Source organism: Equus przewalskii, chromosome 18 (genome assembly GCF_037783145.1).
Source record: "Equus przewalskii isolate Varuska chromosome 18, EquPr2, whole genome shotgun sequence".
In the NCBI taxonomy this organism is placed as follows: domain Eukaryota; kingdom Metazoa; phylum Chordata; class Mammalia; order Perissodactyla; family Equidae; genus Equus; species Equus przewalskii.
Window position 1 is genome coordinate 18,953,058 of NC_091848.1, and position 144,179 is coordinate 19,097,236.

General features: G+C 38.6%; 1 protein-coding gene and 1 pseudogene across 15 annotated transcripts; both read left to right on the plus strand.

Moving 5' to 3' along the window:
* The first annotated feature begins 14,489 nt into the window (after nucleotides 1-14,489).
* Nucleotides 14,490-102,419, plus strand: LOC103552777 (uncharacterized). 15 transcript variants are annotated; one of them, XR_011529089.1, is made up of 7 exons: nucleotides 14,490-14,666; nucleotides 14,884-14,962; nucleotides 28,785-28,823; nucleotides 69,026-69,117; nucleotides 70,817-70,911; nucleotides 85,513-85,762; nucleotides 92,553-102,419. XR_011529089.1 is itself a non-coding variant. In XM_070582398.1 (5 exons), exons 1-5 carry the CDS (start codon nucleotides 14,734-14,736, stop codon nucleotides 97,130-97,132), a joined length of 708 nt encoding a protein of 235 aa, XP_070438499.1. In that variant the 5' UTR covers nucleotides 14,673-14,733; the 3' UTR covers nucleotides 97,133-102,419. The 15 variants fall into 15 exon arrangements, 2 of the variants coding, with proteins under 2 accessions (XP_070438499.1, XP_070438500.1); XR_011529086.1 differs by lacking the exon at nucleotides 14,490-14,666 and having other exon boundaries at nucleotides 14,673-14,962; nucleotides 92,553-96,901; nucleotides 97,119-102,419; XR_011529087.1 differs by lacking the exon at nucleotides 14,490-14,666 and having other exon boundaries at nucleotides 14,673-14,962; nucleotides 92,553-93,226; nucleotides 97,119-102,419.
* A 544-nt stretch (nucleotides 102,420-102,963) lies between these two features.
* LOC103553208 (uncharacterized) lies at nucleotides 102,964-106,553 on the plus strand (annotated as a pseudogene).
* Nucleotides 106,554-144,179: the final 37,626 nt, after the last annotated feature.

Genomic DNA, 144,179 nt, shown 5'->3' on the forward strand with positions numbered 1-144,179 from the left:
TCTATATTTTTTCACAGTCATATTGGCTACAGGGCTCATCCAAAATGATGTCTATGGCCATCTTTAAAGTCATGACAGGCCATCCAATTACACTGGATTATTGTTAGTGCTGGGCAATATGGTCTGATCTTTTGCCTTCCTCTTCTTGTAGTAATTTTTACTCCTTTATTTACTCCAAATGGAGCCAAGCGAAGACTTTGTAAATCTTCTACGGTAGCAGGAGGATTTTGTGAGCCCTCTTGTCCACGCAGGGAGTAGAAGTTAGAAAGATTGTAACAGAGGAAAAGAGGAGGAGGACTATTTTTCTCTTATCTCTAAATTTCCTACAAGTATTTTCTTCTAAAGAGAAGTGGATAATAGTGAGGAATGGATATAGGACTTACTATTTCTCTAAATCTGTTTTTCAAAAATAAAAAAGTGAAAATATTGGAACCTATTGTTCAAAGAAAATTTTACGCTAATATAAATAATATATATTTCACAATTTATAAAAGAGATAAAGGTTTGAGCAGCACCTCCATCCTCTGCCATCTCTCAATACCAGTGGCCCAAGAACCACTTAAGAGGAATGCTAGGACGCAACAGAGACTAGATTACAATTCACTGTTCTAACCATGTCTTCTAGGGGACTGTGTCTAGGAAGCGGGTAGAGGTGTGCAGAAGGCAGGGTAAAGGATAAGAGGATGATTTGACATTTAAAGAGCATCTACTGTGTGCCAGATGGTGCAGAAGTCATTATGTTTAAACTCTGATAAATATGATAATCATCCAGGGTAGTTGTGTTCAGGCCAATATTACAGACATGAAAGTGGAAGCTCCGGGAGGTTGCATTCCCAGTTGTATTGGACAATGGAGCCAGTATCTGAATCAAGATTTGTTTCCAAAGACTGTTCTTTGGCTGAGGCAGAAACCCAGTAACGTTCGCACCACGGTCCCTAAAATTATGCTTTGGGAGAACTAGGTGCTCACCCATTGCACGTTGAGTCAAGGGGCACAGCATTTAGTGGGGGAGGGGGTAGCATAGTGCTTGGTAAGTTAGATAAATCCACTCTGTATTGTTGATTTCTTTTCATAAAATCGTCATACTGTGTCCACAAGCTATCTGAGAGACAGGCCCTACATTTTATTTATTTGTCTTTTGGTTAAAGTAAGAAGTAAACGTTTGTTTGCTAGGTTGGCAGCAAAAAATACAAATTACAGTTGAAATGACCAACAGTTTATTTCTAAATTTGTTTATGAGAGATTTTTAGTAAAAATATCATTTTTCTTGGAATACAAAGAAGAGCAATAATTTTGATGGTGCAGTTGGATAAAATATATCAAAAATTTGTGTTTTATTGCCATGAAATTGCTATATTTAGACTAATACTCACCCTACACTTATCTATGGCATTTCCTGTCAGTGTTACAAAACGAAGTGATTGCTTGAGTGAACCAAGGCAGCAATGTGGGAGAAAAAATGTCCTATTCTGACTCTAAAATCAGGGTGTAAATTGTTCTTTAAAAACTAATTTTGGCAACTTCTATTTTCATCCACGACACAGTAACTTGTACCAATCTAGATCTTCTGTCAAATACAACTATAAAACTGAACAAAATGCATGAGACATCTTTTCCCAGGAAGTGAAAAATAGTCAGTAAAGGACTGCAGGCCCTGAGCAGTTAGCCCCATCACGGCCCAGCTTTCCCCTGGGTGCTCTTTCTTGCCACTGTGCAGGGAGGTGGAGCCGAGTGGAGTGGTGACCTCAGTGCCTGGTCTCAATATTAGACCAGTCAATATTCCGTATATTCGAATCCCAGAGAAAGAAGCAAAAAGGAATTGAGTAGAAAACATATTTGAAGAAGTAATGGCAAAAAATTCCCCCAATTGTAAGAGACATATCAATTTACAAATCTAAGAAGCTGAACAAATCCTGTTAGGATAGCTACAAATAAAACCATACGTAGGAGTATTGTGTTCAGCCTGATGAAAAACAAAGATAAAGAGAAAAAAATATTATTAGTATTGGAGAATGGTGATACAAATGATAGCTGCTTTTTCATCAGAACATGGAGGCTTGGAAACAACGAAATGACATTGCAAAGATGTTGAAAGAGGGAAAAATCTGTGAGTCTAGAATTCTATATTCAGATCAAAATTGTGGTAGGTGGAATAAAACCCCCTCCCCCCAAATAACCATAGCCTAATCCCCAAACCCTGTGACTATGTTACCTTATGTGACAAAAGGGACTTTGCAGATATGATTAAGGTTACACACTTTGAGATGGGGGGAGATTGTTCTGAATTATTTGGGTAAGCCAAATATAATCACGTATAACGAAATATCATCATAATCTTTAAAAGCAGAGAATTTTCCCCAGGTGTGGTCAGAGGGAGATATGACTTTGGAAGTAGGATCAGAGAGATGCTCACTGCTGGCTTTGAAGATGGTCATGAGCCGAGGAATGCAGGCACCCTCTAGAAGCTTGAAAAGGCAAGGAAATGAATTCTTTCCTAGAGCTTCTAGAAAGAACGCAGCCCTGCTGACACCTTGATTTTAGCCCAGTAAGACCCATGTTGGACTTAAGAACTGCAAGATAATAAATTTTTGTTGTTTTAAGCCACTAAGTTTGTGGTAATTTGTTATGGTAGTAACAGAAAACTAATACAATAGCCTTCAGAAGTGAAGGTAAAATTGAAACATTTCACATAAACAAAGGCTGAGAGAATTCAACTTCAGCTGACTGCATTACAAGATATTTTCACAAAGCAAAAGATGGGAGAATTTGCTGCCATAGAACTAAGCTACAAGAAAGGCTAAAGGAAGTGCTTCCAGGTGAAGGGAAAAGAAACCAGATCTATGAGACTGAACGAATAGCATGGAAAGGAAAAACACATCCTTTGTTGCTGTTATTGTTGTCTCGGTGGTAAGGATGGAAGCAATACTCCGTCAAACTCTCTATCTTAAGTAGAATCTGGAGGTCAATGGATGCCCTTTAAATGCAATGGCACAGAGTGAAAGTAAAAGGATGGTAAAAGGTAATCCACGCCAAAGTAAGCAGAAGTAGGCTGCTGTGGCTACATTAATATCAGACAAATTCAACTTTCAGATCAGGGAGTATTACCAGAGGTAAACAGAATACTTTCAAGTGAGAAAATGAGTACTTTCATCAGTAAGGCATAAAAATCTCAAACGTATAGACACCTAACCAGAGAACTTAAAAATACGTGAAATAAAAATCTGACAGAACTATAGGGGAAATAGACAAATCTGTAATTTCAGTTAGTTATTTTAGAATTCTTTTCTCGGTAAATGAGAGAATAAGCTGACAAAAAATTCAAGAAGAATACAGGCATACCTTGGAGATATTGTGGGTTTGGTTCCAGACCACTGCAATAAAGTGTGTATCATAATAAAGTGAGTCACACGAATTTTTTGGTTTCACAGTCCATATAAAAGTGATGTTTACACTACACAGTAGCCTATTAAGTGTGCAATAACATTATGTCTAAAAAATGTACATATCTTAGTTAAAATTATTTTATTGCTAAAAATTGCTAAGGATCATCCAACTTCATCCAACTTCAGCGAGTTGTAATCTTTTTGCTGGTGGAGGGTCTTGCCTTGGTGTTGATGGCCGCTGACTGGCCAGGGTGGTGGGTGCTGAAGGTTGGGGTGGCTGTGGTAATTTCTTAAAATAAGACAACAATAGGGGCTGGTTCCACGGCCGAGTGGTTAAGTTCGCGCGCTCCGCTGTGGCGGCCCAGAGTTCGGATCCTGGGCGCGGACATGGCACTGCTTGTCAGGCCATGTTGAGACGGCATCCCACATCCCACAACTAGAAGGACCTGCAACTAAGATATACAACTGTGTACAGGGGGGTTTGGGGAGATAAAGCAGGAAAAAAAAAAAAAGGAAGATTGGCAACAGTTGTTAGCCCAGGTGCCAATCTAAAAAAAAAAAAAGACAACAATGAAGTCTGCCACACTGATTGACTCTTCCTTTCACAGACGTTTTCTCTGTAGCAGGAGATGCTGTTTGACAGCATTTCACCCACTGTAGAAATTCTTTCAAAATTGGGGGCAATTCTCTCAAACCCGGCCACTGCTTTATCAACTAACTTTATGTAATATTCTAAATCTTTTGTTGTCATTTAAACAATCTTCACAGTATCTTCACCAGGAGTAGATTCTATATCAAGCAACCACTTTCTTTGCTCATCCATAAGGAACAACTCCTCATCTGTTAAGTTTTTATTATGAGATTCAGCAATTCAGCCACATCTTCAGGCTCACTTCTAATTCTAGGTCTCTTGCTATTTCCACTGTGTCTGCAGTTACTTCCTTCAATGAAGTCTTAAGCCTGTCAAAGTCATCCATGAGGGTTGGAATCAACTTCTTTCAAAGTCCTGTTAATGTTAATATTTTGACCTCTTCCCAAGAATCATGAATGTTCTTAATGGCATCTAGAAGGGTGAATCCTTTCCAGAAGGCTTTCAATTTACTTTGCCCAGATCCATCGAAGGAATCATTATCTATGGCTGCTATAGCCTTATGAAATGTATTTCTTAATTAAAAAGACTTGAAAGTCAAAATTACTCCTTGATCCATGGGCTGCAGAATGGATGTTGTGTTAGCAGGCATGAAAACGTTAACCTCATTGTACATCTCCATCAGAGCTCTTGGGTGACTAGGTGCATTGGCAAGGAGTAGCAATATTTTGAAAAGAATCTTTTCTTCTGAGCAGTAGGTCTCAACAGTGGGCTTAAATTATTCAGTAAACCATGTTGAAAACAGATGTGCTGTCATTCAGGCTTTGTTGTCCCTTTATGGAGCACAGGCAAAGCAGATTTAGCCTAATTCTTAAGGGCCCTAGGATTTTTGGAATGGGAAATGAGCATTGGTTTCAACTTAAAGTCACCAGCTGCATTAGCCCCTAACGAGAGAGCCAGTCTTTCCTGTGAAGCTTTGAAGCCAGGCACTGACTTCTCCTCTGTAGCTATGAAAGTCCTAGATGGCCTCTTCTTCCAGTAGAAGCCTGTTTCATCTACATTGAAAATCTGTTGTTTAGTGTAGCAACCCTCATTAATTATGTTAGCTTGATCTTCGGCATAGCTTGCTGCAGCTTCTACATCAGCATTTGCTGCTCAACCTTGCACTTTTATGTTATGGAGACAGCTTCTTTCCTTAAACCTCATGAACCAACCTCTGCTGCTTCAGAGTTTTCTTCTGCAGCTTCCTCACCTCTCTCAGCCTCCACAGAACTGAAGAGAGTTAGGGCCTTGCTCTGGATTAGGCTTTGGCTTAAGGAAATATTGTGGCTGTTTTGATCTTCTATCCAGACCACCGAGACTATCTCCATATGAGCAATAAGGCTGTTCTGCTTTCTTATCATTTGTGTGTTGACTGGAGTAGCACTTTTAATTTCCTACAATAACTTTTCCTTTGTACTGACAGCTTGGCTAACTGTTTGGCACAAGAAACCTAGCTTTTAGCCTATCTCGGCTTTTGACATGCCTTCCTCATTAGGCTTAATCATTTCTGGCTTTTGATTTAAAATGAGAGACATATGACTCTTCCTTTCACTTGAACACTTAGAGGCCACTGTAGGGTTATTAATTGGCCTAATTTCAATATTATTGTGTCCCATGGAACAGGGAGGCCTGAAGAGAGGGAGAGAGATGGGGGAACAGCCTGGTGGTGGAGCAGTCAGAACTTATACAACATTTATTGATTAAGTTTACCGTTTCAAATGGGTGTGGTTCATGGTGCCCCAAGACAATTACAATAGTAACATCAAAGGTCATTGACCACAGATCACCATAACAAATATAATAATAATGAAAAAGTTTGAAATATTGTGAGCATTACAAAAGTGTGACACAGAGACATGAAGTGAGCAAATCCTGTTGGAAAAATGGGACCAGAAGACTTGCTCAATGCAGGGTTGCCACAAACCTTTGATTTGTAGAAAATGCAGTATCTGTGAAGCACAATAAAGTCAAGCATAATAAGATGAAGTATGTCTGTATAGATACAGAAGATCTGAAGAACGTTATCAACCACCTGAACCTAATCACTATTTATAGAACACTACACTCAGTGATTGCAGAAAACACATTCCTTTCAACTACTCGTGGTATAGTCACCTAGACCAAAACATAAATCTCAATCAATTTAAAATGACTAAAATCTTACAGATCATGTATCCTAACTAGTGTAACTAAATTAGAAATCGAAAACAACACATCAAGGAAACTTTCACATATTTGGAAATTAAACAACACACTTCCAAATATCCCATGGATTGAAGAAGTACCCACAAGAGAAATCAGAAAATATTTTGAACAAAATGATAATAAAAAACACCACATATCAAAATTTGTGAGATGCAGCTACAGTGGTTCCTAGAGGGAAATTTGTAGATTAAAATGCTTGCAATGGAAAGGAAAAAAAATTAAAAGTCAATCACTTTCTGGTACTCAATAAATTATTAGCTTTTAATCTCTATTAATGGCATCATTTACATAGGAAGCTTGGCAAACATAGTTCAGACAAATTTACAAAAAACCTCTGTGGTAAGCTAATGTTACCTACAGTATTCACTATCAATGGTCATTCTTAAACTTGGCAAGGAATTTCATTAGCATAGATTCCATCTCATGGTGAAGAAGACCAAAGAATTTGCCACTTGACCTGGTCCCACCTTCTACCTCTGCCACTTGCTACTGGTATGACTGTCTTGGTTTCAATTTCCTCACCTGTAAATGAAACAATGATATCCACTCCACTTTATGTTTGTCATAAAGTCACTGTAGAAGATGAAACGTCACTTGAGAAAGGGTCTTGTAAAATGCTAAGTGCCCAAAAGTTAAGGCAATTATCATTATTGATGAATGGAACTGGAGAATATTCCTGCCTCTATTTTTTATTTATTGCTTGTTTCACTGACACCATCATTCTCTCTGATTTTTATCTGTGGCCTTGAATTCAGCAGAGATTGATATTAAAGATCTTCTATGGAAATCAATGCAAAATTAAACCAGAAAAGAAATGAACTGACAACTACAACGTTAGGAGCTTGAGCCACTTTCACGGCTTGTGATGCCTGTTAAGTCCTGTTCATGCTCTTGGCTTCTCTCTGATCTCCTGCCTCAGTTTGTCCTACTTAGCTCTAAAATTCTGGGGCTCTGTTTTGTGCTTTTTGGGTATTTGATCATGTAGTATTCTCTGTCCTGAATGCTTTTCAAACATTTTTTCTTTTTTACTTGAAAATCCTATTATGACTCTGTCTATTTCTAGCTCAGGCATCATCTTCTGAAGGAAACCTTTCCTGAATCTCCTCCAGAGCTGAGGGTCCCTTCTTTCTACTCCCACAGAATCCTGCCTGCAATGCTGTCTTCCAGTTCCTGACATTGTGTAGTATTGTCTGTGTGGGAGTCTGTCTCGTCTACCAGACTCTGAGTTCCACAAGGGAAGGACCATGTTTTATTCATTTTTGTACCCTTGGAATTTAGTAGTGTGACTAGTGCATATTAAAGATTCAATAAATATCCATTGGATTTTAATAAATTGAATTGAATTGCTTATACCTATGAATGTATTGAAAGTGTCATGGCAAGAAGCAAAGCTCTAAAAAGGCCGTAAGGAAATTATGGAATTTTCAGGTTTATTTTTTAATGTGGTTTCCACTTAATATGAAAATTCATTAATAAAATATTAAAATATATATAAATGAAAGCTCAGGTGCATTCTTCTTGAAGTAAATTGGCGTATGGAAATCTGTGTTTATGTTAAAATAGAAAATTAGGAGGTGATTCTTCATTTAATAAAGGAGTCTTTGTTTTACAAAATAAGCCATAAGATTGCTTTAAATGGTGAACTGCTTGTAGACATTAAATTGACCAAAAAGAGGTTTAAAATGCCCATTTGCCAGGAATATGTGATATGTACAAAGTTAAATATATCGGTATCTTAATAGAATGTGTTGGGCATGCCTACAAGATTTTCCCTAAACTTTAGAAGAAGCATGGCATATAATATTTCAGAAAGATTATATATTATTCCAAATAAAACTTTTAAAGTGGGGTTGATTGCCATGACTACTTCAACCAATATGAGAAAATTGGAACAGTGTTTCAATAGGAAAAAACCAGAAATTGCCAAAACCCAAAATAAGTTCCCCAGAGAATTTGATAGGCTATGGAATGGGAATTTTCTCATTGCTTTGGAATTTGGGTTAAAGTCTAAAACTGAGCATAGTTAGTGACGGTTGCTTCACATTCTAAAAGGAGGCACTAGATATGTTCCTCATAGGAGGTGTGAAGACGTGGCCCCACTGTCAACTATTGTCACTTCCAAGAACACATTTAACAGCCTGGAGATTCATTAGAGGGTAATTTCTTCAAGGGGATTTGTAGGAATAGAGAGCACCGTGGCATGGAAGGGCAAGCAGCTACATGACCTCATCTCAAGTCAAGGGAGGAGACTGCAGGAAACACCTTCGAGAAAAGGTTGCGAGGAAAAGGATGCTTTCTAGCAGGGAAGATGCTGTCTTAGTGGTGTGGGAAATTTCTTGGGAGAGTTTGAATTGTTTTCTCCAGAGCAATGCTTCACAATGGACTGATACTTGGGTAAACCTGAGTAAGACCGAATTTCTAGAAAAATGAAATTAAAAATCTTCGCTGATCACACCTTATATGGTAACATAAAATTGCTGTAAAAATTTCTACGCAGTACACTTAATGTCTGTACTTATTTTGTCACAAATTGGTAACAGAGTGTCCAAGGATCAGCATGGAGGATACAGCCCTGGGTGAAGTAGCGCTGCTCTAGATCAGAGCTTTCCTGGACATCTGGTGGGGGTGCCTGTTCTGAGCTCCACAGTAAGCCTGAGCATCTTTATTTCCAAGAGGCTCCTGGGTGATACCAATGCCGGTCAGGAGCACACTTGGAGTCGCAAGCCTCTAGGGCAGTGCCAACTGAGAGAAATCAGGTGAGCCACACTATAATTTAATTTTCTCTAGTAGCCACATTTTAAAGAAAGTAAAAGGAAGCAGATGATATCAATCCTAATAATATTTTTTTGATAAACCAACATATCCAAAATAAAATCCATATAAAAATTAGCAATGAGATATTTTACTTTTATTTGTTAGAAGTAAGTCCTTGAGACTCGATGTATTGTACTAGGTGTGTTAAGTCTTTGAGATCTCAGTTTGGACTAGCCTCATTTCAAGTGCTAAAAGCCACATGGTTAGTGGCTATAGCATTTGACCACTAGCTCTGGAGTTTGGGCAGCATAGGGACTGGTGCCTGATTGTTTTCAGGAGAAATCAGAAGGCATAAGGAGGGTTGAAGATATACAAAGTGGCAAAGAGACGCTGGAAGGCAACTGTGCCTGAAGTTTGAGAACATAGTGAGGAAGGATGAGTTCCTTTTCCCGTGGGACAAGTGGATGCCGTGCAAGATAGCACGTTATCTCGAGAGGAGCTCACACAAGAGGGATGCTTGCTGGAGTGAAGGGATCCCAAGGACTCTCCAGGAGCAGGAGTTAAGCGTCTTGCAAGAGATCAGCCAGAGAATGTTTTACAAGTAGCAGGAAATGCTGTGTGTGAGTCCCAGATGTTTTGAACATCTGTCCTAGAAGGGGGCATTTGACAATAAAGAAAGACCCACCAACAGACCTGAGCGGGCAAGAAAGAGAGAAGCTTTGAATTGGAGGAGAGACTGAAGTTTTGATATTTGATTGGATTGGACATTTTTAGTTACCAAAAAGTTCTACAGTACCTGAAAGTAAGCAAAAAGCTGTGGGATCTGCCCAAGATGTCACTGAAGGGTAGGGAAGAAAAACCTGAAAGCAGGTTTGAGAAAGGTTGTGGAGAGAAATTGGAATTTTGTTTGTCCCCTGTCATGACTATCTGACTTAATAAACTGATATCTGGGTGAGCTCATGTTGCATAGATGATGGCCATTTGAATTCTCTGTCCTTCCCATCTTTACTCAGCAGCCTGACACTGGCTGGAAACATTGCCAGGAAATGTCAAGCAAAAACTCCAACATACATTTCAGATATTAATGTTTCCATATTGTTAAAACATCTTGTTTTACTTTCTGTAAGTTTATCTTGTTCCCTACGTTTGTAGAAGAAAGTTTCAGGATAAATAAGAGGGTAAACCAGTAGCTTTGAAATCTCTCTTCTTCTGAAAGGCATAAGCTCAGGAGTGAGAAACAATTGAAGGAAGCCAAGAGAAATTGGTTAGTGTGCTACTGGCTGCAAATAACAAAAACCCAGATGCCAAATGTCTTAACTGACAATAATAATAATACTATCTCACACTGCCAAATCCTTAGTAGGCTGGGCCTCAGAGCTGGTTGATACTGTGCCTCAAGGATATCATTTCTTTTTTTTTTTTTTTAAGCTTTTCTCCAATCTTCTATCCTTTGAGTTTGTTTCATCTTCAGACTGGTAGTAAGAAGGCTGTGTCAGTCCTAAGCAGCACATTTATGGGCAATAATACCCAGAAGTGGAAGAAAGAGACTCTCAGGCTTCTCTCTTTTTCTAGAATCCCCCTAACAGCATCTCCTTGTCCAAAGTTGGATCACATCCCCATTCCTGAATCAATTTCTAGAAAAGAAAATAGAATTATCCACATTTTATTGAGGCTGACCCTGGAATTGGGGTTCATGCTTATAAAGAGGAAAGGTAGATATTTAGACAAAATTAGATTCTGCTTAAAAAAGGAAGAAGAGGGAATGGATGCTGGGTAGGCCCCAATATTGTTCACTAAAGATCACATGGGTTTCTAACCCTCGTGAAAACGTGCTTTTCATGGATAGAGATCTATGACTCACTGTATGACAGGAATGTATGTCTAAGCTGAACTCGGCAGTCCACGCAAATGCAAACCAGTTACTAAAACTACTCTGGATGATGTCACATCATATCATCGCACAATTAAGACACAGGTAAGGAAAAGGTTTATGTGTATCCTGACTTTAAATTGAAAGGCCTAAGGAGACACGATATTTCAGTGGAGGGCCTTTATAAAAAAGTAGATCTCCCAGATATCCAACTGAGTTAAATGTGTGGGACAACCATGTTCACGTTAGATGTGTCATACTGAAGGTTTAAAATGCCTTCTTAAGTTGTGTGGAAGCTTTGCTTCAGACTAGGATAGGACAGGAAGAAATATGTTTTTATGAGTGTGGTTGTTTCTCTGCCTCTGCTATAAATGGAAAGTTATGAATATTTCAAGAAATACTATCTTTTTAAGTGGTTAACTGTCAAATTATTGTAGTTATGCCCTAAGACAGAGACGAAGTCTATAAAACCTGCAACAATTCTAGAAGATTATTCAAACTTATGGCTTTTTTAGCATATTTTTTCCATCACTAATTTATTTAAACTTTTCTTGGAGCCATAATGTTTGATTCTTGTTTTTCTGGTATGGTACCTGATCATAATAATGTGGTTGGAAATTTCATTCTAGCCCATCTATTATTCTACATAGTGATAAGAATATTTAATGCCAGACTAGTTCCTTTACAAATAATCCTTGGGGGAAAATTTCACTCCTTTCACTGGCAGCATATATTAATGTTCCTGACCTTGAATGCCAAATATAGAAGAAAAAGAAATCCCAGAAGACAGACATTGTTTTCTTTTTCTTTTTTTTTTTAGAAGACATATTTTGGCTCCATAATTTTTCTTGGTTAGATGGTTTTGTTTTGAGTTCTCCTCTTCTCCATCTTTCTTTCTTGTTTACTCCAGGAATGCAAACTTGACCTTGACTTTAAGGTCAAAGCATTTCAGACTGTGCAGTCAGCAGAAAATAGAAAAAAAATCAATGTGAAACATATTAGAGAAGAATAGGGAAGGAGTAATGCAGAGGTGCTGGGAAGTCATGCAGGAATTGGCAGTAACTGAGGTAACACAAAGTAAGATTATACTACACCAAGATTTTTATAATTCCTTTCTCGTTTGCTTTTCTTTTCTTACCTGGGGTGGGTTAGAATTATGGTCATTTAAAGCCTAGACCATTTTCAAAGCATTTTCAGGGACTAAAAATTACTTTTGACATGTAAAAATGAGACCTGTTCAATTTTTTTTTGAAATCCTCTTTTCTTTTTTTGTTACTGTTGAAGGTAGGAGGAATGACTAGTCCACATACCTGAGATGGCACACATCCTTAGGAATGTTTCTTGAAGCTCCGTGGCTGAAAATTGCACTGAAAATTTTGAGGCTTTTTATATCAGCACTGGAAATAAACCTAATTTTGAATGGGAACATATTTTGATTTATAAAGATATGTACCCCATGTCAAGCTGAAAGGGTTGAATAGAATCACAGTGAAAATTTTGATCAAAGTACTATCCATGCAGCCCTGTCTAGAATCTAGCCACAGACTTTGGAAAGAGAGAAAGAAAAAGAAATGTTAGATCAATTGTCATTTATGACAAGGATTATCTTCTCTTTTTTGCCTTATTTACCATTGGAATCAAGAACAAATTAGGCATGGGAAAAAAAATTCCATTATTTGTTGAAGCTTAATATTTATTAAAACTTACTGAAGTAGTGAATGATCAGAGAAAATTTTAGAATGGTCAGAAAAAATTTTAACCTTTATATATGTGTGTATTACATGTGTACATATCCTTTACAAAATTGCAATGGTAAAGAGAAAAGCAGGTTTTTAATCATTGCCAAATAGAAATAAAGTTTGTCTGATTTTAAGTAATTATTAAGCCAAAATAGACTCTAGTGTGTTATTCAGAAAATATGAAATATTTTCTTAAAAAGAGATTAATATTAAGTATATGACAACTTCTCTAAAAATTTAAATTAAACATATGTTACACTTGGGATAGAGAGAACTGATCTATAATTCAGATTGCTAGACATACACGTTAGAGGTGATTATGTCTAAATACAGCCTTTGTTCTCTAATACTCTTTCAAAGCTTGTTACCTTTGCACTGACCTCACATACTTGAATTTTATAAAACCACAAGAATGTGCTGAGAACAGAGCTCCGGGCAGGCTCCTTGATAAGCATGAGTGTCAATTACTGGCAGAAATGGGTATTGATGCTTTTGCCCACATCCCAGTTGAAAGTGAGGAAAATTGAAAAGCTTTTCCCCCCACCTTTGGAAGCATTTGAAATAATTCTCAGGAAAAGAAGAAATCTATATTAGGGGCTGAGAAGGAGAAGATACAGGTTGAGCCATTACCTTGATCAGCGTGGTGAGGTCAAAGATTGTTTCTACTACATCTTATCTTATATCTACATCTTATTTCAAATTTGACAAATTCCCTTAAAGGGTCAAAAAAGACAGGAACTTTCAAGCGGAATCAAATATGAACATTTTAATTCACAGAAAATCAACAAGAAAGCAAGAAAGATTCTCTCCACTATCATTGATTTTCTTTATATTTATTTTTTCAGTCTGAACACTCCAGGCAAAAATTCGCTTGGCTTCAACTAATTTGCAAATACCATCGTTCACTGCTGTTTCGCCTCCCATTTCTCAAATCTCAATTAAACGTGATGACAGTTTACTTGCTAGAAACACACAGAAAGGTTCTTTCCAAACCAGACGTCTTCACTCATTTCCTGCTAGTGGACTTGGCAAGTGTAGTCAAAACATCCATTACTGAGGCTGAGTTTTAATTTAGAAGGTTATCACCAGAGTCAGCTAAATAATTATAAAATCCTTTACAAATGCAAACCACAACACAAATGTATGGTAACAGCTGAGAACTATATATATATGTATCCCGAACCTTGTTGACAATGGATTTTTAAAAGGGTGAACTTTAGTTTCCTACTTGTGGAAAGCCTGCATTACCTTCTGAGTCACTCCTAGGAGGAACTACAAAGTATATTCTCTCGGCAACTAATTTTTTACATTAGAACGAAAAATGACAACAATAAAAAATTACTCTGCAAGTCTTGATTCTCTAGCTAGGACCCCACATTCCCTGTAAAACTGAAAACAAGGAGTGAAATGAGACACAGTTTTGGCCTAAAGAAATGCCAATTGATGGAAAGGAAGAAAGCATTGTTCACTTTTCCTTTATTTATTCTATATGAATAAATTAATATGAATATATTAAATATAAAATTTGTATGGTATTGATTTGAGACTATTGGACCTTAAGAAATCTAGACTCTTAGAATATCCCTTTGTATAAAATGGATACCCACTTCAGATAACAGGTACTCAGTAATGTGAACTACAAAGGATAAAAAACAAACTATAAGGAGTCTTTGACAGAGACAACTGGTCAACCCCCGTCTTTATAACTGAAGAACTGGAGCCCAAGTGGTTGAAAGACTCATCTAGCTCATACAGTGGGAGACTGGCAGCTAGGCTCAGTGACCCTTCTACCTCATCACTGTCACAGAACCACTTTGGACCCCAGCTCATCATTTGATAGCAAGAGTAACTACCTGGCCAGGGGTATCGATCAAAGGTAATAGAAGTTGTGAGCATTCCTTTAAAATTTTAATTCACGGTACAGTGCCTTGCATGTGGCAGGCACTCCATAAATCTCTGAGGAACAGAATTTGTTGAATAGCTGTGGTGAGGGCTGGCTCTGATTCACTCCTCAAAGCACACTGTACTTGCCTGGACTCTTTAATCAGACTTATGTAACCAGCACCTCTGACCTTTATTACGTGGTGGGTACAATCGCCTGCACCGTGGGAGCAGAGACAGGCGGCCTCCATCTGGTCATGGAGTGCCAGGATGGGGACAACTTTTTCTTTTGTTCAGAAGCTAAGAAGTGCTCTGCTTGACCCTGACGTAAACCTCTCGCTGCAGTATTTAGGAGCCAAGCTGTCTCTGCCTATCTCGCTGCCTCTGGCAACCTTCCTTTTCTCTGCTTTTCTTTCTAAGACAGAAAAATCAGTTGGAAAGTATTTCGTCTCCGTGGTGTCTTCCAGACCTGAGGAGAGCACTGGGGGCAGACCGGACGGTGAGTGATGCAATTGCTTCCTGCACGGCCCCCTGCGTGGCCCAGGTGTGCTGTATGGGTGGACTGGCTTCCACAGGAATATGCAGAAGATGTGGGAAAGGGCAATGGGCTCTGAAAACGGGCAAAAATAAAATACTAAAAACACGCTTAATCTGAAAAGTTGATGGGGTCTTATACCCCATGAGTTTTGTTTTGGCTGGCTGTGCAGATGAGTTGTGTTGTTTGCTGACTTAAAAAAAAATAAAATAAAAAAGCTCTTATGGCTTTCTTTATCCAGTGAGCACATTACTGCATTTGGTTAATTGTATTTACATTTCAGCTAAATGAGATTTTAAAGAGGGAATGATTCTGGGAATGTTTTTAACAAGCATAGAGTGAGGAGAGGTAGGTTGAGGCCACGTCCACCCTGCTCTCAGCCTCTTCTCATATCCTTCCCTTCTATGTCTCCTCTCTCTCCTCCTTCTCCACGTAACCACTATGCTCCCAGCACCAGCCACTGCAGGACAGCCTTTGTGCCTGTCTGGAGAGAGCAGGAGGAGGAGAAGTAGAGTCAGGAGACAATGGAAGCAAAGGACAGGGAAAGACACCATCACAAACTACTTTGGGAGAGCAGTAAGCGCCAGGATGAGTTTGTCCCTGCACACATCTGTTGGAATGACAGGCTCACCTTTCCTCCAACTAGCCCCCTACAGTAAGATCATGGTTTATCATGAACTCCTAGGACATGTTCTTAGTACTTTGAGGTTCAATGAATGAATAACACACGGAGATTCTTGATTTGTGGAACTATATGGCCACTGGAGTTATATGAGCTGTATGATCGAGGTCGAATCTCTGGGCTTCTCTGACCCTCAGTTTCTTCATCTGCTGGATAGGGATAATGCCTATTCTGTTTTCCTCACAGAGTTATTCTAAGAAAGAAATGAGACATGGTTTGTGAAACCATAAAGCATGATGCCAGTCAAGAATATATGGTAATTTATAACTTTATTTCTGCTTTATCTTACAGAGGAATTTATAAACTAAATCCTCTCAGGTTTCTCTGGCATGCAGGTACAGGTGCTTTCGCCTTTAAACTTGAATTTTGTAGTGGATAAAGACATATTTTGCTGACCATAAGCTCCACTCACTCAAGCATGTCATTCCCTGCCAAGTCCACCTCAGGTATTTCTGTGGGCCACAATTGGTAAATTATGTGCCCTCACAGATCCAATCCTAGGGGCTCCCCTGGCCAGCAATCCCTCCTGCTCTCCCCACCACCTTTTACCCATCTGAGGTGTAGATCCTTGCCCAGCAGCCTGGCCCCAAAGCCCTCCATGCTCATGGCCTGCAAGGTGGCGGTCTTCTGGGAAATGAGAAAGGAACAGCTTCCTGGTTTCCAGTTACACCCAGTAAAATGGGCCCCTCAGAAATGCAGGGAACAGCTCTGGGGGTGGGGCTGTTGGGGGCGGCAGTAGGGCTGGCGTTGGTACTTGGTGGATCCCTCTCACTCCTCACTCTTTGTTCCATGGTTGAGGCAGGCTTGTCATGCCTGTCACATTTCTCTCTGGAATACTTCCCCTGGGAAATTCTGCAAAATCCTCCCAACACTAGACATCCTTCTCTCCCTACCACCCCTAGTCCTCTATGCATTTCTGTATGCAATTGATCCCCAGGTGGGAATGAGGTTTGAAGTTTTTTAGGAGAGTCCTCATCCCCCATAGAAATCACCTGGTGGATAGGAACAGCTTAATGGACAGGAGTTTCTTCTAAAGCTAAAAGCCAGATGTATCTGGATCTTAGTTCCAGGTGAGCTGGGATTGCCTTCTCCCACCCCATTCACACTTGTTAGTGTGAAACCTCCTCTGAATGGCATAATATTGAGCCCTTTACAGTTAAACAAAATAGCAGAAATCTTTTAACTTTTGTCCTGGAGAAATATATGTTGTCTTTTATTTTTCTAAGACCCATTTTCCTAGGAGTCAATTATATTTGAGGTGATGAAGGTTTACAGTGGGGAATATGAGAGAACTCAAAACTCTTTTGTGTTGCTGAGGAAGTGAAAAGAGCCAAATCACTAGTTAATGAATTAGAAAGAGGTTGGTTTTTTAAGAAATAGGATTCATGGGGTTTGAAACAAATTTTTGTTACAGGCAAAGCTTTTATTTTCATGCATATGACTTCAGAAATACATAAATCATTTTTACCATGTATCTTAAAACTATAAATAGTTCGTTCACTGGATCATTTCCGTATTATTCAGGGTTAGCACTATATAAGGTGGTAGAGTCTTTGTCCTTTAGAAACTTAAAATCTATACCCAAAGAATAATTATGAATCCAGTCACTCGCCAGCATATATTTATTATTGTTTATTATGTATTGGATACTGGAGTGACACAAAAATGAACAAGAAGTCGATCCTGCCTTGAGGGGTAGCAGGTGATTTCCTGAAGACCCTGTGTTAGCGTATCATAACACCCAGGAGTCAGCCAGGAGCTACACTGATCATAAATCGATAACCTCATTTCGGGACTCAAACACAGAGAAGGCAAATAAAGCCCAGGCCTGCCCCAGGCAGTATTGACTGAAACAACAAATGACTTCTAATAGCAGGAGGCAATGAATAATTTTTCTACCAAGAGTGGAAGAAAATCCCCCCTTTTCTCAATCCTATTTACTTAAATAGCATTTAAATTTCTTAAAAATCCACAATGTTTGTATTAAAGCACTATCCATTAAAGTTTTGTTTGGCTGGGGAAGGGCAAGATCTGAGGGATGCTGTCTTGGGGAATAGAGTGGGTTTCGAGGGGGCAATTGTCTTTTACTTGCAGCGGCGTAAGTGATTATCTGGTTTGCCAATTCCTTCTTATTGTTCGTAATAGTTTCTGAACAATACTGGAAGCTAATGTTTCAATGCTACCTTATCGGTCTCTTAAGGACTTGGAAGTCTCAGGGTAGCTCAGGGTATTAATATGGTTATTAATAGCTGAGGTAGCGAAGTCATTAGAAACACAGCTTTGGGGCCAGTTGGCCTGGGTTTCAATCCCTGTTCTGTCATCTAGTCAAGCGGTGATCTTGGGCAAGTTACCAAACCACTGAGGGCCTCAGTTTCCCCATCACTAATAGGGCATGACAGTGATAGTATCATCTCCTAGGGGTGTTGGCAGGATTAAATGAGGATGTTAAGCTCTTGGTACACTGCTAGCCCATGGTACGTTCTATAAGTGTTAGCGTTATTGCATCCCAACTCTTCAAGTACAAAGATAATCTCGAAAACAGTTGTTGTCCACCTTCTCATCCTCCTTTTTTCCCCCCATAAAGCCACTAGCTAAGTTGGAAGTGCATCGTAATGAGGCCAAATGATTACACGGAAAATAAAAGGTATTCTCAAGCATGAGCAAAATTATGAAAAATCTATAGGACGATTAAAATTGTGATTTGGTAATAACAATTTAAAGGAAATTTATCAATAGAGAATCTGGAAATGATATTTAATCAAGAATTAATTTTAATCAAGAAAATCTCAGATCTGATATTTAGTATTTATTCATTCATATTTATTTTATGTATGTGTCTGTTTATTTATGCTCATAAATATCTATTTGGCCTGCAAATAATTTAAGGCAGCTTACAAAGATGCATAGAATATAGCAAGATAATATTAAATTAAACTTAGTAGGAAAAATTAAATAAAGGGAAAATAAAGGTAGCAAAAGGAGACAGGCTTTTGTATATTACATTGTACCTTGAAGTCCCACGTACTCCCTATGTGTGGTCCACCAAGTTGAGTCTAAGATGTCTAGTGGACAACTTTAAGGGAAGAAATGAAAGAGGTAATACAATTCATAAAGATCATTATGTAAAACAAACTAGTTGCTCAGGAAAAGGACAACCACTACTAATTCTGTGATAAGAGTAATTTCTCCCATGTTGCTCAGTTTTAATATTCATCAGAAACTTGGAATATGGTTATTAATAGATTCATACAGAAACTGTTTACTTAGCCCCTGCCCCATAGAAATTATTGTGCTAGGTGCTACAGAGAACAAAGAGATATCTAAAACTCCCTGTTCTCAAAGACTATGCATCCAATGGAGAGAATAAGTAGCATATTTTACTTCAAGGTAGATAGTAATGATGAGAGGTACATGTGTGGTGTTGGAAGAGCAATTTAAGTCTCATGGCAATCCATGGACCACCCTAGGAGAAGATATTGTAACAAGCACATTCTTGGTACTTTCTAGTATATTAACTATGCAAATTTCTTAAGGGTCGTTTTTAAACACTTAATGATTCTTGAATGTGGATTTCAAAAGCCACAGAGTGCAGTGTAAGGCATAGCCAACTCAGAACTATTAAAGGTAATTGAGGAGAAGGCTTGGCGTAGATACCAGAAACCTATGGATAATCTATCCCCTGACCCTGTATACAGCTTAGATTGTGAACTTATAAACTGGATGTCAAACCTCACACTAGTTCTTCATCTCAAATTGTCAAAAATTGGTTCTACAGTTTTCAGAGAGAGCAAAGCAAAAATTAACTCCTTTCCTAAAGGCTATGTGCATTCATTCTGTACATTCGTTCATCATTATTGGACGTGTATTATATTATGAGGGTAGTACTGGGCGTGGAGTTACAACAGAAGTGAAATCTGGTTCTTTTCTTGAAGGAAAAGAATTCATTGTTTAGGTGGGGAGACAGATATATAAATAAACAGTTATGGCCACATGACAAGTGCCAATAGACATATATATGAAGAGAAAAGAGAAATTCTGCCTAGTGGTGTCAAGAAAAGGCCACACTGAACTGGCATTTGAGTTTCTTCTTGAAAAGTGAGCATTTTGCCAAGTGAAGACGGTATAATGGGGGAGATAGGCATCCTCAGTAGAGGAAATGTTCTCGGAGCACCTCCCAGCCTATGGGTTTAATGTTTCCTAAGTACCTATCAAGGATTCATGTGGGGTTAGGCAGTATGGTAATTATGAAGAATTAGAAGACTTGCTATTAGTCTTCAAAATGTCTCCTTTAATGAGTAGATCACATTTCTCATACACTTTTAACAGTGATTAAGAGGTCATGACTGCAGGTCCTAAATGGTGTGTTGCAACATAAATTCTGTGGATTGGAGGTGAACATGATCATGCAATTCAGAGGGGCCGGGGCCAGCCTCCCAGATGGGGTGAGGCCTAATCTGTTCTTGAAAACGGGGGTGGGATTGGGATGGTGGGGACAGCATAGCTCAACAGTCCAGCCACAAGTATTTATTGAGTGCCTACTATGTGTCAGGTTCCTGAATAAGGAAGCAGCATTGGGGTCAGGAGCAAACTAGGACTGGGGATGTGTGGATCTGTGAGTGAGCTGGGGGTGAGAGATGGTGGGAAAAGGGTGTGGGAGAAAATAAGATGGGTCAAGACAACTGTAGCTGGATTAATGGGTGTTCTGAAAGGCAGTGGCTTTTATGCTTGGGATTTATGAAAATGGGGAATCACTGGGGGATTTGCGTATGGAAGGAAGCTGATGAAAGAAGTACATAAAGAAAATTAATTTCCCTCATAGAATGTAATAGCTGGAAGGGATTGCAGAGATCCCTTCACTCACCACCCCCTCTAGATTCCCTTCCCACTGCCATCATTCGACAGAGAAGAAAATTAATGCCTAAAGAGGTTATGTGATTTGCTTCAGCCCAAATATAGTAATCTTGTCTCCGGTCCTGACTCCGTGTCTCTATCCCAGCAGTGTGTGTGTTTTAGAGGCTGGCGGCTGGATGGTAGAGGGAGGAGGAGCCTGAGTGAGGCCAGCATCCTGGCCTGGGACCACCCGGGCTGAATGTGAGCAGAAAGGCAGGAAGCTGGGCTTGGCTCAGCCTAAGTTATAGGCATAGAATCAGAAGGTTAGAGCTTGTAGAAGACTTAAACCTCATCAAGCTCCATCCTGCGGCTCTACACAGAGGAGAAAGGTGAGGGGCCAGTGGGAAAGTAATTCACGCAAGGTGACAATCCAAAGGTAGAATCAAGGCCTGATTTAAGCCCAGCTATTTTCCCTCCATCAGGCTCCCTTTCTCCTTCAGATCCTGTGCTTGTGTTGACGGACTCTGTCTCTGTCCCCAGCTAGTTACCTGCTCACATGCCACACCCCTTTGCCCCTCTGTCAAAGAAAGATTGTTTTTTGGGGCTAAGATCCTTGAGCTGCTGATAGACTTGCCACTTCTCCCACTCCCAGGGGAGTTCCCAGGGGGGTGTGTGTGTGTGTTTTGTGTGTGCATGTTGAACTAGGAGAAGAAGGCATGGAGAAGATAGCTCCAGGATGAGTGTGCATCCCCAACCCCAAAGAGCCACCATTCCCTCCATCCTCTCCTTTCCTCCTCCCCAGCAGGAGACCAGTTCCTTGTGGCTGTAGGGAAGGGTAGGGAATGGCAGAAGGGGAGGAGCATTGCTACTATCAGAGGCACAGATGGCATGAGAAATGCAGGCCAGTGAGAAAATGAAAAAGCCCTTCATGCCCTTGCCCTCACCTCTGTGCTCTCTGAGCCCGATCGTGTGTGTGCGTGTGTGTGTGTGTGCGTGTACGTGTGCATGTGCTTGTGTGTGTGTGTGTGTGTGTGTGTTGTGGGGGCCAGAGAGTGAGGAGCATCAGGAATATCTTTTCTCTTGCCCTCCTCACCTCTGGAAGCAGTGCTGTTTCCAGGAGACGAGGGGATGTCGGGAACTAGCTCACCAAAGCCCTACTTATAACTTCAGCAGGGAGGGAGAAATATCTGCCTTTTGTGCAAGTGACAGCCGGTGTCCGAGATGACTGAGAGAGAAGGGTCCAGCTAAGAAAAGCAAGTGGAAGATGCCTAAGAAATTCAAATACAAGAACAACTGTAAATAGTGTTAAAAGGCAGTTAGGAACAGGTATTCAGCTTTGATAATTTAAAAAAGTAAACAGGCCCTGATATTAATCAAATTGTTCTGGGTGGCCTCTCCACTGCCCCTTGGGGATGTGGCTTATCCCTTTGACTATGGCTTGAACAACATATGGACCCTCACATTTTAGCCTTCAGGAATCAAATGAAACCTTAAAGAACAGCTGACCTCGAAATAACTAAGAGTAGACCATATAAAAATATTCCCTTGTATAAATAAAGAATACATGGTTTAAAAAATTTAATTACCTTGCCCTAACTTTGGTTGTCCTTATAAATAATTTTTGCACAGTATGAAATTCCAGAATGCGTACTTAAGGCCATTCAGCTATTTACATGCTAATGTACATTTATTATTAATGCACACAGCATTTTTTCTCATTTAAGTGTATAGGTATACGTTTATAATAGGGTGACTATCTCTGAACTCCATTCATGTAATTGTGCAGTATTTTTTCATTCATTTAACGTGAGTTGGGATTTATCTATATGGCTTATATGATTATATTTGGGGAAGTCTAAGTAGCAGAAATATTATAACACAGACAATGGTATTAACATATTCAGATCTGCAACGCAGCCCTCACTGCTTTACACATGTAATTAGGTTGTTTCCATGGTAATGATCTAATTATGGGCTTCTCCTTGGCCTTGTGTAATCACATTTGCTGCATTTTGGCAGAGATGTTTTCCTTATTTTGTTGAACTGCAACATTTGACAAGATGTTCTCTCTTACGATGAATAATGATTTTTCTTGGGAGAGAAAAAGAAAAAATGAAACAAAGCCTTCCAAGGTGATTTGGGAGGGGTTATAGATATTTGACAAAGCAGGCTTGTATTAAAATATCTATTACCCTTGAAAGCATGATCTATTTTTATCTTTTGTGTGTGTGTCATTACTGATGGAATTCATAGGAGGTTCTCATTTTAAAAATCATGCAATCTATTTAAATACGTTATTTCCATGGGGCTTAGGAACCTGAAGGAAGTGTTAGGTCAAGAAAGAGAAAGCTCCAGAGAGCTTGGCAGAACTACTACTGGAGACCGTATTCAGTGAGAATATTATATTGCAATTGACAAGGCTATTCATGAAAAGATATTTGATTACGGTTGCCATGGCAGTAGGAAACACCTGAAAAAAATCAATTAAGGCTTATTTTGGCAGGGATCCAAAGGCAATCATTGACTCACATGCAGAAGACAAGAGATGTAAATACTTGTAGGAAAGACAGATTTATTGTCACGTGATCCCCTCAGAAAAACTCTGGAATATTACAAGAATAAAAGCTTAACTCTTTTATATGTATAGAATGCCACTGCGCTATAAAACAGTCTATATGGGAAATCTTTAGAGCAGAAAGAATGCAGATACTGAGTGGCACAGGCTGCTTACTCCGAGAGTTAGCAAGAAGGTTTACGGGCTCCAATGGCACATTGTCTGGGTGCCGGTACCCAGGGGCGAGAAATTGAAAGCACTCTCTTTTAACTATAACGGAAATGACTGCAAATCCAAAATTAGTAGATCAGAGCTCTAAGGACCCAGCATGTTGAAATTGCATTCTGAATATCATTTGGCAGGGAATAGAGTGGGTAGATATAGTTTTTTTAGCCTAATTGATTAAACAGCATAGATACAGTGTGGTGCTTAGAAATAATTATAACGATGATAACTGATTTTCTATTTATAGCAGACCAACCCTTATAAAATACCATATTGTTTGGTTTTAGACTTATCTAGTGTTATTTTCCTATGGGCGAAAATGGTGTTATTGAGAAATTTAGTTATTACTTGCAGATAACTAACAGGAATGTTTATTTCCTTCTTTAAATGTATTCATTCACTGACAAAATATTTATTTATTCCTTATAATGCACCAGGCACTGTACAAGGTCCTGGGAATAAAGCAATGCATCATATGGACGTGATTGCTGCTCTCAAGCTATTTATTATTTTGTGGAGGAAATAGACTAATTTCAACATGAAGCTACACAGTCTAATGTAGGGAATCATAGGGTAAGTTGGGGAGCATAGAGGGTGGGGTTTGACAGGGGCCTAGCAGTGGGAAAAGGGTCTGAAGATAACATGGAATGTGGACCAGGCATCAGAGAACCACTGTCATTAGGACAGTGGGACGGGAGACTGCAGAGTACCAGAGGGATGATGAGAGATGAGGCTGGAGTGCAAGCAGGGCTCAGAGCACCATGGCACTTGTAAATCATGCCCATGAACCTGGCCCCCTGAGCACAATCCGAATCCATTAAAAGGCTTCAAGCAAGGGAACAACATGATCTGATTTGTGATACCTGCTGCTGCCACCTTTGGCATCCAGTTTTGAAGCAGTGATTTTTAGAAGCATCAATCCAACGATTTACATTCTGAAATACTTAGACTGCTAACTGGGGCTCTAGTAGTGTGGGCTTAGCTGAGCCACTTTACCTCCCTAGTCCACTGTGTTATTCTCTACAAGGGCCTTCTTAACTCTGTTCTTCTACAAGGATGTGGTTTGTTTTGTGTTTGTAGACAGACTTGCTTACAGTGTGTATACACATTTATGTAGAATGAATTATCTTTGATTACTCAGAGCTCTGTCCTGCCCACAAGCTGGCTGATCTAAGACTCTTTAAAGACCTTTACTTCCACCATGCGGCCCTGCCTCTCAGTAGGTCAAGCCAGGAGGGCATTGGTACCTGTCAGAGAGAAGGATGTGGGTTTGGATGAGTCACTGCGTGCGAGAGTGAATGATGGTCGGAAGAAGTAGTCATAACGCAGTGGAAGCATGGCAGTGAACGGCTTTCATAGTCTCTACTCTCTTTGATCACACCCAGGACAGTTTTTTATTGACTAGCATATAGCGTGTGGCAGTGCTTTAAGTACTCTAGGCCCACAGTCAAAATAAACCAGCTCTTGCTCTCTTTAGTGGACAAATCTACCAAACATGTAAAAAAACAGAAATATACTTGTTTTAAGTCAGAAACATGTCTTGAAGAAAAAAGAAACATCAGAGACCTTAGTTGGTTATAGAATAAACTTTCTCATGAGTTTGCTGGAGAACATGGACCCCAAATTCAATTTTTTCATAAGGCATAGAACGGAAATTTCATGATATATTCCACTGAACAATTTTTCTTCGTTTTCTAATTATTAGCATCAATGATGCTAATTTAAAGAATTTTATATGTTTAATGTTGGTGTATAGGTAATGTTGGTATACTGATGAAAGGTTACCATGCATTTACTCAACTAGTGTTTACTAAATACCTAACATCTGTCAGGTAATTAGTGTAATCAGATGAAAAAACTCTCACTCAGAAGTTTATTCTAGACTGCATAGTTAATTATGAGATAGTATAATAAGTATGGTGATGAAATGTGCTTAAGGGAGCACAAGTAAGGGTATTTGGCCTAACTTTGTGGGTTGGGGCAGGAGGTAGTTAGTAGAGGGATTGCCATCTGTGTCTCCAGAATTCTCAATAGTTCAAATCTAATTCAAGCAAAACCATGCTATATGAAAATATTGGAGTAACCAAGAGAATTCAGGAATTAGGGGAAAATGAAATATTTAGAGGAAGACTGTGAAACTGGGCATGTTGGCTTCTATCTATAAAAATGAAGGTAAGGTGAGCTAACCGGTCTCTTAGTCATCCACTCATTCATTCAACACTATGAGCCTCTATGTTCCAGGCACTGTGCCCAGGCTTGGGATTACAGAGGTAAACAAGATTGACCAAGCCTTTCTTGGCTGTCATGGAGCTTAATTTGTAGGGGATCCTATGACTTAAGAACTCTATGTGTTTTGTTATGTGCAGAGACAATCTTAAATTGCCCCAATTAAAATCAGGCCTTTGGGTTTGGATCTTGGAACAGAAAAGGACATTAGTGGAAAAACTGGAATCTGAATAAAATGTGGGTTAGTAAATATTATTGTGCCAGTGCTAATTTCTTAGTTTTGATAGTTGTACTATGGTTGCGCAAGATGTTAACATCAGGGGAAGCTGGGTGAAAGGTCTAAGCAAACTCTCTGTACTCTTTTTGCAAGACTTTCGTAAGACTAAAATTACTTAAAAAAAATGGAGCTAAACAAACCAAAAAAATGTGCCTTGGTTGTGCTCTGCCTTCTGTTTTCTGTGTTTCTTGTGCCATCTTTAGCCTCCTGCCTCCTTGTCCCACTGCTTACTACTGGTTGAGGCAGAACGGAGTGGATAAAGGTCAGGGTGTTGTTGAACTCTTGTTTGCCTGCATTCCCATTCTGCTCTAAGTCTTCAGATGTCAAAGGCTGTCTTCTTGAGCACCTGTGTTGCATAATTATGGGAAGCAGTGATTACTATCATAATGTTGGCCAATGCCATGAATTCCAAGGCAGAGGAGTAGAGATCTTACAAGACAATCCCTTTTCTAAGCCTCCCGGGCTTTGATTGTGGGTTTTAATGTTGCTCCTTATTTTGTGTCTGGATCTAAGGATGCTAGAGTTGGAAGAGTTCTTGAAGATCATCTGGTCTAGCTCTTCCATTTTACAGATAAGGAAACTGAGGCCTGGACAGATGAAGGGATTTGTCCAAGATCACATTTAAAATGAGTTAGTGGGAAAGCCTGAAGTAGAATCAGCTCTATTGACTTCTAGTAAGGTATTTTCTCTATTCCAAGCTGCTTCCTAGAACCATCAAAGAGCTGAGAAAACTCCACAGGTGACAGCTCATTCTATTATAAACAGACCATTACCGTTTACAATGTACAATATCAGAACCTGTTGGGAAGTCTAACTCAGGAAATAACCCTGTGGGCTATACGTGATTGCCAAGAAATACTGACCAAATTAGATTGTTCACTAAAAATTGATCAAAGTATTGCTTCTCTCTTCTGTGATTGATTTTGCATTCATTTACATGTCTGGATTGACACCCAAAATAAAAAGTGCCAAAATAGTACTATCCTACACAATTTTGTTACCTAAAGGACTTAAATCTAACTCAAGTATCCAGGTTGGTTCTTATTAATGGTGCATTAGATGAGGTCCACATATCTGCAAAAGTCATATGAATTAGGCACTTAGAAGTCTTGCCAATTCTTGCTCAACACCAAGACTATGTGTCAAAGAGAATGGTTGCAAATTAGAGATGACACACAGCAGCTATGACTATAGGTGGCATCTAATCCCAGTTTGTTTCCTTGTCTTTCAGATAAGCTCAGTAATGTGATCAATAAATCTAGACAGTTACAACTATTAGAAAAGTTAGGTGTATTTCTTTCTCAGCCCATATAATTTCCTCCCAGATTATCATGGCCGTTTCCCCCATCCCATGACCACTGCCTTTGGCAGTGAGGCTCAGCCCTGCGCCTTTCCCCTTGAGGCCACCTTCTCGCCTGCTGCAATGCTCCTTGGTCACAGCTGCCTGTGTCCACTGCAGAGCATCGTCTCAGGCCGCGGGGGCTGTTCTGCAGACTGTCATTCTCTGCAGTCCTTGAGAAGGCACTTTGTCATGATTATGCACATCTGGTCTTGGACCAAATCAATGAATGAAGACGTCTCCAAATCTCTCTCTGGTCTGGTGCCTTCCATCTGTCTTCTTTCGCCACCGAACATTTCCCAACCTTTAGCCTCTTCCCCTCCCCCTCCATTTTCCTCCTTTACCTTTTCTCCCATATCCTTCTCCTCCCTTGCCCCCTTTTCTTTCCACCAAATATCTCCAGAGAACTTCGCTGCGCCTGGAACAGAGTTAGGTCCTGGGAATACAAAGACGAATAGGATGAACTCTGTTCCTCAAGTGTGGACCTCTCTGGTTCCCTGGCTCTCACCCCGTGCTGACCAGACTCTGCCTGTCCCTACCTCCCATGGGAGAGTCCAGCCACTACCTCAGCTCCTCAGCGCTCTTCCTTTGTCTCTGCACACTATAAACCTCTGTCTACACCAGGCGGTGTCTGAGGTAACACGCTGATGAGGAATAACTGTCAAACAGCATGAAGATATTTAATGATGGTTTAAAAAGAGCCTGGGAATAAAGCCGTATAAGAAATTTGTTACATATTTAATTTAGGAAAGATTGTTACAGTATCAGGGGAGGAAAGGAAGACAATATATTGCTCTCCATAAAAATGCAGTAAAAGAGAAAGCACAAACAGCCCTTCTGTTATGTTGAAATATCGTCATTCTGTGATTAAATGGAGGCGGCAAAGTGGGTTCTGTTCAGTCCTTGCACCAAGGAGGTGTGGGGGAGGGGAAGAGGCGCCAAGGCTGTAGATTTGGGTCTTTTCTAGAGCTCCAAGGAAATTAAAATGCAAACAAAGCACCTTGCCCAGGGATTCCGAGGGTCTTCAGAGGAAGAGTCCTGGCACTTGGTAAGACAGATGGGTCCTAAATGAACTTAAATTTCAAGCCATTTTGACACCTCTCTGTTTCCCTCAGCTTGACAGCAGTAACAGGAAGCAAGGTCACATCATTTCTTTTTTAATGTACAAAAACTAATATTATGTCTCCTCTATCCTGGGAATCTAAGAAAAGAACCATCTTGCAAATGAGTCAGCCTGGAGTGTCCAGATAGCTCAGTCAATTTTTGGCTCTGTGCTTTAGCACATTCTGTTAATAGGGTGGATTGTGTTTGTGCAGAAGGCTTCGGAAAGTGGCAGGCATTTCCCAGCCCATCACTCATTTGAGCTACTGAACCCGGGATCAATAAATATTCCATTATTGCATTATTTATGGCAAACTATAAACAATTTCTATCATTAAATCTTTGCCTTTTAGTTGTTCCTCATTAGCAAGGGATCAGTTTTGGATCCCTGTCTGGGTCATGCCCAGAATTAAAGAAAAGTGATGTGTGAGAATGTTTATTCATATGCATATTTATATTGTGTATTAGAAGAGATACATGATGCAAATTATTTCTGTATCTAGTATTTCCATAGTGTTTCAGTTCCAAAGGTCACCTTGAGCCTCATTGCAGATGCTGTGGTGCCCTGGGGAAGGAACTGGACCGCATTAGGTGAGTTGGAGTTCTTATCAGGTATCGCCACATCTCTGAGAATTGGTTGTGTGTGACGTGTCAGGTAAGTCATTTGCCCTGTTTTCTTCTTTTGTAAAATGAATGGGTTGAAGTGGGTGATGCCTAAGTTTCTCAATAGGTCCTACATTAGTGAATGGAAGAGGATGGTAGAAGCAGGCGGTATACGACATAAGGGAACAGGATTTAAATAGCCTCCTTTGCTGATGTTTAGAATTCGCATTAGAACAGTGATAATGAAGGTCCCTGTATTAAGTCTGAGTGCACTCTGGAAGAGCAGCCATTGGCCGTGAATGGTTAGTGATCCACTCTTTCCTAATATAGGGCACAATTCTGCCTGGGAGAACGCAAGTTGTATCTGAGTTGGAAGATTGTCTGTGAGCTGGAGGCAAGCGAGACGATGTTTTATTCAGTACACAGTATTGTTTTTTGTTTTGTTGCTGTTTTGTTTTTAATGGGAATTTGAATGCTTTCGATGGGCTCATGCTGTCATTTCCACAGTCCTCACCACTTGGCCTCCTGTCCTTTGACCTTCCTATCCTAGAGGTATTTAAATTGGCAAAAGCTAGCCCAAGGAACTCAGAAGGCAGAGCTGGTCAGTCACTCAGGCAACAGCTACTGAGCACCTACCACGTGCCAGGCGAAGTGGGTGGCACTGGAGATACCAAGGGAGACACGGTGGATGCAGTTCCTTCCCAGTGGAGTCACGTTCTAGCGAGGAAAACTGGCTGAAACATCTCTTACAAATGCTTAAATAATGCCGAGCGTGCTAAATGCTGTGAAGGAGCCTTGCAGCGTGCTGTATGTGCAGATAACAGGAGAATCTAATTTCGTCTCGGAGCAAGGAAAGGCTTCCTTCCCCACACAAGGGGTTTTTAAGCTGAAACATGAAATACAAGTAGAAATTATTCAATGAGGAGTATACCAGAAAATGTTGACTGAGAGAAAAAGGCACAAAGGCACAACAATTTTGAAAATGAAGAGTTGATGTCTCGAGCGAGGTTAGCATGGATTAGCAAACACATCTCTATGCCTGTGTCTTTGAAACTCATTAGAAAAGGACCGTGTGAAAAAAAAAAAGAATAAATTTCCCATCTTTTGCCCTGAAACTTGCTCCCTGGCCTTCCTTGACTTTCCCATTTAGGTCAGTGAGTTATTCACAGAAGCTCCCAGTTACCCTGGGCCAGCAAACTTGGAGTTGGCCTTGGCTCCGCATGCTCCATCTCACTGCACAACTCTTCAGTCTCCAAATCCCGTTCCTTCTTTCTGTGGAACGTCTTGGACTTCCCCTACTTCCTTTCTTCTTGCTCACCCTTCTTTGGGCCCTCACACCTCTGCAATCGGTTGATCACAAAGGAGTCTGAGCTACTATCTTTACCCCAAAGGGCTGCCATTCCCCACCCAGTTTAGGATGTGTCTTGCTAAAACACTTCCTCACACAGACTGACCTTCTCAGTGGATGTCTTTGGCCTCCTGTCACCTAAAGAACAAAGGCTTAACCTCTTAATCTTCCATTAGGGCCCCAAACCACCATGAGAGCTTATGTTTCTTTATTCCCCATCTGAGTCCTTTAGCCTGGCCGCACCTGAGAACACAGACAATCTGAGGTGATGAGTGAGCAAAACAGACACTTGAGAAAATGGCATGACTCTTTTATCCCAATACAGTGGTCTGATAGTGACTTTGGTTTTTTGTATACTCCTTTTGCTCATATGCACATATATTTAACAAATTTTCATCATGGTATAACGGACCTTTGAATTCTGCTTATTATGCCCTGTCATAGATTATATTTTCCAAGATGCCTGCAGCATGATCTCCCATTATCTTCTCTTCTTCCAATATGACCTTGACACTCCTTCGGTTGAGAGGAAGGAATGATATTCACTCCTCTTGAATCTGGGTGGGTCTGTGACAACAACCAAAGTGATGCTATGTGACTTCTGATGCTGGATCATAAAAAGTGATCTGGCTGCTACATGGATTTCTTGGGGTGCTTGCTTTTGGAATCCAGGCAACGTGCCATGAAGAAGCAGGGAATACATATTGGGAAGCCACATGGGGAGGCCATGTATAGCTGTTCTGCACAAGAGCCCTAGCTGAGTTCCCAGTCCACAGCCAGTATCACTGTGGCCTCACCAGTCTGGTGAGTGAGGAAGCCTTTGAACTGATTCCAGTACCTGCAATCACCTAAGAGCCTAGTCAACCCCTAGAGCTGTGAAGAATAATGAAGAAGTGATTGTTGTTTTAAGCTGCTTAGTTTTGGGATTATAGCAATAGATATCCAGACCCATATTTTAAGCCAGTAAAATATAGACACAATTTAAAATTAGAAGTTTATCCGAAGAAAAAAATTCAAAAGGCAAAAGAAATGCTTTGTTACAAATATGATTATGCCAAGATTACTTGTTACCTGAAAATAATAGGGAGAAAAACCCGGACGTCTCATTTGGTTGGTTTGTTTTTTCCTATATCTAGTTACATTTGCTTTACCACCTAGCTTGTCAACTCCTTGAAGGCAAGGACTGTGTTGGTACATAGTAGGTTCCTCTACTCTATATTATTTTTTAACAGAATGATATATTCTATAAATATTTGTTCATGATTTATTTTCATAACTTTTCAAAGGATATTCAAATTATTTCATTTTCTCCTTTCAAAGCCTTGCCTCATTTTACAGGTGAGGGTAAGGGTCTTGCTCTGTTCATGCAGCTATGAGATGGTAGTAGTATGTCCTGTGTGTACCCCCACCAGGGGGACTCTTTGTCCTGAATTTTCTTTCTCACAATATTTGTAGAAACATAATGGATATTCCTGTGTCTGGGGAGGGCTGTGTCTTGTCTGTCGCCTTGATGTGTTTTTGAAAGGTCTTGCTAAAGCTCTATAGAAAACAATAGCTCAGAATAGGAGTCAAGATGGGAAAAGTGCCCATGGACCTTGCTGGGGATTGCATTTTAGGCTCAGCGATAATGCATCAGAAAGGCTCCACCCTAAGATGACTCTGTTTTTTTTGTGAAAAAGCAAGTTAGTTAGTTGCTCTAGTATCTTTAATAAGTGATCTTTGCAAAGACTGGAAATAAAAGGAAAGATAATGCAAAGAGCTCCAGCTGTGGAGTCAGACCTGGATTTGAAGCCTGACTCTGCCGCCTACCAGTTCTGTGGCTTTGAGCCTGTTTACTGACCTCTAGAGCCTCAGTTTCTTCACCTCTTAAATGGGAAACACAGCAGTTCCCACCTCATTGGGTTGTTGAAAGGAAACAATGAGATGATGGATTTAAAATGCTCTCCATAATGCATGGATCTTAATAAACACTGGACAGTTAGTATCTTATCGTATAGAGCAACATTTTGGTTAAACTTTTTTAAATATAAGAGCTGAAATATCACTTGGAACTATCTAGAGATTCTCATTCGAAATTTTTGTGTGACCTTGGGCAAATCACTTCACAACTCTGGGCCCCTGGGAAGATTTAGGTAGAGAATTTCCAAGGTTCCTATCTTCTGAATTAAAAATTCTGACTTTTAAATAGTACTTAAATGACATTAAATCACTTTGGGTTTGTTAATCTCCTAATTGGTTTCCTGTAATTACCATTTAGTTTGTCTTTCAAATACCAGGTGACCTTCTGCCATTGTGGTGTTTGATTTGCTAACAGTTTGAAGGTGTTTACCCTCTGCAAACATTTCATTAGTAGTGATCACAATCTTTACAGTATCACTGCGTTTTTGCTAAGAATGCAAAAATTCCTCCATCCTCATGGCGCAACATTCAATTGGATGTGGGGTCAAAAGCTGTTCTTAAGGCCATGTTGGCTTTCTGCTGGTGGTGTCCAGCCTTGTCTACCAAATAACGTGCCTATTATCTTCATTAATTCTGTCAGAATTAAGTAAAACTAAAATCACAGATGATATTTGTGTGATTTATGGGGCTTATCAATAGCAAAGTGTTACAATATCAATAATCCTATAAGTTTGATATTATTGTCCCCATTTACAGATGAGAAACTAAGCCTCAGTATATGGCTTGTCATATAAATACAGATAAACAGGAATAAGTAATTTCAGAGCGGAGTCTTTAAGCCTTGTCTTGGTTGTCTAGATTGCCCATTCTGTTACACAGTGTGGTTCTCTCTTGGAGAGATTCTGTGTCATTCACGCTGCCTAGATTGAGGGGAAAATTGCTAACCAATCTCTAAATATTTCTCTTGATTATAAATGAACATATCACCAAAGTAGAAAAGGGGATACATCAAAAATGTAGATAGGCAGAGATAGAGGGGGAATAGTCTCCAAAAATGGTATCTTTCAACAATTTTTAAAAAAGAAATAAGTTAACATTACAATTTTCAAAATTATGATGAGGGGATCTCAGAGGCTACACTGGCAGCAACATCAAGGGCGTTAAGAGAAGGTAGTGAAAGTGTGGGGCATTTTTGTCCTCTTCACACTCTGCAGGCCCCACCCTCCAGCTTGTGCCTGCCCAGTCACTCCAGGGCCAGATCTGTACAACCCAGCTACACCTTGGAGTTAAGTGGCTAGGAAAGTAGGAGTTTAATTATTATACTATGGTAAATCAGAGCAATGTAGCGAGTATGGGTAGTGAGCGTAACTGAGTGGTACAGGGAAAATTGCTGTGGCTGGAGGTAGGCGACGTCTCTGAGCTTCAGTTCCCTTTCATCTCTAACATTCTATAACTGTAACAGTAAAACGTTTCCTAGAAACTACAAAATTAGAATAGAAATCAGTCCTCAGATTAATTCTGCTGAAGAGACTCGATGTGTGACATCAGATCTAGGCCTTATTTTCCCCACTTATTTAACCAGGCACCGGAAATTGGGACAGCTCATTTCCTAAGAGATGTTATTTACATAAACCAAGTTTACGGAATGAATATCCTGCCCTCCTACATGTATCCTCTGAAGAAAGAGTCTTGGGGTGCAACATGGACTTGAGAGTCCAGACAGGGATGAACAGAGGGCCAGGGAGTTCACTGAGAAATGTAAGTAGAATGAACAATGGGAAAACAACAGCAGCTTTGTTGAGTAGTTAAGATGTTTTACACATTTCATTTCTAGTCTTCGTAATAGACTTGAAAGGAAGACAACTTTATCTCCAGTTGACAGACGTGGAAGCTGAGGTCCAGGCAGAGTAAGAAACATGCTTAAGGACCCTCAATAATAATCTTTTTCCATGAGAAGCAGTCAAGGATGGTAGAAAAAGTCTCTGCCAGAGTAGCGCAGATGCCATCTGTCTTCCTCTCACCTTTTGGCAGGGCTTAGTAGAAGCAAGGAAAAGATCATGAAACTGAAAATTTTGAGGGGTTGGAATATCTGCAAGGGAGGACAAACTTTTGGCTTTTGGGGCTCTTTGGCCCCTTGGCATTTTGATCACAGAGCATTGGATTGGAAGCTTTGGGGCTTCTGTGAGTGTGAACTCTGAATACTCTTCAGTTGAGGTGGCCCCTTGGTGGCTGATTTCTTTGGGGCCAGGGAAACTTCCGGCAAGGCAGTCCTGCTTAGTTCTGCAGAGCAGAATTGGGCCAAAGGCATGACAGTCTGCAACACCTGCTTGGGGCACTTTCAACTCAAGGCAAAGAGAGAGAGGATGCCGCTGTTTAGTTCACCATTTAGGAAGTTGGGACTCAGGACAGACGCTTTGTCTAGGAATAAAGCATTTGCTTTTGCTGTGCCTGTAAAAACTGAGACGTGGCATGGGCTACAAGGAATGAGGAACCCCAGCAATGGATATATTTATTTTAAAGTGTATATTAAAAAAAGTTAAGATGCACAGGAGGATATCCAGTAATATAGATTCAGGTTATGTTGATTCGTGTGCACACTCAGTGATATAACCAATAAAACGTAGCTGTTATGTATAGAGCTGTAAGTTGAAATAATTTAGTACTCATTTGGCATATGACTTATGATATATATTTTAAAATGTGGAATTTTTATTCAATTGTAAAAATAATCTCAAGACAATAAGAAGACAAGCCACAGACTGGGAGAAAATATTTGCAAAAGACATATCTGATAAAGGTCTATTACCCAAAATATACACAGCACTCTAAAAACTCAAAAATAAGAGAATGAACAATCTGACTAAAAAATGAGCAAAAGATATAATCAGACACCTCACCAAAGATATACAGATGGCAAATAAGCATATGAAAACATGCTCCACATCAAATTAAAACAATAACGAGATACCCTTACACATCTATTAGAATGGCCAAAATCCAGAACACTGACAACACCAAATGCTGATGAGGATGTGGAGGAACAGGAACTTTCATTTATTGCTGGTGGGAATGCAAAATGATACAGCCACTTTGGAAGACAGTTTGGCAGTTTCTTCTGAAACTAAACATACTCTTACCATAAGATGCAGCAATTGTGCTCCTTCATATTTACCCAAATGAGTTGGAAACTGATGTCCACATAAATACCTGCATATGAATGTTTATAGCAGCTTTATTAATAATTGCTGAAACTTGGATCAACAAAGATGTCTTTCAGTAGGTGAGTGGATAAACTGTGGTACATTCAGACAAAGGAATATTATTTAGGGCTAAAAAGAAATGAGCTATCAAGCCATGAAAGACATGGAGGAAACTTGAATACATATTACTAAGTGAAAGAAGCCAATCTGAAAAGTGACATACTGTATGACTCCAAAGATATGACAGTCTTGGAAAGGCAAAACTATGGAGATAGTAAAAGATCAGTGGTTGGCAGGAGTTGGGGGGAAGAAGGGATGAATTGGTGGAGCACAGAGGATTTTCAGGGCAGTGAAACTATTCTGTGTGATACTATGATGGTGGGTACATTAGTCCACTAGTTAATGGGCCTTATACATTAGTCCAAACCCATAGAATGTACAACACTAAGAATGAACCATAATGTAAACTGTGGACTTTGGGTGATAATGATGTGCCAGTGTAGGTTTATTGATTGTAACAAACGTGCCACTCTGGTAGAGTATGTTGATAGTAGGGGAGGCTGTGAGTGTGTGGAGGCAGAGCTTATGTAAGAACTCTCTATACTTTCTGCTCAATTTTTCTGTGACCTTAAAACTACTCTAAGAAATAGTCTATTTAAAAAAATAATATAGGCATAAAAGAAGAAACAAAAAAAATCACCCTAAATTCTACCATTCAGTGACAACTACTGCTCACTTTAGTACATGTCTTTATCATTCGTTCAGTGATTATTCATGGAGTACCTGCTATATATATCAGGCACTGTTCCAGGCACTGGGAATATGGTAGTGACTCAAATAAACAGAAATCCTTCCCCTGTGGAGCTTATGTTCCACTTGGGGTAGGAGGAGGACCCAGAAAATAAGTAAAGTAAATCAGTAAATTGTGTAGTGTCGTAGATGTTAACAAATGCTATCAAGGAGTACAGCAAGAAAAGAGGAATAGGGAAGACATAGTGAGGAGAAAGGAAGAGGAGAGGAGAATAAGAGAGGTGTTCCCATTTTAAATAGAGCATTTAAGGAAGACTCATTTTGACATGAGGAAAATTCTAAAGACAGTGAGAAAATGAGCCATGTGGATATTTTGGGGTAGGGCATCTTGGGCAGAAGGAACAACAAGTGATGGTTATGAGGTCTAAGAAATAACAAGGAGGCAAGCATAGCTGAAGTAGAATGAGCAAGGGGGAGATTGGTGGAAGGTGGTCATAATGCTAAAGTTTGGCTAGATCCGGTGGGGCCTTGTAGGCCCTTGGATGAGTTGGTTTTTATTTGGAGTGAGATAGGAAGTCATTTAGGGGTTTTCTGCAGAAGAATCATGTGTTCTAACTTATGTTTTAATATAATCTCTCTGGTTGCTGTTTATAGAATGGACAATAAGTGGAGAAGTTTGAACAGAGAGAACCGACAATAAGGGGAGAGAGTTAAAACAGGGACACTGGGTTATTTTAACCCAGATGAGCCATACTGTTGCTTTGGACTGGAGTGATAGAAGTGAAGGCAGAGAAAAGGTCAGGTTCTGGGCATATTGTGAAAGGAGAGCCGGCAGAACTTGCCAGTAGATTGAGTGGGAGGTATAAAAACTAGTGTGGAGTGAGGTGATTCCAAAGGTTTTTGGGTGAGTATCTCAAAGTATGGAGTTGGCATTAATTGAGATGAGGTAGACTCTGGTAGAAGCAGGTTTTATGGAGACCAACAGCTTGGGCATCTGGTTTGGACATGTTAAGTTGGAGATATTTTGTATGCAAGTGGAGATTTGGATTGATGGCTTTGGAGTACAGCAAGAGATCTGGACTAGAGATATTCATTTGGTAGTTGTAGCTTAAATATAGTATTTAAAGCCATGAGTCTGGTTGAGATCACGATGAGCTGGTATAAGGACAGTGTTGAAGAACTGAGTACTTGAGCCCTCCAAGAGAAAGAGAGCAAAGGTGTGAGAGGATTGTCTTCATTATACATATTTTAGTGTAATCATCTTTTACTATGGTGTTTTAGCTTGCTGTGTTTCACTTAACGAATACATCATGAACATTATCCCATTTTGGTATATGTTCTACAAGATCACTTTTTAAAAAACAAATTAGGAGTTTATTTTCCTAATAAAGAGTTGATACAATATCACTGTTAATGGCTATCTTATGAATATTTCATGTCACATGCAACCAACCTCCTATTGTCAGACTTTTGAGTTTCTCATGATTTTCCCATTACAACATATTCAATGAATATTCCTATGCTTACATATCAGAGTACATCTTCATTGCTCTATGATAAATTTCTAGAAGTGGAATTGTGGGATCTTTTGTTGAATTTTGTCATATTTCTCTCTGCAGAAAAGTTATAACAAGAAGTTATTACAGGAAAATGCTATTTCTTTATACCTTCCCCAGACTAGTTTCTATCAATCTTTGTAATCTCTGCCAACCTGAGAGGTGAAAATAATTGATGAATATACAATTTCATTATTTCACTTTAGTATGTCTTATGATTAGTAATGCAGTTGAGTAACTTTTCACGGTTATTGGCCATTTATAGAGATGATTTCTTTTGCTTCTTAGCTATGGCCCAGTTGTAGCATGTAAAGATGACCATGAGGCACTTTCTGCCCCTCCTCTCGTTTATCGGCACAGCCGGCTTGGGTTGTCTATCACTGACGTGAATACTAGAATGAGGTTCAATAATTGTCTTCACCTTTGTATTTCCAATGAATCAGATTGGCCTTGGGGAGCCCTCTCCTTGTAAATTTTCTGTTTACCAACCCCACCACCTAAACAGTATGTAAAAGAGTGAAATAAATTCTCTGCTAATGTTCTACTCCAAATCTAAACTCAGAAGTTCAAGGAGACAGAATCTTTAAGTTAGACCCAGCCAAAGATTAGTCAGCAGCAACGTATTGCATTCTCATACACCTTTTTTTTTTCTCATCTAAGAAATTCTCTGTTGTGATTTTCCTATAGTTAACTACTGGAGTTGATTTTAGGAAGAGTTAATATCATAATTTTTATGTATTGGAGAAACAAACCATATTTGGATGTTGGCAAATAATTTCAACTATTTTTTTTCCTAAATGTTTCAGGTTTTGGCAAAGCCAAAGATATTCTGTGCCAAGCCTCTCCCCTTCATTTTCTAACCCTGGTGTATTTAAAAAGAAACCTCATCTGCCTGACTCTGATTCCTTTACCCTTAAATCGTCAAATGCAGTTTATTAAGACATGCTTGATGTTCAAAAAAACTTGGGGCTTTCTCTTTTTTACAGAACCAGGAAATCTCATTTTGTTGCCTGTAAATAGAACTTGAACCTCAAGAGGACAAAATTTGATCTGAAAATTTCAAACTCATGAGTTAAGAGAATAATCGTTTTGGTATTTTCCTTTTTCTGGTTATTTTCATTTGATTCTCAACTTTTATTAAAAAAAGAAGAAAATAAAATTTTATAGGAAACATATTGATCAACTGTTTCCCAAGTCATAAAGATTAACCCAAAGTGAAAAGAACAAACCTTCTGACTTTTCAAGAGGCTTCTGAGAGAAGTGAGGTGAAATTAAACTGTTAATAGCATTTTCAAGGGGTCTGTGCCAAAACACTGGCTGACATTTTTGCTTAGTACATATTGATCATCTTTGAATTATCCAACCTTTGTGACATGTCCTCAAATAGGCCTAATGAACAAGCAAGTTTTCATAAGTTTTATTGCTTTGTCATTAGTAAACCTAATACACACTTATAATTCCTGATATTTTAAAAAATTTTAATTTAATTATTACTTGATTATTTGACTATAGTATTGTTGTTTCTTTATAAATTTGTGCTTGGAGAGTCAATCTTTAAGTGAAGAATCTTCACTTATCTACCAAAAGGAAAGAAAGGAAATTCTCAAAAGCAGAAAAAAAAAATCGTACCACCAGAACAATATTCAAAGACAAAACACTGGGGCCTGCATGGTGGCATAGCGATTAAGTTCATACGCTCCACTTCAGCGGCCTGGGGTTCGTGGGTTTGGATCCTGGGTATAGGCCTAGCACGACTCATCAAGCCATACTGTGGTCATGCCCTATGTAAAAAATAAAGGAAGATTGGCACAAATGTTAGCTCAGGGCCAATCTTCCTCATACAGACACAAAAAATTATTTTTTGTGTTAAGAATACTTAGTATGAGATCTACCCTCTTAACGATTTTGTAAGTGGACAATATAGTATCTTTAACTACAGGCATAATGTTGTACAGCAGCTCCCTAGAACTTATTCATGGTCAAAACTTTATTCCCGTTGTTTAGCAATTGCTCATTTCCCCCCTCCCTTCCCTCTGGCTCCTGATAAGCACCATTCTACATTCTCTGTGTATATACTACATTTTCTTTATCCATTCATCCATTGATGGCCATTTGGGGCTAAAGACCGATACAGAGGGTTCTCCAAAGAACACATGGCCAACAGGTATATGAAAAGATGTTCAATGTCACTAATCATCGGGGAAGTGCAAATAAAAACCATGACAAAGTGTTACCGCACATCTCTTAGGATGGCTGTTGTCAAAAGAACAAAAGACAACAAGTGTTGGTGAGGATGTGGATGAATTGGAACCCTTGTGCACTGCTGGTGGGACTGTAAAACGGAGCAGCTGCTGTGGAAAACAGTAATGGAGGTTCCTCAAAAAATACAAAATAGAACTACTGTATGATCCAGCAATCCCACTCCTGGGTATTTACCCAAAAGTGTGGAAATCAGGATCTTGAGGGGATATTAGCGCCCCAATATTCATTGCAGCACCATTTTTGTTTTCTTTAGTTAGCAAAAATGTAACTTTACCGAAATGTAGTTTTAAAGTAACATTTAAAAATTGGCTTTTGTTTACTTTTTCTGTTTCAAGATGGCAGAAAAATACAATTTGTGGTCTGCCTCTTCAGTGCAAATATTGAGAAAAAATAGGAAAGATTTTTGTTTGTATACGACACAAAACAACTCTTGGTGTGTCACAAAATGGGAAAATTCACAGGAGAAGGAAGACATCATCATCTACAGAGGAAAGTTCTAAACAAAGAAGCAGCAGAATGAGGATGCTCCATAGCGGAGTTTGTGGAAGTAAAAGGTGGGAGGTGATCCACAGGGACCGCAATGACACTGTCTGCCTCCAGGTAGGAAAAGGGAGTGTGGGACTTGGGTTTAGAGACAAAGCAGTGCTCCTGGCAACTGGTGATAAGCTGGAGGGGAAAAGAATCTTCATTTGCAGTAGACTAACCATAGGGGTACACAGCCCAGTGGCATATCCACCTTCCCTCCCCGCCCCCACCCCCACTAACACACATAGTGAAAACACAGCTGTGCAAATTTGTAGCAATTCCAACCCTGCCCTGCCCACAATCTGGGTGAATAGATGGCGAAGATAATTTAAAAGAGACAAGGAGCCTCAAAATACAATAAATTTAATTAATATCCAGAGAGATGTAAAGGATAACATTTTAAATATAAAACAAGAATAAACTGTTATGAAAAGGAACTAGAAATCTTGGAAACGAAAACTCTATTGAAAATTGTTGTAGGTGAGCTACAGGAAATATATGCTCATTGTAGAAAACTGAGAAATTATGGAAAGTTATTAAAAAGCTGGAAAGATCACCTGTAAATCTACCACTCAGAGATTACTGCTGTTAATGTTTAAGCATATTTCTTCCTAATCATTTTCTCTTCATATTTTCACAAAACTTTCATTATACTGAATCTACTATTTCTACCTGCTATTTTTTCCAGAACAGTTTAGGCAAAAGCCCACTTAAGGTGCTACTATATACCTTTCTCAGTAATAAATATATGTTATCTATTGACTTTTACATACAGAGAACTTTTTATTATAACGCGTTTCATTAATAAGGTGCCCAAACATAGAGCTGTGTTTGGCTCTTTAACAATCTGACTGCCCCGTTATTGCTTGCTTTTTACATTGTTTGGTAAAGATGTGAGCACACACTTTCCCTTTAAATGTGGAGTGTTACTTTCATGCTTAATATTTATGACTCTTATAATTACTCTTATAAAAGATCCACTATTACTAGAAACTTCAGCTCTTGTGTTAATAATCCTGCATTTTAATGAGCTCTAGGTAATTATACTTTGAAGTCCAAGACTTCTTTTCAAAAACTGTAAATCGAGTTTCTTCTTTTTATAACTATGTAATTTTAATTTCATGTTGAAAAGCAATGAAAATTTGCACATTATAGCACAACCGTAATTTTAGAGGGAAAATCAGTAATAGACTGGGTAATTTTGATTCAGGTCACTTCTACACAAGGGTAGTCAAAATAGACCGAGAAAATTTTTCTTCAGAAGCTAGAGAATTAATCTATTACTCACCTTGAAAAGAGAGCATACAAATAGGAAGATCTGTGGAATAAGTTGGTTTTCTGCCTTATGAAAATAGTTTTGTCAATGCCAAGTCTTACTAACATCAAATAAAAAATAGATATCTTCATTGCTAGCTTTCCTCTAACCAGGCAAGGCTGACACATTGACACGAGCAGAACCACAGGAATTTTGAGTCACAAAGTAGTCACTTTCTGCTGCCTTCCCCACGTTAAGCTAATTCCCTGCTGCCAGTTGACCTCCCTTATGGCAGGTGTCTTTACTTCCTTCCTCCGAAACCCACAGTATTTTCCTGAATCTCAAGATTTAGTATCAGGTAGTTTCTAGGTATGTAAAATTGTGATCATAATCCCAGGCAAATTTAATTTTTCAACTTGGCCTGTTTTGAGGGTAAGGCAGTTGACTGCCTCCATGTGTCCCTTCCCCAAAGGTCCAAGCACCTGGCCTTGGAATGAGTGAAACACTGGAGTTAGGGAGGCTTGTGATGAAGTTACTACACCTAGGATGATTCTGCCCTGTGGTCTCCTTCTATTAGATATGAGATTACAAACAACCTGAGGCAGGAACTCAGGCTTTGAGATCTTCTATCTCCCTCTTGTCATGATGCCTTGCACATAAAATGGTGGATAAGAGCAAGCTTGTGAATGCAAATTCTGTGGTTAGACTGGGGGCTCCAAAACATGATTGTGTGAGCTTGGTAAGTTATTTAATTTCCCCAAGCCTCAGTTCTCATCTCTGCAAAACAGAGATAATAATAGCACTGTCCTCAGATAGTTATGATTAGGTCGGTAATATAATCTATGTAAAGATAGTGGCTCTAAGTGTTGGAAAGTTATTGTTAAGCAGTAACGGTATTGACTGTTTAGAAATCCTGTTGATGTATTGAAAACTTTATCTTTCTTCAAAGGGTTTATGCTCCTTAAGGTTGAATGTGCGTCAGAAATAATCAGCAGTAATCTTTTGGTTAGACACTGTGGTTGGCACACTTTCCATATGCAAGTATTGGAGAGAGGAGCTGGCACATAAGAAATAGTTGGGAAAGTCTATTTTTAACCAGCCAACACCTACAGTGCAGGAGTGAATGAAGATCAGTTTCATAGTAAATAGGCCTTGTTTCTCCTGTATGAAGCAGGTGAATTCTCTAGACAATTTGCCAAATGAATATTACTCTTTTGAGGTCAAATTCTAAAAGACAGCCATATTTTATCTTCTACTGAAAATATATGCTTCATTTCCTTAAGCAATCTCACTATCAGTTCACATATTATGTAACTTTTTGGAATTTTTGTTGGGGGGGAGATTTATTTTACAGAGAAATTAAGTAAAGCAAAAAATTCTACTTCAGCAGTGCTGAATTTATAAATTGGCTTTTTGATGAAAACTGACCTCTTGTCCCTAGTTGTTACATTTATGAGACCTAAAACAAGATAACTGTAGCTTTGTGGCTTTCTTAAACATTAAAAAAACTAAAAAAATACAAAAAAGTTTAAAAAACCAAATTTACTCTGTCCCCTAATCTCTCTGATGAGTTTGTAGGATGAATTGGACTGGAGAAGCCTGTTGTACATGTATTTGAGATGGTAGCCTCTTGAATTTACACTCTTAAGAGGAATATTTTTTAGGTTTTAATGAATATTAAAAAGTTTACTAATGCAGGGCCTCCTATTTCTAATTGTTCATATGTTAATTAAGTCAATTTAAAAAAATAACTATTCTCATAGGATGCAAGAGAAAGCACAAACATGAAGGCCTATGCAAAATTTAATTAGGCAAATGGAAAAACACGTCGGCATTTTAAAAAGAGAAATGTACTTAAGGAACAAATACACAGTTTCTTAAAAGCTTATATTCATGTTGACCCACTAAGCAATGTCAAGAGAAAGTCAAAATTCAAACCACTAGAAAATTGAGTGTGTGCCACTAGAAAATTGGTACAATCTGAAGTGTCAAGCAAGCAGCTATGAGCAAAATCTGTGCTTCAAATGCAATTGCACCACAATAATAATAATAATGACTTGTTTTTATTGTAATGTAACCTGAATTTCTCCAGACCTCACCAGTCTGTGGATATAAATGAGCTTCCCTTATTAGTCATTATTCAAAATACTCTGGCTCATTGCCTCCAACTGCATGATAGGGTTCTCTGAAAAGTCTTCCTTACCTATTTCTGTGAGTCCCTAGATGTGTTCCCCTGCAAGCTTACCCTTACTGGATCCTGCTGCTACTCTGCTATTGATGATTCTCTGAAGACCATAAACTCTTTCACTGTCCTTGCCTGCTGCTGTCCTCCTGGGTACTGTGGGTGCCACCACTGTCCCAGCAGGTTCCATTATTGAGTCATTGAGCCAGCACTGTGCCAAAGGTCCTTACTATTCACTGACCAAGTGTAGGGAGAAGAATGCCTCTTTCCCCCCTGGATTTTTCTCTGTAAGTGGGGGTCCACAGAGGCCTTGATATGGAACAGCTCTTCCATGGGATTTTATTGCTCAAATGGGGTGGAGACAGGAGTCTGATGGGGGCAGGGCCAGGAGGCAAATCCAAATAACTGATCCTATCAAAGATTATGGAATTCTTGTAAATCAAGTTCTCATGCATGTTGGTCCTTCTAGGTATTGAACTTTGAACAAGTCCACCATACTCTTTTGTTCTGCCATCATCATAATCGTCATAATGGATAATACACTGAACACTATGGTGTGTCAGGGACTGCTATATAGCTCACCTAGTTCTTACAACTTCATAAGTTGGTAATTATTATTATGCCCACGTTTTCAGATGAGGAAACTGAGGCCTAGAAAATTTAAGTAACATACCTAGAAACTAGTCATGGAACTAGTAAGTGGTGGAACTGCATTTCAGGGAAATCTGAATCTTAAATTTGACTTAAGATGGGGAGCCCATAATGATAATAGCATAACAGAACAATAGCACTAGCTACTATTATTATTCCCTCCTTTAAGTACCAGGTAATTTACAGACACTGTATTATTTAATCGTCATGAAGTCACGAAGAGAGATTAATCTCACAGAATTGTAGAAATAGAGAAACAAGGTGTCTGAGAATACGTAATTTTCCCAACGTCACCTAGCTGGAAAATGGGAGAGCCATAATCTGAATTTATGTATGTCTGATTCCAAAGCTCTTTGTTAAATGTGGAATCCTCACAGAAATTTCTTTTGCTGCTGTTATGTTTGCTTGGGGATTGGGTTTTGTCTTCTTCAAGTGTTTGAACTTCTGAGTTCAACTCTTAATGCAGCAATTTACTGCTGTGTGTTCTTGAAAAAGTTACTCAGGTGTCCCTAACTTCAGTTTCTTCATCTGTGAATGGAAATGATAATAAAATAGAACCTACCTCATAGGGCAGCTGTGAGGATCCAATGAGATAATTCTTGTAGAGATGATGGTTCATGGTACATAGAAAGTGCTCCACCTGTGTTAGCTGATATTGGTATTACTAACAAAATTAGACACTGAGTAGAATGGTGCTAAAGTAGTCAAATTCTTTTTTTTTCCCTAAAGATTGGCCCTGAGCTAATATCTGTTGTCAATCATCTTTTTTCTTTTTTTCCTTCTTCTTCTCTCCAAAGCCCCCCAGTACATAGCAGTATATTCTAGTTGTAGGTCCCTCTGGTTGTGCTATGTGGGACACCACCTCAGCATGGCTTGACGAGCCATGCTAGGTCTGAGCCCAGGATCCGAACCTGTGAAACACTGGGCTGCCAAAGTGGAGCGTGCGAACTTAACCACTGGGCCACGGGGCCGGACCCGAAAGCAGTCAGATTCTAAATATCATTTAGAAAAATTAAAGCCACCTTATAAATCTTTGAAGGAATTTCAAATCTTTAATACCAAGCAGTTGTCTTTAAAGTTAGTTTCCATACAAAGAAAGTAATTCTGTGTAGCAGAAGAATGGGAATTCTCTTCACAAGTTAGGACTCGGGAGGGAGGTCTGTGACCCTGCCTCCAGCAGAGAAACTGCTCAAATAATAGTTCTAAATAGATTGTGATCCTTCTGGATGAGGAGGTCATGAGCTGAAAGGAAGACTTTGTAGATACAATTTTAGCTAAATGAAGAGAGGCAAGATATCTCTTGTGATCTCAGAAAGGGAATTTCAGCAGCTCTAGACTTTTGATATTTGAGTAGGCTTAGAGAAATTCTTTACATTACTGTGAAAACCAACCAGACATGAATAGAGAAAAACAAACGTAAAATTCGCCTTTTCCCTTTTTGCTTTCTCTTTTCAACTTCTTTAATCATCTATGTAAATAAGACTGGCAGAGACTTCAGTATTCATGAAGCTATAAACCACAAAGAGAGAAGAGTCTATAATATAAGAATGGGTATAATCAAGTAGTTAGAGAAAGTGTGAAAAAATCTGTGGCTAAAATATTATTATAAACTTCAATTTAAAAAATATTGATAAGACAGTACTATTTCTTTTTTCTTTTTCTTTCCTTTATCTCTTATTTCTTTTTTGTTTGTATTAGATTATCCTCTATAACCTGACCTCACACAAGCTATTCGTCTTTGTCTCCAATATGTGCCACACAAACCCTTGCCTCTAGCTTGTCTCTCATGCACTTCCCATCACATTCGGTTCCCTTTCCCTAGGATGTGATTCTGCTCCCTCTAGCCTGTTCACCAACCCAAAGCCCAGTCAAGTCTCCTTTGCTCTGAGAAACACACTTTGATTCCTTTAAGCATTGTGGTAGGTAGGAAACATGTACACTGTGAAGTAGAACTTGTCTTGCCTTACATCCTGTCTTTGGCATTTACTAACTGACCTCTCTTAAACTCTTGGTCTCAGTTTTCTCATCTTTGGAATAATAGTGCTTCATAGAAATTTGTCATTATTAAACCCAATATTAACTTTTATTATTGATCTCATTGCTCTAAACTCGTATTTAACCTTTAGTTATAGCTATAATCTAGTTTAGATATAGGCTTCTAATTCTGGCCAAGCTGGACTAATATGTATCAGACTTATCTCCAAAGATTATAAAACTAGAAAAACTATATGAAGCAAATGTTTTCAGCCTTTGATGACATATAGCACAGGACTGGGATTACTGATAGAAGGATACGCAAGAGGTGAGCTCCACATTCACCCACACGTTTTCTAAGGGGGCACTTTAAGCATTACAGTCTCAGGTTGCAGAGGCCAAAGAGAGCGCAGCAGTCTTATGAGAGGAGGAAAACAGAAACCACAACGTGGGACTGCTGGGGCAGCTGGGATTTGTGGAGCAAGGTAGTGAAGAATGAGCAAATTCCAAAGAGCTTCAGAAAGCTTCATTGGGTGTCCCTTTGAATCTTTGACTGGATACTAAGATGTGCACATATAAGGCAAGACTCTATGAGGTCTAGCAGAGAATGGCTACGGGGGTGTGTGAGCTGAACAGTGTAATTCTAAAGATTTCACTGTCCCAAGAGACCTTGGAGTCCAACTAGCCAGATTGAAACTTGGGAATTCACCCGAGATTGCAGAAAGGCCTTGTCATAAGAATAGTAAGAACTGCTCTAGACCTAACCTAATAAAGTCTAAATATGAGTCTCAACAGAATCAAGATAATCTACCAATAAATTAATTGACTAGCAACACAAAACTTAAAACTCTTTAAAGAAGACAATAAAAATCCAGAATCTCAACAGAATTGCTAGACATGCGAAGAAGCAGGAGAATGTGACCCATAACCAAGAGAAAAGTAATCAGTGGAAATAGATGTACAGATATTATAGATATTGGCATTAGCTGAGAAAGTTTTGAAATAGCCATTTTCAATTTGCTCGAGAATTTAAAAGAAAAGATAGATAGAACAATGATGGGTATCTAAGCAAAGAAATGAAAGCTATACAAAAAGAAGCAAGCGAAAATTCTAAAATAGAAACATGCAAAATCTGAAAGAATAACAATTGAATAGGCTTAACAGTAGGTTAGATATTGAAAAAAAATCAATGAGCTTGAAGTTTAAAGAAATTATCCAAACTGAAGCACACAGAGAATAAAGGACTGAACATAAATAAACAGATCTTCAGGAGCCCAAGGGATAATATCAAGTGACTTGAACATATATGTAATTAGAGCTATAGAAAGAGAAGAAACAGAAATTGGAGGATAACATTTTTTTTGAACAAATAATGGTAAAAATCTACCAATTTGATGAAAAATATGAACTCAAAGATCCGGGAAACAATAATTTCCAAGGAGGATCACACAATAAAAGATCACATATAGTCAAATTGGTGAAAACCAAACATAAGAGAAAGTCTTAAAAGCATACAGGGAAAAAAAAGATTACCTTTTGGAGATCAAAGGTAAAAATGAACACAGGCTTCTAATTAAAAACAAATCACGCCAGAAGACACTGGGGCAACATCTCTAAAGTGTGGGGAAAAAAACCAGGACAACGTCATATCTAGAATTCCATCTGCAGTAAAATACTTGAAATTGAAGTTGAAATAAAGACACTATCAACAAATGCTGAGAGAATTTATCACACGTGGGTCTGTACTATAAAAGTATTAGAGAAAGTTCTGCACACTGAAGGGTAATGATAACAAACAGAATTCAGATCATACAAAAGAATGAAAAGGACATGAAATGATAAACATCTAGAAAATAAAAAGAGTAAAGGGGATCATATGTCATAAGGTTCTTATATGTGAAGAGGTATTATGTTTATTCAAGAAAGATTAAGTTGAGGATGCATATTGTACCCATGAAGAAAATACTAAAATCCTAAATAAATTAGAAGGAATAAATGGAGCTACAAAATATTCAATATATTCAGTAGAAGGCAAGAAAGAAAATATGACAAACTAAATACTGGTGGGACAAACAGGAAACAGGTAGCAAGAAAAAAGACTTAAAACTATATTCATATTTATATTAAATGTAATTGGAGAAAATTTTACAATTAAATGGCAAGGATTTTCACACTGGTTAAAAGAACATGACCCAACTATATGCACTATAAAGACTTAGGTAAGTTAAAAGTAAAATAACATAGCATGAAAAGACTAATCACAAGATAGCTGGAGTGACTATATTGATATTAGACAAAACAGATTTCAGGACAAAGAATATGATTAGAAATAAAGAGGGACATTTAAAAGGTTAAATCACCAAGCAGATATAATAAGACATAACAATTCTAAATATTTATGCAACTAGTAACAGAATTTCAAAACACCTGAGGCAAAAATAAAAAGAATAAGGAGAAATGGACAAATCCACAATTTGACTTCCAGATTTTAATTTCTTTTCTCAATGACTGCTGGAACAACTACACAAAAATAATCAGTGAGGATACAGAAGATTTAAATAATATGAACTGAATTAATATAACTAATATTTATAAGAAATTACACCCAACTCCTATAGAATACACATTATTTTCCAGAAAACGTAGAACTCTCACCAAGATAAAACATGTGCTGGGTCACAAAGCAAGCCATAAATTTATAAGTTTCTTCTCTGGTGCTGGCCCCATGACCTAATGGTTAAGTTCACATACTGCTTCGTAGCCCAGGGATTTTCTGGTTCAGATCCTGGCCGTGGACCTAGCACTGCTCATCAAGCCATGCTGAGGTGGCATCCCACATAGCACAACCAGAGGGACCTACAACTAGAATATACAACTATGTACTGAGGGGTTGGGGGTAGAAGAAGAAGAAAAAGAAAACAAAGACGATTGGCAACAGATGTTAGGTCAGGTGCCAATCTTTAAAAAACAACAACAACAAAATATCTTCTCCCACCACAGTGGAATTGAATTACAAATCAATAGCAAAGAAACTTCAAACATTTCCAAACATTTATAAATTAAGAAACACACATCTAAATAACCTATTTATCAGAGAAGAAATCAAAGTTAGTATTAAAAATGGTAAACTAAGTTAAAATAAAAGCACAACATATCAAAACTTGTGGAATGCCACAAAAATAGTGTTTAGTAGGAAATTTATAGCTTTAAATGTTTAGATTAGAAAATAGCAATGATTTACAATCAATGTTCTAAGCTTCTACCTTAACAAGCTAGAAAAAGAAGAGTAAATTAAATACAAAATAAGTAGAAGGAAAGAAATAATAGAGATAAGATCAATGAAGTGGTCAACAGACAAACAATAGGGAAAATCAATGAAATAAAATACTGGTCCCTGGAAAAGACCAATAAAATTGATAAATCACTAGCTAGACTGTTTAAGGAAAAGAAAGAAAACAAAAATTGTGGATATCCTTAATTAAATTAGAGACATGTCTCCTACCCTATTGACATGAGGAGGATAACAATTAAATATTAAAGCAATTTTTTATTAAAAATTCAAAAATTTGGATGAAATGGATAAATTCCTCAAAAGATGTAAATTACTAATACTGGTATAAGAAAAATTAGAAGAATCTGAATAGATCTACTATATCAAAGAGAATAAATCTATATTTAATATCATTCCCATGTCATGGAATCTATAGAACCTGGGGGGTAGATAGTGAGTCCAAAGGCCTAAAGAGGACTTCATCTGAGTCCAAAGGCCTGATAATCAGGACTGCTGATATCCAAGAGCAGAAGATAGATGTCACAGCTCAATCAGAGAAAGCAAATTAAGTCTTCTTTCTCATTTTTGTGCTATTCAGGCCCTCAGTGAATTGGATAATGCCTATCCACATTGGTGAGTGTGATCATCTTTACTCAGTCTACAATTCAAACAGTAATCCCTTCCAGAAACATCCTCTTAGACACACTCAGAAATAATGTTCTATTAGCTCTCTGGGTCCTCATAGCCCAGTCAAGTTGACACATAAAATTAACCATCCAGGGACCAGCCTGGTGGTGCAGTGGTTAAGTTCGCACCTTCCACTTCAGCGGCCCAGGGTTTGCTGGTTCAGATCCCAGGTGCAGACATGGCACTGCTTGGCAAGCCATATTGTGGTAGGCATCTCACATATAAAGTAGAGGAAGATGGGCATGGATGTTAGCTCAGGGCCAGTCTTCCTCAGCAAAAAGAGGAGACTTGGCAGCAGATGTTAGCTCAGGGCTAATCTTCTTCAAAAAAAAAAAAAAAAAAGAAAGAAATTAACCATTCAAGAAAAATGACATGAAAAAAGAAAAATTAACTTCAGCCCCCACCTCATGTTATACCAGAAAGTTAGTTTGAGATGGATCTTACACCTAAACCTACAAGCTAAAAATTATAAAGCTTCTAGAAGAAAACATAGGAGAACTTATTCATGGCCTTTAAGTGAACACGCATTTCTTAGACAGTTCATAAAAAGTACTATCTATAGAAGAAAAAGTTAGTAAATTGCACTTCATCAAAGTTGAAAACTCTTCTCGTGAAAAGCCAATATTTCTGAAAATGAATAGACAAGCCAGAGACTGGGAGAAAATATTTGCAATTGTTTATCCAACAAAAGACATAAATGAAGACTATATGAAGACTTATAGTATCTCAATTAACAACCAAAAGAGCCAATTAATATGGGCAAAAGTCATGAGCAGAGACTTCAAAAAGGAATATGCACAAATAGTCTGTAAGCATGTGAACAGGTGTTTGTCATTATTTTTCAGAGAAGACTAAAATGAAAAGATTGACAAATCAAATCTTGACAAGTATAGGGAGTAAGCAGAATTCTCAAATATTACTGGTGGAAGTGTAAAACTCTTTGGCAATTGCTTATAAAGTTACATGTATACATACATTGCAACTCAAGAATTTTCCTCCTGGGTATTTATCCAAAAGAAATGAAATGTATGTACACAAAGCCTTTAGAGGGCTACTTTTAGCCTCTTCATTCATAATAGCTCACAATCAGAAAGAACCCATACATCCAACAGAAGAATGGACAAATTGTGGTATACCCATACAATGGAATACCACTCAGCAATAAAAAAGAACTAGTTATATAGGCAAAAACATGGATGAATTTCCAAAACATAATGTTGAACAAAAAAAGCCTGACACAAAAGAGTACATACTGTATGATTCTATTTACATGAAGTTCTAGAATAGGTAAATCTCATACAGAGTGATAAAAATCAGAACAGTGATCATCTCTGGGGAGTGTGAGGGTAGAGACTGTTTGGGATGGGGTGGGAGGGAATTTCTGGGGTGATGGAAAGGTTTGCAACTTGTTAGGGAAGTGACATGTCCACCGGTGTTTGCATTTGTTAAATTCATCAAACTGTACACCCTGTGTAAATTATATCTCAATAAAAAATCCATTTTTAATTTAAATAAATAGATTTCACACTGTAATTTAGTGTGTTTTAAACTAAGCATTGCTCGGCTTTTAAGTATAAATGTTCAAAAAATACACAGGGTAGCACTTACATGTTTTGTAAGTATTCTAGGCACATATAAATTGTGCATCTATGTTTTAACAAAGCTGGGCTCATAGTACTGTAGTTGCTAAATAATATTTCTTTTTTGATAAGGAATTTAAAAAATCATCTTAGCATATTTTGTGTCGTGTAAAATTCTGTTAGCTATGTGGATTAGTAATAAAGGATGAGTTGAGGTAGCAGTTTTAAACAAGCTAACAATTAAGGCCTTTACAAATTTAGAGAAATAAAAATAGAGAAGGAAAATGTAAGGTCATTTTATTAGGTGGCAAGCATAATATTTTTGGAATTGGAGCATGTCTTATTCATGTTGGGGTTTTCCTGTCTCTAATATTGCCTGGCACATAGTACAAGTTTTATGTATCTTTGGAGAATTGAAATGACCAGCTTTCTATGGCAAACCCTGTTTAGTGAGACCAAATTTTATACTTTATTTTTGCAAGCTTTCTTTTTTGTGTCCTAGAGTTATGTTTTAAGTTGCATAAAACATAAATTGACCCCTAAAAAGCAGACCCAGGTTTGAAGCAGGAGATTTAAATTGCATATTGCTAAGAAACACTGTCTGCTAATTTAGTTTCTCAACTCAAAGAGCATGCTTCAGCTTATCCTCTTTCTTGGAAATCTTGAAGGAGTTAGGGCCAGTTTCCGTGCAATTGCCCTGATGCTTTTCCTTTTTTTTTTAGCGTTGAATATGTGAGAAGGAAGAGGGAAGAGACACTGGTGCATTGATACACAGGTTCCTGTTGAGTACAGTTGGAAATGACGTTGGGTAGCATGGTTTGAAGTTGTTTCCAGTTCTCTCTTGCCATTATTCAATTCATGTTTATTGGGGAGTGAGCTATAAACAAGACAGTGTGCTCAGTGCTAGAGTCATAAAAATGAACAAAGGAAGTTTCCTCCCTCTAAGAGATCACAGACCAGTGGGAAAAACCAAGATGAATAATTGAAGAGATGATTATAGTCAAAGTCAATTCTATTATTTTTTATAAATTAATTTCTGTATTAATAATTACTACCATATATGGGGCATCCGTCTGGTGCTTTACAGATAGCATATCATTTATACCCTCAGGGTAAGTATTCTTCTCATTTTGGAGAGGTGGGAACCAAGGCTTAGAGAGAGTATGCCTCAGACATGGTAAGGGTGGAGTCAGGATTTCAGTCCATTCTGTGTGACTTCCTAGTCCATGATCTTTCAACCAGAATCCACTGCTATTCATGATGGGCCTTAGCCAAGCTTCCCTGCCTACACCACCAATGCATGATTGTATAGACCATGGCCAAGGTACAAACTTCAAAGGAGTGTGCAGCTCATTTCCCTTGCTTTGGTAATTTTTATTTACACTTTCTTAAACTCAGATAAATAAATAATCATCAACCATCCAGAGGCGGGGAAAAAAGCCAGATTCATTTTGTGTTAGCCATATGTTTCCATTTAAAATTTCCCTGTTAGGGGACGACAGTGATTGGGAACAGCACGCATGTAGTGATTTTGCACATAATGTCACATGCTGAGTTCGTGTTCTGCTGGGGAGCCTCAGCTGCTCTTTGAAGCTTTGCTTCCTGCTTAGCGGAGTCATGCAAAGACTTTGTTTATCCCAACTCCAACTCCATGGCAATTAGAGTAGATGGTTGGCTTGAGCACTGAGAGCCTTTCGTGCTATTCAGTGTTGCAAATGTGTTGGCTCTCTACTATGTTAAGAAACTGGGCTAGGTGCTAGGAGGGCCACAGTTCTTGGCCTCTTGCTGTCCTGTAGCTTGCTTTCTTGGCCAGGAGACCTTCTTATGACTAGTGTGGCTAAGGCTGAGAGCAGTCAGAATGCGGGGATATAAGAAAGTGATCTACAACAACTCCGAAAGAATGTTACACTTCTTTTGTAAGACATGGCAAGAGGAAGCAAACTTCCTAATAGAAAAATGAAGAAAAGAAGCTGAACTTATTGACTCTACTATGCAGGCTTTATTTATCTATGCAATATTGTTTATTCCTCAACACAATGTGATGGATGTCTATTTTTTATTTTTTTAAATTTAAAAAATAGTACAAGTGTAACTAAAAGTGAAAACTATGTTAGAGCATATATGTCTCACCTCACATTCTCAGTTTCCATCCCAAAAAGCAATCAGAGCAAATGATTTCTTTTATATTTTTCCCGCAATTTTCTAATTAAAGGTATACGCCTTTCTCTGTGAATGCATCCTTTATTTTTATACAAATGGGAACACACTAAATATCCTGTTCCGGACCTTACAGTTTTCATTTAATATCGTATCCCAACATAATTTCTGTGACAGTAGGTACATATGGTTTCTTTTTTTTCTAATGGCTACATATTTTTCAATATATGTGTTGGAGTTTTGAGAGGATCCAATAAATAGCCCCCCTTCTCCTCTGTCCCCTGCCCCGGGGTTCTGAACAACTTGAGAATGAAACAAATGGATGGCATATGGAGGCTACAAATTCAGTTTTATTGCAGATGGGGCCAGACCAGAGGCTGGGGTTTTACGTGACTAGTCAAGCAGACCTGTTAGTACTGAACCCACGTGTGTAGAACCCATCTGTTCAGCCTAGTGCAGTTCCCAAAATGAAAAGGGTAAAACCGAGTCAAGATCTACCACTCAGACATGTTATGCCACCTTCCCAAGAGTGGAGTGACTAAAGAGCAGGGGGGAGGCCATCGAAATGCTCAAAAAATCCCCTTTCGTGGAAACGAGGAGTAGGGAGAAGGCACTCATCTCTGAAGGCATGGACAAAACATCCTTAATTTGGCTAGTGCCCTACTGATGGATGTTTAGGTTATTTCCATTCCTGCTATTGGTCATATATGCTTGTTATTCTCTTTTTACACAAAAGGAAACTGAGGCTCCAGGAGGTTAGGTGTTCAAAACGAGAGCTAGTAAGAGTCAGAGCCAGAAGACTGATTCACATCTGACTCCAAGCCCAGGGCTCTTTCCATTTTCCACAGCCCCTACTCCTCATCCAGTTACTAACATCTGTATGGAAAATCAGTAGCAGTCTATTAGTCAATTTCACTTAAATTCTCTTATTTGTTCCTTACAATTCTCATGTGAGGTGGTTGAGGCATAAATTATTTTCTCCATTTTATGGGAAAGTAAACTAAGTTTCAGAGATGTGGTTACTTCCTTACCTTGCATCACTAGTTAATGGCGAGGTCTAAGACTCAACCTCCATTTTTTCATTTCAGATCCTTCTCCTCCATCTCTTCCATCTCTATCTCAGTTTTACCCATCTCATCTCCTCCTCCTCCAGGCAGTGAAATATGAAGTGCAGACCAAGAGGAGGGAGCAGTGCTATCAAAGCCGTGTTGGTTGGAAAAGGCAGTATTTGCTCCAGGAGTGACAAAAGGTCTCCTTTCAACGACGTGTAGATTATGTCTTTGCTACGCATGCCTGTGTGTGGTCTGTGCATCAGAACTGCCTGGGAAATGTTTAAAATGCAAATTCCTGAGTCCCACTCAGACCTACTGATTATAAGGGAATAAAATCAGGAATTTGCATCTTAACGGGATGCCTAGGATATTCTGATAGAAAATAGTCTACAAATCAGGGATGGGAGAAGCCCTGCTTTGGGAATTGTAAAAAGTTTTAAGCTTTTTGGGATATAGTGAATGATAAAATCAGATGAATTGTTTCTTGGGGCAGCGTGTTATTGTGGAAAGAACATGGGCTTTGCAATCAGCTAAACCTAAACTGACTCCTCATTCCACCACTCATTAGTCGGGTCAGCTGGGGAAGTTATGAACCTCACTGAATCTCAGCCAGCTCACGTGCAGTACAACCTGTTATGAGGATTAAATGAGATGATAGATGAAAAAGCTTGCCCTTTAGATCCTCCGCAAATGTTACTTCTCCATTTCTTCTTCTAGTATTTTTTCAATAATCTTCCTCATCTCCTCCGCGTGTGACTTTTCTGAAGCGCAGCCTCTTGCTCTCCTTTATCTTCCCGTGGCTATTGCTTAAATTCCCCGCTACAGCAAAGAGCACAGACGTCCAACAAGTAAAGGTTTTTCTTAATCATGGTGCAACATCGACTGGCCTTGTTACTCTACTTGTTCGATAAGATTCGTGGAGTGAGACGAGAAAAACACAATTACTATGTCCCTTCTCAGAGGACATGTGCATGATTCATTAACAAAGTGTGACATTAAAAAGGTTTGCACTGAAATGGAATTTTGCTTGTATTCCCTAAATGTCTCGGAATGAGCTGGGACTGCTGCAGGCAGGCTGTGGAGGTGGGCCCTTCTTGGTTTCCCCTGCTAGCTCTGTTCTGTCTGTCTGCAGTCTGCTCCCTGGCTGCCAGGGTCCACTCGAGTAGCTCTCCGGGTGGGGATCTTTCTTTCCTCTTGCCTTGGCTTCAAATCTGGCACCTCCTGTGTCCCCTAACCTGAGAGTCCTTCTCTAAGAAGGGGATGAGATTAAAATCAGCTCCTAAAGGGGGTTTTTTATTAGTAACGGTTGGGTATGCTAATTACGATTGTCTTTTGAAAGTAGACTTTTTCAAGTCCTAGAACCAAATGAAAGAGAAAAGTAGGAATTTTGTATATCTTAGTAGTCTTAGGGTGGCATCAGGAGAGAGGATGACATTTGATAGAAATCAAGAACTACCTGAGGGATTACGTAACCTACTGATGGGTGAGACTCTGTACAAACATAGTTGTATCTTTAATAGGTGGAAAAGCAAGAGACACGATGAGAAAGATGCAAATATTCTTATGAAACTAATGTGAAGAAATATTTAAAATCACAATTATACTAGATATATAGTCATGGAACCTATTGATGTGAAATCATGCTTTCAATTTTGCAAACCTCAATGTACAATTGCCCTGAATTTTTATCTTATAGAAAAATAATTCACTCACCACGAACAATCATTTTAAAAGTAAAATAACAAAGAGAAAATACACTTAGAAAAATTACTTTTTTCTTATAACAAAAGCAATGCACATTTGTAGTTGAATATTTAGAAAAGATGAAGAAAAGGAGAAAATAAAAAGCACAGTCCCCAGAGATAATCACTATGCACATTTGGATGTATATCTATCCGCTCTTTTTTTCTGTTCACTAAGTCAAACTTCGGGAAGTCAACACAGAATCATAATGTTCATACTTTTCTTTTGCTTAAAAAATATGCGTACACCGATGCTTCTCCCATTCTACTGTGCATCCGCATCTCCTGGGGATGATGTTAAAATGCAGATCCTAATTCTGTAGGTCTGGGGCGGGGCCTGAGAATTTACATGTCTCACAAGCTCCCAGGCGTGTCCGTGCCGCTAGTCCAGGGAGCACACTTTGAAAGGTAGCAGGTGTCTAGAACATTCTGTATCATTACTGGTTCCTTACCAACATATTTTTAATCGCTGCAAGTATTCCATTATACAATGTATATCATTCAACAATGCCATATTATTGGCTAGTTAGATTTGTTCCTTTATTTTTCTTATAGAAAATACTATGATGAATTTTCATGGAGAGAAATCTTTGTGCACATCCATTAATATTTCTTGGAGATAATTTCCCTGAAATGGAAGTGCTTCTTCAAAATTACTCCAAATTTTAAGGCACTAAATACATATTGCCAACTAGCTGTTAGGGATGAAAAAACGTGCAATTTTGAAAAGTACAGGTTAACCAATTAGTTATATTACCCTGACCTGAAATTTTTTCAGCTTGTCCCCTTATCCTTTTCCTAGGGAGAAGTCGTTGCCATCTCCATGGTAACGCCACGGCTTTCTCTTATATCTTTCTCAGCGTTGTATTACTGGTGTTTGCTGACAGGGTGTCTGCCCTGAGCTGGCCAATGTATTAGTTTCAGTGCTGAGCACAGTGTTAGACACTTAAGAAATGATCGAAGAATGAATAGTTAACGGAAAGCATATGCTTTTCAATACATGAACATCTGTTAGAACTTTATAGTGGGGGCAATATCAGGTTCTTTTCTAACATGTTAGATACTTAGGCTACTAATTAAAACCTAAATATGAAAAATTACTTGCTGCTTCTTATGGAAAATCACCCACAACAGCTTTTGGTGTTAAACTATTTCCTTTTGCACAATAGTCCAGGTCTGTGCAAAGCTGGATACACTTTCAAAGCTATGGGCACCAAAACCTCTGGGCTGTTATTATTGTGCTCAGGGCTTTAGTAATAGTATTATGTAGGGGGCCGGCCTGGTGGCGCAGCGCTTAAGTGCACACATTCTGCTTTGGCGGCCCAGGGTTCACCGGTTCAGATCCTTGGTGGGGACATGGCACCACTTGGCAAGCCATGCTGTGGTAGGCGTCCCACATATACAGTAGAGGAAGACAGGCGCGGATGTTAGCTCAGGGCCAGTCTTCCTCAGCAAAAAGAGGAGGACTGGCAGCAGTTAGCTCAGGGCTAATCTTCCTCAAAAAAAAAAATATAGTATTATGTAATAATGCTCATATAATATTTTGATATAATGTTGCTCATGATACGATAATGCTTACATAATATTTTGCAAATCGATCCCATATTGATTGCATCATTATTCATAATTTTTTTCATCAGATGTACAGTTGCTCATCAGGGATTTTTTGCATTGACTTTGATTTTTAAAAATACTGCATTAAATATTATTTATCTTGATTTTTGAGATTTTTTGCACCCCCTTCAATTTTGCACCCAAAGTGGGTGCCTCACTTGCCTCCCTACTTCTGGTCCTATAAGTTAAGTGTAACTTCTTAAGATTTTTGAGCAAGTAAGTGAAATTTACAACAAATTTTGCACACTTTCAAGTAATATCACTTAAATAATATTGGCTTGATTTAGCACTTATATATTTAATTATTTTTCTTCTAGTTCATATCTAATCAGGCACCTGTTCAAATCACTGTACCCATGGGTGTGGCAGGAATTGGGGACATTTTTGAGACAGAGCTATTCATACTAATACTTACCATCTAGTCATACTAATACTGTTTCAAGATTCTTCCTTTTGTTCAATTACTGACTCAAGAAATATTTTTTGACTCCTGTTGTATGATAGGAACTGATAGGTAAGTGCTATGTATGGAAAAAAATGTGTGCAATATGATATTTACCTTCAAGTTACTCCCTGTTTCATAGTGAAGGCAGTCACACTAAGATAGAATTGACTCCAGGGTTTAAATGGGAGCAGAGAGGAAAGACAGGGACACCTGGAACACAGGGAAGATGCCTTGGTCATGCCTAACTTGTCTCTTCCAGGAGGAGCGGGTTTTGTGCATCTGTTACTCTCTCTCTGCAGCATTTACTCCATAGCCAATATCCTGAGAGGACTTAGAGGGTTTGGCCAATGCTCATTTAATCTAAGTTAAGTTTTCCACAACAGAACCTGGAGGGTGTTTGTGTGAGCAGGAAGTAACGCCGTACTGAAGCCCATATGGCATCCGGCGTAGGTTGAGAATCACTATGTCTGCTGAATTACGTTATCACTGCCTTCGACGTTGTCATTGACGAGCAGCAGCTGTTGCCAGGAATAGTAAATCACGTCCTACGTTTTCATAAGAAATGGTATCATGGCTTTTCCAAAGAACTCACGCTTAATAGAAGGTATAAGTCATCACCCACACAACATATAGGAAGGATATAGGTTTATTTATGTTATTCATTTTTGGCAATTTTAACTTGATTTCAAAATATTTCTTGAATGTTCACTGTGTGCAAATGAATAAGCCAAAATCCCTATCTTAAAGTGGCTTAAAATCCATTTGGTAAAAAGACATGTCTGCAACTATCCAAAGTTCAAAGCTCAACGTCCTCCAGTTTAAGGACAGATACAAGTTGCTTGGATGGGAGTGAGGGGGAGAAACAATCAAGTTCAGACTGGTGATGGGGAAAAAAAGAAGACCGTAGAGAGGGGCCGTTTGAGTAAGGCTTTCGTGACTGTGCAGGTTTTGTTTTGTTTGAGGAAGTAAAACAGGGGAAGGCATTTGACGCTGGGAAAATAGCATGGGAACAAGAATCATGAAAGTAAATGCCAGTTTGGGGAATTGGGAAGTAATTAGGTGTTACTGTTGATCACTGCTTCTCAGCCCTGGCTGCACACTGGAATCACCTGGGGAGCTTTAAGAATATTGGTGCCTGGGTTTCACCCCTGACATCCTGATTCAACTGGCCTTTGGTATGGCTTATGCTTTGGGATTTTTAAAAGGCCCCCAAATTATTCTAATACGCAGCCAAGGTTGAGAACCTTTGCTATAGAGTAATATATTTAGCATGATGCTGTGAAGCAGAAAAAAGTGAAAATAAAACATGTTTTTCTTGGGCTGAAATATCCTTGCGCTGCAATTCTTACAAAGGAGCACGGAGAATTTAAAGGAATATACCTACTATGTCTATGTGAAAAAAGATAAGGGTCAGGGGTTCTAATTTACATTTACAAATAGAAAAACGAGATAGTCAAAGGAGGTTTGTGGTTATGGTAACATGACCCGTCTCTAGAACGTACAGTGAAAAAGGACAAGGTTTGAGGTTAAGGAGAAAGGAATTGGATGAAAGAAGTAAGGGAATGTTAATAAAAAGAGGAGTCAGAACTTGGGTTTCTCTAATGGCTGTCTTTAGCTTGAATTCTGAATGCATGGAAACTTCACCCCAAGCTACTCCTTTTTCCCTTTTCTTTCCGTCAGCTAGCAAATGTGTATATGGGATAGGGCGCACACAAAGGGAAGAGAATCGAGTGAGGTGGGTGGGCTTTTGTCAGAGCAGATGGAGAAGGACACAACCACTCTGTGATATCCTTTCTCACCCCCATCACTCTCCCAGGCTCAGGACATTCAGATATTCAGACTAGCATCTTGAATGATTCTTGCCTCCTCACCACGCAAGTCCTGTCAATTCTGCCTCACAATAGCTCCCATGTTCTGTCAGATGATGGCCTTCCTTAGGAAATAGAATGAAACCTCCTCATCCAGAAGTTAGAGAAATAAAAGTGCCCACAGGAGAATCTTCTTCTCTTAAAAGATAATACTTCCAAACCAGTATTTCTTAACTTTTTTGACTGTTCATAGCACTCAGCTATGCTTCAAATCCATTCATTCATGCCGCACCCTCCCCTTTCACTGCTATAATTATGGTTTATCACACTAGCCTGTGAACTCGGTAAGAGTCTGGACGGCCATCATTGTTTATTCTCAGCACCTAGCACAAGGCTGGATATATATTCCTTAAATATTGATTGAATAAATTACCCTGCATGCTTCCTAGCCAGAGTTCCTATTTTGTTTCCCTTTCTGCCTGCCTTTTTAACATGTGACCTCTGAGTAACACTTTGACGTTTTGGCCCCAGGATCTTGTTTCCATAGACTTGTGGCATTTGGTTAATGGTCAAATGTTTTTAATACTTTATTTTCATTAACTTTCTGTCTTTCCACATTCCACAGTATCCTCCCACTTCATTTGGGTTCCCAAAATAAAAGATTTAGTTGATCATCTTTTCTTTTCTGTAGTAGATACCTGAGCTCTAATGAGGGAACTGGCCCTTGTAGGAAATATGTCAGCATCAACTAATTGGTCTACCTCTGAAACATCCGTGATAGACTGTCACTCAAGGGAACCATCTTATTTCCACACATAAAGAAGTGACTTTGCCAATCACAATAAAATGATACATTAACCATCTAGCTTCTCTTCTCTGTTCTATTTCTCTTCATGTCCTGCTCAATACCTCTTTTCTGAAAAGATAACTTCCTAATTTACCTACGTCCTAATTTAACATCTTCTCTCTCCATTTCCTTAAAATATATAACTTCTGAATAATTTTTTTTAAACATAATTGCGATAGCCATTTTCTTACTCAAAATGTTTCATTACTCCCTATTTCTAACTCAAATATGTCTCTCTGACTTGGGTATTCATAGGACCTCACAAATCTGGCCCAACTTTCCCTTCCAGACTCTTATCCCACTCACCTCTACTACGTGATGCTCAACCTCAAGTGCCTACTTGGTGCACTTTCCATACAGCGCACTCCTTCCTGTCAACTTGGCTTTGTCCTTGCTGTTTCTTTCTTAAGAACTGCCTGCATTCTCCTTAAGAACATTTCCCCATCCTCAAGGGTTCCAAATCACCTCTTTCACGAAGCATTCCCCAGTTCCTGCAAATAAACATGATTCCTCCCTCTCTCCAATCTCTTCATTGAACTGTCTTTGTATTTCCCTCAGCGCCCTCAATCCGGCTTGTTTTATATGTACCTATAATCGTCCTGCACTGTTTTCTGGATGATAAGGGCCTTGAGGCTCTAGCACTGTGAACTGAACACAGTAGGTGCATCACAAGTATTTGAGACAAGTTTCTTAAAGTGTAGTGAAAGATTAGGGATAAGAGGAATGAAATGTATTCTCTTATATCTGAAATATTAAACAGGAGGTCTGCTGGGGAGGCCTAGGAATTATCTACCTAATATTTAGAGGGCTTTTGTCTCTATAATTTTGATTTCTGAACTCTCTATATTTTTTCCTTGTTCAAGCCATCACTTTCCACCCCCATATACACACTCATGTACACACACATGGTTATCGATGGGACTTTTGTTCAGCATGAAAGACAGGCAGTATTAAATTCACTATGATTATTCTGAGGTGGGCAAAAATGTCTAACATCATTTAGATGAAAATAGTCTTTAGTGAGGAAGCAAAAGTCATTAACATTTCTGGACAGCAAGCAGTTATAATCCCTTTACTATGCTATAAAACTGTGCAGAGAAAATAAAAAATTTAAAATACACGATTTTATATGTAAGAAGAAAAAGATATGTTGCAGCTACACCTGGTAGAATGTGAAATAAAAAATAACCTGGACATATCAAAAAGGGAAAAAAAAAGAAAAAGAAAAAAAGCCAGAACAGCTTCTGTTCTGTACACAGCAAAACTATGAACATTTGAACATTTAGTGACATCTGGACAAAAAGAGTAAGCCGAAAAAACAATCTGTCTTTTGTGACACATTTTTGACATGGATCCAAGGATCAACTTTTAGGGACAAAATAGCAAATGGGTGTTTTATGTTGGACAGAGTATTTTATTCTTCTTCTTGCAGGGCTGCAACCCAGAAATTGCATTCGCCTGTAATTGCCGGTACTTAGCTCAGAAACACTCCACCGGTTGAGTGACATGGCTCATCTGGAAGCTTCCCCTTGACAACTAACATTGCCACTGCTGGTTTTGTTGCTTTTAATGATAGTCTTAGTAAAACTTGGGTGTCTTTGATGTGTAATGTTAACGACAGAAAATGCCATTTCTAATATCTTTGGCAGTAAATAATGAAGAGCTAAAGGGCTTTCCTTTAAGTTATCCCAAGTAGGTCAAAGATTCTCCTTTCCAGCTTTTTCTTATTGATTTCATTGTGATAAAAACAAAAACAAACAAAATACTGAATTCACTACGAAAACTAAAAGTTCCTCATGCATGGACCAAGTATCAAGCTGCTAAGTGAGACCAAAACAGAATGAATTGTTCTCCCCTATACAAAGATTGAATTTATAGGGTGATTTTACATTTTAAATCACCAGCGTATTTGCCTATATATACTTTTAAACTGTATTTACGCCTCGCCGGACCTCCTCTGACTGCCTTGATTGGAGTCCTTGAAGGGTGAGAATTACTGCCTCTGAATTCATCCCTGCACCGCCTCGCCCTCCTCAATCCACCCTCTTTGATGTCTCAAAAAGTGAATTGGATCTTGTCACCTGCTGAAATCCTTCTGAAGCCTTCTGCTTAGCAGGTCCCGCACTACAGAGGCCTTTGAAGATCTGGCTCAGCCTCAGCTCTCACCATTTTGCCTCTTGCTGCCCTGGCACCAGTAGAGAGTCATGCTGGACCGTGTACTGTCTCCTTAACCTGTGACACTCTCATTGGCTTTTATGTCCCCTCCCGAATGTTCTTCCCCTCCCCCTTTGCTCCCAGGCTGTTTCCTCCTCAACCATTCAATCTCAGTCTATCCGTCACCTCTTCAGAGATGCCTCCTTGTTCCCCTGCTGTATCCACAGCTTCTCGTGATTCCTCCCTTATAGCTCTAAGGCCACCGTGTATAGCTCACTTCCTGTCTCCCCATCTAGGCAGTGAGCTCCGTGAGGACCATTTGCTATGCCTTTTTTGTCTTTTTAGCAACATCCCCAGGGACAGGATAGTTAATACTGGGGAAGTGTTGATTACGTGTTTGTTAAAATAAGATCCATTCTACATTGCTTAACAGTAACTCACATATTTTATACAACACCTTCCCCTCCCCTTGCCATTCCTCTTTTAAACTACCCCTTTTCCGTACCCAATTCCAAAAAAATAAAACAGTACTTATTTATTTATTTATTTTTTCACAAAACCATCCAGAAGGAATATATTCAGCGTGTTTATACAGGTCACAAGACCATGAACAAATCACTGTCTAGGTGACTTTGTTCATTTTCTCATGCACAGCAGATGTCTCTGAGCTCAATAGTGGAACCATTCTGATCGGTTCATTTCAGTGTTACTTTCGATTAAATTGATCAGCAAAAACCACACTCCATGGAAAGGTGATCAGAAAAATTGGTGCTTGTGGTTTTCTCATGAAAAATAGGCTAACCTCTTAGGTACATGATCTGACGATACCTTAAGAATGTTTTGGAAAATTGTTCTGTAGCTGAGTCTGCAGTCACAGCCCGCAGCCTAGAGAGGAAATCACACACTCGGACACTGTGTTCCAAGAAGTATTATTGATGGTGATGAAAATGTGCTCAGAGAGAGCAATAAATCAGGGGCTATTTGACCCGTTCCATGAATGCACTCCATGCTAGGTTTCTACAGTAAATACTCCTCAATGTGTTTGCCATCTTTTCCCATTCTCCAGGACACACACACACACACTCCATCAAGATTTAGGTAGGAAATAGTCCAGCCAGGAGAGATGGATACAGTGAGAACAGAGAATTTGTTTTAATAAAAACCTTGCAATTTGCAGTCAGAAATGATTCAAGGGAAGGCAATTGCTGCTGTTTGATTGAAAGAGTCTACCATTAATTAATAAGAAAAGCACTGTTATGGTATTTTGAACACAAGATATTATAATTAGAGCAGTTGCCTCATTTGTAAGGAAATAAAACTGTAATTCTTAGCAATGAGTTACAGTTGACAGGTGAAGAAGCTACGCTCCCACATTCAGTTAAGAAAAAGATAACTAAGGATTCATGTTTTTTATTATATATGTCCCCTTTCTTGGAAAGTTCTTCCCTAAAGTTCTAGGTTCCTTGACGGCAGACATGAAAGTATCTATAAGTACTGCACTGACAGTGGTCAAAATTCTGTGCCCCATGTAAGTGGCTTTGTCTAGATTGGGGCATTTGTTACCATAAAAACAGTATGAACCTGGCTCAAATATTGTTTTATCTGAAGCAAAATCTCCTTTGGAGTGGATCTATTTCAAAAAGATTTCATTGAAGTGTTGTAAAGGACTCCCTTTAAGGCTGTCTGATCTTCCCTTGACATGGCAGAATTACGGGGAGCCTTTGATGAACTGAGCACCCAGCAGCTTGTAGGAGTGGAAAAGAATGAGGGTCAGGGCTGGGCACAGAGACCGGGGCATGGGAAGCAGCTAGAAGCTAACGTTTTAGGTGCCTCCTAGATGCCGGGCACCAGAGAGAGGGGCTTTCTCGTGCTTTATTTTGTTTCGCTTAATTCTCCACCAGAATCTTGCAATGGAAATTGTATTGTCCCGTTTTATAAGTGAGGAAACAGAGGCTCCCGGAGATTTAGAGATTTGCTCACATGGGCCATGCACGGCAGAGACCGGGTTCAAATCTAGGTCCTTGGAAGCAGTGAAGTGTTATTCCTTATATCCCACAACACGTGACACCACCCACAGCCGACTTTGGAGTCACTGTACTGGGGTTTCCTTCAGCTCTGCCACTTACTGGGTGGGGTTGAGCAAGTCACTTAATCTCTCAGGGTTTGTTTCCTCAGCCCTCAGCACAGATTACAATGCCTTCTCTGTGTCCATTGGAGGGGTGTGGTGATGACCCAAAAAATAGCACAGGTCAGAAATCACTTTGTAAATTTTAAAGCACAAAATGTATATGAAGAGTTGTTATTATACATACAGCCTTTGGCCCACACCCGCAGAAAGGGGTATCAAGAAGGAGTAACGCACTCTGAGAGACACTGGTTTTGTGGTCTACGAACTTGCATTCACAATTGCGTAAAGGTTTCTTTGCTATGAGGGTCGATTAATTATAGCTGCTGTTCCTTAGTGCATGGCTTATCTTACATACAATTAATTATTCCATAAATCAAATAAGCAAGTTGTTGGCAAATGACATCTGCGGTCTTTGAGCTGACAGCAAAATATATTATGCACCATAAATATCACAGGCCAACTTTTATTTTCTAGACATTTTGGTGCTGGCACCCAGGAACAGATTGTTACTATGGAAAAATACTTGTGCTTGTTGGAGACAGCCACATATATCCAGCCCTCTCAGTGACTCAGGGGACAGCTCTTTAAGTTCTGACCTCTGGTCAGCAGGCTCATTTGACAATTTATGACAAAAATGCAATAATTGAGACCTCATTGAAATAATTTTGTCAGGACAGATAATATGCTTTGTTTGGAGATCTCTGGTCTCTAAATATTACTTTACTGATCTTATGTGACCTTGATTCCTTCTTTTTTATTTTATTTTTTTATATTTTTATTGAGGTATAATTGACATATAACATTACATTAGTTTCAGATATACAACTTGATTCAATATTTGTATATACTGCAAAATGATCGCCATAATAAATCTAGTCAATGTCCGTCACCATACATAGTTACAATTTTTTTCTTGTGATGAGAACTTTTAAGGTTTACTCTTTTAGCAACTGTCAAAAATGCAATACAGTATTATTAACTATAGTCATCATGCTGTACATTATATCCCCAGGACTTACTTATTATATAACTGGAAGTCTGTACCTTTTGAGCTCCTTCCTTCTGCTAACAGCACCTGGAATAGTGCCTGGCCCATAGTAGGTACTCCACAAACATCTACCTCATGCTCCAACCTTAGACTGTTTACTTTCTGTTTCCTCAACACTGTTGACTGATTGCTTCTCTCCTTGCAATCTCACTTGACCTTCAAGTCTTAAACCGTGTGCAGACCTGGCTGCAGCCAACTGGGTTGAGCCTTAGCGTCAGGTCTTGATTTTGTCTTGTGAGCTTCCAGTTGGCTCACAACTGACAAGTTGCAGTTTTGCACACGTTCCTGGCTCTCAACTTCTCTCTCTTCTCCCCCGACAGCCTCTACTCAGGGAGAAGGATGACCTTTTGTGTAGCAATTGTGGTTGGTTGAGATTGACAGAATATCGTCACTCTGGGTAGCTTGACTTAATGTATTTTAACATCACTCCCAAAATGTCTTTTTTCATTTCTCAATGAGATCAGAACTTCTTAATAGAGAAGTTTGCAGTGTAATGTGTTCTTGACCTAGAGAGGTATAAATGGTTCTCAGTTATTTAATTTGGTAAATTATCCATGTATTGATAAATTATAAAATAACTTTCAGTCTTTTAACATTCTATTATCCTTTGGCTCTTTTCTCCTTAACACGTTAGCAAGTCAATTAAAAGGGAAATGTTAATTTATTTTAACCTTCAAATATTTCTTAAAAAACAGTGAACTGCTCTGTATATCCATGTGCACCATTATAGAAAGGTCATACCATTACAATCTATCATGACATGCGTACTATATTTCATTGATTCTAACATGCACATCTTTTTATATGTTAGTATCTCTGAAATTGGCTACATTTTACAACTGAAGCATCTTAGTACTGTTTCGTGACTTAATGGACAGTATTTCTTCTTTCTTAGGACTATATAAAATAGTGGCATATCATGCAACCAATGGTGCCTTAGAATGGACAAAAAGTAGTTTAAAGCTAATCATAGCTAAAAATTTTAATTCACACTTGGTAGATATCCTATAGTGTCTGGTTCAATCTCATTCCATCCTCCTTTTGCTGTGCTTCTCTGTACTGCATAAGTTGCAATGCTTAAAAATTTCTTGGGCTTCAATGTACCTAGAATCCTGGCTGAGAATTGGGTTTTGTTAAATATATGAGCACATAAAAGTTGGAAGGTGAAAATGAGACAAAGTGTGCCTTTCCGTTGTTGCTTTTGGGTGTGTGCTTCTGGCAAACAGGGTTTTGAAGACAATGGGTTCCTCTGCAAGAGCATTCCAGTGGCCTTTTTCCAGCATCCTGGGTCCCAGAGGCAGCTATGCAAGTAACAGCAGGAGCTTCAGTGGGTTCCTGATTCCAGCTTCCTGGTCTCTGGATCGCTACTCTGTGGTGTGCTCTCTGAGTCAATAGTCCTAGTGGTGGGATCAGAGGTCCCCTGGCAGATGAGTTTTGTGCTGTTCTGGGAGCAATTTCTGGAGGCTCAGCCTAGAATCCATTATTCTAGCCTTTCCAACAATTTTATAAATACCTAATTTCCTGTACTGGATAACCTCCTGCTTAAAATGCCTGGAGTTACATCAGATTATTAAATGCACTCTAAAACAAATAAACATGTTGCAAAGCAATGAGGCCCTTTACCAATCTTCTTTAGATCAATCCTAGTTAGTTTTTAGACCTAATACACAAGCAGTAGGGTTTGTCATCATGGTTGAAGTAAACAATGCAATGCAAATGATTACCTTTGGAGAAACCACAGCACTTAATATCTCTATAACCTCATTATATGACTATAGAAGGAGCATTATTATTTCAATAATATCCTCAATTTCTTTATTTAAGTCAGAGATGCATAAGCAAATAAGAGGTGGACACATAAATAAATCACCGTTTAATTATGAGAAAGAACTACATGAAATACTTTCACATTTATCTCTGCATTTGTCACTCAAAGAGATAGACTTTAAAGAAAAAACCCCCACCAGATAGAATATCAACAGGAACCATCAGTCTGACCTTAAATAAGTCATTTCATTTTGTTTTGACTCAGATCTTTTTTTCTACAAAATATAGAGAATAAGACCTGTCACTTGCCTAGATTTCAAGGATATTGTCAAGAAGAAGAATGTTAGCCAAGGCCTTTGCATCTACTTGGAAGAGATCTTGTAAGTTTTGGGTATTATTAAACTTGGTTGTGTACCCTTAGTACAATTCTTATTGCTAAGACTTCATTAAAAGTCATCAAAATTTGAAATTAAGTGTATATAGTAGATTGAGCTAATTAAATAGGGCACATTTCTTTCAAAATTGTAGTTTGAATCTGCACTGTGAAAGAGCTGTCTATGGATGCGCTAATGAAATATATCCCAAGGTTAAACCAGGACTGCTCTGAAAGCCATTAGGGATCAGTTCAAAGCTAAAAATAATTCACTAATAAATGTTCCTCATTTCAAGTTCCCTTTGATTAAAAGGTACATCTTAGAGACCAATGATTTTCAGGTTAACTGTCACTTTTTTATCTAAGATTTTTTTTTCCTTTTTTAGTTTCTAGATCTGTGCTTCTTAAGCCTCTTATCAATGTGCTAGTGAAAACTTTCCTTTAGGGCATATCAGTAATGCTGAACAAAGGGAGGAAAGTCAACCACGTAGCTTTTCCTTAAAATAATATTTTCATTTCTGTTAAGTCCATTATGAAATCAAACTGGTGCCTCCTGCTGGTATCTCCTGTGTGATTTTTCATTGGTTAAACCAGGGCTAAATAGCAAAAGAGTTAACTTAAAAATAAGGAGAAAAGTAATTTAAACTTTAGTGTCAAGCTATTTCTTTCCAAGATGAGAATAAATGTATTCCTTTCAATCTGCAGTTATGGAAGAAACTTATATACTTGAATTATTATACCTATTTTTAAGTAGCAAGAATAGAAATTCCAAAAAGGTTGCATTTTTATTGCTAATGCTTGCAAGGGGTGGTTAGATGCACGAACTCTGGAGATGAATACATCAACCCCAACTCTGCCACAGGAATTTATTAGTTGGGTGACTTTGGACAAATTACTTAACTTTGCTGTATTTCTCAGTTTGCAAAGGGAGAAAATAATAGTATTTGTTTTTGAGGGTCTTCAATGGCATGAAATGAATTGATGCATTTAAAAAGAGTCTTAAGAAAGAGCCTAGTTTATACAAGTGCTCCATAAGCTATTATCACTCCCTGTAATGGAATCACTTCCCACAATATGGGACACTGTCTTACTTCCTTGTGTGCATGGCTTATCATATTTAGAAACTTGACTTCTTACATGGTCCAGGTCAAATGAAAATTCTTTCTTCTACTTAAAACATAATAGATAATATAAAATAACAAAAATCAACACCATATGAAATAATCACAATCAGTATGCTCAAGGATTGGCTTGCGCTGAGTATTTCTACAGATACATGCCCATGATTTGAATACAATCAGCATACATGAAAAGGTGGCAAAACGAATCTAGACATCCCTAACACTACAAACGTATAGATTTGAAAACATATAACCCTTGGATTATATTATTCAGCTTTCATACAGTGGATCGCTGAATTACAGAGACACGGATAGAGCATTTTCCCCCAAAATTGTGTCCATGAAAAAAAATTGTGTCTACGTCTTAAAATCCCCCATGGGAAAATAAAAAGAGTGGAGGAAGGGGTTCCACAGTCAAATAAGGTAAATTAGTTGAGGAAGATTGAGTACTATGTTCTTTTTTGTGAATTCACATTATTCATTAGTATATTAAGGTCTTGAAATAAGGAAACCTATTTAACTATGTTTAACCAATTTCCCCCAAATATTCAATCCTACGATTTTTGTCCTCATTATTCTCTTAAGGAACTTGAAATGAATTATCAAAATCCATGGACTACCTGCTGGCTGGATTAAGGCCATTTCCTGGTTCCCCCCAAGACAGCGAATTCCTGCTTCTGGTGATATGATGTTTTAGTTTTTTCTTTTACTTTGCTTTCAGTTGAGTGACTGACTGATATTTTAAACTGTTTTCTGATTTCCTTTCCCAGTGGGTCTCAGTTCATCAGGAAGAAAGGAACCCTAACACACGAGGGTGTTGGAGGAGGGAAGTGAACTGGAATGTCCATCCTTGGGAATCGAATTCTTATAAATACCTTGTGTTTTATCAAAATCTTCTCTATGATCTGGGACTTGATGCTTAACTCCTTTGGGCTTCTTTTCTTCAATTTATATATGAAGAAAAGAAACCAGTGCTCTCTCCTTCACAGGTTTAAGTGATTAAATGAGGTAACAAATGTTAAGTTACTCTATAGTCAAAAATCAATACAAATTGTCATAGTAGGGTTGCTATTCTTTCTGTTGGGTCTACAGTAATGGTGGTGAATAAGCCTGTGAAATTTGGGAAGTGACAGTAATAGCTTTACAGGAAAGGATTCCCCAGGGTGGCTATGATAGAAGGAACCACTAAAAGGATGTTCAAATAAACCCGGATGTGAATATAAAACCTTTCACTTTGCCTTCTTAAAATAGAAAATATTAATATGTTACATGGCTCTAGATGGCTTTAGGTGTGTACAGTGATTTTCTAAAATTAAGTGTATCATCTCTTTTTCTCCTAGTTCTCATGGATGAGTGATTTTCTGTTCAGTGGTTCTATCTCATTTATTTGGGAGTGATGTTTCTGACATTCCTTTAGGATTTTTTTTCCCCTCCCATTCAGAATCTGTCCATTTCATCACAGGGTCTTCAATATCTGTGACATAGTCAAGAAAGTCCTGGATTTGGTGTCAGAATTGCTGCATTCAGGGCTGCTGTCTGTGGCTCGCACAGGTTCACACACTTTGAGAGATTGGAATGAAAGAGCACAATGAATTTCAAAGTGCCATAGATATTTAACGTTTTTTAAATCTTCAATATTATATGCCAGATCCTACCTACATTAGCTACTTCTGGATAGAAATCAGACAGTTTGGAATGTTCATTAAGTATTTTAGCATGTCATTTAGAGCCTAATTTTAAACTGTAGTAAATGTTCTAAGATAGTATGCATGGTAGACCAGATATAATCTATTTAAACTTTAAAAAATAAAGAAAGAAAAATGTGATGGGACTGCTACATAGTTACACGTTAGTAAAAAGAAAGTGTTCTAATTGCCACCCATGAATATTTTGTGAATATCCTCTATGTGGTACACTAGCCTAGGTATTGAGGATATAAAGAAGTAAGAGATCCACACTTATCTTTTGAAAAGGTAGATCATTGCCAAGCATAGAAAGAGAAGGGAGTAGAGAATTCCAGACATGGATAAAAGTGTAGTAGTGGGAGTGTATATGCACTGCTCAGATCACATGGAGTAAAACGGTAGGTTAGGGAATAACAGGAACTAAACCAATGAGTATTGTCTGGGAGATTGTGAAGGGTCTAGAAGGCCATTGTGTACTAATGTGGTGGAATGAATAATCACCTGTGACAATCCTTTGAGTAAAATTTAAAGTATAAGTGGCCTAGCCATTATAATTTGGCTGACAAGTTATTTAGCTGAATTTTTATGATTCTGAAAAGTTATTTCTCTTTAACAATGGCCTAGCAGGTTCACAATAAATTTTCCATTGCTTTTCAAGAGAAGTCTGATAGTATTGCAAATAAATACTTCTAAATATTAAAAGAAAGCAATTTTTTTGGCGATATTTTTTCTTAATTTCTAAACCCATGAAATCTTTGTATTGCAGAGGAGTTTGGGGGCAAACTTTGTTGTTTATACGTATTTACCCAGAATCTACACATCCACAAAATTTCTCAAGTTTCTGACAGCAGAAAAATAAAATGAACAACTTAATACAGAGAATCGTAATTGGAACAGATTCAATGAAGAGTATGTGGAGAATGAAGAAGTGGAGAATCTATTTAAAACTGACAGCTCATCAGATGTAGTCTAGTCAATGGTTATATTTGTGTAAGCTTGAAAGCCAAATAAACATGTCTGAAATCTCATTGGTAAAACACTTTATGATTTTTTAAAAAAATTTTTGGTTTGGCAAAAGCTCCTTTCTAGGTTCACTGTATCCCACCAATAGAAGGGCTGACTCCTAAGGAAATTCAAAATACATCCATGAAAATGGAAAATTATAGGGTGCCAAGTGTAACATGGTGCATGCCCGCAGAGACGTTATAGCCAGAGGGAAGGAAATTCCAGCCAATGCCTCTGTCTCTTTCCAGCCATTTGAAATTCCTACCTTGACCAATAAATGGTCCAGGAGTCAATGGAAGTGGAGAGAGTGCATCTCCTAATAAAAAAAATTAAACATTGACAACAGAAGGCTTCTTCTTTCACAGGCAAACATGATTTTGAAGTTTTCCTTCCTACTGAAAAGAATTCCCAAATTTACAAATAAAAATGCTTTGATTCATAAATTAACCCAGACATTTTCATGTTCTATAGGCCTGACATATACCTGACAGAAACCTCACAGGGTCAGAAAGTCATGTTACCCACCCCCACTGCTCAGCTCCTGGAGGTGGAGAAGGAATTTCTCTTCTGCACGCCTGTTTGTTCAAGTCTGAGAGAAAGGGTAATGTTATAGTCTGTGATGGACTTAACACGAGGCATTTAAGTCAGAGCCCATAAGTTTAGGCTTTTTTTTCCCCTTTAGAATTTATTGGGAAAGGATGACTTACAATTATTTGTTATTTATTTTGGGAGAGACAATTATATTATTTTTCGGAAGCTCCTGAGCTTAATAAAAACAATAAAGGATTCATAAACTACGGATAAACGTGGTTCAGAAGCATAAGTTTTTTAACCACCTGCTCCTTACTTCATTTGACAATATTAAGGGGCAGCGCTTCTGATGTTTCCATAGCAATTGGAGTAGTGGGCAGGAGAGCTATAATTAAGGAGGAGTAATGCACTGGGATTGGACTGAGATTTTATATTAAGAGCAGCATTCTGTTTCGTTCTAATTAGTGTAACTTATTCCTTCCACAAACATATATTGAACATCTTTTGAAAACAAGGCTCTCTTTGCCTGCATTAAGATCTCGAGATATAAAAGGAAAGTCCGAATATGAGTTACACCAAAATTCATTTTGAAATAACATGTCAAGAAGAAAACCAAAATTAAGCAAAACAGAGAATTCTTGGTTTGAACAGGCATAGATCCTCGAAATTCTGTGAACACCCTACCTGGAAGCTTCCCTATAGATTGTCCACTCCAGTGGCCTCCCTTTAAAGACAAGAACTTGAAGCCCAGAGAGGTGAGGCTAGTACTGTTAGACAGTTGCAGAACCAGTAACAGACCCATTTCACTAGATTTCTGGTACAGTTACACTTTTTTAGTATGACACGATCACTTTCAACAACAAACAACAAAACCCAAACTGCTTAATACATTTAAATCCAAGGCAAATCTTCAGATCTTCCTGTGTGCTCGGGGTGGAGGGACTTGAGGAAGCAGATGAAGATGGTGGACATTTGACATTCCTGTGTGTACTGAGTGCTGAGCGCTATGCTAGGCACCTCCACTCTTGATCTCCTTACGTCTCTGTAACAACTCTGTGAGCTCAGTGCTATCATCTCCATTTTCCAGAAGAAGAACGTGGGACCAAGAGAAACAAAGAAGTGTACCCAGACACACACATTTTGTGAGTGTTGGACTTAGAATCTCAACTTCTTTCTGCCTCTAAATTCTTTGCTCTTTTCACTGTACCTTAATTATTGCCTGTTAGAGGATATTGTGCATTTCTTCATAAATGAGTCCAATTTTTGCCTACCACCTGGTTCTTATGACTGTCCAGATTGATTTTTCTTTTAAGTTTATATTTTGCAACTGTGGGCTTTTTTCCTTTCCATTTATCTCTTGTCTCAGTCCTGAGGTTGGAAAAAATGAGAAATATGCTGGCTTTATTTGGATTGAGAACATTCCAAAATATTTGGCTGCACCTCAAAACTCTGTTAAAATAATATTATTTATAACTTTCTGCTTGGTCAATTTTATTTTAGGTTTGGCTATTTCCACAGGAGGCTGTTCTTTCTCCTTGATGGTAGGGTTTGCTGCTTGAAAGTCTTAATCACAAAACATTTTCCAAGTAAGACTCAGGACCTTGCCTTTGGGATGAATGGAAACTTGTTAGACAATAGCCCCCGACCAGTTCAAGCAGTTAATTGCAGGATCTCACGCTCAGGAGCTGTAGGGTGAAGTGGTGGCAGGGAGAAAGCCATCTGTTTACACGGGAGCCCTCGACCCTAGTCCCAAAGCTAATCACGTGACCCGTCCAGCCCCATGATAGGCTGCATTTTAGAGCTGGGCTTTGGTGAGGCATGCTGTTTCCCAGAATACTTTTCTGAGGAGTGCAGAGTTAATTTCTTCTCCATTTCTCCTCAGTAAGGCTATTATTGTTAGCAGATCTGTTTAGCCGCCTTAGTGGCTTGGGACCTTTCATTGACTTTTGAGCAGATGATTTGATTTTCAGGCAGAGATGAGGGAAAAGGCAGCTAGTAGAATCATTGCAATGGAACACTCACAGCAAATAGCAGGGAGACGGGCTTTTGGCAGGGCATACCTGAAAGAGAAGACCTGTCTTGGCCTCCATGCATAATTGAACACTGTTTACAATTAGTGGCAAAGCAATGTGAATCACAGAGGCCGAGGATATGTCATCTAGAGATTTAAATGAATACGGTTTCTCTGAAAGACCATTCCCTTTCAGACAAAAATGATGGTCAATGAAGTGGCAATTCACAATGAAATAACAGTGCTTCGCTCCCAAGAGCAGCTTACCTACAGGAAACAGGGGCAAAAGACAGAGAATGAATAACTAACCCAAAAATGTGGTTACATAACTGCTTAAATTCCACAACTTGCAAACTTGTGGCCTCTTTTCAGCCTTTAGAGACATTCCTATCCCGGTGGTTGCTGGTGGCACCCATTTACATTTCTCCATCTCCCTTTCTCTCTCGTACCTAAACACCTATTGATTTTCCCAGAACCCCAAGCTCTCTCCATAATAGGAAGATTTGGTGCACATCCTGTCAAATACAAAGGAAAGCCTCTACCAGACTGAGCATTAGAACATGGTGTTTTAATAGAAATGTGAAATATCGATGCAATTATAAATCAATGAAAACCCCGAGGGAAAGAGAATCTCATTTGTGGGAAGATCTGTAAGTTTTTTTACTTTCTTTTTTTTCTTGTAAAGAAAAATTGAATCAGGGAGCCAAATTTACGAGGTAAAAACTGTCAACAAAGTATTCCTAGTTGTTGCTGGGGCTGAGAAAATGATAGCGAAATCATGCATGCAGTATGAGTATGTGAAGTGACACATTTTGATATACTAGTTAGGGGGTCAAAAATAACTCCCCTCTTTCGCTTAGGTTTTCGGCTGTTGCCCCAAATTGTTATTGTTTTCATTATTTTGCTAATACTGTTCTTTATGTCCTTTTCCAAATTCTGTATTTTCTCTTAGTTTTTCCTTCTGTATCCTAGATGATGTTTGTGGATTGCTAGGGTAACCTTTGGAGTCTTAAAAGTTCAGGCTCGTTTGCTTAACGCGTGTGCTGTAACTCATGACACAGACCAGATGGAGAATTGTGCAGTCACAGGGCTGCAGTGCCTCCAGTAAGGCACGTTACCAAGTTGAGGACTAAGTCAAAGAGTAGCACAAGTTGGGTAAGGTAGCAGGGTATAAAAAGCTGCACAGAGATCAGAGGATAGTCCATGAAATTGGTGGGGCTGCAGCAAGCAGATTGATCACTCACCATAGCCTGGATCTGTCTTCCATCACGGCAGTGGTGTTTCTCATGCTGGACATAGAAAATCTTTGCCAGCCTCTTACAGAAATTCTGAACTTGCTAAGGGAAAATACAGAAGTATGAGAGAAGGAAGGGGAAATATGTGAGGGAGAGAAATGGAAAACAGATTGAGACTGTTGAAATGGGAGAAAAATATCTTGATTTGGACATCATTTTCCAAGAATCATACTTATCAAGACAAAAATTTCACAATTATCTAAGATTACGATAAAAATTATGAAATTTGTTATCCAGGTGATGTAAAGATAGGAAAGTATGAACATAACATCAATCACATTTGTGATGGTGGTAAGGGGACAGAGTCACTGCATCACCATCAGATGCTTTGTGCCAACGTGCTTATAGTTTTTCTTGTTTCTTTTTTTATGTCAAAGACAAACTGGTGCATTTTAAAATAATTACTCAAGATTAATAGTGATAACTTATGTTTTGCAATTTATTTAGCTGATTTCATGCACTTTTGAAATTTTTCTCGTATTTTCAACTACAAGTTACTTTGGACTTCTAGAAAGTTCAAAGGAAGGGGGAGTCCATATACTGACCTACCACCAGCTCCCACAGCCCCACCTCTCCCTTGTACATCACTATGCTTTTGGTTTATAATTTGATGGAAGATAGGAAGTGATGAGTCCAGTTCTGGAAGCTTCCTTAGAAATTCAGCCATCATGGGCAAAATAAAAAGATATTCTGAAAAGCAGGAGTTTGGTAGTATGAGGAAGAGGTGCTTTTAATCTTCTTTTGCCTCCTGCTTAGTTAGGATTCTTAGACAGTATTTTCTTTTATTAAAATTGTAATACAACTATACTAGGAGTGATTGTAAAATATGGACTATGGAGGCAAAAGACAGTACCTGGTTTGGTATAATAGAGATTCCCAGGGATAAAATAGAAGGATATGTTTAAAAATTGTAATCTATATTCTTCCTAAAAGGTATAGTTAATGTAAGAGTTAAGCATCCTTAAATACTGTGTAGTGACTTTGTTTTAGAAAAACTTGTTCTGAGTTGTTCATGGAAATCACATAGGCGTCTGAGTCAGGATGTTCCTACAGCATAAAGCAATATACGTCATCCTGAGTCTACACTGAACTTTGAAGTAAACAGATCTATCCTTAAGGTACAGGCAAATGGAATATGAGGATTGTTTTCATATTTATAATATCAAATAGAAACATCACTTAATGAATCCAAGCTTTGCCAAAGGCCCACTTAATGATGTTTACTTGGCTTAGGAAAATAGTATCAGAGACCCATTTGCCTTGGAAGGTTAGGAAGGAATTAAAATAGAGAAGCGTTGTCCTTCAAAAGGAAGTTACCAGATGTTTAGATCTAGAATTTTTAGATGATGATACTGTATTCTCTGAAGTGATTGAGTCATGTAGGTCAAAATTCCCCATGGAAAATGCGTTTAGACATATCCTAAATTATGTAGAAAGAGGCTTGATACTTCTATTACAAAAGAGAGGATACAGGGTCCTTAGGCAGTGAATACAGGGTGCAGTAGTAAGGTGTCCACCAAGAAGTTGGAAAGATCCTCACCTTCAATGAGTTAGTGTGGTAAAATTTACACATAATAGATTTGATTAGCACTCTCTACAGGTAAACTAAGAGACATCTGCAAATGTCTCTTAGTTTCCAAGACTGGAAAGTTTTAATAACACCTAAAACTCCAATCATGGAGAATTCTTACAGAAGCAGAAATGGAATATGATTGTGATGTAGTAAGCTGAATTTAACCAATTTTATGGCACACTCTTATAGAAAGACAGTATTAAAAGAAGAAAGATTGTTAGCCTAGAATAATCAAAAAGAAATGTCAAGAAATAGCATTTGTCACAATATCCCCAGTACTCCCTATGAGAAAAGAATGTTGTTGTTAGTTCTGCAAATACCCCAGACATTTTGGCAGGCAAATTCTGGAGTGGATAAATGCATCTGGCCTTTATAGTCCGATGACACTCATCATTAAGATTCTCTACATCAAGCAAGTTACTGATTATAATTTAGCTTCCCCTGTGTATTGTCTTAGGAGAGAAGAATGTCTAACTAACTGATGGGAACAACTTTTTTGTCTTCTAGGTACATCTTTTCCTCTTTATACATCGATAATTGGCTTGCTGGCTCTTAATGGTTTGATTAGTGAGAGTTGGTTCCTTTGAGCCAGATCACTTCTAGGTACAATGACAACACTGAGTGTTACAGTTAAAGTACTGGTGACACCAGGGTGATAGGGACACTCTTAGGTTTTCCTTAGGTGGCCAGGAGTCTTCCCTGATGTTAATGCTTTTTTATCTTGCTGGAACCGAGCAGGAGGTATTCTCAAGCTCAGTAACATGGTTTTCCAGTGAAGAGAATGGAGTCAGAGAGACTGGGCTGGCATAATGAGAAAAATCAGATCCCAAGGGAAGAGAGATTGTGAGCTAAAAACCACTGGATAAAATAAAAAAAGGAAAGGGTTTTTATTATACTTCATATTCTGTATACTTTTAATACTATATTTTTGTATTTTCCAGGTTACATACAATGAAAATGCATTGTAATCAGAATGTCAAAATAAAATCAAATTAGAGTGTTAAAATAAAAAGAAATAGAATATTGGTGCTTGATTCTTTCCAGTCCTTAATCATCCTAGCCTTGTATTTACACTGGCATCTCTTTGAATGATTCAGCTCTAATTAACATTTGCTGGGTGTCTCGCATGCGCAGGTACTGGGGCAGGCATTTTATACACTACATTTCCTGGAATTTGTTTAACCAAAAACAACGGATCAATTCAGTCAAAGCAGTATTTAGAAGGACTATTTTCCTTTAATCTTGAGACTATCTTTTAAATGACCTCAAAAGACTAATTAATTTAGTCCCCCTTTTCTCCCACCCCCCACAAAATGAAATACCAATTAATTACTTATTTTACCTTTTACAATGGAAAAACAGTAAAAGGTCTGACTGGATTCTTCTCTTTCCAGGGAAGTAACTGGTGCGGCACCTCAGTGGACTCAGTCCTGAAGAGGTTAAGCGCTTCCAAATGAGCGCAAGTCAGTATTTCAAGAGCCTCAGGCAGGGGACAGCTTTCTCTCCTTATCTAATAAAGAAGTAACAGTTTTCCTTTACCCTTCCTTTGCGTCAAATATATTAAATAAATGAGGGTTTTTTGTTTTTGTTTTTGAATGTCTCCTGCGAGTTTGGTCGGTGCTTCCTTCCCTGGTTTAGCTGACTTGACGCCTCCAGGTGTGTTGTCAGATTTTGTTTCACAGCAGAAAGTCTGCCTGCCTGGCCAGTTTGCCTGGAAATTCAACTTTGCTCCAGGGTTTTATGGTTTTCTCTGAGTCCAGCTGGTTTCTTCCTCTTATTCCTATTACTTCTACTTAGATATTGACTGCCTTCTTGGTGATTTTGTGAGTTTTATGTTTTAATTATTTTGCATCACAAAATCCTTTTAGGTCAGACTATACTCATTGGAGAAGGAGACCAATAATAAGATATTATTAAATTACTTTAGTAAAATAATTGTCTTAATGAGTGTAGTCTCAATTATGGCAAGTTTAAAAAAACATAGCTTTTAAATTAACATCCTTTTGCAAAAATAAGACTATTGTGGGAGAAAAAAAGCAAGGAATAATTGTATCCTCGCTCTGAAACACGGTCAAATGTAAATAGCACTGGTATAATAGAAATACTATGGTTTGGGATTCACAGACCTGGGTTCCAGTTGTGGCTTTGCCCTAAGTGACATTAAGGCGGTCACTTCAACTCTCTGATTCTTAGTTTCCTCCTCTAAAAAGGTGGGATTAAACCAAATGATTTTTTAGGATACCTATGTATCCTTACAGTTCTAAGACTCTGTAAGGCACTGTGTTATATATCAGAGTCCTTTTAGATGTAAATCAAAATTATGCTGACGTTACAATTTTGTGTTCTAGAGACATCAGTGTGAGTTTAGTACCAAATAAACTGGTGTGGAGTGACATTATTTTCTTGAACTCACATACTATAGGTATGAATACATGCTGTAATGAGCTTCAAATAGCATCAATGAAACTGTTTGAGATGGCACACCCTCTTGTCTTTTGTTGAAAACAACCCTGTCCAATAGAAATTTAATGTGAGCCATATATCTAATTCAAATTTTCTGGTAGTCACATTAAGAAAGTAAAAAGAAAAGAAAGGGTGAGATTAATTTTGCTATTATATTTTATTTAACCTGATATCCAAAATATTGCTTCAATATGTAATCAGTATAAAAAATTTTAACGGATAGTTTACTGTTTTTAAAAAAAAAATTTGAGTCTTCAGAAGTCTGGTGCATATTTTGTACTTACAGCATGCCTCAATTTGCATTAATCACATTTCAAGGGCTCAATAGCCACATGTGGCTAGTGGCTACCATATTGGACAGTGTGAGTTTAGATAAATTACCTTATTCTTATCATACTCTAAAAACTGTGTGTTAAAAATATATGAAAAACACCCCTTCCTATCTTTGTATTCAACTGAATTTCAAATAATCTTTTGAGAAGGTTGTGTTTGCCCAGGTTTTGACAATGTGGCCGGTTTCACACAGCACAAACTGCAGGGACGTCAATCACCTTCTAGAGAATGTAGGTTGTGCAACGAATCCCAATTATCCAGCCTCCATGACAGGGGCTGCGATGGCTTTGCCTGGAATTTCAAAAATGGACTCAAGTTGAAAGTGACATATTTCATTGTGTTCATTGCCCAACTGATGCCTTATCTGAAAACCTATTTTTCTACTGCCTCTAGAATATTGACCACTGCAAACAGATTTACACAGGTTTCATATATATTGCAGACAGTTCTTTCTGCAAGCCCCAAAGCGGAAAAAGTGAGTCCAGATTTGTGCTTTATTATGAATATTTTGCACATTGGACTGAGTGCTTGAATAGAGATGTTACGCAGTAATTATCTTGTTGAACTAAAACATTTAAACACACTTCCTTCCTTTCTTTTTAATTTTTGCCTGAAATTTATATTTTAAAATAGAAATATGAGATGTTTTGGGATGCTGCAAGTACTTGATCTTCACAGAGGTTTTGGAGTTTCAGGATGCTTAAACACTAAAGAGGGAAGCAGAGAAACTGCTAAGAGTTGTTGGGGGCCTTTAGATTTCTTCTAGTTCAGCAATTCCTAACTCTGGTGTTCTAACCAACTGTGCTGGAATCATCTATGGCTATGGCGCTGATCATAAATATAGATTTCTGGCTCCTTTCCTCACCTCCCAAAATCAGGTCTGGAAATGGGTTTGAATCAGATTTAGTGTGTGTTGAAGTCGTCCCCATCCACAAGGTGCATGTCAATTAAACAGAGCTTGTCTCTGTGAAATGTCTTTTTTTCTGAAGAAGAAGAAGATTAGTCCTAAGCTAACATCTGCCACCAATCCTCCTCATTTGACTGAGGAAGATTGGCCTGGAGCTAACATCTGTACCCATTTTCCTCTATTTTATATGTGGGACAGCTGCGACAGTGTGGCTTGATGAGCCATGTGTAGGTCCATGCCCAGGATCCGAACCGGTGAACCTCAGGCTGTTGAAGCAGAGCACACGAACTTAACCACTATGCCACCGGGCTGGCCCACTGAAATGTCTTTTAAGAGATGATATTTCACGAGGAAACATACTTTCCTCACTAACTTTCCAAATGGCTCTGAGTCCCATAACTTAGATTCACATGAAGGTCTTTGTGGAGTTTTAAACTTGAGAGTGTTTCGAAATGATTTGGTCTTCACTTTATAGCTACGTGGAGAGCTAACATTGAATGGCATCCAGAGAGTGAAAGACATTAGGATTCTAACTCTTGAGTCCTGATCCAGTGCTAATTTTCAGACGTCAGATTCTGCAAGTACTTGATCTTCACAGAGGTTTTGGAGTTTCAGGATGCTTAAACACTAAAGAGGGAAGCAGAGAAACTGTTAAGAGTTGTTGGGGGCCTTTAGATTTCTTCTAGTTCAGCAATTCCTAACTCTGGTGTTCTAACCAACTGTGCTGGAATCATCTATGGCTATGGCGCTGATCATAAATATAGATTTCTGGCTCCTTTCCTCACCTCCCAAAATCAGGTCTTGGGGTTTTATCAAAGCCTTCAGGTGATCATCTGTACAGTCAGCTTGGAGAACTCTCTCATCTTGTTTTCTACAGCTAAGAAAATAGAAAATGAAAGAATTTCAAGTGTTCACCTCGTATCCCAAGGCCAGAGATGTCAGACCTAGGATCAGAGCCCACTTTCACTTTCCCCTGAATGACCCTGTCTCCCTTAATAATATTATATACCGTATACTGAGCTAGTTAAAGGAGGGGGAAAAAGAACATATTTTAGACACATTTTCAACAATAAGGATTTTAAAATGGATTTACTTGAATTAAAATTAACCAAACAGATTCTTTTTGATCCAGTTATTCTATTTAATCAAGCTTTTACAATCAAACTTTGCAATAGCATTCTTCAGAGAGCCTTGCACGTACAGTTCCGCTAAGCCCTTCTCTCGTTCTCAAGGTATATGAGGTTTAAGATAGTGCAAGAAGATGCCCATATATTTTTCTGTGGCAGCTGGAACCATTTAGGGAGGTTTATGTAAATTTTATGCAAACCAAACACATTTTATGCCCCCCAAACTCATAACTATTTTATTCATCAAAAGTTGGCCTTCAGCGAGCTTCTACTGAGGACTGATGATCTGTGTAGCCTCCTTCTGCTCAGATTCTTGTGACATTTATCATCATCCTACGTGGATACTGAAAGACTTGCAGTACGTGAATATAGGGATGAAATAAGATGGTGATTTTCCTCCAACCCAGGCTGAACTTTCTACCACAGACGTTTGGCAGCTCAGTCCTGGGAGCTCCTTTTCTAGTTCCCCGGTACAACTCATCTTGATTCATTTATGCCACAAAGCAACAGTTGTTTAGATGATGATTTCACCAAGTAAAGAGACACACCCTAATATGTATGGAAAGTATTACTAAATCTTATTAGATTTAAGAATGACTGTTTGCCAATGGCTATATAGAGAAAGAATAAGTTCCTGACAGTGCAGCTCGAGAGAACTTTTTAAGGGGTGACGAAATCATTAATTTTCAGAGCTTTATAGGTAGCTGGCAAAGGTTTTTCTATACCATTGTGGCTTACTGCCTTGAAATTACTTTCTTTTCTTAAATTAAACTGTCTGAGTTAAAATGACACAATAATAGTGAGATAAAATTAGCTTCTTTGTTTAACCTTAAAGCATCTTAACTAACTTAAATACTTAATACCTTGAGTGTATAACTGCTGCAATGTACCCTATAAAAAGAGATTGGCATTAGGAACGTTTCTAGATCCCCATATTAGTTTTATTGACAGATAACATTTAAAAAATTGAATCATGTATACAAAAAGTAGAAAGAGACTTCTAGCCTGAAGACGGAATTCCCCATTTAATTCTTCAGAACCTAGTTTTCCCACCTGTGGTGGAGAGGGCTCCAAGTTTGGAGCCAAAGCTTCCCCGTTCAGGTGATGGTCCTGTTGCTTTACCTATGTGACCCTAGACCTGTAACCAAACTTCTCTGGGCCTCAGTTTCCATATCTGTAGAATGGGTATATTAATATTAATGTCATCTTCTTCAAGTGGTGTTGTAAAAATAAGACAATAAATGTGAGTGACAACAAGAGAAACTTTATTCCCCAGGATTCTAGAGTTTGTCTCATGGTGAGGAAAGAGGTCCCAGTCAGTGGTTCTACTGTAGAATCTACACTTCCTACAGTGTCTGCAGGGGAGGGTCCTGGATTAGGACGATCTCGTCTGAGGAGAAGGAGGGAAGGATGGCGAAGAATGCCAGGGCAGGGAGAACGGGGAAAGAAGTGTCGCAGGCCCTATCTGGTGCTTTTGCCACAGCATCTTTGACACAGACATCTTCGCTGTGAGCATTTTTGCCGCAAACGTTTTTACGGCATAACTAATTGGCCCGAAGGCAATTTTGCTCTAAAAGATAAAATCACAAAAAATAAGAGGGACATTAATTAAAAAACATATGATGAAACATGAAAAACGAATAACAAAATTAAAAAGACTTTATGGCGAAATACAAAATATTTGAAGACATTTAAGATGTGTGTATGAAGATTCAGGCAATACCGCGCAAAGAACCGATTTTATTTTGTGTGTGTGGATTGTACCTAACTAAGTGCTTGTCTTCATTCTGTGGGAAATGTGGATTCAGCTCTGTGCTGTCAAACAAGAAGCCTTTGGCTCTCCGTTTCTTCTCCACTGTAAGGTGTTTCAAAAGAAGAAACCAAGTCTTGGCGCAAATCCTCATCATCTGTCAGCTTGAGAAAGTCATCAATAAAACTGGAAGAAATGCCAGCTCTTTTAAGATCCCACTACCACGTCTACGCCTCACTGTATTGATCATTACGTGAGCTGGCTAGGATTTATATCATAGAAAAATGGGAGTAATGGCAAGAACTTCATCAATGGAGAAAGGAAAACAAACTGATGAAAGGAAGAAAGAAAGAAAACTGTCAACAGTTTTTTTTTACCTGTAATGGCAAAATTCCCTTATGGCCAATTAGTTATGTGGCTAAAATGTTTGCGGCTAAAATGTTTGCAGCAAAAATGCTTGTGGCAAAGATGTCTGTGGTGAAACTACCCACAACTGTCATGGGCTCCATGAGCATAGCAATCCTGGGAAAGAGAGGTTTGGAGAGAAGTTTTTTTTTTTTTTTTTTTTAAAGATTTTGTTTTTTTCCTTTTCTCCCCAAAGCCCCCCAGTACATAGTTGTATATTCTTCGTTGTGGGTCCTTCTAGTTGTGGCATGTGGGATGCCGCCTCAGCGTGGTTTGATGAGCAGTGCCATGTCTGCGCCCAGGATTCGAACCAACGAAACACTGAGCCGCCTTGCAGTGGAGCGCGAGAACTCAACCACTTGGCCACGGGGCCAGCCCCTGGAGAGAAGTTTTTATGTAAAATGGATGGATGAATGGACGGATGGATGGGTGGATGGATGGACTAGGTAAGCCCCTGCATCCCTTTTTAAGAAAACCATCACTCAAGATCTACTTTGCAGTGGCTACGTCAGGGGCAGAGGAGACGTCAGGGTCGTCCACAATTCTTTCAGTTTAACGTGTACATTTTTTGTCAGTTTTAAACTTTGGTACAAATGCCTAGTATTTCTATTTTTTTTAGATCTTTAGGAAATAATAAAAATTGCGTTTTGTCATATGTTTATTAAAGACAATCATTTATAGTTTATAAAAAAATATTGCCCTGATATACACAAAAATTTCCTGATAATGGTGATTTAAAACAGCTACTCCCACCCACTCCTTGTGTCCACACCAATATTCAATGTAAATTGGCTTAGTCTTGAAGGGTAATCCAATAAGACTGAAGATAAGCACTTCAGGTTCTGGATAAGGTAATAAAATACCCGTAAGCCTTCTGGATCCTTGGATTGATTGATATCAATAAGCGAACCAATTGTGTGGTTTTTTTGAGGAAGATTAACCCTGAGCTAACATTTGCCACCAATCCTCCTCTTTTTACTGAGGAAGACTGGCCCTGAGCTAGCAACCATGCCCATCTTCCTCTACTTTATATATAGGATGCCTGCCACAGCATGGCTTGCCAAGTAGTGTATAGGTCCGCACTCGGGATCCCAACCAGCGCACCCTGGGCCGCCAAGGTGGAACGTGCAAACTTAACTACTACACCACTGGGCCAGCCCCAAGGGAACCAATTTTTGATGTTGTGAAAGAAATGTGTTAATCTCCAATGACAATTTCTAGCTCCTGCCAGCCCACTCTGTCAGGAGGAGGCCACAGAGCATCATCTTCTTTGGTAATTTCACTGTCATCAATTATTCTCTTCAGTTCCTCCATCACACTTTTATGTACATAAGCCTCTTTTCATGACATCATTTTTGTAATTGCTGTTGTTGGCATGTCTCAGTTTCCATCAGGTTGGAACTCAAACTCCAGGAACTCATGGCTGAACTTGCCCTTGTGACCCACGTAGTAATGCAGATAAAAGTCACTCTCCATGGCTTGCAAATAGTAACCAGATTAAACCTATGTTTCTTAAATATGGCCAGTGGTGGGTGACCATTGTGGGTGAGCTGGCCACTTCAGGAGGAGCCCCATTCCACTCCTGGAAGGCTTTGTCCTCTTTAAGTATTGAAATCTTTTGATCGCGGTGACTGCCACTGTGGATATTGATTCTGTCTTCAGAGTCACAGAACACTCTTCTTCCCTTTGACATATGGCAGCACTTCTTGAAACAACACGCTCGATGCCTAGGTAAGAGTGGAGAGCAATATTCTATGTGTCAGGCTGTGATTGTCAGCATTTAAAGCCTCCATAAAACATTACAGATCATGTTGAACTGGTAGTATTGAGAGTTAATTCCTTCTTTATTTTTCTGATATTCTCCAACTTACAAACCTACAAGCCATGCATTAGTAAAGTTTTTGCAGCTGAGAGTACAACTCAAAATTTACAAGATGTCAAAGTCTCACTATAGGAGCAAACAGGCCCACAAAAAGCCTATTTTATCTATGATGTTCACGAAGTAGAGCACTACGTTATTTTGTAATGTGGTGGCTCTCTATACTATGATGTTTTCACAGAAAAATGGAGTTGTCATCAAAAACCTATCTTCCACTTTTGTAGTGATGTGAAGGTTGAATCTTTCATCCCAGACATTTATCATTCGTTCATTTAACATTTATCCACTTTCTTTATTTATACAGTCATTCATTCATCAAACGTTCACTTGGTTTTTACTATGTACTAGGCATTTGGCTAGGTGCTAGTGCTAGAGATACAGAGTTGAATGAGAATGCCTTTGGCCTAAAATAGCCTGGTCATCAAGGGTTTAAAATAAGAGGTCAGGAGGAGGTGTCAGGAATGGGGATGAGAAAAAGAGTGTGACAAGAGGTCGGTAACCAGTGGTCAAAAGAAGGAAAAGTGGAATTTGAAGTGGAAATACAGGGGTGATGTGAAAATGTCTGTATGGAGATGTGACCCACCAAAGTTGTATAACTGTGGCCTTGGAAGGACCATGTTGCTCTAAATTCTTTATCTACCATAAGAAAAAGCTGAGATCCTGGAAGGACATAGGGCAAGGCAAGGTCTCTTCGGGGTTGGATCTCCTCAAGCCCTTCCCAATGTTTCACTGTAATTCCAGATGACCTCATCTTGTTAGAGGAAGGCATCAGACAATGGGGACCACTTGTTCCCTGCAGGATTTTGTGCTTTTTTTTGTATTTTGGTGCCACTTGTAGCATGCTTTCTATTTCCTATTATAGCCATATAATCTCATAGAATAATAATTTATCCTTTCAACTGCTCATTAGCCGTGCCAAGTTCTCTCCATTTAAAGCTTTTGTTTTTTTTTTTTAACTCCTATTCTAACAACCCTTTGTGGAAGGCATTTTAATTTTCCAGACTAGTTGTTCACTAAATCAGTATGTCAAGAGTTTAAGTGCTCTAAATGGTACCCTCTTAATTTTTAAAAACTAAGGTGGCTTACAGAATTTTCTGATTTAGTTCTCATGAAAGATCAAGGAAAAATGCTAGTGAAAATTCTACACCTAAATTCAATGACAGACATTTAGTTGTTTATTTTTCACCAAATTCCTTAAGTTTATAGAGTTTCCTAACAAAGAATGGTAAAATCTACATTACCATGCAACCAAAAATTTAACAGAAGAGGTTAAATAAAACTACCTTGCTAATCTAATCCTGTATTATATCCATTTGAGTATCATATTGGGCAAATCTTTTTTTAAAAAGTCCCCACTTTTTTTTTTCTTTAGAGAAAATATTGGCCTCAGAGTATGCAGTAAGTTACTGCACCAAAGAAAATTTCAATCTTTTGATTCTTGGCCTAATTTTCTCCCTACATTGCCAATATGGACATAGGGGTTCCGTGCACATATTGAAGCAGAACTTAATAAGAAGGAAAAAAGGAAAAATAAGAAGGGAACAAGAAAAAAATAAAAAGGAATGCAGTAATCTCTCCTTTGATCAGCTCTGGATATAAATAAGGGTGTGGTTAAAAAGTGAGTCATTATTCCATTGCCTACTCCTTTTGTGGCAAAGACAATGACGCTATGGAATAGATGCTGTTAAAGAGGCATTTATATAACTATTAGCCTCTGAAACAATAGACAGGCAGCAGTGTATTGTTCTGGAAAACGTTCAAAGAGGAGGAGTCATTTTGTCCTCTTTAAAATTTAATATCTTTTTTTTTTGTATCATTTGGAGAAGGTTCCTTTTTCTCTTTTCTTAAGCAAAATAAGTGTTCTGCACCAGTAGGTAGTGAGTGAATTCTTCTTGCCAGCAGGAAGAAAAGCAATTTTTGAATGCCAAATATAGCTCTTTTGTGTGAAAATATCACATAGCCAAAGACATTTTAAAGAAGAAAGGAAAGATACAAGTTCTGAATTAATATTTTTAAAATGTAAAAGGCAGGAGAACGTTAGCAATAGAGCAGGAAGAAACAAGTCGTCATATCTACAGTCATGGCAGCCCCGAAGTTTGAATGTTTATCCTTTTTGCAATGCTCCTGGCTTCTTGGGTGGTCTCAGAATGATGATTTATCATCTGAGGCCGTGTCTATAGGAGGTAGGTGTTTCTAATCATCTTGTTTAGTTCAAGACATTTCTTGCCTTCCTTGACCTTCGCTATTTGTTTCTACGCAACATTGCCAACTAAGCAAAGCGTGAGCCACCTTGGATATAGAAGATGGCTCTAGTGTTGGGGACAGACATAGAATAATCTCATGCTTGTCTTTGTCTTTAAATTTTTAAATCACTCTGACACCTTTGCAAGCCATACACTCTATAGAGTCTCTACTCATTATTTACATGTGACAGATCATCAGCCAGTTACACAGAGTTTTGATAGGCATGATGGGCATCTATGTCTTTTACCCACCCGGTATCCTTTCCTGCTTCATTTGGTGATTACATATGCTTTTTCCTTGAAGAACTAATCATCCTTGTCCCATGTGATCTTGGTGTCACCATCAGTCCAGTGGTCTTGCCTTTCTCCCCATTAGTGAGTAGACATGTGACCCAAGCTTGAACAGTGAGGCACTTCTCATGAATTTGAATCTTGAATGGAATGACATAAAGATGGAACATGGTCACTGAGTCATTTTGTAAGTGATACCCTAAAAAGAGTCCCCATTGATTCATTAATCCTCTTACCTGGACCATATGAGTTGTCCTGATTTCTTCTTCCCTAGGCCAGCCTAATCAGCTTCTTTGATTCCATTAGATAACTTACATGGTTGCAACAGATTTGATTTTCAAAACCAGGATGTTTGCAATCAAAAAATCTGAACTACAACAAGCAGAAATATTTCCTCAATATGACTCATATGTTAGAAAAATACCTAGGTGAAAAGCTTGTGGGGAGACAGTGTTCATATTTTCAGAAACTCATGCATTGGCTTATATCTTCCCATTACATTTGTCTCAGTTTTATTCATTTGTTCATTTATTCAGTTATATACTCTTCTATCCACTCATTTGTTGACTATCTGCCATTGTCTAGGCACTAAGGATATTCCCTTCAGATATCTGCATGGCACACTCCCTCATCTCTTTTAAGACTGAACAAATATCACCTTCGCAATGAGACCGATAGCCTCCTTCCCCAGTCTACAGTCCCAATCCCCTGATTTTTTATAGCACTTTTCACCTTCTCAGATACCATATTATTTACTAGAGGTTTTGATTGTTGTCAATCCTCCTGAAGTAGAGAATCAACTCCAAGAAAATAGGAACTTTTGTCTGTTTTGTTCATTTTTGTATTCCCAGCACTCAGAATAGTACCTGGCATTTGTTGAATAGACGAATGCATTGAAGTTTCTTTAAAAGTACATACATACATTATTAAAGGAGCTTATTGTGGCTTTGTAATGTATCAACTTGGCTATGCTGAACTACAGTCCTTAAAGTTCCCTTTCCTACAGGTTTTTGATGAGGATGGGCCACAAGATAGACTCTTGTAGGAGATTTGGAGGGTGGAAGTGAGGCAGCAGCTGTTTCGTAGCTAGGACCCGTGTGGCTTAGCTGCTGGCTCACCTCACTGGTGTGAAGCAGCAGCAGGCCCGCAGCCGCCCCATCGTCTTACAGATCTTCCTTTAGCTTTGTGACGCTTGGGCCAGGTGCATGTTTTAGCTTCATGACCAAGGGCCCCGGCTTCTTCGGACACTCCCACCACCAAGGTCAGAGGCAATAAGAACACACAAGTTTTATAGCTTTATGGGCTCAAAATCATGCCTGTGAATTCCAGCTTGTCTTTGATTTGATCCACTTTATGTCAGTCTCTGCTGTCCAATTGCTTGCCTTGGACTTCAACCTTCAGTGTCAAACTGAAGACAACAGTCTTATAGAGGCTGATTAACCATCTCCCAGAATTGTATAGGGTCAAGTTCTATTTTCTTAAAAAATCTATCTTTCTACCTACCTACCTACCTATCTATCATCTATCTATCTATCCTAATGTCTGAATGTTGAATGAACTCTAATCCCTGACTGATCCAAATGCTGGTACCTAGAAATGGGGTGCTGCCATAACAAAAGCTAAAATGTGAGAGTGATTTTCAAACCAGGCCATGTGTAGAAGTTGGAAATGCTGTAAGAATATTGAGGAAGTCTTAGTGAAAGCTTTAAGTGCCTTGAATGTAATTCTCATAATGTTCATAGAATTTCTAATTGTGTGGTGCCTGGCAGTGAGGGCTTAAAGGAATGGGAGAAAAGTCTTATTGGAAACTGGAGTAAAGGGAAGAAATTTAACAGCACTCTTGCCTGCAATAATGTGAAAAGTAGAAAATGTGCCTAATGAACTGGAGATCTAGCTAAGGAGATTTCCAAGCAAAGTGTTTAGGTTCCACCTGGTTTCTTCTTGCTGCTTGAAGTAAAATGTAAGATGAAAGTGAAACTCAGGGAAGTACTGTTAAACAAAAATAAATCAGAATATGATGTTTTGAAAGCTCTCAGACTCTTCAGATGGTCCAGGATGCTAAAAAAAAAAAAAGGCTCTGTGCAAAGATCAAATCCAGAGCAATGCCAGGAAAACATTATGTGAAGAAAGATAAAGTCCAGGGTGTGGCCATAGAATTTTTTTATTAAGATCTCAAAAAGATCTAAGGTGGTGCCTCAGAGAACCTTCAGTCAGACTAAAGGCCCTTGAAAGAGATTAAGAGCACATCTGCCACAGAGGGTCTCTCAGTCAAATAATAGAGCTTGTAGGAAGTTTCAAGGCATTGTCCCTCAGTCATCTCAGCAGAAGCCCAAGGTAGACAGCAGTTTATCCAGAAGAAGATTGTGGGTGTGGCTTTTGTGTGTTGGGTTTGACCCCAGGAAGTTTCATATGGGACTCACAAAGTTCTCAAAAGCGATACATGCAGAAACATCACCAACTAGGACTGAGGGAGATTGAGACAGTATAGAATAAGCAGAGATTGGCCTTCGAATGTCCAGAATTTTAACACTTGCTACCTTTTGTGAAAATGGAAAGATAACTCAGAGAGGAGCCAGGAGCCCAGAGGGCAGAGTTGGGAGACATGAAGAATTATTTCTGATATGAGGCCTAAGTAAGGACATTCCAACATTTACCTAACTGAATTTCAGAGTTGTGGTGGACCAGTAATCCCCCTGTGTCTCCCACCCCCAACATTGAACATAGCTATCTATAATGAGTATTCTATGCCTGTCCTGCCATTGTATGTTGGATGTGTGTGTGTGGGGGGGGGGGGGAAGATAATTTGTCTGTTTCATTTCACAGGTTTACAAGGAACTGTTTTGAGGAGTTGTGCTTGAGGAATTACACATGAGGAACCTCTTCCATCCTTGAACGTGATTTAGATGATGAGATTCTGGGCTTTGAGCTGATATTGTAGTATGACGAGAATTTTGAGGTCTTTGGGGGCAACAAGTATATTTTGCATTTGAGAGGAATGTGAATCATTGGGGGCCAGAAGATGGATTACAGGTAGTCTCCAAGGTGGCCCCCCAGTGATCCTTGCCTCCCAGTATTCACACTTTTGTATAATCTCTTCCTGTAAGGTGCGGTCTGAGCTTATTGACTCATTCTAACAAGCAGAATACAGCAGAAGTGATGGGATGTCCATTCAGAGATGAGATTATAAAAGACTGTTGTTTCCATCTGGGAGGTGCTCTCACTCTCTTTGAATGGCCCACTCTGGGAGAAGCCAGCTGCCATGTCGTGAGACAGCCCTGTGGTGAGTTCCATGGGAGTGAACTTGAACGTGGACCTTCTGAGGCCTGCCAACAGCCGTGTGACTAAGCTTGGATGCAGATCCTCCCCAGTCAATCATTGAGATGACCACAGCCCCAGCCAGAACCTTGATGGTAGCTCGTAAGACAATCCGAGCTAAAATTAGCCAGATAGCTGCCCCTGGATTCCTGACCTACAAAACTGTTGGATTACAAAGTTTGGTAATTTTCAGCTCCTAAATGTCAAGATAATTTGTTATGCAGAAATGGATAAAAACTACGTTTATATTCTAGAGGATAGACTATACTGGATGACATTGTAAATGAGTCCTTTCATCACCAACTGAAGACTGCCAACCCCAAGTTTGGTCCTATCTTTCCACTGTCTTGCTAGATCTTTTGATTAATTAATTATTATAAAAGGACATTAGGGCATGATTTTCGCTTGTGTCCTTGAAATTCTCCCAGGTTAGAATGCTCAAAGAAAAGATGGTTGGATTAATATGTAACAATATATAGCCTTTGTGATATGCTTCATCTGTACTAGGAATTGTGAAAATTGCTTTTTATGTGATAATTTTAGATAATTTTCCTGCCAACCCTTTTAAGTATGTATCACTATTATCCCTACTTTAAAGAGACTTGCTCAATATCACACATTGGTAAGAGGTGGATCTGAAATTTGAGCCCAGGGCTGCCTGTCTCCAAGGCCTAAGCTCTCAATCACTGTGGGTGGAGAAGATCTGTGCCTCTTTGCATGAACAAGCTAATAAACTGTAACGAGTAGGTTCCCTTCGTGGCCCAATACTTAGGAAACAGAACCAGAGCAAGCCCTTTCCATGTCTTCATGGGTGCAACTTGAGAGGCGTTTTGAATCCAGAGAGGCCCCTTTGCCAAATCTGAGCCCATGATGTTTGTGAAGAGAGGGGAGAATGCCAAAGCTGAAATAAATGCTGTCACCACGTTACAGTGTCTGCCCCTAAGAAAACTTTGGCTGGTCTTAAACGTTGTTCAGAATGTGGGAGAGGTTTGAACTGTCGGGTTCTATTGATTTTCAAGAGCAGGAGTACCTGATCCTGAGGGATCAATCTCAAAGTTTACAGAGACATTTGGTTGAATAGAACAAAAATTCCCAGCCTATGCCTGTAACCAAGACTGCCACTTTGGTTTCTCATTGAGGGGAAAGGGAGCTTGCATGGATGGTAAACTTCATGCATCAGAGAATTTACTAGAGGACTTATGCATATAGGGTCATTCTGACAAATGCCATTGACTCATTTGTGGGTTTTTATGTGAGGAAGATTGACCCTGAACTAACATCCATTGCCAATCCTCCTCTTTCTGCTTGCGGAAGAGTGTTGCTGAGTCAACATCTGTGCCAATCTTCCTCCATTTTGTATGTGGGATGCTGCCACAGCATAGCTTGATGAGCAGTATGTAGGTCTGCACCCAGGATCTGAATCTGTCAACCCCGGGGCCCCCAAAGCAGAGTGCGTGAACTCAACCACTACACCACTGGGTCAGCCTCCATTTGTTCATTATTTTTAGAAAACACTTGAAATATAAAATACAATAGACTCATTGATATTAACAAGTGTGTTTGTTCTATTTGAGAAAGCAGATCTTTTTAAGGCATTTAAAAGCATTAGTACTAAGGCACTAGTACGATTTTTAAAAATGGAATTTTGGTCAAGATTCTTAAACATTAACTTTTATTTGTTTTTTCCTCTTACTAATTTTCCTACAGACTTAATTTCTCCAAAATTGAATTCCTTATATCTCTCACTTCTAAGTTTCAGCATAATTTTTAAAAACAAGTGTTGGAAAATACACTCTATTTTTTTTGGTCAACTTTCTCATACTCAGACTATGTACGCACTCAGTTAGAGGGTGATGGCCAGGCCAAAGTTTATCTTATCACACCAGAGTTTTTAGGTCACTTCCAGTTTTCTTATTTTTTCTTTTCAAACTTTCACTTGAAAGGAAAATTAATTGGGAAACACCAGCAAAGCTTTTTTCCTTCCTCTTTCGGCGACTCAACTGCCAACTGCCAATTCGTTCTGAATTCTTTATCTGATGTGCGCAAGCTACAGGGAAATTGTGGCTGTTCCTGGAGTTGGCAATAGTTAAATGGAATTATAGAGAGTGACTCAAACCAACAAGTATTTTGTAGAGTCTTTTGATTACACACAGCTTTCTCTGAGACATAAAAACCTCTTGAAGGATTAGCTTGCTAGAGAGAATTAGCATTTTGGAAGATTTGTGTCACATTTCAATGATAAAATTATTCAGAAAAAATGCTCTCTGTAAATAATCTCTAAATTCTCACAAATGTCGGAGCTCTTGGGGGCCAGAATCAGGGTGCAATTTGCATTGATTAAATGTACACATACACACACATGCATTTCATAATCCAAAGGTCTCTCAGTCATGTTATGATCCTCTCTGGAAAGTTTCATCAGAATAACTGTACCGTCTTTTCAAAAAAGCTTGTGACACAGACCATAAAAACCCTGTTGTAGAAACCTTATTTTAACCACTGGTGTGTTGCAGCTATATTAAGGTAGCAGCTGAATTAACTTGGTTAAAATTCAAGTATGTTATATGTATCTTTTCCTCAAGGACTAGCATGAAATAAAAAATTTACATTTTTTTTACTTAACACCTTAAGGGAACTAAATCATATATTATAAATAACTTACCCTATGATAATTCTTCTGATAGATTTAAATACTCTTTTTCTTCAAAATGGGATTTTGCACATTGCTATTATCTGAGTTAGTTACATCAACAAGTTCCTCGAGGTTAATTATTTTTGCCAGAATATCTGATCTGCTGGTTGAAATTTCTTATTGTGTTGTGAAATTCTATCTCATTAGAATTTCAAGACAACAAAGTATTAATGTTGGAAAGGAACTTAGAGAAACTCCTGTGCAACTGGTTAATTTCTAATCAGAAACTCTCCAGAGAGGTTGAGTAACTTTTCACATTTGACTGATGACAGACCCCTGCAATCAAGGAATAAAATGTGACTCAAATGCTATCTTCTCTGTGAAGATGGAGTCCACATCAAACAAAAAAATCTGACTTTAGAAACTCTGCAAATTAACCCAATAGCTGTGAATAAGGCCAAATGACCTGGGCTCGCATCAAACATTTCATAGGGGAGAGGTGGCAGAGTGAATCTGTGCTATTCCTTCTTATTTATTCAGATTGGGCCATGCTCGCACATTCCAGCTTTCTCATCCCAATATAAACTGGGGTGAGAAGTTTTGGAGAGGTTAGCTCTGAGTACAAAATGCTCTATGACAGGAAAAATTCAGAGAATGTGCTGTGTGAATATGAGAGCATGTTTGTATGGCAGGTGTGAGAGTGGGCAAGATGGAAAGGTAGGTGGAGGGGAGAAGGGAGCTGGGATATTCCTGGAAATAATTTGCTCCCATGTCACCCTGGTAAAAGGCAGCTCCTTTAAATCAGGCAGGCATAATGAATGATGTGATACCCGGTAGCCCGCACAGTTATAAATACATACCCTTTCATCCTAGAGATGGCCCATTACCACACACTAAAACAGTCTGTCACAGTGGTGCTCTGGGGCCATTCATTTTTCATGACCCTCTTGGCAACGTGACTGGGATTTCCTGAAGCCACACTCAGGTCCCTGCCCAGTGAGTGCCCCACATTAATGCCCTTTGATTCCTTTCTTCTAAAGGTTATAATGTCTTGGTTTTATGTGTGTATGTGTGTACTCTCCCCAAAGACAAACAAAGAAACAAACAAACCGTGCAAACTGAGCTCGACTTTGCTGGAAACAGCTGATTCACAGAGTGAAGATTGGCTAGAACTTGATCTGATGATATCAGGAACGTTCAGAGTTTATAGTTTAATGCGTAGGAGGTAAGAAATTTTACAAAGCAGTTTAAAAATCACCCCACCATTCTCCAGGCTCAGGTTTCACATCATGAAAGGCAAACTTTAACATAGCAATTGCAGTGCCTTCTGATTTGCTGGTTGCTTCAAATAACAGTTGTCCCTTTGATAATATTGACACCTATCTCCTTTCACAATCTAGTGCTTCTCTTGCACTTTGTAACATATCCCATCTGTTTTTTAGGGCCACTGTCATAAGGAGGCCTGGAAGAGTGAAGAAAGGTCTGATTGATCATAAGGTCCTATCGAATGTCAAAGCTGGCCCTGGCTGACCTCCCATCTATTCAGAGCCGCTTTGATTTAATCTCCAAACTGGCTGCTTCTCCAGGCTGTGACTTCTATCTGCAACCCATGTGTCAGCATTGAGATACGACCTGCTTCACGCTCCATTCATCTCATTTGAAGGACGGAAATTAAACTGGAGGGTCGAAGAGGGGAACTGCTCAAAATACACACACATTAACTGAAGCCTTTTGTGTGGGTGCATTATAGGAGTCTGAACAACCATTAAAAATGATATGAAAATGAAATTGATCTTTACTCCACTGAAACGGCTTAGAACTTTGCCTCCCTCCACCTCCCCCTTCATCTAGTCTTCTTTCTTCCCTCCCCGGTTTGTAGTAATCATATGCACCTCATCTCATTATGGTTCAAAGTAAAAGGAGAGAAAAATTTACAGTTTTTCAGTTTCTTTTAAAGGTGTCCTTTAGAAAATTCACTTATTGCCTGCATTTGCACAGATAATATTTGAAAAAAATGGAGATACAAAAAGCTGTTGACCAGACTAACAGAAATGTTGACTGCTTTCTTTAGCATTATGGATTCATTGAAGTTTCACCCTTCAAGGTTTTTAAAAAAAATGCAATTAAAACTCAAACTTTGGGAATAGTCCTATAACCATCAGGACACCTTGCTACAGTATAAATCTATATATCCTCGGTTCCATTTTTTATTTCTAAACTCCCCTTTGTTCTTTTCATTGGCCCTTTTACACTATTAATTAAGGTTAGTAACTAAGTGAAAGCTTGATTACTTATAGATTTGTTTGTTATAATAAGCAGAAAAGCAAACTCTATTTCATTTACTTAGAGGGGTCCCCTAACTATAAGAATAAGATCATTATATTTTAAGCGTGTTGGGAAGGTTAACTATATTTATTTCTGTGTTTATTCATTTGCTCATCCATTCATGCATTTGTTATTTGAGCTCTGTACTATGATGATATCCAGGTAAGAACATTTTTTTTATTTTTTATTTAAAAAGTATATTATATACTTCCTGTTATAATGGATGTACATATTCAATATCGAAAAACCAATCAGCAAAGACAGGTGAGGAGAGAGAATGAGAGAGAGATACAGAGACAGAGACAGGGAGAGAGACAGAGAGAGACAAAATAGCAAACACCAAAAATACTATTGACCAGAATAACCAACATTAATACTTCAGTCTTTATCTTTCCTAGTGGTTTTTTTGGTATATGCACACTTTTTATTCCTCTTATATGAAGTTATACTGTTCCTGCTTGGGATAAAACTATATTTTCAGTTATTCTAATCATCCTCTTTTATGTCTATATAATATCACTTTGTATGGAAGTGATTGTCTTATTTTGTTAATATTGCATCGATGACCATTCAGATCTTCTAAATTTTTCACTACTATAAATGTTATCATGTAAAAACATTTTTATGCCTCCATGATTTCTTCCAAAATTCTCTAATTTTGGAAAAAGGATGTGCCCAATTTAATATTTGTAGTCAAAAGTATTTTCTGCTGTGGTTTTTCATTTAAATACTCATTTGGAAAAAAGTTTCCTTCCTAAATAATCATTTGTGTTTTCTTTCACACATAGTGTTTATTTGTTTTATATTTAATATATATGCAAGGGAATACGTACTACAGTGAATATCAATGCCATTTCTACATAAACCACTTCACAGGACTTATGGGAAAGCTTTCAAACTCTGGTTATATAGCGAGAAAGGTTTTGAGCATCTGAGGCATTCAAAGAATGCCACTTAGGCATTTAGTTTTGCAAGTAGGGAAGCAGGAAAAGACAAGAAGATTGGATCCTTTTTGTAATGCTTCTCACTAAAATTTGTTTTCCAGCATATCCTTATGTAAATATCTTGTTACTCAAGGCAGAACGTGTTGAAAAAGATGCATTTTGAAAGTTAATCCATTGCCAAGTGGAAGTGGGTTCATTGCATTCATGTAGTACTTTGCAACAGAAATTTTTGCAATGATGGAAATATTCCATATCTCTGTTGTTCACTATAGTGGCCACTGTAATGTGGCTGTTGAACATGTAAAATGTGTCTAGTGTGACTGTGGAACTGAATAATTAATTTATGTAATTTAAATTTAAATCAATTAGCCACTTGTGGCCAGTGGCTATCTTATTGAACAACACAGCCTTAATAGTTTTATCATCATCTGAACCATTGTAATAGTTTATGAAGTATTCTAGCTGTTTACACAACTACTCAAGCTCATTTCATTGAAGAATAAGTACTAGATGGTAAAGAACTTCCCATACTGAAATACAATAAGAAGAAGAAAGATAACGAAAACTACTTGTGCATTCAGAGACATTTTTCACAGATTCTTTCAGAGAAGAGGATGGAAAATTTCAATAAGGCAAAGGTGATGAAAGTGTTTTCATGGAACCCTTGGGTAAGGTGGATTAGTAAAGAATAAGATGATCTGGATTCTAAGATCTGGCTTTGACATTAACCACCTATTGACCTGGAGTAAGTGCCTTTTAGTGGTCTTAGTTACTTGATATTCATGAAAAGGGGGTTGGAATAAATGATTTTCTTTGTGCTTACTGTGGATAAATTATATGAATCTGTTCTCTTCTATATTCAGAGTCAAATGCTACTTTTTTCTTCACATCTCAATAATGTGTGTAAGCACCCAGTGCCACATATCTTGTAAATACGTGTTTGTTGACTGAGTGGATGCACTTAGTTGTCCGCCTGGATCAACAGCAACTTTCACCATCCATTCTTTTAGCTTCTGTTTTCTACACCCAGACTTGAGCAAAGTTTTTAAACATGGATGGTTTTGATGCAGGAGAAATCTTTTGCTACAGAGTAGTAGAGGATTGATTAATGGGCACAACTCTCCGCTCTCGAGTTGCTAAAAGGTTCTACTTCCAGAGATGGTTAAGGAAGTGAGATCCCAGAACTTGGCTGACCTTCCTAAAGGGAACCCCTCGGGATGATCCCAAAGGCCTGCATCAGGTGCACTGAGGTGATGAAGGGAAGGCAGGAGACTGACCAGAATGTAAGGAAGGCTTAACTTCCTGGGACACATCACACATGACTCTTCTGAATAGGAGTTTCCATACTTCAGTAATATTAGCTGCCTTGATCACTCAAGTCCAGAATAATTAAACTTTCCTTCTTTTATATTCTGACACATTATATATTTTGCTTTTTAGATATTTAATATTGCCCTCTTTGGTATATAGTTAACTTTTAATGTGGTGATGTCTTTTTAATTAATGAAATTGAACTTCAATAAGGACAGAGGCATCACCATTATTCCTGGCACAGAGTTCTCTGTATCTCACAAACCCCAGCCTAGTGTAATCTATTCTCCCCCAAAGATCAAACATATGGCAAAATACTGTCCACACTGGAAAACGTTGTAGAGACATTAGTTGTTATTATGGTAAGAATTGACAATGGAGGTAATTTAATAATTACCCTTATTTCTGGCACATACTCTCTCCTCCAAGAACTTAGCAACTGGCTGACATTTTCTGGGCTCACTAGTGATGTCCCGAAATCTTCCCAGAATGTCTAGGACTTCAAACCTACAAGAATATCTAAGGAAAATTCATTACATACACTCTTTACTGAGAAGAGATAACGTTAAAAATTAATGACCATTTAAGTCCTCTGAGATGTGAATAATTTAGGGCAGGGTAGGAGGGCTGTCACTATCTTTTTCAAGGGCAACTCACAACAACACTTTGAGTGATGAATCCCTGAGGCTTGATGTCCTCTCTGTTGTAGAAAGTGAGTGTTGACGTCTCCTTTTAAAAATAGCAATATTTCATTTTAAATTAGTGCATCTTTTTGAGAAAAAAGGGGCAGTGCATCCTAAGAGCTACATAGATGTTCATATCCTTTACTCCCATGAATTTCACAGCTAAAACTGTATATTAAAGAAATAGCTCAATAGAAACAAAAATCTAAGGGAATTGTTATCTTACTTCCGCCTTATCTACAATAAAAAGAGCTTGGAAACAATTGAGATGCCCAATATTAGGGAAACGCTTAAAGAAATTTTGCTAGGAAGAAAATACAATAGAAAGATGTTAACATTTAGCATTTTAAAGCCTATACACATACATGGAAAAATGTTTATGCCATAAAGTCAAGTGAAAAAAAAAGTAGAATGTAATATTTGTACTCAGGGGCGTGAGCTGTTCACATATGTAGGGACAGTAACATTCCCCAAGTGGAAAGAATTGTTTCATTGGGTAGCAGGTTTATATTATGTAAAGAACACAGGCTTGGGAGTAGTGCTAGGCTTGAAGTCCAACTCAGCCACAAGCTCTGTGACACCGGCAAATTGTGGAACCTCTCTGAAGATCCATTTCTTCATCAGCTAAACAAGAAAATTCACTTAAAGAGCCTACGATGTAGTAGGAGCTCAGTACCATTATTTCTCTTTCTCTTTGCTAAATACTTGAGACTTCCTTGGGACGAAAACTTTTACTTAAATTAATTGATTTTTATAAGAAGGTCAATATTCTTGCTTTTGATCCAAGTAAGAGTTTTTATAAGCTCTTAGAAATTAATGATTAATGTGATAACTCTTTCCTAATTGGTCAATAATCTCATATTTGAATGCATTTCAGAAGGATATTAAATATTCTGGATTGGAGGTTGATTTCTATATACAGTTGAAAATATAAAGCTAAGAATTATATATAAATTTGTGATGGTTAATTTTGTGTCAACTTGACTGGCCACAGGGTCCCAGATTAAGCATTATGTCTGGGTGTGTCTGTGAGGGTATATCCAGATGATGTTAGCATTTGAATCAGTGCACTCAGTAAAGTGGGTTGCCCTTCTGAATGTGGATGGGCAACATTCGATCCACTGAAGGCCTAAATAGAACGAAAGGAGGAGGACGGAGAAATTCATCCCTTTCTGTCCCTTTTTCCTGCCTCAGTACTTGAGCTGGGACATCTCACCTCAACTCATCTCACCTTCTCTGGCCCTCAGATTGGGGTTTGCACCACAGGCTTCCCCGGTTCTGGAGATATTTGGATTGGACTGAAGTACACCATCAGCTTTCTGGAGTCTACAGCTTACAGACGGCAGATCACAGGACTTCTCAGCCTCCATAATTGAAAGAGCCAATTTCTCACGATATATATATCGTTCTATCTCTATATATCTCCTACAGCTTCTGTTTCTCTGGAGAACATTGACTAATACAAATTTTGGTACCAAGAGTGTGGAATTGTTTCTTTAATCTAATTAGATTTAAAGATGCTAATGGCTATTTCCAGTAGCAAGGGAACACTGATGGCCCACAGTGGGAACTGTTTCTAGAGATATGCAGAATATCTGCATTGGATACTCCTAATCAATCACTTATAAGAAGCAAGGAGCTAGGTGATGCTTTATATGATACTTTCAAACATTTTTGGAAAATTAATGACTATAATGACATTGGCTGGTTGTTCCTAACATTGCTGACAAAGTGGCAAAAGAAAAGGATGAGCTCAGGGATTCAAATTCCCAGCTCAGGCGCTGCATAAATGACCTAACAGCTTTTATGTGTGCCCTGAAGGACCCTTATCTCCTGTAGCTCCAGGGCTGAAATTGCTGAAAATCAAATGCAGAACCTCATCCTGAGGCTTGCTGAATTACAATGCAAGTTGAACTCCCAGCTTCACAGGTTGTCCACTGTTAAGGTGAGGGCATTTACTGGAAAAGAATGGGATCATAAGATGGAATGGGGATCTTTGTGAAGACTCTAATGAAGCTGGGGACATGAAGCCACTAAATTCTGATGTCTTATTTACCAGTGGAAGAAATCTCCCCACTCTGAGCAGAATTGGTCTCCACGCCCCTGGTGGCAGTGGTATTCCTACCTCCAGTGGTAATGACCCCTTCACCCATAGTGGTGAGTCCTAAGGAGAATCAGCATTGTCTTGCATGGCAACTACCTCAAGGGAGGCCATTAAAGTTTTCTTAGGCAATGTAGAGTTAATCCCTTCCGACGGAGGTGGAAAGGCCTACCAGTCAGAGTAGGAGCTTATGGAGGTCAGACGATCAATGGAGTTTTAGCTCAGGTCCATCTTAGAGTGGTCCAGTGGGTCCCTCAACCCATCCTTTGGTTATTTCTCCAGTTCCAGGGTGCGTAATTGGAATAGACATACTGAGTAACTGATAGAATCCCCACACTGGTTCCCTGAACTACAGAGGAAGAGCTATTAAGGTGAGAAAGGCCCAGTGGAAGTCATTAGTACTGCTCCTATTTAGCAAAATAGTAAATTAAAGCAATACCAAATTCCTGGATGATAGCACAGATCAGTGCCACCATCAAGGATTTGAAGGATGCGAGGGTATTGATTCCCACCACATTTCCATTCAACTCTTCCATTTGGCCTGTGCGGAAGACAGTTGGATTTTGGAGAATGACAGCGGATTGTCAAAAGTTTAGCTACGTGGTGGTGACTCCAATTGCAGCTGCTGTACCAGAAGTGGTCTCATTGCTTGAGCAAATTAACATATTCCTTGACACCTAGTATGCAGTTATTGATCTGGCAAATGCCTTTTTCTCCTTCCTTGTCCATAAGGTGTGTCAAAAGCAGTTTGCTTCCAGCTGATATTTCCCTTTCACAAGATATCACACTGGTCCATCACATTGATGGCATTATGCAGATTGGACCTAGTGAGCAAAAAGGAGCAACTGCCCTAGACTTATTGGTAAGACATTTGTGTGTCAGAGGGTGGGAAATAAATCTGACAGGCCTTCTACCTCAGCGAAATTTCTGGGGATCCATTGGTGTGGGGCATGCAGAGAGATCCCTTCTAAGGTGAAGGATAAGCTGCTGCATCTGGCCCCTCCTACAACCCAAAATGAGGCACACTGCCGCCTGGGCCTCTTTGGATTTTGAAGGCAACATATTCCTGATTTGGGTGTGCTATTCCAGCCCATTTATCAAGTGACCTGAAAAACTGCTGGCTTTGAGTGGTGTCCGGAACAAGAGAAGGCTCTGCAACAGATTCAGGCTGCTTTGCAAGCTTCTCTGTCTCTAGGGCCATATGATCCAGCAGATCCAATGGTGTTTGAAGTGTCAGTGGCAGGCAGGGATGCTGTTTGGAGCCTTTGGCAGGCCCCAGAGGTGAATTATCATGGAGGCTTTTAAGATTTTGGAGCAAGGCCCTGCCATCATCCACAGATAATCGATACCCTTTTGAGAAACAGCTTTTGGCCTGCTATGGAACCTTAGTAGAGAATGAATGCTTTACTGTGGGCCATAAAGTTACTATGTGACCTGAGCTGTCCATCACGAACCAGGTATTATCTGACACTCTAAACCATAAAGTTGGGCATTACAGCAACACTCCATCATCAAACAGAAGTGATATGTCCGTAATTGGTCCCAAGCAGGCCCTGAAGGCACAAGTAAGTTACATGAATAAAAGGGGCCCAAATGCCCATGCCCATCCTGCTACACTGCCTTCTCTCACCCAGCCTACACTTATAGCTTCATAGGGAGTTCCCTAAGATCAGTTGATAGAGGAAGAGAAGACAGGCCTGGTTTACAAATGGTTCTGCACAATACGCATGTATCATCTGAAAGTAGACAGCTGTAGCATGACAGCCCCTCTCTGGGACATCCTGAAGGACAGTGGTGAAAGGAAAACCTCCCAGTGGACAGAACTTTGAGCAGTGCACCAGGTTGTTCACTTTACTGGGAAAGAAAAATGGCCTAACATGTGATCATGTATCAATTCATGGACTGTGGCCAATGGTTTGGCTGGATAATCAGGGACTTGCAAGAAACATGATTAAGATCTTGGTGAGAAAGAAATTTGGGGAAGAGGTATATGGATAGACCTTTCTGAATGAGCAAACGACATGAAAATATTTGTGTCCCTTGTGAATGCTCATCAAGGGTAAGCTCAGCAGAGGAGGACTCTAAAAATCAAGTGGTAGGATGACCTGTTTTGTGAATATCAGTCAGCCTCTTTCCGCAGACATTTTTGTCATCATCCAGTGGGCTCACGAACAAAGTGGCCATGGTGGCAGAGATGGAGGTTGTGCAAGGGCTCGGCAACATGGACTCTCACTTGCCGAGGTTGACCTGGCTACTGTCACCACTGAGTGCCCAATCCCCCAGCAGCAGAGAGACCAACACTGATCCCCAGATATGGCACCAGTCCCAGGCTGAACAGCCAGCCTCCTGGTGACAGGTTAATTACATTAGATTGCTTTCATCATGGAAGGGGCAATGTTTTGTTCTTATTAGAGTAGACTCTTACTCTGGATATAGATTTGCTTTCACTGCACGCAATGCTTCTGACAAAACTCCCATCCTTGGAATTACAGAATGTCTTATCCACCATAATGGTATTTCACGCAGCATTGCTTCTGATCGAGGAACTCACTTCACTGCAAATAAAGTGTAGCAGTGGGCCCATGCTCTCAAGATTCACCGTCTTACCATGTTCCCTACCATCCTGAAGCAGCTGGCTTAATAGAACGGTGGAATGGCCTTTTGAAGACTCAGTTGAAGTTCAGCTAGGTGGCAATATCTTGCAGACCTGGGGAAATGTCCTCCAGAAGGCAGTATTTGCTCTGAATCAGTGTCCAGTATATGATACTATTTCTCTGATAGCCAGGATTCAGGGGTCCAAGAGTCAAGGGGGTGGAAATGGGAGTGGCACCACTCACTCTTACTGCTAGTAATCCACCAGCAAAATCTTTGCTTCCTATTCACGCAGCACTACACTCTGCTGGCCTAGAGGTCCTGATCCCAGAGGGAGGAATGCTTTCACCAGGAGACGCAATAATGATTCCTTTGAACTGGAGTTAAGACTACCACCTCGCCACTCTGGGCACCTGGTGCCTCTGAATCAACAAGCAAAGTAACATGACTTGGTTTAATGTAGAGTAAGGGATTTAAAGAAGGGATACAAAAGCAAGAGAATTCAAAGGCAAGGAAGAGATACAAAGGCAAAGAAAGGAGTTAACATGATGGCTCTGCTGATTGATTCTGACCACCACGGGGAAATTGGATTACTACTCCACAGTGGAGGTACAGAAGGGTATGTCTGGAACACACGAGATGCCTTAGGGTGTCTCTTAGCATTACAATGCCCTGTGATTAAGGTCAATGGAAAACTACAACAATCAAGTCCAGGCAAGACCATGGCCCAAACTACAACAACCCAGTCCAATGGCCCAGACTCTTCAGGAATGAAGGTTTGGGTCACCCCACCAGGTAAAGAACCATGATCAGCTAACCATGATCATGGTGCCTGGTGAAGGCAAAGGGAACGCAAGACGGGTAGTAGAAGAAGGTAGTTATAAATACAAACTATGACGATGTGACCAGTTACAGAAATGAGAACTGTAATTATCATGAATATTTCCTCCTTATTTTGCCATGAATACATTTGTGTGTGGTATGTGTATATGTGTGTATATATATATAATATATATGTAATATATATAAAATATATATACGTTATATATATATATATTTTATGGTTGTTTCCTTTCCTCTCTATTCTCATATCATGTAACATTAAGGGTATTGACTTTATATCGTAGCATTTAAGTATTGCTAACTTGACATCATAGTATTTAAGTTAGGGGATATCAAGGAGAACAGTAAACATCAGTCAAGAAATTTACCTCCTCTTTGGAGGAAGGGGATAGTAAATTTTTGGTTGTATGCAGGATAGTTGTATCATGTTAGGTGAACTTATGACCTTAATATTGTCTTCATTTGAAGATTAAGCGTGGTTTAAGGAGATGTGTATGGGTGCTGAGTTGACAAGGGGTGGACTTGTGATAGTTAATTTTATATGTCTATTGACTGGCCGGGGCTGTGCAGATTGCACATTATTTCTGGGTGCATCTGTGACAGTGTGTGTGGGCATCATCCAATCCATTGGTTCTGTTTCTCTGGAGAACCCTGATTAACACAAAACTGATCTTGACTATGAAATAGTGCAATTTGCATTCACTTCCCCCACACTGTTGGTGTTCAATTCTGGAACACTTATGTACTTTCCGTTAACCTTCTTGGAGTTTCTCCCCATGGATTTGAAGGTGGAATGTTTTCCAAATACAAGGCAGTTTCAGGATACTTAGAAACTTACTACATGGTATATATGAGTATTTAAGAGAAATTGCTCTTATACATGGAAAAAGAAGGGGAATATTGGACAAAGTGACTTTTGTGATTTGGGCATAGGGGCCAGAGAGGATAAGGGACAGTTCAAACAAGAGGATTAAAGTTCTTTGTCAAGTGAAGCTTTGCCTTGTACCCATGCTTAGTGACAAAAGGAAATTATGAACAAGTGCATGTATATTACTGCATGTATTAGTGTAGAGTTTAATTGATTTGGAGTAAATTAATGGCTACCTGCAATATTTCTGGCAATTTGTTATAAGCTGTGCAATTTTAAATTGGTTTCTTGAAAATACTGGGTAAAACATTTTAATTCACACGTTGCTTTAGGAACTGATTTGGGGATAATAAAATATAATGAATTGTTTTACCTCAGATAGATGTAAGGCCTATTTGCGCTGCAATTTTTTTTTTACTTGAATGCAAATAATGAGCACACTGCTAGGATATTTAGAAGAGCTGTAGCTGTTTGTGAATTACTCATCTTTCTCTCCACTGGGCAAACTATAGCTATTTTAAAATTCTATTTTCTTGAAGCAAGAGAGAACAGGGAAAATCCTCTAGGGCTTTTCTCTTTTATCCAAGAAAAATAGTACGTGAAATTGAAAGGCAAGGAGGTATAAAAATCTGTCAACTCAGCAAAAAAATTATTATAAGACTAGAAATTGGGGCACTTGCATTTGGTCCACTCAGGAGAAATTCCATGAGTTCTCAGCTAGTTTGTGAGAACAACAGGATACATATGACCAACCGTGAAACGAAGATGTCAGTTACTTTTACGTAATGTGAAAATTAACTGCAGGTAATTTTAGAAAAAGATGATAGTTATTCTTCCAAGATAGTCAAGAAAAATAAAGCAAAGGTGTTTATTAGCATATTATTTTCAGATTTGTGAATATTGTTTTTCCTGCTCTGACCATATGTACTGGGAGAATTTCAAAAGAAAAGAAATCTGGGTGTATGAAACTACTCAAAGAAGTTAGAGCCCCTCCATGTCATGGAAATCAGAATGGTGGCAGACTCCCTTCCATTCTTGCTGGCTGGGTGTTCATTTTCTGCTGACTTTCTTCATTTCGGCTAAAATTTTCAGCTTTCAGGAATACAGTCACCCACAATTTCCCCATTCTGTTTTTAGAAAATTCTTTTGCCATTCTTTGTGTGGGGGTGTGTGTGTGACTGATTAAGTAGCAATAGAATCTAAAAACCAACTCTTGAATAGGTCATGATCCAAATAGTCTAGAATTTGTCCCCAAATTACCAATCATATTACTACTGGCAAAGCAGTGCATTTTTGTTCCAAACCCTTTTTCTTTCTGTGATTCTCCTCCATTGTATGGATTCCTTTCTGAGGAATCTAATCTCCTCATGCCAATGCTTTTCTCTTACCTTCAACCAGAAAGTCTGTTCCAAGAAAAGCTTTTCCCAACTCCACCCCCCTTCTGCTTGTTCTCACTGAAGTTTGCACTTCTCTTACAGAGTTAATCATATTACATATTGCAAATTTTCACATATGAATTTGGTTCTCCCACTAGACTGTGAGCTCCTTGAAAGCAGGAACTATATTTTATTATTCTTTGTAGTTCTTTGTAGCTTAATTATGTTCATGTACACAGCTGGTCCTCAACACATGTTAACTTCTTTAAACTAAGGTGTAAATGACTAACTAAAGTCATTTCTTTTATTGGTAATACATTTAACAAGTGGTTATAGATTTCGTCTGGAGGACTTGGGGCATTAATAAGCAGGAAGACAAGGTCGTTTCTTATTTTGGTTTTAATCAGATGAGCCATTTTGGCACATCTAAAGTCACATCACAAAAGCATCTTCCTCTTCTGCCTACCTTTAAAACCATCTGTAGATTTCCAATTTTTTGTTTCCGCTCTTACTTTCCAGCAGTTTCAGTCCTAGTTATTAGCTGGAGACTTAGAGATCTTTTGGGAGTGAGAGTGGGGTGGGTCTTTTGTTTCTTTTATTTGTATTTGTTTCTCTTTTTCACAAAGAACTTTCTCCAGTGCTATTTGACTTCCTCACTGCCACCCTTTTAAGACGAAAGGAAAGGTAATCTTAATATGATTTCATTTTCTAAAAATTGAAGTTCAGAGACTCTGAGATGCTTGAATTCATTAAGACTGAAAAACCAGAATTTTTATGCTTACTCTTCATCCCCCAAATTCAGTACTCTTTCATCCTATAATAACTTTACACAGCATGTCATCATCGTAGGCTATTTTCTCAGTAAACTTAGAGTCAAGTACACAGTATTAATACTATGGAATGATCTGGTTCAATAACTCTTTATCACGCTGATCCAATTGCACTTAAAGTCTAAGAGATGTTCATGTCCACAACAGACCAAAGTCTATTTATCTAAGTTTAAATAATTTATTAATTTAATTGATTTGTCAGTGCAACTGATCTCCTTAGGTATTCTTAGCACATCAACATAATGATTAAAATAATAGTAATCTGTAGGAGTGAAAATTAACTCTATGTCCACATTAAACTTTGCCATAATCCTCAGAACCATTTTTGTATGCTTAGTGCCAGATAAATTTATATGACAAGAGTTACATTGGACAATCTGCAACATATAACTTCAGAGACATACGTCATCAGTGACTAGCTTGAATTTTCAAGGCCCATCCTTAGCAGGTTGTGAATAACTCCTATAGTTTCATTATCCTTATAATTTAGGTAAGTATCACCATGTTCAATGATAGACAACTCAATCTTAGGAAATAGAGATCATTAAGAGATTAATATATATGATACAACCAAATATCCTTCACTTGAATATAAAAAACCTCACAGTATCTAAAAGAGATAGATAAACAAAAAAATATCAGCCATAGCAAGGATAGCACCTAAGCCCAATATGGGAATGTCTCTTTTCTATTTTACTAGAATCAAGATCTTCTAAAAAGTGAGCATAGCACTTCCTCCTCTGCTCCCGTCAGAAGTTAGAGGTTGATTTTAGGATGTGGACGTGCAACTTTGCCTAAGACAATCAACTCTAGCTATTTTAAGCCTTTCCAACCTGGACAATCCACTAGAAACCAAACTTATTAGGTACTGACCACCCATAGCCTTACCTCTGGGACCCCGGCTTAAGCCTGATTATTCCTTGTTGCTTTCTGGTAACAACTTTACTCACAGTTTGATTTCATCCCTATCCACTCAACTTCATTTTAAAGTGCAATTCTCTGGTAAGTTCAGATTCCTCTTCTTTTTCTCGGCATTTGACTTTGCTCTCTTTTGGCCAATCCTATGGCCTTCTCCTTTTACATTATTTAGAAATCTTTTGACTGCAAACCTACAAGGCTGATTTAGACCAACATGGAGTAGAACAGAGTGCAACTAAGCTTGAGGAACAACTAGTACAGGAAAATTGCCACCGATGTTTTTTCTCTTGTTTCTGCTTCTCTTTTCACATCTACCTTTTTCTTCTCTCATATTGCATACTTGATTTCTTGTTTTCATAACAGGAAGTGGTCTCTGTATTAATTTCCCAGGAATTCATCACGTCTTTTCAAGCCAGTAGATAATACGAGCAGGAGTCTCTTAGACGCATTCCAGATTCTCTGAGAAAAAGAGTTGATTTGCTCAGCTTGGGTCAGTTGTGCATCCCACGGCCAACCAAATGTCGTTAAGTAGTAGGGTCATCTTATATTACCAGGAAAAGCCCCATAGTAACCATGTGACTACAGACGGATTTGGTGAGTTAGAAGACAATTAGTAGTTTCCAAAAAAAAATGAGACTGTTCCCAGGGGAGAATCTATGCCATATACAATAGCCCTCTATAACACTTTTCTCTCAACTGCCAAATATTTTTTGCAAGAATTATAGGTCTTTCCAGTCTGTGCTAAAATTGATCAAAAATCAGGTGGTTTGATGCTACTTTGCTTTAACTCTCAGCTAGTTGAGCTTTTTAACATTTATCTTGACTTTTGAAAGTGAAATATTTTTTGTGTATATTTTAAGCTCTCATAATTAGCTCAAGAACATTTCCTCAGCTAGCGTTTCTTTATCTTTTAGACAGGGAAGCAAAACTAAGTTTTCCAGCTGTCTCTCTCTCACTCTGCTTTATGATCTCCTCTTAATTGATAAAAAATTCTAAATAAGCCTGGGGGCCATTACCGGTGTCAACCTTGCCACTATCGCCTTACATAAGGGTCACAGCCCATCATAATTACACCATGTCACTCTAAACTCAATTCCTCCCTTCTAATGAAGGTGTCATTATCCCAAAGGGAATATATTATATGAAATCTGCACCTTACAATTTGGCATTTTGCTAAAGATTATACTTTCACTGAGTCTTGGGAATACCAGGGGTTCTTTCCTTTGATCTGATATTCTTAAGTAGACCTTGCCCCTTTCCTTTCTGAAAACGATTGTCCGAAGCTAAAATTTTAGACATATTCCAGTTGTCTTCCAAAGATCATTAGGTGAAACAGAAGTAGCAACATAGTCACAAAACACTCGTTTTATGATTATTATTGACTCTAGTTAAAATATCTTAACTTCAATTATGATTAGAGGCACAAAAACGCAAAGCAACATTTCAAACACTCACATGAAATTGTGCAGTTGGTTGTAGTAATTAATCAGAATAGAATTAATTATTAGAATTTTCAAGCTATAAACATGATAAAACAAAGACATTTTCAGGCGTATGTTAACTTTCTGGTATGTTTTAGTACAGTGGTTCCCAACTCTGGCTGCATTTAAGAAGTAACTGGGACACTATTTAAAAACACATATTTTTAAACTCTACCCGACCTACTTGATGAGAATATTTGGGGGAGGGATTTTACTGCTCCCCAGATCTTGATGCTCAGCCAAACTGGAAATCACTGATTTCTATTGCAACTCTCCTCCTTCCTTTAAGTGAATTCCAGGAAGTCATTTTACTCACAGATGTGATATTGGTGGAGCAGAATTCAACTTCATTGAGAAGTCCAGAGAGAGTTACCCATCAGGGTATCCCCATAATCTCAGCCCCTCCTCATTCTTCTTTGTTTCCATTTGATGTTTCTTCAGAAAATCTTACTATATGAGGGCCTACTCCAGCAAGTTTGAGAAGAGAAACAATGGCTCCTCTCCACACCAAGGTCTGGGCTGATTTGAGAGGAGAGAGACATATTCCACTTGGCAGCAGAGTATCCAGGTGGTGGAAGTGAGAAGAGCACCAAGTGGCAGGGACTGCCTGTCTCCTAGCCTGTTGGGCTTTTTCTGTCTTCGGTCAGGACCACTTGCACTCCTGCCTGTAGCTTCAGCCCCACCCAACTCCTTAAGACCAATCTGATCTTAGACATGAATAAGGATGGAGCTTTAACCCAACCTCTGGAACATCACTTCCAGCCTGGCCCTGATGTTGTGATCAGACTCTGATATCCAGGTTTCAGCCACACTCTATGTGTCGGAGGCTCTATCTTGGCAACAAGCCTGATGCTTCAGTCTTTCTAGACCACATTAAATGTGGTGTGGGAAATCCTTCACCAGGTCTTCTGAAGTACCTATCAAGACTACAGAGTATGAGCTGGTGTCCATACACTTTGAGTCAGAATCTCTAGGGCTGGAGTCCAATAAGTGCATTTAAAAGTAAGTGGACAGTCAAGTCTTTGTTTTGGAGAGTCACAGATTCCATAAATCTCTCTGTAGCTTACATTTCTGGTCATTTTCATTATCAGTATGATTCTGAATTATGGGTAAAAGTGTAGTATCACACAATATCTGTACATTTCTCTTCTAGCAGAGACATTCATAAGATATCATCTTTGAATTTGACTGGGGGTACATTGTGTATATAAAATTTTCAGTTGCAAGACATTCTAATACCCTAACCAAAAATAAGTTTTGTATTGCATTCTAGGAAAAATTAATCGTGTTACTAACCATACCCATCCATATACGTTACAAAATGCAGCTCATTCTATGAGGGCAATTGATTTTTATTATTATAATTATTTATTATCCCTACTGAGAGCAATTAATGTGATATATTACTAATAAAAATTTAAATGACTATAATAATAATAGCAAAATCTGGAATTTTCAAAGCACCTTTTCTTTAAAGGGGCCAAATATGATGGAAAAGAATGAGTTATGTTTTGAAAAACATTTCCTAGGTGTTCTTCTAGTTACTTATTTATGACAAATATATACCCGCATGTTACCTATGTGGTGAAGGAATTGTTCTCTCAAAGCTGAATACAAATTAGAAAGTTAGAATGAGAACTTTGTTTTATATCAAATCAAATAGCTGTAAAATACCTTCATAAGCGCTACTAAGAACAAATGAAATGAAATGATCAGATCTGGCTTCAGCAACTCCCACTTACAGTGATGTTTAAGTTACACAGCAAAGCTAGAATTTCTGCAAACTATCCTTTGCACCAAGGCTGACATGAGTTAGAATTGGTAAATCACAATGGGCATTCAACTATACGGCACAAATTAGAAGTGATTTATTCAGAGGGTTTAAATCTGGGAAGGAGTTTTTATACCTTGACTATATATGTAAAGGATGCTCCTGTTTTTATGAAGGCTAATTACCAAAAATTATAACATAACTCATCTGTATTGTCACTGAACTGCCTAGAGAAGCTCATATAAATTTTCTCGCCTAAATACGTATGCTAGTGTAGCATGTAACAACACCAAGAGTGAATAAGCCTAATTTTTTCAAATAACGGTGTTAAACTATGAAGGGAAATGGTGAGAGTCTTCCAAACCTATTTGATGAATTTGATAATAATAATAATATTTCAAATATGCCACAAATTATTTCTTTGTGACTGGATTGCACTGTATCTATTTAAATATGTAACAGTATTATGTAGGTACAATATATAAGACTATATACATAGTCATATGTGGTTATGATAGTTATGTGAAGATATAATAATAGATATGCAGATTTTTTTGAGGGAGTAGAACTTCCCAGTGGAATTGGGAGAATAACATCTAATTTTTGTAATCCTTTATATGCACCATTTTTCTGTTCTTCAGATAATATTTTTTAATACTTCGGATCTTTTGCAACAGGATTTTCTTCAGCCATTAGGTCACAGACCCCCACTTGCAGATACCATATTATTCATGAATATCTGTATTATGATACTCAATGCTTTAATTAAGTGGGAGGATCTGAAAGGGGAGAGTTCCAGAAAATCTGATGTATGTTCAAAGGTCAGCAGGTGCATTATGCAAATGCATTAAGGCTGAAAGAATGTGATCATTGCCCCTGCCATGTCAAACCAGCAGTCCCTGGTGGTGGCAGTGGTAGAGACATAAATTGATACTTTAGTAGTAGATGGAATGTGCAATACAGCATCATGACTGAGCATGGACTTCAGAGCCAGACTGTGTTTGAATTTCACTTTGTCAATAATTAACTGTGCGACCTTATAGGGAAGTTTCTTCATCTCTCTTTCCTCAGCTTCAACATCTGTAAGGTGGGGAAGTCTACCCTAATAGTTTATTGTGAAAATTCAACAAATTGATATATAGGACATGTATTAATATGGTTGAATCATATTAATTAGGTTGAACCTTACAAAATTGATGTTTTTGTGGTCGAAAGCTGTTGACTAAACAAAACACAAAAAGTGCTAACCATGAAACATTAGTAAATTGGACTTCATCAAATGTAAACACTTCTACTCATCAAGAAAACACCATTACAAGTGTGAAAGGCAAGCCACAGACTGAGAAAGTGCCAACAGCAGTGAGGTACCATGGATAGCTTGAAAGAGAGTCAAAAGTCCCATACAGTCAACCTCCCAGGATCAGGTGGGAACAATATCCCATGTAAGGTGGCCTCCCTCTCCCCAAGGACAACCGGTCCATTTTGGAAGGAGTGCCAAGTCAGGCACACAGTGCAGCCTCTGCATCACAAACATAGTGTGCTTTAGCTTTAGTTTGTGCTCAGTCTGTGGTGATGGATGTCTTTTTATGCCTAGTCTGATGATGGTCAGGTTGTAGCAATCAGAGTGGTAGGGCTTGACCAGCAGCTTGACTCGAATCAGTCTCATCAGAGGGCAGGCTTTTTCTGTGACCAACAGCTTGACCAACAGCTGCGATTCGTTTCCACGGTTCTTGGCATCAAAGAAGGGTATCTTTAACCTGCCAGCCTTAGTTTTCCAAGTGGCAGATGAAAGAGTAAGGTTCTTGGTAACAAAACAAGAGTCAGTAAAAATATGACAGAGGTCCTCAAGGAGAGGATTGTCTAGAGTTCTGAGAATGGCCTTGTGTTCTGCCCACTGAGTAGAGGGATGACTTCTATTTTCAATTCTGCATAGCTCATGCTGAGGTTGGACAGTTCAGATTAGGCCAGTGGGTACCATCAAGTTTTAGCTTAGATGAACTATCAGTGAACTAGGACCAAGGGTTTAGAAACATTTCTTCCCTCAAAGAGATGGCTGCTGCTTTTTCATGTAAAGCCAAGATATCATTGGTACCATTTCCATTTGGCCAGGAAGCTTGTTGGGTCCTTCCCACCTTGTTTATTATGGAGTCTGAGTTCAACCACCCTAAAATGGGATAATCAGGCTGGAGGCATAAGGCCTCCATTTGTCAGGTGTTCAGATGTCAGCTGTCCAGAAAAGCCTAGAAGCCAACTAATAGCTGATTTCAAAAAGAGTATCTGGTGGTCATGTCAGGGAGGTGGCCCCCAGAGGAACCTCCAGATGGAGGCTGCCTCGCTTTGCCTCAGGTTCTAAATGATGAAGTCATCAGTCACAGAGACTTTTTGCTCAAAGGAGTCTTAGGGCTGTGGGACCCCAAAGGTGGAAATGGTGCCACAGCTTGCTGGACAGCTTTCCCCATAGAGTCTTGCATTCGGCCCCTCTCAAAAAATGTTGATTTGCAGGTTAGCTGATATAAAAGACCAAATAGAATGCCCAGTAGGCATGTGCCGTCTCCAGTACCCAAAGAGTGCAATAGGTCTTGGACTTCCTTTTGGATGGTGGAGATGTGAAGACAACACACTTTTTCCTTGACTCTTAGAGAGAGTGCACCCTGTAAATCTATTCAGTGAGTCTCAAGAAACTTTACTTGGCGAGCGTGTTCCTGAATGTTCTTTTGTTAATCTCAGCCCCCCTCCCCATCTCTGCCCGCCTCCTCCTGCATGCTGGTGGAGGTCAGGGCTGTTGTGACTGAGGCTTCTGATTCTCCAAGCAATGGGGCATTAACTGAATGAAAGCTTTGGGTAGAGTTGTTTGTGCTAAATCCTGGCCTACCCACTGTTGGCAAAAGGCAGGAGAGAGTTTAGGCATGTCTAGAGGAGTACCTTGCCACGAATGATGGGTTGGGAAGCAATTTATATGTCACAAGACTACCTCTCTACATGCCACTCTTCCTGAAATGGAGGATCCTCCTGGCACTTATGGGGTAGTAAAGCATATAACACATTAATTCCTCTACATTCAGATGTAGCAGTAAAAACAACAGTATATTAAAATGTTTCAAAGGTCCCACTCACAGGGCTATTTTAGCTTTTCTTCCTCACTTTGGGCAGGATTTGCCCAAACCCATGAGTTGAATCTGGACACCTTTTACTTCCAAGGGTCCAAGAGGATAGTAACTTGGCTGCCTGTCTCCAATAGAGTTAAAATAGTTCGAATCCCTTCCCTCCCCAAACTTTGGGTCATTTTCTTATTATTTAGTAGGTCATCTTAATCAACATCATAAACCCAATCTAGGACTGGAAGTGCTTAAATAATTATCAATGTCCCATCTATGGTTTCCCACCATATTCCCCCCAATTTATATGTTAAAGTCCTAACCCCCAATACCTCAGAATGTGACGTTATTTGTAGATAGGGCCTTTACAAGGGCAATCAAGATAAAGTTAGGTTATTTGGACAGGTTTTAATCCAACATGGCTGGTGTCCTTAAAAAGGGGGAAATTTGGACACAGAGCCACACATAGGGGGAAGATGATATGAAGACACACAAGGAGAAGATGGCCATTCACAAGCCCAGACAGAGGCCTGGAGCACATCCTTCCCTCATAGCCTTCAGAAGGAACAACCCTGCCAATACTTGATGTTGGACTTTTTCTAGCCTCCACAGCCAGGAGACCATAAGTTTCTGCGGTTTAAGCCGCCAAGTTTGTGGTACTTTGTTACAACGGCCCTCACAGACTAATAAACCACGGGAATCTGACTTTCTCCGGAAAATCTCCCCAAGTGGCCAAGATCCTCTGCAAAATAACTTTTGAGACCTTTTACTATGATCTCTGAGTGAATGGAAGGTTGGCATAATAGGCTGTAGGAGGGAATTGAGCCTTAAGAGATATTTTTCCTTAATCAGCGTTACAATACACCCAAGCCTTCTCATCACCCCGGTGAACCAGCCAAATTTCTAACGAGTCACCTGGTTTCTGCCCCAAATGGTCACAAATATCCTTCCTTTCATGCTCAGTGTAGGCACATGTCTCTGTAGCTGCTATCTGAAGGGAGGCAGAACCTTCCTACAGTGGTGTACCTCAGAGGCTGGGACCAGATTGACAGAGAAATCCGCATCCCAGAGGACGGGGAGCAACAGCTGGGATGGCTGTCACTGAGCTTATTTTCCGGTGCTCCTACTGTACCCACTTCCCCATTTCTGTCTCGTTACAGGCAATAACCTGGAGGACCATTTATTGCCCAATAGGTCATATATTTTGTTCAGTTTTTTCTGCAGATTTCCATGAACTTTCCTCATATCCTCTTAATTGACCCACAAAGCCTTTCTCCTTCCCATTTCAGAAAGCCAGGTCTTTGTCAGCATCTCATCCTTGTTGCCCTCCACCAGCTTCAGGCTCCTGTTTTACAGGATGGTTCGGTGGCTTTATCTTCACTTCCTGTAGCTCTCTCCTGTTGTTCTTCTAAATTTTAATCATTTGATGCTCATTTGGATTTGTTTTGATTAATACCTACAGGCACACGTTTTGCCTTGAACATGACTTTGATGGAGTGTAGGATGTGTAAGCACAGTCCCCTTGTACATAATTTTGCCCTTGATCATTATTTGTAACTGCCTATGCATCAAGGCCTTACTTGATCTCTTGATTATACAGTTATGGTGATTACATCCCTTTGTAATTAAATTCTTTGGCTGGATATACTAATCTCATCATCAATGATTCCTTCTAAAGTAAATATATAATAAATAATCACTTTGATACTATTAGTCACTGCTATATATTATTGTCCTTCTTAAGTTTTCCCCAACATCAGATGCTGTGACATGATTCATGAATAATTTTTATCACATTTCTTCTCCCTGTCCTATGAAGACCTATAACAAGCAGCATTTTATAGTGTGTGTGTGTGTGTGTGTGTGTGCATGTTTTAATTGCATAGTTAGCATTGGTCTTGAAATACGTGTTATGGTGATGAGCAGAGTTTACCTGTCAGGTGGGTTACTTTGGATAGATGATCAAGTTTACTAAAAGATACTAATAGGTCACAAGTATTGGCCGTTTCTTGATAGCTTTGAGCATATCTCCTCTCTTAGCTACTAAGTACAATACTATAATTTTATATTAATTAAAATTTTAATTTTGAGATAATTATAGATTCACATGCAATTGTGTACTATTTGCCTAGTTTCCCCCAATGGTAATATTTCTCAAAGCTATAGTAGGATATCACAAGTAGGATCTTGGTATTGATATAGTCAAGATACTGAACAGTTTCATCACCACAAAGATCCCTCATGTTGACTTCTATGTCCACATCCACCTCCTTCCTGCCCTTCTTCTACGTCTTGACCCCTGGCAACCACTAATCTGTTCTTCTTTTTATAATTTTGTCATTTCAAGAATGTTATATAAATGAAATCATAAAGTACATAACCTTTTGGGTTTGGCTTTTTTCGCTCAGCATAATTCTCTAGAAATTCACCCAGGCTGTTGCATTTATCAATAGTTCATTCCTTTTTATTGCTGAGTAATATTCCATGGTATAGATATAGTACATTTGGCTTAACCATTCACTCTTTGAAGTATATCTGGGTTATTTCCGGTTTGGGGTTATTTTGAATAAAGCCACTATGAACATTCGTGTACAGATTTGCATTAAAATGTACCCAGGATTTTGTTTTATTCAGGTATGATAAGGTGTACAGATCAGGAGACATTGCCATTGAAACGATAGTTGGTTATTCACAATTCCCAAGAGGAGGAGAGCACGCCATGCCATGCAGGGTCACACAAGAGAACATGAAGGGCAGTGTCAGGAGGAGAGAGAGCAGGGAAACTGCAGGAAGTGCTTTACCAAAGTTCTCAAGGGAAGGAATGAGCGAGGTAGTGTAAGCGGGGGAGCAGGTTAGGGTTGGCTGATGTGAATAATTTCAGCGGACTCCAGGGTGCAGAGACCACCTGATGCCTGGTCCTGGGGTGATTAGGGCCAGGGAACAGTGTCTGAGAAACAGAAGAGACACCATAAGCCATAGAGCAGGCAGGTGGCTAGAAGATTTGGGCTTTGAATTGGTTCATTTGCATATGAAAGCCAGGCTCCAGGGAGAGTGCTTCGCCACATCTAGGAAAGTACAGGCCCTTTGCCAACCACAGGAAGGGGAGTCCATCCCTGACCAGCAAGGCCCCAGAGCTCAAAACATCAGTTAGAGAAACTAGAGAACATAGTTAATACAAGGTTTTTGTATGAACTTTAGTTTTCATTTCTCTGCATTGAAAGCCCAGGACTGCAACTGCTGGATCATATGGTAGTTGCGTGTTTAGGTTTATAAGAAACTGCTAAACTATTTTCCAGCAAGGCTGAACAATTTTACATTACCACCAGAAATGCAAGGGGGATTCAATTTCTCCAAAACCTGTAGATTTTAAGAAGTACATTGTTATTTAGATTATTAACTTTTCAGGCTTTTCCATGTCACTATAATATGTTTTTTATCGAGTGAGTGCAATTGGTGTTACACTGAGCTGGGAAATAGGAAAGATCCAACTTGAACAGGAAGATGACTTTGCTCCAGGGGCCTTCATCCCCAATGGAAGCAACCAGAAAATAATGAACAAGAAAGAAAGAAAATAAGTGGTACGTGGAGGTTCAGCAATGTGCAGTGTAGGTGTAGAGGAAGCAGCCATTAATTATGGGGATGTCAGTGGGAGGCCCGCTGGAGGTAGTAATTTCTGAGCAGTCATTGCAGAATGAGCACAATTGAAAAAGACAAAAAAAGAAAAAGTAGGAAAGGCGTTCAACATTAAAAATATTTTGTGTACTAGTAGCACCTAGGGGACCTCTAGTGGGATTAGAGCACCAGAGGCGCGGAGGGATGGATGGAGCCATTAAAGTGAGGAACAGACTTGAAGAAGGATGATGAGCAAACTCGAATGACCCATAAAGGAGCTCGGCCTCTTTTGGTAGCTAATGAGAAGTCACTGAGGTTGGAGAGGATGGATACCACTTGAACTGCACTTTAAGATATTGACAAAGTTAGATCAAAAAGTTGTGAGATCAAAAGTAGAGAGATTTGAAGAGAACTTATTGTGCTAGTTGAGGTGAGAGATGCTGAGAGCATGATGTGTCATTGTGGTACTTCCTTTCATTTTTTTTTTAAAGTTAAAAAATAATGCATGTTCCTTTCAAGCAAGTTAGACAGCAAAGAAAAGGAAGGAACAAAAATTATCCATAATCTCCTTTCTCAGAAATAACCATAGTGAACATTTTGTAATATTTTGTTAAGATTTGTTTGTAATCTGTATCTGTATATATGCGTGTGTGTGCAACTTTGAGCAGATGTTAGTCGCGCTGTCTGTAATGTTTGTTTTTCCATCTACAATATACGCTTCCCTCTTTTTTAGGTTTATAAATGTATTTATTAAGGATCACTTGAAATTATTTCCATTGTATGGAAATAACACAACTTAATCAACCCCTCCCCACTGAAAGATATTTAGGTGGTTTTGTTTTGTTTGACTTTTTTGGTGTTTCTAGCTGTGTTCTTTTTATTCACGCACTGCACATATTTGGAAGCAAATGTAAGATTCAGTATCTGTGGTTTTCCTCTTTTGCCCATGACCATGGAAGAAGGAATGGGGCCTCCAGATAAGACATCCCGAGATGCTCAACACCGCTTTGTACCGGCATCACACATCAGGTTGCCTTACCCCATCTCTCAAGCCCTGAAAATAGCATGGTTTAGGTTGAATTCCAAACCAATGAGCCTGTGAGTTTTCTAGCTGCAACAAGGTCTACTCAAGGTCTTTTGCCCATGTTGAGTTCCCAAAACTGGACTATGCATCAAGTTATCCAGGGATCTTTTTTTTTTTTTTTTTTTAAAGATTTTATTTTCTCCTTTTTCTCCCCAAAGCCCCCCGGTACATAGCTATGTATTCCTCGTTGTGGGTTCCTCTAGCTGTGGCATGTGGGACACTGCCTCAGCGTGGTCTGATGAGCAGTGCCATGTCCGCGCCCAGCATTCGAACCAACGAAACACTGGGCCGCCTGCCGCGGAGCGTGCGAACTTAACCACTCGGCCACGGGGCCAGCCCCTCCAGGGATCTTTTTACAAAAGAAGGTGCTAAGGACCAACCAGAAAAGATTGTGATTCAGTAGCTCTGGAGTAGAGTCCGAAAACCATATATTTTTTTACTCTTCCCCAGGTAATTTTGATATGCAGCTAAGGTGAAAACCATGGTGCTGGAACTCTCTTTCTACTGCTTTACTGACATACTCCCTCCGCGGTCTATGAGTTTGCTAAAGCGGTGACAGAACACCTCATGCTAAGGTGGGGCTGAGTGGTGGTGGCTTGATGTGTGCCTTTACGGGAGATTCGATGTCTTCAACCAACCGGGAGTCAGACTCCCCCTGTCCGATGACAGGTTGCTGGCAGAAATAGTTTTGAGAAGAGGAGTTTTTGTAAAAACCTTTAAATCTGGGACTGGGCTTCAATGGATATCCTCCCAGGTGTTGATCTTCTGTTTTCCAAAATTGTTTCCTGATCTCTCTAACTGGGTGTTGAAACCTGTGACATCCCTACCAGGATGGAGGTAAAAATAGACCTGTGGGTGTATGACTATCTCTTTTTCTGAGCTTATGTTTTACAAGGGTGGGGTTGATGCTGTGATCCGGAAGGTAAGACAAGGTAGAGGCATCTCTGAGTAGGGGCAAGAGGGCACAAACAGGAAGGCTCAAGTTGCTGAGGACAGATTTTGCCTGCTAGGTTCTTTTCCTTAGGGAAGGCTCTTAGATGCTGTACAAAGGACATGTTCCCAAGAATCATCTGAGGCAGTCTGCAGAAGTGTGGGTCTCCACCCATCAACAGGGACCGTGCCATCACTGGATACTCGACAGAGACCCAGGTTGTGTGCCTGCTTCCCATGCCTGGCCTTTTCAGTCATCCCTGTCAGCTCAGAGCAGAGATGCGTGCTCCTCACTCATGACTCTTGTCCATGCTCCTGTTAGGATGAAGGCATTCTATAGATATTTCTGTAATTAATCTTTGCCCTAGATCCTCAGCTCTGCCTTCCTCCTTGGGTCTCTATGAAAATCTGACTAACGTTTGCTCCCTAATTTTGGCTTCGCTTGCCTGAGGAAACATCTCCTCCTCTATGACCCAGAACCAGCTCCAATCTTTTGCCAGTTCCATAACAGGGACCAACATTTTCTTCTATGTGCAAAGGGGAGAAGAGAGTCTGCAGGTCCAGCCATACTTCTCCATAAACCTCAAGCAAATGGCTTGGCACATGCTAATTTTCCCAGCCTCTAAAGAAAAATGCTACTCTTTTACCAACACTTACTGACACCTTGAAAGCATCAGATTAAAATAAAATGGTTAGTTACACTTTAAAGAATGGAGAAGGATCTGCAGCATCAATATTCATCTCACAAAACCTGTGTGTCAATAATGTGGCATAAAAAAAGAAGTTATTTCAAAAAAGGATGTTGTTACAAGAGAGGATCGATATGTCCTGTTTGGGAAATCAGCACTGTGACTTCATCTCATCATTTATAATGTATTAGCTAAAAGGTCTAAACTGTCTCAATGAGGAGACATGCCTTGAATTTTCTGCATGAGGATTTGAAGTGATGTAAATAATGATAGCAACATTCTTTTATTACCTACTGTGTACGGTGTATGGGTACTCTGCTTAAGTGACTCTCGTTTAATTCCACAACATCCCTGGGAGAAAAGTCAAAGCATCCCCCATTTTACAGATGATGAGATCTCAAAGAGACCTCTAGTCAAAGTCAACACTAACCAAATGTTTCCTGGGACCCTCTGCATTTGCCCAGCTCATCACGGGGAGTCCCTGCAGTTCACTCATTTGCATAGCCCAGGCTTCTCCAAGCTTACTCTCAGTGTGGCTGCAGCTGTGTTGCTTTTCTCTTTTCTCCTCTTTCTCTCTACTTTGTGTAAGATCTGCTGACAACGTCTGAAGTGAGTGAATCAGTTACCACCAACATGATCATCGTTGTTGTCGGTGGTTGGTGGTGAGGTGTATGCATGGTTTAAACAAGGCAAAAAACAGAACAAGTAATGAGGGACAAAGGTTGATTTGACAAATCTGGCTGCACAGAAAGAGATATGTGTTTACAGAGTAAAACTGAATAAATCTACACCAGAATGGTTCTATTCTCAGCGCTTAGCCTGTTATATTTTAGAAGGTCAAACACTCTTCGACTGAATCAAACATACACAGAAGCATCTTAATAGCATTTTAAAGATATGTGAAAAAAAATTATAAAGAAAAAATTAAATTACTTCCATGCTTTCCACCCAGAGAGAACCACTCAATGTTTTGGCATATATCCTGACAGAGAGAGAGAGAGCGCATGAGTGCCAGGCAGAAAGATAGATGGAAATGTGGGGGATTGGAATTGGCCACCCCAAGATATGTCTCTTTGGCATGAGGATTATTTTGGGCTGGTTACTTTTAAAAACTTCAGACAGGAAAGAAACTCTGAAAAGTAGAATTTACTTACCCCTTGTTAAGAGACATTCACATTCATAAGGTAAATCTCCATCTGTAAAGGTGTCTCCCTCTCTGTACCAGGAAGAAGGGGGGATGACCTTATCTCTAGAAACTCTTATCACTGCAGAAGGCAAGGACTTAAATCTGCATAATAACCTGACTCTTGTTTACTGTACTTGTCTGGTAATCTCCCATAACTGAACTCCCCCACCCCCAGTAGCCTCCTTTGTCTTTAGCCGAAGATGATATTTAAGCTGGTGGTTTCAGCCATTTTGGTGAGTTGCTCAGGTTGCCTGAGCCTCTCCCATGTATACATGTTGTAAAGTTTTGTTTAATTTTCTCTCCTGTTAGTCTGTCTCATGTGAATTTAATTCATTGTTGGGCCAGAAGGACCCAGAGCAGGTAGAGGAAATGTCTTCCTCCCCTACAGAAACATTTCATGAAACAGAGATCATGGATTATACATAATTATCTTGTTTTTTTCAATTATGAGCATTTTTCTCATGTCATCTTTCTTTGAAAACATGTTTTTAATGACCTAATAATGTTCCATGTTTCATATAATGAGCAAACAATTAATTTAATGATTGCCCTATTTGGGGGTGTTTAAATTATTTCAAACCAGTTTTTTCTTTTTCTATTATAAATAATACTTCAATAGACATCCTTGAATATGTATCCTCATCCACATTTTGAACTATTTCCTTATAATAGAATGCTAAGCATATAATTAAGGCTTTTTTTTTTACAGCTCTTGATATATGCTATCAAATTGTTTTCCAAGAATTTGGCACTAATAAATACTTCTACCAGCATTGTTTAAGAATAACTAATTTATATATTATTAAAAAATTGACAAGTGTGAAAAGTTATATAGTAGTTTTACATTTTATTTCTTTAATTCCTGAGGTTGAACATTGTCTACATGTTTCTCAGCAATTATGATTCTTTTGTAAATTATCTGTTCATTCCTTGAGTCACTTTCCTAGTAGATTTTCTTCCCATTTACTCTCTAGGTGTCAATTTTATTTTTGCCAATTTATAATTTGCCTTTTCATTTTACTTAAGAAAATTTTTCAGGTATATTGAAAAGCTAAATGTAAAATAAATGGAACCAAGAAAACTCTAGGTGAATTTTGAGTAGCTATTAGATGGTGGAGAATTTTTTAAATATAAAAGTAATAAAAAGAATAATGAGGAGGAAGATCAAATTGAACTGCAACCAAATGTAAACTATTTGCTTTTCAAAACAATTTCAAAATATAATATGTGATAAGCAATTATGGAACAGAACATAAAATATAATTAACATTTTTGAAAAACAAATGTATAATATCAAATTATTTTCCAAATTAGTTATACCAGTTTATATTCCCACTTCCCAGGAAGCAATCATAGTAGTGAATCAATTATATACTCAAGAGTGTTTGTAGCAGTGTGATTTGCAATATTCAAAAATGGAAAAAAGTGTTTCACATATCCATTAAACAAGGAAATAGAGAAATTACACATTTTCATATGATGAGACAATAGAGAGTGGTGAAAATGAATGAGCCAGAGCTGCACGCATCACCATGCATGAACCCACAAATAGATGTAAAACAAAAGAAAGCAAGATACACAGACTACATACGGTGTGACTCCATCTACATAAACTTCATGCACAACTAAACAGCAAACTGCTGGGGACACATATATAGGTCATAAAAGTATAAAGAAATCCAAAAAAATGATAAACACAAAACACTATTGTTTAGCTTACTGCTTCTCAACCCTGACTGCGCATTAGAAGTGACTGGGGAGCTTTTACAGAAGTATTGATGCCCAGGACTCAGCCCAGAACAATTAAATTAGAATCACTTTATTCAATGGCTTAGCTAAGACTTACAGTAAACAAATACTTAGTGCAACACTGAGGAAATTAGGGTCATCCTTTCTTAGTACCTCAAGGTCTTCACTGCAGCAATTATTCCCTCTCTCTCCTGCAGCATTAATTTCTTCCTCACTACAGGGTTACTCACTCTCTTTGGTATATGCACATGCCTTAATATTAGCCGTCTCAAGAGAAACAATAAAACAAAGAAATAAAACAACAGTCCCTTGACATCATGTCCTCCTCCTTCCATCTACTAGCCTATTTTTTTCTCTGCTTTTATAGCCATTGTTCTGGAAACAATTGTCTCCACCTTCTCTTTCTACTTCCTTATTTCTATGTCCTCTTAGCCCACTTTACCCAGTCTTGCATGTTCAAAACTGCTCCAAAACAGCTTTCATTAAGATCATCAGCAATGACCTCCATCATACCAGACCCATATAGTCTATTCTCTGACTTCCTCATGTTCAACATCTCAGTGGCTTTTGACACAGTTGGGCACATCTTCCTCCTTTTCCTCCAGTCTCACTGTCTGTCCTTGTGCTATCTTCCTCCTCTTCCTGACCTCAAAGCATTGGCTTACACTCACAGTTTAGTCCTTGGCCCTTTCTTTATCTTCTTTCCTTAGATGAGCTCATCTTGTCCCATACTTTTAAATATCATCCACATGTTTCTGGCTCCTAATTTTTTATCTTCACCTCTGAGGTCTCTTCTGAACCTGGACTAAAATATTTGTCTGTTCCACATATGTATCTATTCAAACTAGTATTTCATTTCAACCCGAAACTAATTTCTACCATTCACCCAGTTGCTTAGGACAAACAATAGTGACATCTAATTTATCAGCAAATATTCGTAGATGGGCCTTCAAATTATAAAAAGAAATGATCATTTTCACCATATCTATTTCTACTACCTTAATGTAAGACAAGTCTGAGCTAATGCAACCATTTCCTAATTATTCTTTATGCTTCCATTCTTTATTCCCTTATTGTCTTCCTAAAGCCACTTGATCCTTTTAAAATATGAATCAGGTTATGTGTCTCTTGTGTTAAAAACCTTCCAATAGTGTCCCATTGCTGATCTCTTCATCATAGCCTAGGAAGACATCCCAGATCTGGCCATTGTCCATACCTCTGAGGTCATTTCGTATCACTCTCACCTTGGTTGTGAGACTTCAGACCCACTCCCCTTCCTCCATCCCTTGGAAATGCCTGGACCTTTAGTCTCAATGACTGAGTGCCAGCTCTTCCCTCTGCCTGGAATGCTTTCCTCTTAGATTCTGTCTTTTCTGGCTCCTTCCTGTGAGTAATTCAGTTCTCATTTCATTTACTGCCTTCTCTCATCATTCCAGCTCATAGAGTGTCTGCCCCAACCTACCCTCCCACTTACTCTCTATCACATTAACCTGTTTTCTATCTTTATTAAAGTATAACTGTATAGGGTTCTTTAACTTATGTGTGTATTTTGTACAGTCTCTTCTCTACCTCAATAGAATATCAGCTCCAAAAGTGTGTGGACTTTGTTTTAATCTCTGCTGTATCCTACCTTACTATTTAGAGCAGTGCCTGGCAAATGGAAAGGTCGCAATAAATATTTGGAATGGATACATAAGTAATAAATCAAATGAAACTTACTACTCTTTAAGGTACTATTTGAGTGTCTGTGTTTTATGCTTTTGCTGGATAAGTTTTTTTCAATTTTATTTGCAAACCTTCTTGACCATTACACAAAATGACAGGTCACAGTCCAATTCCTGAATATTAAACATTTGATTTGCTCCAATATTATTCCTTCATAGAAAAAGTGTTAACAGAGGAAATGTTCCTGAAACAATTTCTCCCATCTCGGAGGCCACACCTCTCAACTCTAAGGACACCTCTGCACACATTTTGCTGCTTCTGGTTTTACCACAGACCCCCCCACCTGTGTGTTTCCTGCCATGAAGATGTTTCTCCTTCCCTCGTCACCCTTGCTCCACTCATGCTTTCCTTCTTCTCTCAAATGTTACTGTTTCTCTTCAGTATCCTTCATGACCCTGGATGGCTATGCATTCCTTTAGCATCTCTCTGAGATCTGAAAATGGAGGCACACAACCAGAAGCTTTCTTCTTTCTCTCCTGACTTCCTAGCCTTTGCCAGCGTGGATCCATCATTTGAAAGAAAACCTAGGAAGTTAATATTGACACTGTGAACCAGGTGGCCTGGAGACACTATGAGATATTTCACTAGATGCAATTTTGGGCTCAATCAAGATCTTAATTAACAGCATTGTTCATATTTATTATGCAATTGTCATTATGCAGCGTCACGCTGATTATGCATTATACATGTGCACTTCTTTGGGTGAACAGTTCACTTGAGTATAACTTGAGCAAAATACAAAATGTTATTTTAAAATATAAATGTACCTAATTTAAATGTTCCTGAAGTGAATTAAATGGCAATTTTGTGCTGTTCTTAAGAGAAAGGATTTACACCTACACTGTAAATTATAAAGCAAGCTGCAGTGTTCTTAGCACCCACTTCATGCTGTTTCTGCTAAGAATTCCCAGAAGGGCTGCTTAGAACATGCCAGCAATTAAGTGAGTACAGTGAATTCTACAAGATTTTATAATACCATAGGGAAATGAAAATAAAACACAATATATATGTAAATTGTAAAAAATTTTATTTCAAAAATTAAAATTTATCTGATGGTTCATTCTTCATATTAACGTAGGCTTTCTGCCCCCACTCCCTATTGAGTGCTTCAAAAGGCAGCATTTAGTAGTTCTGGATGGCTGAAGACAAAATGTCAAAAGACCAAATGTCACCTTTGACTCAAGTGTTTGTGATATTTGTAAAAAAAAAAGGAAATTAGACTGTCATTAAGCTAAATATTATTATATTACCATGAAAATAAAAAAACTTACTGTAACTAATTACAAAAGAAGATATATATTAGCCTTGCTCTTTTGTATTTTAAATGAAGTAGACATGAGATAGAGAAAAGCTTCATGGTTTATTACAGAATCCTAGGAAAAGAGTCATTCCTTTGAAATCATCCTCCGTCACTCCTGGCCTGCAAGCCTTTGTCCAAATATGGACGTCCTGTTCAGATTTAGGGGCCATGAGCAAGGAGACTTCAGATCCAATGCCTATTGCAATTGACGCCTTCCTGGATTCATCCTTTGGAAATCCTCTTTCTCTTTTTCTCTGCACCCCCCTCCTTCATTTTGAACAATGCTTTTATCTCCCTCTCTTTGGGCGTTTGCCACAACGTGCTCATATTCTCCATTATCCAATGGGACCTTTCAGGGCAGGGACCGTAGTTATTTGTCTTGACATTAAATTTGCCACCATAAGATTTGCTTGTGGTCGGTGCTCCCTGAAAATTTGAATTAAATTACATTGATTTCATTTCCTTTGGTTATCCACAAACTGTCTCACCCCATTCAAGGAGTTCTATAACTCTTGACTATAGAATTTAAGCAACAAATTAAGCAATAATAATTACTGAATGCCTTTTATGTTCAAGATACTAACCCCTGTGGGAAAAGAAAGACATAAAGAAAATTATGAAGTCTGTAGTCATGATGGGAAAAACCTGAAGCTATAACGGACTTTATACAAAACAACAAATAGAAAACATATCTTTATTTCCCAAATCAGTAAGATTAAGGAAAGAGTAGTGGGCACTTTCATTCTACACAGACAGGACTTTCAACTGGTATAAAAATTTTAAGTAAAAATCCTTTAAAAGAGTCACACAACAATAATATGTTTATAGAAGATAAAGAGAAATTAAAATATATGTTATAGGAGGGTAGAGATGTTTTAATTTTAATTTTTTATTTTTTTGGTGAGTAAGATTGGCCCTAAGCTAACATCTATTGCCAATCTTCCTTTTCTTACTTGAAGAGGATTGTCACTGAGCTAACATCTGTGCCAGTCTTCCCCTATTTTGTATGTGGGACACCAGCACAGCATGGCTTGATGAGCAGTAGGTAGGTCTGTACCCAGGATCCTAACTGGCAAATCCCAGGCCACTGAAGTGGAGGGCATGGACTTAACCACTATGCCACTGGGTCAGCCCCAGATGTTTTAATTTTTTAATGTAGATAATTTTAAACATACCAGTAGAGTGAATATGTGTATAGGAAAAACTCCTGTTTTTTCCTTTACTCTACTCTCAAAAGTCAGAACACTTCACCTCTGGTAACCAAATGTGTGGATTTTTTTTCCCCACACCAAGAAATTCTGCAGCACCAGGTGTGCCCAATGATTCAACTCAGTTCTGATACTATCTACCTGGAGTTAGTATCAGATTCCACAGGTTAAGGGCTCAGTCTCACAAGACTGCTTCTATTTCAGATGCCAATCACAAGCCAATCACATCTATAAATCAGAGTTCTCACAATCCTCTCATTGGGTTTGATAATTTGCTAGAATGTCTCATAGAATTCAGGGAAACACTTAGATTTACCAGTTTATTGTAAAAGGATATGATAAAGGATACAGATGAACATCCAGATGGAAGAGATGCCTAGGACAGGGTATAGGGAAAGAGGTGTGGAGCTTCCATGCTCTCTCCAGCTGTGCCACTCTTCCAGTACCTCCATCTGTGCAGCAACCCAGAAGCTCTCCAAACGCCATACTTTTTGGGATTTGTATGGAGGCTTCATCTTGTAGGCATGATTGATTGTTAACTCAATTTACTGTCTTCCCCTTCCTGGAGGATAGGGGGTGAGGCTGAAAGTTCTAAGCTTCTAATCATGGCTTGGACCAATCCTCATCCTGAAGCTACTTAAGAGCTCACCAAGAGTCACCTCATTAGAACAAAAGACACTGGAATCACCCGGGAGATTACAAGGGTTTTAAGAACTGTGCCAGGAACCAGGGAAGAGACCAACACATGTATTTTCTATTATTTCACAAAATGTGTCTATTATGCATCCAGCTTCAACAATTTTCAGTCATGACCAATATTACCTCACTTACATCCCAGTTAACCACTCCTTCTAACACTGTGAATTATTTTGAAGCAAATTCCAGACATCATATCATATAACAATAAATCTGAGTATGTCATTAGAACATCCAAAAATACCAAAAACAATAATTCATTGTAATATTTCAAATTCTCCAAGTGACTCATATTTATTTTTTACATTTATTTGAACCAGGAGCCATATAAGTTCATACATTAAATATCTCTTTTATTCTCTCTTTATTTAATATCACACTTATGCAAGAGATGGCAAAAAAGAACCACAGAATGTTTTGGGTTGTCGGTATCAGAAGAAGGAGGTCATAGCAGGAAAAAAGAAGGAAAGAGGGAACTGGAGCAGGGTTTTAGGACCAAAGCTTGTGTGTGATACTGACCGGTTCTCTGGAGACTTCTCAGGTCCTGGGGGAGGGTTTGGAGGACTAAGTGTCTTTTAAGTTTCTTCAGGGTCTATTCCTCGGCCCTGCTAGTTCCTGGACCCTGGATGAGATTAGATTATCTCTGGGCAGGTATCCTGTTTGTCTCTAGCTGCTTCTGAGGAAGGACCACAGCACCTTTTCTCCCTCTCCTCCAAGCTAGCCCCCTGTGCTCTGTCTAGACACTTCCTAAATTCTTTGGCTTAAACTTGTCAGTGCTAGCAAACTTGTGAAAGCAGTACTGGTGTCTCCAGGTAGAATAGGTTGGAAATTTGCATCTTCTGAAACCTCTCATGTCCTGATATGTCTCTTAAATCTACAGTATAGATTCACCCTACTTTGTTTTTTCCTCCATCCTCTCTATTTGTTGAATAAACCAGGATGCCTCTCCTGTAGAGTTTCCCACAATCTGGATTTTCTCGCTGTGGCTCCATGGTACTGTTTAGTACGTTTTTGTCACCTATATTTCCTATAAATAGGGTAATTAGCTCTAAAGCTTGACCAGATTCAGATCTGAGATTTTGGCAAGAATACTTTTAGATGATATGGTGGACTTCCAGCAGGGGCACATAATATATGGTTCCATTTTTTGTTTGTGATGTTACTAGCCCTTGGAATTCATCAACTAGTGCCAATATTTCATTAGGGTTTGCAAAATACTAATGTTATAATTCTATATTCCATCTTTATTTATTAGTTGAAATAATTATCTAAAGAGAAACTTCCTTTATCTACTATTTGGGTATAGGGAAGGCAAGAAAAATATCAATATTTTTCTCTGTATTTCCTGATTATCAAAATAGTGATTTAATCTCATAGCATCTTTCAAAGATGACCAATGAATTCTTTTCTTAGTATCATTATGAATTCATAGATTCAGGCATATTGGAGTACATCAGTGCATCACAGTTATATTTCTACTAATGATCAAATGTCTTCTCTTTGGCAAATCGAATCCTCTTCAGTTGGCTCCTGAATAATCTTAACATGATCACAGTAGATGTCTTGCTTTCTCTTGTAACACGATTGTGATATTGTGATTTATAATAAGAATCTATATTTGGTCTTCATTCCCTTTTCTGGCACAGAACTCCTAAAACCCTTGGAATTTCCTAAGTGACAAGAGTGATAAAAAATGTCTTTTGTTATGTTTAATAAGGTGAATTTTGGAATGCCCCTAGGTCATGGGGGGTTGGTCAACAGAGGAACCAACCGTGTGATTAGAGGGTTGGAACTTTCAGTCCCACCTCCCCTCCTTCTGTCACCAATGGCCAGTTATTTAATCAATCCTGCCTATGTAACAAAACTCCAAAGGACAGGATTTGGAGATCTTCCATGTTGGTGACCACTTGTAGATATGGGGAATGTGGCGCCACTGGAAAGGGCATGGAAGCTCTGCACCCTTTCCTCACTTGCCCTATGCTTCTCTTCTATCTGGCTGTACCTAAGTTATATCTTTTTATAATAAACTGGAAATCTACTAAATAGAGTGTTTCTCTGAGTTTGTGAGCTGGTCTAGAAAAGTAAACAAACCCAAGGAGGGAGTCATTTCAACCTCCAATCAATGACCATACCTGATTGATCAGAAGCACAGGTGATAACCTGGATTTTTGATCAGCATCTGAAGGAGAGACAGAGGGTTGGGGCATGGAGGGCTGTCTTGTAGACTGAGCCTTAACCTGTAGATCTGACACTATCTCCAGGTAGATAGTGTGAGAATTGAGTTGAATTGTAAGAAATCTAGCTGGTGTTGGAGAATTGCTTGGTGGTGTGGGGAAACCGCTCCCCTACACACAGACACATTGTAATTGGGTGCACAACTTTTAACAATATTTCAGGAAGCAGCCATTTCTCTAAGAGAGACAGCCATTTCTCTGTAAAAAGCAGACATTTGACTGCTTTATTCTCTGCTGTATCTCTAATACCTGGAACAGTACTGGCAAATAATAGGTGTCACTAGAAATTACTTGACTTATATATATTTAAAATTAAATCATGATTAAAAGACAAAAACCAAAAATCAACTTACATTTCTGCTTTCTGACAACATGGAGTAACATAGAGAGGGTTTATCCTTCTGAAATTACTAAAACAAAAACAAAACAGAATAGGCAAAATATATAAAACAATGATTTTCAAGACAATGGACAATAGGCAACAAAGCACATTGATCCCTAAAAGATAGAGAAAAACTAGATGAGCTCTGTGATCGCCCTAGCTTACTGTCTTAAGAGAGTTTCCAGGACACTGCACAGGGTGGGAGACCCAGGAAGAGTGTAACAATCTCTCTTTGTTGAGAAGCCTGAATTGGGAGTTTGAGGAGGTAAAGGTGATTAGAGTTCACAGGGCAAAGTATCAGAGAGGAGGCAGCTGCACAGAGAAAGAACTCAGATCTGCAGAGAGGTCCCTTTGAATATTGAGAACTGATTAACAGGAGTGTCTAAGGAATTTTCCCAACACTGGGGATAGGACCTCCTGGAAGATCAGAAAGAACAATCCCACACAGTGCTGGAATCACTGCCAGAGTGGAATGCTTCATTATTCATGGGGCATAGAGTTGAGTACTCAAAAGCTTTTGCTACAGAAATGGGGAAAAATTAAGTCTAGACTTAATGCTGATCTGGTCCCACCTAAGAAATTTAAATGTAAGATCTAAAATGATCAAACTATTTCTAAGTAACTAGCCACTTCCCAAAACAAAGCTCAAGAATATTGATAAGAATACAAACATATAAGGAATTCGTACAACTCAACAAGAAAAAACAAACAATCAGATCAAAAAATGGGCAGAAGATCTGAACAGGCATTTTTTCCAAAGAAGATATAGAGATGGCCAACAGCCTCAAGAAAAGATGTTCAACATCACTAATTATTAGGGAAATGTAAATGAAAACTATAATGAGATGCTACAATGAGGTGGAAATGTGAATTGGTGCAGCCACTATGGAAAACAGTATCAAGATTCCTTGAAAAATTAAAAACAGGAATACTATATGATCCAGCTATTCAACATGAGGGAATTTACCCAAAGAACATGAAAACACTATTTTGAAGAGGTATGTACACCCCTATGTTCATTACAGCATTATTCACAGTAGCCAAGACTTGGAAGCAACCTAAGTGCCCATCAAGGGATGGATAGATAAAGAAGCTGTGGTATATATACATATACAATGGAATACTACTCAGCTAAAAAAAATATGAAATCTTGCCAACTGTGACATGGATGGACCTTAATAGTATTATGCTAAAAATATAAGTCAGACAGAGAAAGACAATTACTGCATGATTTCACTCATACGTGGAAGGTAAACAAACAAACACACAGATACAGAGAAAAAATTGGTTGTTAAGAAAATGGCATAGCTGGGATATACGCATATTTAAGTAATAGCATATTTTTTCTGAAATGTCACTGTATTGGATTGCTTAAAATAATTGACTTCCTTGTAGAAATATTTTACAATTCTGATCATTAAAATATTTTATCTCAAAAAAATTTCTTAAAATAAATGCCAAAAAATTCAACTACATAGAATGTCTGTGACACATTGTTAAATTTGTAAAAAAAATAAAAGAGAAGTAGAATAATAATGTGTAGTATGACTATTTTTGGATAAAAAGAGCAGACACACAAATATACATAATATTAGACATTTCTCATTCAATTCTAAATATCAGAAGGCTGATTTGAGCTTCCTTAAACAAAATAAAGCAAATTGTTGGAAAACAAAATAATACAAACATTTTGAACACACGACAAAGTAACATTCACAATGTCTAGAATCCAACAAAAAATATTTACTAGGCATGTAAAAAAGAATGAAAGCATGATCCATGATGAGAAGAAGAATTAATTAATAGATATTAACCTCAAATGGCATAGATGGTAGAATTAGCAGACAAAGACATTAAAACAGTTATATAATTGAATACTGGATATCCAAGAAGCTAGAGTAGGATTGATTGAACTAAGCAGAGAAATGAAAGACATGAGAAAATAGATCCAAATCAAATTTCTGGAGATGAAAATGACAATATTTGAGATGAGAAATACACCAAATGGAATTAGTGGCAGATTATACATTGCAGAAGAAAAGATTAGTGACCATTAATGCATAGCAAAAAACCACTCAAATGAAAAATGTAGAGAAAAAGACATAAAAAGGTAAACAGTGTCCTACAAATCAAGAAGGTGTAGGAAAAGTTAAAGAACCTAATATACTTGTAATTGGAATCTTTGAAGAAAGGGAATGGAGCAGAAAAATACATTTGAAGAAATAAGGGCTGAAATATTTACAAAATTGATAAAATTACAAACTCTCAGATGCAAGAAGCTCAACGAGCTCCAAGAACAAGAAATTTGGAGAAAATTACACCAAAGCCTATAATAATCAAATTGATTAAAAGGAATCATTTTTGTAAAAAAGAAAGCAGCCAGAGAAGATATATGACATTTATTTGTTTAGTTAATTTATTTTTTATTGACATATACACATTACATTTAGAAGAAAAAATGTAATGGAGACAGCAAATTTCTCATCAAAAACAGTACAAGGTAGGTGATTGTCAAGCAAGATCTTTAAAGTACAGGAAGAAGAAAATGACAACATAGAACTCATAACCAAGCAAAATTATTTTTAAAAAATGAAGGCAATGTACTTTCCCGTACATACAGAAGAAAGATATCTGGAAAAATCCACAAATATTTGGAAACTAAGTAATGCACTTCTACACAATCCTCAAGCAAAAAAGAAATAAAACAGAAAATTAGAAAGGATTTTGATCTAAATGGAAACGAAAACACATTATATCAACGTTTGTGAGATACGATTAAAATAGTACTTAAAGGGAAAACTTTTAGTGTTAAACACACATATTAGACAGGAAAATGTCTCCAACCAATGATCTCAACTTCCATCTCAAGAATCCAGAAAAAGTAGAGCAAATGACATCTAACATAAACAGAAGAAATAAACATAAAGATCATGCTAGAAACCAATGACATAGAAAGTAGGAAAATAATAGAGAAAGTCAATGAACTCAAATGCTGATTTTTGACAGAGTAAATAAAAACTGGTAAACCACTAGCCAGACTGATCAGGAACAGAAAAGAGAAGATATAAGATAATATTTTGTGTTTTTATTTCATGTATTTATTTTTTAGTAGCAAAAACAGGAAAACAACCAAAATATCAAAAAGAAAGAAAAAGAAATAGTTTAGTAAATTATGATGCATTGACATGATGGACTATTAATAAGCCATTTAAACAATTGGAAGAATTTGTGACTATATGGAAAAATGCTTCCTTTACAATGTTTAGTGTAAAATCTGGTTAAAGCATTTCCATTAGTGTTGTTATGAAGGTTGGAAGTAAAAGAAATAACATTTTAAAAAGTGATAAAATGTAAACTAATGTGGCATTTGGATACTCAGGTATAAGTATAGCCTAGAAGAACAACAATAAAATACTTTTTTTCCAATCCATACCTAGATGGACAGGTTCTCATCAAAGATTTTGTCTAATTCTGGACCTTGTAATTTAAAAGAAAGCTAGAGTATTTATATGCAACAAGAAGATGTAAAAAATAATTCAGAAGATAAACAATTGATATTATCGGAAAAGGCTAAAGGTATTACAATAGCTTAGCTTGCAGAAGCCAAAAAATGTACACTATCTGTACATAGAGAAATATCTTTGCAGAAATATTATCTACATTTTATACACTTATTAAATATATTTAAGTATAAGTATACTTAACATAAATATTATTAAATATAAATATACTTTTAAAATACTTCTTGAATATATAGGCTATGAGTGATAGAACCATCATCAAGGTTTTTAGATATCAAACTTTTCATACAATGTTGTAAGAAATCTTATTGCCACTTCGTTGCTGGAAGCCTTGATCTGAGATCTAACCTGTCATTTCTTTCTTTTTTCTTAAGAAAAGATGTCTTGGTTCTGGAAGGCCATCAGAGATTAACTATTTCCAATACTTCATTTTAATGATGAGTAAATTGTGGTTTAGAACAGTAAAAGATATCAAAGTTCAGAGGGATAATTATTGGGAAGAACTGAACACATATATATATACATTTTTTTCTTTTTGGTGAGGAAGATTGCCCCTAAGCTAACAGCTTCCTCTATTTTGTGCCAATCTTCCTCTATTTTGTACGTGGAATGCCTCTACAGCATGGCTTGATGAGCAGTGTGTACGTCTACACCAAGGACCCGAACCTGTGAACCCTGGGCTTCTGAAGCAGTGAAAGTGAACTTAACCACTATGCCACCGGGCTGGTTCCAGACCTACGTTTTTTTTTTTTTTTTTAAAGATTTTATTTTTTCCTTTTTCTCCCCAAAGCCCCCCGGTACATAGTTGTGTATTCTTCGTTGTGGGTTCCTCTAGTTGTGGCATGTGGGACGCTGCCTCAGCATGGTCTGACGAGCAGTGCCATGTCCGCGCCCAGGATTCGAACCGACGAAACACTGGGCCGCCTGCAGCGGAGCGCGCGAACTTAACCACTCGGCCACGGGGCCAGCCCCCAGACCTACGTTTTTAAACTCCTAAAACAGCCACTCCCTTCTTTTAAAAAAAATCTTTACCTTCTGTTTTATCAGGCACCTTTCCCTTTAAGCTGCTCCATTTTGGTTAGAAGATTTTTCTGAAGACCAAAATTTAATTGTTTAAGCCAATAAAATAGGATTGCTGAAGATCCTCTCCAAATTATTCTATTGATAATATTAACAATAATTAGCTCAATTCTGGCTTGCATTCCAGAATCTTGGACTCAAGGCCCATTGGTTCTCGCTTGTCGCATCTCAGGACTATTAATTCAATTGAAAAAAAAACTACTGAGCATCCACTGTGTTTGGCACCATACCGGGCACTGGCGACATCAGAGTAAATGAGATAGAGCTGGATCGGATGAATTCACTTTGACTTAAAAGTGCACAAGGCCAAAATATACACCAGAGCAACAACGTAGTGATTAATCAACATGAGGATGATGAGTACGTTTTCTCACATTACTAAATCTACAAGAACAACCTGGCTAAGAAGTGGTACCCGCATTGCCCAAGGCACCTCCAGGTTCTAACTTTTTCTGTGCTTCTCTAACTGCCAAATCATCTGTGAATAAAATACTTTATCTTTAGAAGTGTTCATACTGTTAATCTGGCCTTAGTCAAACCCTGCAGGCCTGAGAGTCGTTCTGTCCCTTTGAGGCAACTTTGCATATTTGCTCTCTCTGCTTTCATCTCTCAGTTTAACTCTCAAAGCCAGTTTCATTCTCTCATTTCCAAGTGCTTGGGGACATCAATTTATAGCCCCCTGTATTCACAACCCTCAGAAGCAGTTTGAGCTTTTTCTATTCCCTTGTAAGAGCAGGCCTTGGTGCTAATCTCTTTAAGAAAATGTCCCTGAAATGTAGATTTAACACATTCCTCCTAATATTACTCTAAGTATCCAGCTACTTGGCAATGATGGTGTTTCAATGCTCTCAATCCTGTTAAGAGCTATTAGTGATGATTAGTAGAGTAGATATTGCTCCTGTAGTAGCTGTTTTTAGCCTATAGAAATAGGTAGGATTTGGGCAGTGGTTTTACAGTAATGAAATGAGATATGAATACTCTTAAATCTTTTATGATTACCATCGTAGCTTTATTGAGACTCAGAATTTAAATGTGCTTTGGGCAAGAGAGCCAATTAAGCAGTAAAGAGAAAATGAAATTACTTTATATTCTGGATAACCAAATAGATGCTTTCTGATTTTATCTTTAAAGGATTCCTTTTAAAACACACTTTTAGATCTGGAAGTCTTGGAAGGGTCATCTGGTTTAGCCTGCTGTTTCGACACGTGTCTTGACCCAAACAATTATTTTTAAAGATTCTAGAGATGGAGGACTCAGAAAGTCGCTTGTTTATTGCTTTTAAGTTCAATTTCCTACATGGTCCCTACGTCTAACCAAATCTCTCTTGCTTCAGTTGCTTCCATTAGCTTTTTAAAAGCTTCATATGCACTGAGAACATTATAAGAGCTGTTTTTTAGCCCTTTCTTTCTGTTACTAAATAATCCTAGTTCCCCTTCTCTTTCCAGAGAGATTATTTTTCTATCCCCCTCATTATTTTAGTTGCTCTGGACTCCCTTCCATTACAGAGACCACCAATGGGGACAATGCAGCTAAAAGGAGGTGGCCAGAACGGGGCACAGGAGAAGGCTGACTTCCTGAGTACTGGATGTCTAGTTTCTGCGGATGCATCACAAGACCACCAGCCTTTTACAATAATAGTATTATCAGCTTTGGATCCTTTCTGCTCCAGGCTTTTTCTGCTGTCCCTGAGCTCCTCTATCCATTGTGTCTGCCTTGATTCTGACGTTAGAGAACTATAGTCACAAAGCTGGAAAGGACTTGAGAACTCATTCAATCTTTGAAAACTAAGGCCTAGATAAATATATTTAATAATGAGACATTTCCCTTAGTCCCAAGGCCACCTTAGTGGTGAGGTGGGGACTTGAACTCAGCTCTCCTGATTGGCAAGCCAGGATTTGTTTTTCACCGTATAATGCATTTTGTATTGCTGTTGTTGGTCTAAACTGAGTTGTTTTCTTTTTATGGAACAGAAAAGGTAGTAGGTGCTGAGCACTGTACTGGTAAATGAAACTTGCAGAAAGTGCTCCAAAGGAAGTAGCAGAGAAATACTGGGACTAATGGGTATGGTTGAGAGACGTTTCTATAGGGAAGCCCAGAAAATGCAGGTGCAAGGATATACAAGACTGCTACTTCTGTCTTCAAGAAATTCACAGCCTTGTGGAGGAGACAAATATGTACACTAATAATTAAATACAGTGAGGCAAATTTTAGTACAGGAATGTACCAGCTGCTATGGGAGCACAGGGTGAAAGTTTCACAAAGGAATCTTGGAAAAATGTGGAGAGCTTTGTGAATTTGCAAATGCTCCATGCACAGGGTTGTGCAAATCTTCCAATTTTAGCACATGTACTGTGACACCTGCTCTTTCCATGTTGTTAAGCTCAGTTCTGGGGTGGAAAGAGATTCTAATTTCCTCTCATCAACTCTTCTTTATAACATTCCTTATATGTGTATATAGATGCACATTTGACCCATGTATCTAACAGGCAAAAAATAATTATAATGAGCATCCTGGTCTACGCTGGAGAGGAAAAGAAAGGGACTTATTTTCATCCATAGGTAAAGTTTAACATATCTCAAGTTTGCCTGCTCAGTAGATTATCAATGTAACCAAGCCCAGTTTAGCAAGAGCTGATTGTATGAACTCTATCTTATGAAAGTTTCTCTTGTTTTCTTTTATTCCCTCAAGCTCAGAGGTGCAAATGTTTGATTCTCAAAGCACTATGACAACGATTTCTATCTTAAAATGTCTGGGGTCTACAGCCATGATTTGTCTACTTTACTGATGACTTTGGTACGGATAGGGCCATAGATTACTTCTGAAATCACCCTCGGAGCCAAGGGACCATTTCTCCAATCGAATTTTTGTGCTATGTTTGTGTTCCTGACTGGGCCTTCTCTTGCAGTATAAATGGCATCATCTAGCCATCAGTTGGATACTGCTTTTTGGTACCCAAATAATTAGACCAATAGGGAGGTTAGCAAAAAATGTTCCTAGGTGATTGAGTAAATGACTCCCTTATGATCCTTTTTATCTAGTTGTCCAATTTATTTTTCTATGAGAAATAATGAATCATTTCTTTCTGGGTTTCATAGATTTCTCTCTTAATTTTTTTACTGAGGTCTAGTTCTCGTTCTTCCAGCTATCAGTTTTTGCTAGATACTGCTGCGTGCTAACCCCGGATCTATCCTTCCTTTTTAATTGAACCCCATGGTGTCAATGTATGAAGCTAAAATCTGTATTTTCCCGGTTCCCTTATAAGAAAGGGTGTTCATATAACATTGTCCTAGTGAGTAATTGGTCACTTCCACCAGGTGACACTGCTGGGACAGCTATTATTTTCTTGATGAAACAGGATAGATTCAGCGAGCATGAGCCTTTTGTTCTTCACCTTTCACCTCTTCTTTAATGGTTTCCTTGAGCAACCATGAAAAGTGCTAGACTGCTCAACTCTAGACTTCCTGGTGTATGTGAACAACAGCTCACTATTTGGTTGAGTCATCCTGGGTGAACTTCTGTTACCTTTAACTGAAGGCACTGTGGTAACCGATTGACAATTTTTCCTTTTTCCTGGACAGGCCATTTAATGTTACAGAAAGAGAACCTTTGGTGTTAAACTACACCTGGATTCAAATTCCAGTTCTGCCTCTTACTCGCTCTGTGATCTTGGACAAGTTATTTTACTGATGAGTTAGTTTTCTTATACGTAAAACAAATAGTAACACTTTGCTCTTAAAATTATCATAATATTAAAAGAGATAGCATATATCAAAACATTTTAAAATAGTGTATTCAATAAGTGTTCTTTCTGGTATCACCTCATTAAAACATCGTCATTATTATCATCCACAAATAGTTTTAATTCTAGACTACAAAAGGTTTTCTGCTTGAAACATGCTTAGGATAAGTTCCTAGAATTCCACCTCATTGAACAATTAAAACACAAACGCTAAACTGTGAGTAAATGAGCCGTTGCTTTCTCATAAACAACAGCCTTAAAAAAAGGATATGGATCTTAAAAAAATTCTATTCATTGAAGTAGAGCTAGTTGATTTATATTCTATCCTTAATCTCTATTCCCTTGAAATTGATGTCAGAAAAATGTCCGTGGGGAAAGAAATGGATATCAGCTACGACAAACCATCAAATAATAAATCTCTTTAAAATGAGATAAATTAATTTCTTTGAAACTACAGTAAAATATCCTTCACCACGGAGGGCAGGAAGCCAGGAAGAGAAGTAGGGAGTTTAGATTCCAGTGCCCATGGGTCCTAAACTCTGTTCCATCACTTACTAGCTGTGTGACCTTGGCCAGGTTCTAGGTCAGTCAGCTTCAGTTGCTCTTTAATGGGCCTGTATGAAATCTTTTGAAAGATCATACATGTTGAGTTTCTGATATAGTTCTTTGGCACAAAACAAAGTATTTAATTTTAAAACAAAGGTATTAAAATATTTAGAACAAGGTATTTAATTTTAAAACAAAGTCATTATTATTTTCAGTAAAAACAGTAGGAGGAACAAATATTTCTACCATCGTGTGCTGTGGACCATTCTGAAGCAACTGTGTTGCTGGCCATAAATTCTCTGACAGCGGACTGTGGAACCAGCTTTTAGAGTCACTTTATTACATTGTGTTAATCTAACAATCCAGAAAAGACAAGCCTGATTTTGAGGCCACAATCAACTGCTGGTTGATATTCCTAAAACATTTCAAATTGTTTCTAAATCCCTGGCTATTAAAAAAACTTCACTCCATGGAAAACTCTTGGGATATTCTTCCCCTCCCACAGACTGACAAGAAATGAGAAAAGGGCCTTTAGCAATCTTAAATATAATTTAATTTTAAATTCTCTACTTATTTCTTTTCTGTTAATAAAAAGGGAAGGAAGGGTGGAAAGAAGGAAGGAAGAGAGGGAGGGAGGGAGGAAGGAAAGAAAACACTCATATTAAGATAATAACTGAAGGAAAAAACATCTAGAGTGTAACTGCTCTAAAATATCCTCCTGCCAGCTGGGCGGCTGAGAAGGTCCTTTCTGTGGTGGGGAAATCACCCTGATGAGCACCCACCTTTGCTGGCTTCCTGAAGGCAATCACCTATTCACTAGTACAGGTGCAGGGAGCAACCACATCCTATATCACTGAGTTTGTTCCATCCACTGCTGCTAATAACAAACAACCAAACAGAAGGTTTGTTTACAACTGTTGTCAATTACTTGTGAGCGAGGATTTTGTAGAACAGCTTATTTAGTCCAAACTGTGTCGTTAATGCTGAATGACGACATCATGCTACCAAAATGAAAAAATCATTAATGGAGCTGCTGACACATTACCATTATCCAAAATCTGTGTCTATGAAGAGTGCTAGTGATAGTCCTCATTTCCTATGGGAAAACCCTCTGTCAGTGTGATGTGACAGGATGCGGTTTTATTAGGCATAGCGCTTTTAACGAGCTGAATAGGACTTGGAACAGTGTCTCGCAGATATTATTTGTAGAGTAACTATTGGTGAATCAGATTCCAAGATGCTGTGTAGACCCCCAAATGGAACTGCAGTGGGGAGAATCTATTTTGGAGCTTCAGTAAAAGTGATAAAAATATGTCATGCTAGCTCATTCTTTTTCTTAGAGGTCTTTACTCCCCTGAATTGCGATAGAAATTATTTCAGTTCTTTTATTTGTTTACTTTTTAAATGATCACATTTCTTACCACTTATAGAGTTTAATTAGTCTTTGATTAAATAGAGCATCCCTGACAACACCATACTTTGTCCTTTTACCTATAATGCAAATGTGAGCTAAGTGAAGTTATAAAAGAAAGGGACGAGCTAAAAGAGCTTGAGAGAAGAGGTGCTATTTGAAGCAGGTCTTTTAGATGAGTTAGAATGTACTGCCGAGAAAATGTGGAAGGGGGAAGTACAGGCAGAAATAACAACAAGTACAGAGTCACAGAGCTGTGATAGAGAAAGATG

Coding starts and splice junctions, on each gene's coding strand:
- LOC103552777 (XM_070582398.1), top strand. CDS start 14,734: ATGGGGACAACTTTTTCTTTTGTTCAGAAGCTAAGAAGTGCTCTGCTT. Junction 28,824..85,512: donor AAGGAACTGGACCGCATTAG/GTGAGTTGGAGT, acceptor TTCTCCCCAAAG/CCCCCCAGTACATAGTTGTA. Junction 85,763..92,833: donor TGGGTGGATGGATGGACTAG/GTAAGCCCCTGC, acceptor TCTTCCTGTAAG/GTGCGGTCTGAGCTTATTGA.